We start from the raw sequence: 144,179 nt of genomic DNA, 5'->3' as shown, positions 1-144,179 counted from the left end.
GAAGAAAAATTGGAGTGCAAGTTATACAATTCCCAATTGATTATCAGTGCAGTGCACCAGAAGAGGCTCAGGAATTGATTTACTATTTTTTTTAAATTGAGAAACCTAAGTAAGAGTCAAGACCATCGTACAGGATACGTCCAAGGTTGAAAAGAGTAGGTGGGGTAAACAAGAAGAGTGCCTAAGTGACACCATGCTTTGTGGGAAGAATACTGAAGGAGTTCCACAGTTTTTAAGTCCTGGGAACGAATAAGTTACATTAAGAAATAGTGTGATGATTATTGATTTCAACACACTGAGAAAGCAGGGAGGAGGAAAATCATCTAGAAAAGGCTTAGGAAGCATAAGAAAAAGGTTCAAATGAGCATAGTAATATTGATAAAATAAGATTATGACCAATAGTGGTAGTTGGTAGAGGTGATAGAAGGACTGTCAATCCCAACTGGCGCACAACGCAGTGCGCCAGTTGGGAAATGGAAGAAAGGAAATGTTAAATTAAATGCGTTGATAGGCAGAGAGGGTTCTATGAAAATTGTAGAAATGTGCCTGACATAATTGTTCAACTTTCTCATGGAAACAAAAAGTATACTATGCCTCAGAGAGAGAATACTGCTGTGAAGCGGCTTGAACTCCCAGCTGTGAGTAAGGATGCTTGATCAGATAACGCTGGGGAATTACCATCTGCACCACAGAGAGTACAAGTCTTAAATGTCAGGTGACAAAGTTTTTTCCATCTTCAGAATATGCTGAAATGTTCTTAGTGTAATTCTGTGAGCTGCATAACTACCATAGAGAGCTGAACCTTCTGATTTTTTTAGGGGATATTCCAATGATTTCTGCTGGAAAGAGCATGTACACATGTGTGAGAACAGGATCAGGCTTGACTGTGACGTCCCCCAGTGATCGAATACCCTGTCAACCCTCGATGGGGGAGAAATTGGATGAGAGAATTCAGTTACGTGGAGAGACTAGAGAAGCTGGGATTGTTCTCCTTACAGCAGAGAAGGTTAAGGGGAGATTTAATGAAGGTGTTCAAAATCATGAAGGGTTTTGATAGAGTAAATAGAAGAAACTGTTTCCACTGGCAGGAGGGTCGGTAACCAGAGAATACAGATTTAAGATAATTGGCAAAAAAGCCAGGGGGGACATGAGGAGAATTTTTTTTACGCAGCGAGTTGTGATGATCTGGAAAGCACTGCCTGAAAGGGCGGTGGAAGCAGATTCAAAAGTGACTTTCAAAAGGGAATTGGATATATACTTGAAAAGGAAAAATTTGCAGGGCTATGGGGAAAGAGCAGGGGAGTGAGACTAATTGGATAGCTCTTTCAAAGAGCCGGTACAGACACGATGGGCTGAATGGCCTCCTTCTATTGGCTTGCACAAAGTCGGCAGAATGACTGCTCCGCAAACCGGTCCCGAACCAAATTTAGCTTCAGGTCTCAATTAAATACCGCCAGCGAACTGTGGACTCCAGACGAGCACCTCGCCAGTCAGGGAGGAAGGGAAATCAAACAGCTCTCGTGCAGAGCCGGCCGGCAGGTCAAGTCTGGGCGGGGTGGGGGGGGAGGGGGAGAGGTGATCCTGGGGAGGAGGGAGGTGATCCTGGGGGGGATGGGGCCATGAACGTGCTGGCAGTGAGCCAGAGTTTTCTTGTGGGCCCAGGACGAGCACACAACAACAACAATTGCATTTATATAGCGCCTTTAACATAGTAAAACATGCCAAGGCACTTGCTTCTTGCACTCCTGCTTCTCCTGGGCACACAAAAATAACAACTGAAAATTTCTTGGGCCTTTTTGTGAGTAGCCTCCTGCGGTCCCTTTAAGAATCGCTGATTAGGCTGCTCAAGACCTGGTACAACTGCCTGTGCAGAGCAAGTACTGCCCATTTGTAACTGAATTTAGCATCATGGTTCTTACAACCGGCACAGGACCCCGATTTGCTAATTTAAGGAGTTTAACGTCTGTACCAGGCGGGCGCTCTGGACGACTAAAAGCCGCCCGCACCAATATGGCATCCGGCACACATCCAGTCCAGATCTGGCGCGATAGATCACAACGTGAAATTTGGATGCTTAACATCCATTTTACAGGCAGCCGTTTCCCTCCCACTGCCTAAGATGACACATGAAGAGCAGTCACTTGGTTGCGGAACAAGAGGGTGGACAGTATCTGTGGAAGTGTATCACAGCGTAGTCCACACCTTCTGGAAAGAAAGGGGAGATTCAGGCATCATCATAAACCGGGATAAATAGCTTCAACGGCTTCACCAGTCTCATCTCCGTTCTAAAATGTGTTGCATCATCTTAGCACTCTCTGAACTGTTACTCCGTACAATATTTGCAAGTATTGTTTGTGGAAGAGGAATACAAAGGCACTGATTCATACAGAGTAGAGTCCCACAGGCATCATTCGCCCTTTGGCACCTCACCCAAGTGGCTACACTTCAAGGTATAAGCCTGGACAGTAAGTGTTGGCAGACTATTCGACTGTGGACACATTACAGCTGGCCCTGCATCGGTTTAACGTCTCATCTGAAAGGCAGCACCTCCGACAGTGCAGCACTCCCTCAGTACTGGCACTGAGTGTTAGCCTGGATTATACGCTCAAGTCCATGGAGAGGGGACTTGAACCCACAACCTACAAGCAAAAGTCTGCAGCGTGCACAGATGGCAACCTGCTTTCCTAGAGTCAAGCGGCCCCAGTTTCTGGTCTGAAATTGCGATTGCCATTAAAATGAACAGAGCTGCTCCAGGATGCAGGTGGCTCCTTCTCATCATTGATGTGGCTCAGGGGAGGGAAAGGGGCCTGAAATGGTGAGTCTCTGATAGGGCAGGAAATTTTTTTTTTAAATTAACAGTGCCAAGTATTTTTCTGGTTATATGTAGTTTTTCCATTGACATTGGGGAATATGTTCCTTTCCCTTTAATTCTCGAGATACTATGCAGCAAAATTATATAAATACTGTACAAAGCAACTGTGCGAGCCACACCTACAAGGATCCTTATTTAAAGAGAATAGTCTTGCTCCCCCTATGGCCCAGTGGACAAAGACAGTTCCCAGTGTGGTACTGAGCCACACAGTCCAGAAAGTTTCAGGTTTGATCTCTGATCTGTGCTGATTTAGCTGGTCTTAGCCAGGCTAGATGAAGGAGGCCCTTCTATTAAGTAAAGGAAAAAGCAGCCAGGGTTATCGCCACTGATCACTGTCCAGTGACCACTACTGGAAACTGCACGTGTGCAGGCATTAGGTCAGGACAGCTCAGGCTCACCTGTGAAGTCACCCACTGTCAAATAGCCTGCAGAAACTCACTGTATAGGCTCACACATTAGCTCTGAATAGCCACTTAAGCTATACCAGAGGCACGTTTGTGCTTATGAATGAGGAGAGGGGAGAAATTTGGAACAAAAGGAAATAATCTCCACATTAGTACCCTCTCCTATTTAAAGATCATGCAGTCCAAGTAATCATGGTTAACAGAAACAACTTTCTTTTATTTCTCTGTATTTCTGTTGACTTTATTTGTAAATTATTTTGTAGAAACAATTGCCCCAATTTTGACCTAACCTGCCCTGTAAGAGGGAGGGGGTTTCAGTCGGACGCCCGATTTATGCCAGATTTACACCCTGCCTGATTTGAAATCGGGTGGAGTGTAAATCGGGCGTCCAACCCGCACCCACCCCGTCCTCGCCATTGAGTGCTGCTGACATCAGAGGGAAGAGACCTGAACAGGAAGAATTATTGAAAGTGTGAGAGCTAAATTAACATCAGTAACCCTCCGAGATTTCTGTACTCCTCCAATTCTAGCCTCTTGCACATCCCCGATTTCCTTCGCCCCCCCCCCCCACCCCCACATTGGCGGCCATGTCTTCAGCTGTCTAGGCCCTAAGTTCTGGAATTCCCTCCCTAAACATTTCCGCCTCACTACCTCTCTCTCTTCTTTTAAGACGCTTCTTAAAACCTATCTCTTTGTCCAAGCTTTTGGTCGTCTATCCTAATATCTCCTAATGTGGCTCGGTATCAAAATTTGACTGATATCACTCCTGTGAAGAGCTTTGGGATGTTTTACAATGTTAAAGGCGTTATATAAATGCAAGTTGTTGTTGTATCAGTAGACCTACAGTCATAAACCCAACAGTGTGCCAACAATAATGCCATTTCAACTATGCTCCCACACACTGGGCTACATTAAAATTATTTTTACAAAGGCCTAAATGTGACACATGTCCTTACAAGTCTCCAACTCAGTTCATTCCCATTCTGCCTTTATGCTGGTATGTATTGCAGTATTTAAAGATGTCTATCAATGCACAACTAAATTAAGAGGGCCAGTCCAGCAGAAAGGTAGCTACACGCAGAATAAAGGCAGCAAAACAAGACAGAAAATCTGTGAATTACAATTAGCCAAAAGACAGCCGAACATCAAAAATTGTCCCAGCAGCTCTGGTGGTTTATGTCATCAGAACTCTTAAAACTCAATTTCTGCATTGCCAACCATTTTTATATTCTTCATATATACAATATACTTCTACAGCATTGCTCATGATCAAAAAAAAAGGAAATTTGTGTCTCTCCCTTTCTATAACTGTCTCTGTACTAGTTTCTCATTAACTCTTTCTTTGTCCCTCTTGCACTCTGCATTGGCTCTCACAAGCTTTCCTTTATCTCTGTATTTCTGACTTTTTCTTATTTTCTCTCCCTCTCGCCGTAACTCTCCCTTTCTCTGTCTCTTCTGTATGTCTCCCTCTTCCTCTGTATGAGTCTTATCCCTTGCTCTCTGTGTGTCTTTTTCCCAGTGTACAATGTTTCTTCTGCACTTCTGGTGAAGTAACACCGGTGGAGAGGGAGAAGCTCCTGGGAATTTCCCAGCCTGTGTTTCCCAATGTGCCTTTTCTCCCTTTTGTCCTATCTTTCCGTACGTGTCTCACTCTCTCCCTTTCCTCTTATCCCCCCCTAACATCTGGAGGCAGACTCGAGGCTCCAACCCTTTATTATCCCCGGATATTATCTCATCTCTCCCTAGCTATGAAGCCACAGCTCTCCTCTTGGGCATCAGTGCTATCTTCAAACTGCCTTTGGAAGGACCATTATAGACCAGGTAGTGCTCCCATTACCACCCCATGTGATCTGTTTTTAAAAATTATTCTCAGCAGCGTGCGAGAGGAGCTTTCAAGATGTTGGGGCGAACTGGTCTCCATTCTCAATCCTGGTTCTTTGCTGAGCCACTCCAAGGAAGTTCACAATGGCAAGCAGCAATCAATTGGTCTGGTCCACCTGCTGCATCAAGCATGGGCGAGACAAAAACGATTGGCCTGGGAAGGAAAGGGAGGCTGAGGCCTGGAGTCAGAGTCTGAGAGGGAACAAAAAAGGCTGAGTATTGGAGGGAAAGAATAGATGGCACCTTGAAAGGAATGGACAGAACAGCCAGGGGCTGGGAGGGAACTATACAGCAAATGGAGGACCTGGGCTTGAAATGGAGCAGGGAGTTCGGGGGGGGGGGGTGATTTTAAACCCCAAGAACGGGTGGGTTGGAGGTAGGTGGGAGTTGAAAATAGTTGTTTTTTGGGTCGCGACCGCAACCCAGCTTTATTTCCAGGTTTAACGTTGGCGCATAAAAGTACAGGCTTCCCACTGGGAATACCAAGTCCGAAAATTTTGCGGATGCGATCCAAACAGACAACTGTTTTCAACTCCCATCTGCCCCTAACCCACCCGTTCTTGGGGTTTAAAATCACCCCCTGGGAGAGGGGTGAAGAGAGAGGAGCACATGGGGCAGGAGATGTTAATTGTATGATTTATATCAATTAGTGTTAATGGTATTCAGGTGGTGGGTATCAATTGGGGATTCTCTTGTATCCTTTTTATCGGAGAGCTTAGGTAGGGTGTGGTATGTGAGTAAGGGGAATCTCTGTGAATAAAAGCTTGGAAGCAATTAAAGACCAGGCTCTAGTATTCTATCCTTCACCACGTGGCTATCCAATCTTAACAGAAGAGCTTCCCAGCCATTTCTTACTGTTTCCAGTATCAGATAATATGAATGCAATCTTCCAATAATTTACAATCAAATCTGAGTTAAAAATTCAAATTATCCAGTAATTTGAATTAAGCAACTTAAAATTATCAGTAGATTATATTACTTGGTCCATTTCTTTTTTTGGGTTGGGGAATAAGGAAGATGGAAGCTCTGCAGTGATGGGTGAACAGTAAAGCAACCTGCAGGGTTAACACAGGATGCCACAGTTGTGGACCCAAACAGCAGAGAAGCCATGCAATACCATCACCACGGAGCATGTATCTGGTGTCAGCAACTATAGATGGTGCTAAGAACGAGTAGAAAACATTCCATGATACACTGCAAAAGGGTCCTGTTGACACAATCAACTTTGTCAATCACCGTCACCAGAACTGGTTTGATGAGAATGACCACTCAATCAGAACACTGCTTGAAGAGGAAAAGAGGGCACATGACAGCCTACTTTCTAATCCAAGCTCTGCTGCAAAGAAATCACAGCACAAAAACATTAGTGCTCTGGTCCAAGCTATGTTGCATCAAATATGAGATCGCTGATGAAATCCAATGCTATGCAGACCAGAATAACTCAAAGTACTTCTTTCATGTGCTAAAGGAGTTCCCCGGGCCCGATGATACTGCACCTCTGAAGGTTGCTGATGGTGCCATCCTTATCACTGGCAAGACTGAGATCTTGCAGAGATGGCACGAGCAGTCTGATGCTCTAGAGAATAGGTCATCCATCACGGACCTAGTCCCCGGCAGAGTCACACATCAACCACAACATAATAATATGGATGAGATTCCCACAATTACTGATGTTAGTGAGGCCATTGTGGCAACGGAGGACGGCAAACCTCTACAACCAGAAGGCAGCCCTACAAAGTTTTGGAAGTGAGGCTCTCGTTAACCAGTACACAAACTCTTCAAAAGTATCTGGAGAAGTTGCAACGTTCCACAAGACTGAAGGATACAACTTCTACAAGCACAAAGAAGAGAAAAGCAACTTCAACAATTACTGTGGAATCTCTTTCTTTTTATTTTCATTTTCGGTGCGTTGACGTCGCTGGCAAGGCCAGCAATTAATGATCATCCGTAATTGCCCCGAGAAGGTGATGGTGGGCCTTCTTCTTAAACAGCTGCAGTCCATGTGATGAAGGTGCTCCTGCAGTGTTCCAGGATTTTGACCCAGCGATGATGAAGGAACGACGATATATGTCCAAGTCAGGATGGTGTGTGACTTGGAGAGGAACTTGGAAGTGATGCTTTCCCATGTACCTGTTGCCCTTGTCCTTCTAGGTGGTGCAGGTTGCAGGTTTGGGAGATGCTGCTGAAGAAGCCTTGGCGAGTTGCTACAGTGAATCCTGTAGATAGTACACACTGCAGCTACGGTACACCGATGGTGGAGGGAGTGCATGTTTAGGATAGTGGATGAGGTGCCAATCAAGTGGACAGCTTTGTCCTGGATGGTGTCGAGCTGCTTGAGTGTTATTGCAGCTGCACCCACCCAGGCAAGTGGAGAGTATCCCATCACACTCCTGACTTGTGCCTCGTAGATGGTGGAGAGGTTTTGGGGAGTCAGGAGGTGAGCCACTTGCCGCAGAGTACCCAGCCTGACCTGCTCTAGGAGCCTTGGAATTAATGTGGCTGGTCCAGTTGAGTTTGTAGTCAACGGTAACCCTTAGGATGTTGATGGTGGGGGACTCAGCAATGGTAAAGCCCACTCCAGGACTTGCGCATATAATCCAGGCTGACACTCCCAGTTGAGTACTGAGGGAGCGCAGCACTGTCGGAATTACCGCCTTTCGGATGAGACATTAAACCGAGGCCTCTCAGGTGGATACAAAATATCCCATGGCACTATTTCGAAGAAGAGCAGGGGAGTTCTCCCCAGTGTCCTGGCCATTATTTATCCCTCAACCAATATCACTAAAAACAGATTATCTGGTGATTTACCTCATTGCTCTTTGTGGGACCTTGCTGTGCGCAAATTGGCTGTCACGTTTCCTACATTGCAATAGTAATGACACTTCAGAAATATTTCATTGGCTGTGAAGCACTTCGAGACGTGCTGAAGTCATGAATGGTGCTATATAAATGCAGGTTCTTTCTTAAAGCCATTGATTCTCATATGGGGAGGTGGTTAGGCTCTCTGTTGTTGAAGATGGTCACTGCTTGGCACTTGTGTGGCCTGTTTTGATGGCTCACTAAAACACTTCTCAATCACCTGCTTGAAAATGCTATCGGTTGTTTATTCAGAACAAATAACACATTGCTCACATGGTTTTCATCACTCGGTTAATTGGCTGTGAAGCTGTTTGGGACGTCCAGAGAAGGTAAAAGCCACTATATACCTTTCAGGAAAGATTGAACAGGCTAGGGCTAGAAAAGAGATGGCTGAGCAGTGACCTGATAGAGGTCTTTAAGATTATTGAGGGGTTTGATAGGATAGACGTAGAGAAGATGTTTCTACTTGTGGGGAAGACCAGAACTAGGAGCCATAAATGTAAGATAGTCACTAATAAATCCAATAGGGAATTCAGGAGAAACTTCTTTACCCGGAAAGTGGTGAGAATGTCGAACTCGCTCCCACAAGGAGTAGTTGAAGCGAATAGCATAGATGCATTTAAGGGGAAGTTAGATAAACACGAGGGAGAAAGGAACAGAAAGATATGCTGATAGGGTGAGATGAAGTCCGGAGGGAGGAGGCTTGTGTGGAGCATAAACATCGGCATGGACCAGTTGGGCCGAATGGACTGTTTCTGGGCTGTAAATTTTATGTAATTCTATGTAAAATAAATGGGGTTTTTTCCTTTAACCAGAATTTGATTGGGACTAGAAATGAATTTAGCTGCAATGTGAACGGATGTTGGCAGACTCTGGACCAATATTCCTTCACTATTAAATTATAAATGAAATGGGGAGCTTTATTCACCCTGAAACTTAGTTTTTTTTCGTCTTCTCACTAAAATCTATAACCTTAAACGGCACATTTTTAAAATATTCACTAAAATGTAATTTTCCCCAGATACTTGCTCTCTGCTGATATTGGCGGGGATTTTTCCTCATGTTTTAAGCAGGATTTTCTTTTTCACTGAATTATTCGATTTTTAAAAAATGAATAAATCTTCCTGCCGGCTTCAAACCCCTGGTCCAGGACTTTCCCGCTCGGACTGCGGCACCTGAGGGGCGTCCGCGAGATCCTAGAGCCCGCTGGCTACCACCCGCGGATAAACCCCGGATCCTGCCGGGTCCTAGCACCCGCTCGGTTCACTCCTCAGTTAAACCCGGGATCCTGCCGGGTCCTAGCACCCGCTCAGTTAAACCCAGGATCCTGCCGGGTCCTAGCACCCGCTCAGTTAACCCCGCACTTAAACCCGGGATCCTACCGGGTCCTAGCACCCGCCGAGTTACACCCTCGCTCCTCCTCCCTCCCACTTGTCAATGCAAGATTCCTGCCGGAACCTATCACACACCAGGGTCAAAAGCCCACTGCGTACAGTACCCAAGACCAAAACCTGCTGGGTTCTTATGCCCGCCCCCACACCTACATCAATAAAAGCAGAACCCAGCCAGGTCTAGTTGCCCATCAGGTATGGCTCCAGTCAATCCTGAGCCCTGCTGGATCCGAGTTCCTGCTTTCAGTGCACCATGTGAAACTAAACTCTTGGGTGATCCTTATGTTGGGCGAGTGTTGCACTGCCAACCACACACTGCCAAATCCAGGCCAGGTAATGCACCAGTTATGCTGGGATCTTTCTGGATTTTAGTGTCCAACTGGTACTGCACTAACAAGATCACAATCCTGTGCGGTGAAGGAAGTCAGGGATACACAAGAGGCCAGAACTGAAGGAACACAGAGATCTCGGCGGGTTGTAGGGCTGGAGAAGATTACAGAGATGAGGAGGGGGTGAGGCTATGGAGGGATTTGAACACAAGGAAGAGAATTTTAAATTTGAGATATTGCTGGACTGGCAGCCAATGTAGGTCAGCGAGCACAAGGGGTGATGGGTGAACGGGACTTAGTGCGTGTTAGGATACGGGCAGCAGAATTTTGGATGAGTTCAAGTTTATGGAGGTTGGAAGATGGGAGGCCGGCCAGGAAAGCATTGGAATGGGCAAGAGATTTAATGAAGGTATTAGAAATCATGAGGGATTTTGATACAGTAGATAAGGAGAAACAGTTTCCACCACCAGGAGAGTCAGTAACCAGAGGACATAGATATAAGATAACTGGCAAAAGTTATTTGCCGGGGGGAAATTAGGAGAATTTTTTTTACGGAGCGAGTTGTTATGATCTGGAATGCACTCCCTGAAAATGTGGGAGTGGGACTAATTGGATAGCTCTTTCAAAGAGCCAGCACAGGCACAATGAACTCAATGGCCTCCTTCTGTGCTGTAAGAGTCTATGATTCTATGATAAAGAATGACCACTTGGACAAGGTACCAAAGGTCACAGGTACCCGAGGAATCGCACTCAGGCATGATCATCAGGGTGGGGGTGGGGAGTCTGAGGAGAAGCAGCCTGTCATTATTCCACATCCATAAAATATTTTTAGAAGCGAAAACATCAAAAAGTTCTGGAATCTGAAATATTTATGATGGGAAATGTTTGATTTACAATGAGAAAGTAGCAGCCCACAGTAGAGTTTTTCACTGTATCATGTAATGCAGAGTATGAAGCATCGGTACAATAGAGAGATTGGGAGCCTGGAGACTCACAGGGACCAGGAGAAATGAAGGAACGGCAATGGAATTCAACATACATAAATGTGTAAGGTCACGCACTCTGGTACGGTAAACGTGAAATGTGTACACAATGGACGGGTGTCCATTAGCAAAATATGGGAAAAGAAAAAGTATTTGGAGTGTGACTATCAGCCACTCACTGAATGTATCCCCTCCGTGTGAAGCTGTTCTCAACAAGGCTGATGAAGTAACTGGGATGCATCTCAAGGTCGTTGAGTGCAATTCAAAACAGATAATATTGGTGGGGCCACATGTGTAATATTCTATGCAGTTGTAGCAGTTTAGCTTCAAAAAGACGTTGATGCAATTGACAGGGTTCAGAAATTACACACAACTACGTAGAATTTACAGCACAGAAACAGACCATTCGGCCCAACTGGTCTATCCCAGTGTTTATGCTCCACGAGAGCCTCCTCCCAACTTACTTAATTTAACCCTATCTGCATATCCTTCTAAAGAGCATTAAGATATTTGAAAATGTTAAATTATGAGGAAAGGATCATAAGAATTTGCAGGAACAAGAAAAATTTGTCAGGACCAATAATGTTAACCCTACTCATCTTCTCACCGTATCATCAATCCCTTCTCTCTCAATCTAATTACTACTATAGTCCCTTTAAATTGCCCACTTCAATGAGCTTTCCTGGTAACTTATTACACAAGTTATTTAATCTTTGGGTGAAAATGTTTCCCTGATTTATCTTGTCCATCCTAACTTCCTCATTTTAATTTGTGTCCCCTTGTATTCGAACACTTCACCATAGGGAACAATTGCATAGTTCAGCTCTGTCAATCCCCTTCTCAATCTTGAAAGCATCAATTAGTTCACCTCAAACTCTCCAGTTTTCTAAAAAAAAAACAAGCCTAGCTTCCTTAACCTTTCCCCATTTGATTTGTTTTCATTGGAAGAGAGGACATCATCCAGGTCATTAACATGCTGATCATCGATTGTGTAGAAAACAGCAGGTTATTTAACGGGTTATTTTGATTGCAGGGGGAGAGGGTGCAAAGTGAAAAGCCTCCAAAGAGGCTGAAAATCAAAGGATTATTTCCCCAAAGATTAGTATTTATCTAGAATGAACGCCCATCAAAAGGAGCTAATAGTGAGCTGGATCAGGTCCACTGTCCGGTGTTGTAAAGGACGAAAGGCTTGCATTTATATAGCACCTTTCACGACCTCAGGGCGTCCCAAAGCACTTTATAGCCTATGAAGCATTTATGAAGTGTAGTCACTGTTGTGATGTAGGAAACACAGCAGTCAATTTGCACACAGCAAGATCCCACAAACAGCAATGAGAAAATTACCAGATTATCATCTATTTTGTTTGATGGTATGAAGAACTTTATTTTCCCTTCCACTTTCCTGGATTACAGAGCAACTCCAAAAGGGAGTTGGCAGGTGACCTGCTCCAAACCCTCCTTCAATGTCACTCTGTAACCAGTGCCAGAATTGTGTTAACAGCCCAGACTGATCTACCCCCTGAACTTCCCCCTCTCCAATGGGAAAATGCTGGTTATGCAGCAACACAGCTGAGATTGTGAACTGAGATGGATGAAGGCTTTTCCCCCCACCCTCGTCCAGTTTCCTCCACTCCTTCCCTGCAGGTGCGGAGCCAGGCTGGGGTAATCTCTGGTATCTCGTCCAAGTGGCCATTCTTAATGAGTGAGACTTGACAGTGAGTGTTGACCAGCTGTTCAACCATGCACAGCAGGGCCTAATCCTGTCTTCATTCGATGTCTACACACACACAAACGCAGACACAAGCAAACACAGACACACACAAATACACAAACATGGACACACACACAAACACAGACACACATACAAACTCAGACACACAGAAACACACCAACACAAACTCATACACACAAATACACAAACACAAACACACACAGACACAAACACACAAACACAAACGGACACACACAAACACAGACCACACAAACACAAACACACACACACAAAACATGTGCACACACACACACACACACACGCACACATTCCAACGGCATAGTGATCAGGAGCAGGAACCATGGCTGATTTTTGCCTTTCCTTGTCTAGAGGCATTGAGGTCTACAGCAGCGCCCTTACACTGCCCGGCTGAGATCAGCTATCCGAGCACGGACCAGGGATCGAATCTGGGATCTTCCTGATCCATGTGCCTCAGTACCACACCAGGCAGCGTATTTACCCACTCAGGTAATCTCACTTCTTAATCTGACAATTTTGACAACCCGCTGTGAATACTGAACAGAATCACTGTCTTTGCGTAGTTTGCAGAATGAATGTTATGAATTTGGAACTGTTCCTGAAATACCTGCATATAATATTCCAAATCATTACCTCACTTTACATGGAAGAATAAATTTCAGGCAAAATTTTAAATACCTTTGCAACTATATTGGCGTACCACTGTGTAATGGTGATTTAAACATCATAATACAAGTGGTGGTATGGACAGCTGTGAGCAAATGTGTCTAAAAGTTCCTATTGGCTGTAATTCATTGGCTGTGAAACGCTTTGGGACATCCTGAGGACGTGAAAGGCGCTATATAAATGCAAGTAACTTTCTTTCTTTATCTTCACTTTTCTGGAGGAGGCTGTTACTTTTGTGCGGATGAGTCTCATGGTGCAGGGGGGATGGGTTGGAATAATTTTCTAATTTTTGCACCCAATGTCTATATTCCCAGGCAAGAAAAGTATGGCTTAGAAACAGAATTATACTAGCCCCATCCTGACCCGCAGTGTGACAACTACATTTCCCACATCAGTCATCTTTGTGGCCTTACTAGGTAAGAATGTTATACCTATCAGGAAAGACTGAACAGGCTGGGGCTCTTTTCTTTAGTAAAGAGATGGCTGAGAGGTGACCTGATAGAGGTCTTTACAATTATGAAGGGGGTTTGATAGGGTAGATGTAGAGAAGATGTTTCCACTTGTGGGGGAGACCAAAACTAGGGGCTATAAATATAAGATAGACACTAATAAATCCAATTAAGGAACTCAGGAGAAACTTCTTTACCCAGAGAGTGGTTAGAATGTGGAGCTTGTTACCAAATGGAGTAGTTGAGGCGAATAGCGTAGATGCATTTAAGGGGAAACTAGATAAACACATGAGGGAGAAAGGAATAGAAGGTTATGCTGATAGGGTTAGATGAAGAGGGGTGGGAGGAAGCTCCAGCATAGACCAGTTGGGCCTAATGGCCTGTTTCTTTTCCGTACATTCAATGTAGTTCTATGCAATGTCAATATTTTGACAGTGTGAGCCAAGTACAGGCAGTTTTGTGCTGTTGACTCTTGCTTGCAAAGAATTGGGTTGCCACCAACTCATTATACGGCCAACTGAGAGAGAAGACTCTTTCATCCAATCGGCCTGCACCGGAATCTAAGATTATAAATCTAGAGGTTCCTGAGTCAAATCCTGGATTGAAAGGGTTGATTTTTTTTCTTGACTGCGTGCCCCTAGCGTGGAGCATGGATGGAAAATCAATCGGAGTACACCCGCGATTACCAGATACGTGCTCCCAGTGGGTGAGACTCTGTGTGAGGAGCTCATATTTAGAAAATCAGCCTTAAAGAATCAAATTGGAGAATGGGTGGGGCCAATGATGCTCCCTGCCTCTAGAGGCCACCATCTGCATGTTTTATAAATACTATTATTATAAATAATAAATAGATTTCATCTTTTAATAAATGCACTAGTGATATCTAGCTGCACTAGTGATATCTAGCTGTAGTAGTGTATCAGCTCTATTTTTATTAAATCGATTGATAACCTGTCCAGTGTTGACACTTTTAAGCCCTTTCGATGATGCGTACCATGGAGACTTGGGGGCCCCCCCCCATGTAAAGTTTCAATCCATGTTCCCATTGATTTTCAGATATCCCAAGTTGCTGCTACTGACAGATCCTAGGGTTCTGGGTTAGGATTTATGCACCAATGAGGTGACAGTGCTAAGAACAGCCCTTACCAAATCTTCAGACCCACAAAACCTGCTTTACACCTTATCAAAACCCCTCATAAAGCCTGAGCTTTGAGGGCTGGATTGCCAGGGTCTTGGGGTCACATGTGACAGCAGACTGCAGTTTGAGCACTCCTGCACAAGTCAATGGGTCAAGGAGGTTAAAAGTTGACCTGCTTACAAGCTGACAGATCTCAACCTCTCTTTGGACAATGCTTTCCTTCGCCCAACCATTGGCGGCCGTGCCTTCAGCCGTCTAGGCCCTAAACTCTGGAAATCCGCCCCCCCCTAAACCTCTCCGCCTCTCTCTCCTCCTTTAAGATGCTCCTTAAAACCCACCTCTTTAATCCCTCCTAATAGCTCCTTCTTTGGCTCGGTGTCAATTTTTGTCTGATAACGCTCCTGTGAAGCGCCTTGGGACGTTTTACCAAGTTAAAGGCACTATATAAATGCAAGTTTTTATTGTTGTTGAGTTAAGACACCAATTGCACTCAGGAGCATGGTACTGCTTTTTCTTGGAACACCGATGTGTTGTTAGGACACAAATTTACAATTCACGTGGTGAGTTCCCAGTAACGGTCGTGCCCCAGATCTGTTCTTGTTGCTTCTACCCAGCACCCTCTCCCTCTTTTCTCGGTCTTTTTTTTGTCATTTCAAAATATGCTCCAATATCTGACTTCTCGATGTGGAGCAGAACCATACAGAAGAAGAAGTGGGTTTAATATCTGCTTTGTGCTGACCGACCTCTTCCCAGCTGACCTTCTCACTCCCGACTGCTACCCAGAGAATCCTGCTGAAAGATGTCAGGTGAGGAGAGGCCCCTCTTTAGTTGTGACGCAACCCTTCCCCACCATGGAATTTCCTGCCAGCACTCGGTGTCTATGACGACCGGCGGCTGTAGAACTGGGACCCAGTCTTGTACCTTCGGGAGTGGAGGAACTTTGGGAGAAAAAATGAAATATTGTAGGGTAGTGCTGAGTTAGCCAGTCTCAGCTGGTTGGCAGGACATTAGCACAATTGGACTCAGTGACCCCAGGACAGGAAGGGAAAGAAATCTCACTCCTGGTCACTATGCGATTACTCCTACTGGAAAGTGTGAGGGCATGTGTGTGTTTGTAAGGACATGTGTGTGTGAGGGCACATGTGTGTGCATGCATGCGTTGTGTGTGTGTGAGTGGGTGTATGTGAATGGGTATGTGTGAGCGTGTGCGGGTGCGTCTGTCTGTGTGAGCATGTGTGTGTGCGTGTGTGTGTGTACAGAGAGTGTGTGTGCGAGCGGGGGGTGTGTGAGTGTGTGTGCACAAGGGGGCGTGTGCGGATGTGTGTGCGGGGAGGTGTATGTGAGCGTGTGTGTGTGGGGGGGATGTGCATGTGTGCGCACAGGGGTATGTGTGTGTTTGTGCGCGCACGGGGGTGTGTGCAGGGGTATGTGTGAGCATGTGTGTGAGCAAGCGTGTGTGAGCGGGTGTGCGTGCGAGGATGGTGTGTGCAGGTTTGTGTGAGCGGGGGGGTGTGAGTGGGTGTGTGTGGGTGTGGGTGTGAGTGTGTGAGCTGGTGTGTGTGCGAGGATGGTGTGTGCAGGTGTGTGTGAGTGGGTGTGTGTGGGTGTGGGTGTGGGTGTGAGTGTGTGAGCTGGTGTGTGTGTGTGCAGGTGTGTGTCTGTGTGTGAGGGTGTGTGTGTGTGCAGGTGTGTGTCTGTGTGTGAGGGTGTGTGTGTGTGCAGGTGTGTGTCTGTGTGTGAGGGTGTGTGTGTGTGAGCGGGTGTGTGAGGACACAATTGGGCCATCCAAAGATGAATAACCTGCGGACACTCACTGTCAAGGCTCACACATGAAGGAGTATCTGGGTGAGGTACAGAGGCTGCCCACGGACCCCTTGTCTGAACCAGCAAAGAAAGGGAGAAACTGGAGAGAAAGAAATTAAAAATGGAACAATAACACTCTCTAAATTAGATTCCCTCATTAATTTGCAAACGTGGAGACGATTCTGACCATTTAACATAAGAATATAAAAATAAACAATTAAACAATGAATTTTTAAATTAAATTGGAATAAATAGAGGGACTTCTCTCTTCTAAACACAGTTGAACCTTGATGTAATCATTGCTAAATGTTATAATAAAGCTAGCCGGTTTAAACGAATTCTGGTTGTATTATTTGTGGGGGGGGGTTTAAGAGGAAGGAGTGAAGCTTCTCTCTGTGCTGCGCTCGGTCTCTGAGTTGCTGTGTAGCTGCTGAAGGGATGTGTTTTTTTTTCTCTCCAGCCTTTCACACTGGATTTAAACAGCGATGAGGAACCGCCTCGCTCCCATTGGCCGCTTGTGCACAGCGAGGCGGGGTAGGGATGTCTATCAGTGGCGGATCCTGCAGTCTGAGTGGCCAGAGACGATTGCAAATGACTCATTCATGCCATATAAATGCTGTGCCTTGCACTGAAACCTCTTATTGCTCGCAGTGTTAGTGCAGGAGGAGGAGTGGAGGATTATTGTTGATAGAGAAAACACACAGGCACTCCACACAAAAAAAAAACCTTCTGTGCAAAGTTCAGTTCCCCCCCCGCGCCCCCAACACAGAAGGACTGGAATTAATATTTTTTTTTTTGCAACTTTTTGTTTTAAAAAGTGGCTTGTTCATTGAGGGGGGACCAACACCGGTCGGTCATGATGGATTGTGCCGTCAATGCACAAAGCTTGATCACCATCTCTCTCCGCAAGATCCACAATTCGAGAACTCAGAGAGGAGGTATCAAGCTCCACAAGAACCTCCTGGTGTCCTACGTGCTCCGAAACGCCAGGCAAGTCTACATGAGCGAGAAATACGCTGAGATCTACGGCATGCACCAGTACGAGGAGGTGCACGACATGCTGACCATCTCGGGGGAGATCCAGGGCGCTCACCCGCTGGAAATAGCGGAGGAGATGGTGGAGGGGAGCGGCGGGCAGCAGCAGCAGCAGGAGGAGGAGGAGGAGGAGGAGGAGAGCAGCGCCTGCAGCCCGCTCGTCCACCAACCCGGGCACATGGACACTCAGCTGAGCAAGGAAAGCGAGCCCGAGCACCCTCTGTACCGGCTCTCCTACCCCAGCACCAACTATGATCCTTCGGGAGGCGGTGGGACCCACTGTACCAAGACCACGGTGCTGGATCTGGACACTCACACCGTCACCACGGTGGACAACGGCTACCTCCAGGATTGCGCCTGTTGTTGCGCCAACAGCAGCAGCGGCGGAAGGAAGCGAAAGTCGGACTCTGGCAGTGGCTTTTACCCGAGCGAAGCCGAGGACTTTTCGCCGGTTAAGAGGGTCCGGTTCGAAGACTACTCGGGCTCCGGCCAAACCTTGGACTGCACGGACCCTTCCAACATCTCCAACCTCATCTCCATCTTCGGCTCAGGCTTCTCGGGCTTGGTGAGCCGGGCGGACTCTGAGCAATTGCTCCAGGCAGAAGTCAAACAGAACGGGCAACTGTGTGGCAAACAAGCGCTCGCCAGTTTAGGGGCATGGACCAGGGCGATCGTGGCTTTTTGAGACCCGCGCTCTCCCCCCTCTCTCTCTCTCTCTCTCTTTCTGTGTTTGTGTGTGTGGTGCGTGTGTGCGTGTTTATTATTTTATTATAAATGGGACGAACAAATCTGGATCTCATTTCCAATGGGAGGCAAAAATGTTTTAAGTCTTTTTTTTTTGTGTTTTAGAGGAACAGTATTGGGGTTTTAGCAACTTAAAACAGTCAATCGTTTACAATTTCTTTTAAGACTTTGTTTTTTTTTAAAAAAAAAGTGGGTAACTCAATCCCCCTCCTCTGGAAATTGGATGTTTTGGGCTGGGTTCATAAATCCTTTTTGAGTTTGGGGAGGGAGGGAGGGGAGAAATTGTTGCTTTAATATATAAAGCAAGTAACAAATTTTGAGACTGTGTCTACTGACCCCCCCCTCTCCTCCTCCTCCTCTCCCGCCCCCGGACCAGTGCTGAATTGGTGGTGTTGCTTTAAGGAGAGGAATGCTGTCCCTTTAAATGGTGTCAGACTCTCTGACGCCAGGGATCGCCGCCGTTGGGTTGAATGGGGGGGGACTGGTAGCGTCACGTGACGAAGCCCTGCGCTTTTTAAAGGGGCAACGCACCGATTCTCCACAATGCGGATTTGGATTTTTCTTAAAACTTAAAGGCGCAACTTTTTTTTTCAAACTAGTTCCTGTTTTTAAAATAACACTTGAAGCCCGGGCTTTTGATTTTACCCTTTCTAAATATTAGGCTTTTTAAAAAAAAAAGTGAGAAACTAAGCCTACTCCCACTTAAAATGGCAATGACTTTCCTCTTTTTTTGGAGAAGTGGGACCCATAGACATTATTTTGTTTAAAACTCCACTTTTTTTCTGATGGTGGAACAAAATTTTTTTTTTTTACAACGTGTCTTTAGTTCTTTCTCTCCCGCCTCTATTGCCGATTGCAAAATCTCAGACCAGTTTAAACTTGAAGAAATATTTCTTCCTTTCTTAAAACTTTAACGCGCAATACGGATCAAGAGCACGAGCAATTTACCAAATCTACAGGAATTTTAATTCGTCCAAAGCTTCCCCCGGTTTAAAACAAAAAAAAAACCTATGCATAAAATCGAAGACCTCTGTTGAAACGATAAATTGTTGATTCCCTGTATTTTGCCACCGAGTTTTAAATGCAAAGCACCGAACGAGTGTTTTAAGTTCGATATTTCTGTATCGGTGCCCACTCATCCCAGGGAAAGTAATAACGACTCCTCAGAACCGAAAGTTAACCTCTGGTCCCCACAGGGTTTAAAAGTGCAAGATGGAATTATTTCCCTGCACACCTTTTTCCCTCTCCTCCCCACGTTACAATTTCCATTCAGTTCCAGCCAGGTTCCGTATCATTGACAGTCCCAATAAACTGACATGGATTAAGACAATGCGTATTTCAGACCTGGTTTCAAACCAGCATTAATCCAGATCAGAGTTGGAATTTTTTTTTACGTTCTGTAAATAAACCAGTTTTTTTTTTCCTTAAGATTAATCTGGTTCCAAAAAAACTCGAGCTTTTAAACTTTTTGTTTGTTGCGCAAATCATCGAGCAGAAGATTTTCAACATACAAAAAAAAACCTTTTAACGTGCTGTTAAATGGCGAGGCTGTTAACCGTGAGTGTTTCAATTTTACGCGAGTTGAGTGAGCTGAGCTGAGCGGAATGTGAAACCGATGCAAGTTTTCTTTTTCAAAATTTGTGTTTGGCAAAGCCTTTTGTTGTAAAAAGGTGTCGAGGCTCAAAGTTTTTTTTAAAAATGAAGCGTGTAACTGACCAGTTTTTATTTGGGAGGCTCCATCTGCCAAAAAAGCCCATCCTTTCTGTGTTTGTATCTTGTACTTTTGTGCTTTTAATAAACTGTATATCATCAGATTCAACTTTTTAGTGCAGATTTTTCTTTTTAAAAAAAAAACTCCCTTTTCTTCATTTTCTACTTGAGACTCCACTGACCTGTGCTTCAATTCCTAACTCTTTGAGGCAGTGGTGACTTTATTATCTGAATGACACTGGGGCTTAGAGGGTTAAATTGAGGACAGGCTGCATAAACTTGGCTCTAATCCCTCGAGTTTAGGGGATTGAGGGTTGATCTGTTAAGGTTCTCTATGTTAAAAGGGATTCAGTTGGGTAGATGCAGAGAAATTATTACCTCTGGTGGGGGAATAAAGAGCGAGGGGACAGAATCTTAAAATTAGAGCAGGTCATTTCGGAGGGAAAGAAGGAAGCACTTTTTCACAGGTAGTTGAAATCTGGAACTCTTACTCCCCCCAAAAAAAAACAGCTGGATGCTGGTGGATAATTGAAGCTTTCAAGATTGGGCTTGATAGATTTTTGTTAGGTAAGGGTGTCAAGGGACCTGGAGCAAAGGTGGGTAAATTTGGTTGAACAGATCAGCCATGATCTAATTGAAAGGCAGAGACTTGAGGGTCAGAATGGCCTGATCTTGGACATAACCACCATTCCTGGGATAGGCACAAGTTAGGATGGTGAGTGAGTTGGGGGGAAAGTTGGAGATGATGGTGTTCCCATGCACCGGCTGCCCTCGTCCTTCGAGGTCCTGGGTTTCGGAGGTGCCGTCTGAGGCTAGATACTGACACCGGACAGATAGTGAAGTAAAGGAAAGTTGAAAAGAACTTTGGAGAGAGGGAGTCTTCTGATCTTGAGGTGCTGTCTGATCTCAGGTCTTTCAATTTCCTAGCTTTCCTTTGGCTGAGTTTGGGGTGAAGAAAGATTGAATACTCGGATCTGTTCTCTTCCCAGTTTTTCCCTCTTTTTTTTCCCTGAAGTGCTGGTTCTTGGGATAACGTTCCATGGGCCCTGGCAACCCTCTGGTACCTCACCCAAATGGCTATTCTACAATGTAAGCCTAGGTGGTGGAAGTCAACTGTAGACCACTAAAGCCAAGTCCAATCCAGTCCATGGTCTCCAGTGTGGGTCACTGGATAGCGATCAGGAGTAGGACCAGCTACTTGTCCAATTTTCTTTCTACCCACCTTGAGCTCCGAACTGCTCAGACCAGTTGTTCCTCTTCTTTCTTCACCTGTGACCAGTGGGTCCCACAGGATGTTAACCTGCATAATTGACCACGGTGATCCTGATCTCGTTTTATGTTGTGCTTTTAGTTTGATTGGACCTCCAGTTAGACTAGTGGTGCCCTCTTCCAATTGACGGGGGTGGGCACTAGTATTGATCTGTCTGGTGGCATTGGGGTCACCCAGTGCTACCCCAGTTGGTCCAATTAACATGGGCTGCAGATTCTGGTTTGCTCTGGGGACCTCCCTATTGTGTGGCTCAGTAGCACACAAAGTGCATCCACCCACTGAACCTGTTGAATGTCAAACTTCTGCACAGATGGCTTTCTAGGTCAGATGTACACCAGGCTCCAATTCTGTGTAAAACTCCCCAATTTGTCCCTCTGAGCAGTTGAACTTATTCAATTTCCATCTACCAATTTAACCCTCTCCAAGATGAGCAAGCCCCTGACCTTGGGGCCATGTTCCTGCTGAGAACAGAAGTGAGACTGAACTTGGGTGAAGTTAGTACTTTTAAAAAATATACTATAAAACAGTAGGGGCTGAAATACATTGAGTGAATTGATGTGTATCTCGTCTGACCTGTAACAGTCCTGGGAGTGCTGGACAGCAGTGCAGAGTTTTACTCTAAGTTGACCTGGGAGTGTCTGCTAATACCATGTGCCCAAAAAGGAAAGTTCTATCCAAGGTGCTACCAGTCTGCAATTGAGCCAAAAAAAAATAGTTTTTGCATAAACTTGGCTTGTAATCCCTTGAGTATAGAAGAATGAGGGGTTATCAGAGGTGTTTTAAAATGTTAAAAGAATTCGATAAGGTAAATGCAGAGAAACTATTTCCTCTGGGGAGAAATCCAGAACAAGGGGGCATAACCTTAAAATGAGAGCCAGGCTGTTCAGGAGGGAAATCAGGAAACACTTCACACAGGGTAGTGGAAATCTGGTACACCTTTTTTCCCCTCTCCTCTCCTCTCTTTCCTCCCCTCCAAAAAGGCTGTGGATGCTGGGGGACAATTGGAGTTTTCAAGAGAGAGATTGATAGTTTTGTTGGGTAAGGGTATCAAAGGGAAACGGAGCAAAGGTGGGTAAATGGAGTTGAGGTGCAGATCAGCCATGATCTAATTGAATGACAGACCAGGCTTGAGGGGCTGAATGGCCTCCTCCTGTTAAGTGCGGATTGGGAAATCTGGGGTTTGCAGCTCTTGATAGCAACAGGCTTGTTTGTAAAGAACTGTAGAGAATGAACTTTAAGGTATATGATGTCTTTCATGTACTCAGTATGTTTCAAAGTAATTCACAGCTCGTGAATTATTATGTAGGAAAACATAAACAATTTGTCCATAACATGGATGAGATTCATAAGATGTACAAGTTGCATCGTGACAATGTCGGACAGACTGGGAGAGTCCAATTGTCATCAGTGCTCTGTGGGGCTCCCAGGTGCAAACCCAGGGCTGGTTTTAAGATTGTGCAAATAAACTAGGTAAGAAATAATTGTTGATTCAGGGCTTGTGTTGACAAAGGTGCCTCCTCTGAAACATTAAAGATGTTAAACAGGAAACTTTCAGTTAAAGGGGACACAGGGAAGGATTAACTTGTAGCAATAGAACAGCACTCAACTCTAATGGCATCTTAAACCCAGGGAGGTTTTTTGTTGCATATTTTTCCATTGCCTAAATGTACCTCTATTATAATGTTTAGTCTATTTAAAATGAAGATGTTGAGTTTGAGGCTCGGCTCCATGTTGGGGGAGGGCAATGATTTGTGGCCTGTAAAGTGACTTGATTACTTTATGATTCTAGCCACTTGGCCTCCAGTAGTTTGCAGATAGATTGGAGTCATTGGCTGGGTCTGTGGTGGGTCAGGACACTGGCCTTCACCTCTCTTGAATCCAGCAGAGACTGATGGGAGGTCTCCCTAGTCTGTTGGATGTAAGGGCCCGGGAGAGGGCGTTGTGATATTTCCAAAAGTGTTCATTAGCTAGGACTCACTGCAATCCGCTTAAAAATTTTTTTAAAAACGTGTTTACCGAGCAGCCGGTCTAGGTAAGTCATCGATTTTATATATCCTCGTGTTCAAATCCCTCTGTGGCCTCACCCCTCCCTATCTCTGTAACTTTCCCCCAGCCCTACAACCCTCCGAGATCTCTGCTACTCCAGCACCTCTTGTCTATCCCCCGCTCCCTTTGCCCCACGATTGGTGGCCCTAAGCTTGGAATTCCCTCCCTAAACCTCTCCACCTCTCTCTCCTCCTTTAACATGCTCCTTAAAACCTACCTCTTTGACTGAGCTTTTGGTCACCTGTTCTAATATCTCCTTATGTGGATAGGTGTCAATTTTTGTTTGATGATGCTCCTATGAAGCACCTTGGGACATTTTGCTACATTAAAGGCGCTATATAAATGCAAGTTGTTTACTTTGTTATCTTGCCATCTTGTTGGTTCGCTGCGCTGTGGAACTTGGGTTTCTCAATCCAAAAAAAACACACACGTTTGAAGACCATTACACATGAGACCTCCCACTCTTGTACCAATTGCATGTTGAGCCATTCCAGAATGGGAGTGAATGGGAAGGGGTTTGGTCCATTGGGATTCTGTACAATGGGAAGGGGTCTGGTCCATTGGGATTCTGTACAATGGGAAGGGGTCTGGTCCATTGGGATTCTGTACAATGGGAAGGGGTCTGGTCCATTGGGATTCTGTACAATGGGAAGGGGTCTGGTCCATTGGGATTCTGTACAATGGGAAGGGGTCTGGTCCATTGGGATTCTGTACAATGGGAAGGGGTCTGGTCCATTGGGATTCTGTACAATGGGAAGGGGTCTGGTCCATTGGGATTCTGTACAATGGGAAGGGGTCTGGTCCATTGGGATTCTGTACAATGGGAAGGGGTCTGGTCCATTGGGATTCTGTACAATGGGAAGGGGTCTGGTCCATTGGGATTCTGTACAATGGGAAGGGGTCTGGTCCATTGGGATTCTGTACAATGGGAAGGGGTCTGGTCCATTGGGATTCTGTGCAATGGGAGTGAATAGGAAGGAGTTAAAATCTTACTATTTAAAGAGTCACATTTCTATCATCCAGTCCTCTGGTGTAATTTAATTTATGGCCAAGGTAATGGCTCCTGGAATTAAAGGGAATTTGACAGTTTGATAGAGAGATGGATGGAGGGCAGCAAGCAAAAAGTAGGAGAAGAGGGAAGTTTCTGGGACTGTAAAGGTGTGGTGTGCGGTGTCCTAAAGAGCCGGTGTTGGGGATTTTCACTAGAGCTGAGGAGGTTTAAGGGATGATGTAATCAAGGTGGTCAAGGCTTTGAAGGATCATGGTAAGGTAAATAGTGATCATTTCTATTGATCAGTGGGACAGTGATGAGAGGCCACAAATTTGAGATGATCATAAAAAGAATGAAAGGGGAGAGTAGAAAAACGAATCTTTACACAGAGGGTGGTTAGAATGTGAAATCTCTGTTGCTGAAGCAAATTCAATAAATTCTTTTAAAAGGGAATTAGCTGCTTGGAAAAGAGGGATATTAAAGGGTATGGGGAGTGAGGGGGAGTGGGATGAGACTGGGTGGGATACAGCAAAGGCTATGGGCCCCAACAACATCCCAGCTGTAGTGCTGAAGACTTGTGCTCCAGAACTAGCTGCGCCTCTAGCCAAGCTGTTCCAGTACAGCTACAACACTGGCATCTACCCGACAAAGTGGAAAATTGCCCAGGTATGTCCTGTCCACAAAAAGCAGGACAAATCCAATCCGGCCAATTACCGCCCCATCAGTCTACTCTCAATTATCAGCAAAGTGATGGAAGGTGTCATCGACAGTGCTATCAAGCGGCACCTACTCACCAATAACCTGCTCACCGATGCTCAGTTTGGATTCCGTTCAGCTCCAGACCTCATTACGTGGACAAACGAGCTGAATTCCAGAGGTGAGGAGAGAGTGACTGCCCTTGACATCAAGGCAGCATTTGACAGAGTGTGGCACCAAGGAGGAGCCCCAGTAAAATTGAAGACAATGGGAATCAGAGGGAAAACTCTCCAGTGGCTGGAGTCCTACCTAGCACAAAGGAAGATGGTAGTGGTTGTTGGAGGCCAATCATCTCAGCCCCAGGACATTGCTGCAGGAGTTCCTCAGGGCATTGTCCTAGGCCCAACCATCTTCAGTTGCTTAATCAATGACCTTCCCTCCATCATTAGGTCAGAAGTGAGGATGTTCACTGATGATTGCACAGTGTTCAGTTCCATTCGCAACCCCTCGGATAATGAAGCAGTCCGAGCCCGCATGCAGCAAGACCTGGACAACATCTAGGCTTGGGCTGATAAGTGGCAAGTAACATTCACGCCAGACAAGTGTCAGGCAATGACCATCTCCAACAAGGGAGAGTCTAACCACCTCCCCATTCAACGGCATTACCATCGTTGAATCCCCCACCATCAACATCCTGGGGGGTCACCATTGACCAGAAACTTAACTGGACCAGCCACATAAACAATGTGGCTACAAGAGCAGGTCAGAGGCTGGGTATTCTGCAGCGAGTGACTCGCCTGACTTCCCAAAGCCTTTCCACCATCCACAGGATGCACGTCAGCAACTCGCCAAGGCTTCTTCGACAGAACCTCCCAAACCTGTGACCTCTACCACTGAGAAGGACAAGGGCAGTAGGCACATGGGAACAACACCACCTGCATGTTCCCCTCCAAGTCACACACCATCCTGATTTGGAAATATATCGGCCGTTCCTTCATCGTCGCTGGGTCAAAATCCTGAAACTCCCTTCCTAACAGCACTGTGGGAGAACCTTCACCACACGGACTGCAGCGGTTCAAGAAGGCGGCTCACCACCACCTTCTCAAGGGCAATTAGGGATGGGCAATAAATGCCGGCCTCACCAACGACGCCCACATCCCATGAACGAATAAAAAAATAATATTAAAGGGTATGGGGAGTGAGCAGGAGACTGGGATTAGACTGGGTTGGGTATGGAAAGTGAGCAGGAGAGTGGAGTTAGACTGAAGGCTCATGAGGAGAAAATTGTTGGTACAGGCTTGATGGGCCGAATGGCCTGTTTTGGTGCTGGAACATTCTAAGACTCTAACATACTGAATCCGGTGCCAGGGCTGGTAAGTAATCTCCCCGGAAGGTACTTTATTTTGAAACATCACTGCCGATGGTTGAGTGGATCAGTCTGACACCGGACTATGCAGATAAGGAAGATCCCACACTTGACCGTCAGTCCATGATGAGTTAGCTGACCTCGGTTAGGGTAGTGATAAGACGCTACAACCAGGAACAGTGCCCCTGGCTAGGGAGGGCGAAATCGTCCAGGGTCCCTGCTCCAAATCACCGATCACCCACCACAGCTGGAAAGTTTGCATGCCTCACACAGTTGAATAGCATGCCAACACTTGCAGAGAACGAATGATCATTTGGGTGAGGTATTGGGTGGCCTGAATCAGCTCCTCCAGCCGAGGAAATGTTCTTGTATTTTCTTGTCAAAGTTCCGTGTTGAGTTTCTGTCGGGGGAGATTTGTCAGCACTGGCCAAATTCCAGACTTCTCTTTTTGAACTGGCCTGAACCAATCCCGCTGTTCGAGTAAATCCCCGTTTGCCAATCTCTGAGCATTGATTAATTTTGATTTATTTTGTTAACTTTAAATAGTTGCTTCCTGCAGCAATCGAGAGAATCTTTACCGACAGGGTGTTATGACACTTACTGCACAAATTATCATTATTAAAGCAGCAGTCTTAAAGTGACAGGACAGCAGCTCCTGAATACATAGGACTGCCTCGGATCACATGATGGTACAGCCCGGTCACCAAAAATGGCAGACTGAGGGGGTACATCAGGGTATATCAGAGAGTGTTACAGTGACGGGTGTGGGATATATCAGAGAGTGTTACAGTGAGGGGTGTGGTGTAACTTAACTGGACCAGCCATATAAATACTGTGGCTACGAGAGCAGGTCAGAGGCTGGGTATTCTGCGGCGAGTGACTCACCTCCTGACTCCCCAAAGCCTTTCCACCATCTACAAGGCACAAGTCAGGAGTGTGATGGAATACTCTCCACTTGCCTGGATGAGTGCAGCTCCAACAACACTCAAGAAGCTCGACACCATCCAAGATAGAGCAGCCCGCTTGATTGGCACCCCATCCACCACCCTAAACATTCACTCCCTTCACCACCGGCGCACAGTGGCTGCAGTGTGTACCATCCACAGGATGCACTGCAGCAACTCGCCAAGGCTTCTTCGACAGCACCTCCCAAACCCGCGACCTCTACCACCTAGAAGGACAAGAGTAGCAGGCACATGGGAACAACACCACCTGCACGTTCCCCTCCAAGTCACACACCATCCCGACTTGGAAATATATCACCGTTCCTTCATTGTCGCTGGGTCAAAATCCTGGAATTCCCTTCCTAACAGCACTGTGGGAGAACCGTCACCACACGGACTGCAGCGGTTCAAGAAGGCGGCTCACCACCACCTTCTCGAGGGCAATTAGGGATGGGCAATAAATGCCAGCCTCGCCAGCGACGCCCACACCCCGTGAACGAATAAAAAAAAAATCAGAGTGTTACAGTGAGGGGTGTGGGCTATAACAGAGAGTGTTACAGTGAGGGGTGTGGTGTATATCAGAGAGTGTTACAGTGAGGGGTGTGGGCTATATCAGAGAGTGCTACAGTGAGGGGTGTGGGCTATATCAGAGAGTGTTACAGTGAGGGGTGTGGGATGTATCAGAGAGTGTTACAGTGAGGGGTGTGGGCTATATCAGAGAGTGTTACAGTGAGGGGTGTGGGATGTATCAGAGAGTGTTACAGTGAGGGGTGTGGGCTATATCAGAGAGTGTTACAGTGAGGGGTGTGGGCTATATCAGAGAGTGTTACAGTGAGGGGTGTGGGCTATATCAGAGAGTGTTACAGTGAGGGGTGTGGGATGTATCAGAGAGTGTTACAGTGAGGGGTGTGGGCTATATCAGAGAGTGTTACAGTGAGGGGTGTGGGCTATATCAGAGAGTGTTACAGTGAGGGGTGTGGGCTATATCAGAGAGTGTTACAGTGAGGGGTGTGGGCTATATCAGAGAGTGTTACAGTGAGGGGTGTGGGATATATCATTGTTACAGTGAGGGCTGTAGGGTATATCAGAATGTTAAGTGAGGGGTATGGGGTATATCAGAGTGTTACAGTGAGGGGTGCGGCGTATATCAGAGAGTTACACTGAGGGGTGTGGGTATATCAAAGAGTTACTGTGTGGGGTGTGGGGTATATCAGAGAGTGTTACAGTGAGGGCTGTAGGGTATATCAGAAAGTTAAATGAGGGGTGTGGGGTATATCAGAGAGTTACACTGAGAGGTGTGGGGTATATCAGAGAGTTACAGTGAGGGGTTGTGGGATATATCAGAGAATGTTACAGTGAGGGATGTGGGGTATATCAGTGTATGAGTGTTGTGGGGTATATCAGTGTTACAGTTAGGGGTGTGGGGTATATCAGAGAGTGTTACAGTGAGAGATGTGGGATATATCAGAGAGTGTTACAGTGAGGGGTGTGGGATATATCAGTGTTACAGTGAAGGGTATGGGGTATATCAGAGTGTTACAGTGAGGGGTGTGGGGTATATCAGAATGTTAAGTGAGGGGTGTGGGGTATATCAGAGTGTTACAGTGAGGGGTGCGGGGTATATCAGAGAGTTACACTGAGGGGTGTGGGTATATTGAAGAGTTACTGTGTAGGGTGTGGGGTATATCAGAGAGTGTTACAGTGAGGGACGTGGGATATATCAAAGAGTGTTAGTGAGGGGTGTGGGGTATATCAGAAAGTGTTACAGTGAGGGACGTGGGATATATCAAAGAGTGTTAGTGAGGGGTGTGGGGTATATCAGAAAGTGTTACAGTGATGGGTGTGGGGTATATCAGAGTGTTACAGTGAGGGGTGTAGGGTATATCAGAAAGTTAAGTGAGGGGTGTGGGGTATATCAGAGAGTTACAGTGAGGGGTTGTGGGATATATCAGTGAATGTTACAGTGAGGGGTGTGGGGTATATCAGTGTTACAGTTAGGGGTGTGGGGTATATCAGAATGTTAAGGAGGGGTGTGGGGTATATCAGAATGCTAAGTGAGGGGTGTGGGATATATCAATGTGTTACATTGAGGGGTGTGGGGTATATCAATTTGTTACAGTGAGGGGTGTGGGGTATATCAGAATGTTAAGTGAGGGGTGTGGGGTATATCAGTGTGTTACATTGATGGGTGTGGGGTATATCAGTTTGTTACAGTGAGGAGTGTGGGGTATATCAGAATGTTAAGTGAGGGGTGTGGGGTATATCAGTGTGTTACATTGAGGGGTGTGGGGTATATCAGAATGTTAAGTGAGGGGTGTGGGGTATATCAGAATGTTACGCTGAGGGGTGTGGGGTAAATCAGAGTGTTACAGTGAGGGCTGTGGGGTATATCAGAGTGTTATAGTGAGGGGTGAGGGGTATATCAGAGAGTTACACTGAGGGGTGTGGGATATATCAGAGAGTGTTACAGTGACAGGTGTGGGATATATCAGAGAGTGATACAGTGAGGGGTGTGGGATATATCAGAGTGTTACAGTGAGGGGTGTGGGATATATCAGAGTGTTACAGTGAGGGGTGTGGGATATATCAGAGAGTGTTACAGTGAGGGGTGTGGGATATATCAGTGTGTTACAGTGAGGGGTGTGGGATATATCAGAGTGTTACAGTGACAGGTGAGGGATATATCAGAGAGTGATACAGTGAGGGGTATGGGATATATCAGAGTGTTACAGTGAGGGGTGTGGGATATATCAGTGTGTTACAGTGACAGGTGAGGGATATATCAGAGAGTGTTACAGAGAGGGGTGTGGGATATATCAGAGAGTGATACAGAGAGGGGTGTGGGATATATCAGGGAGTGTTACAGAGAGGGGTGTGGGATATATCAGGGAGTGTTACAGAGAGGGGTGTGGGATATATCAGTGTGTTACAGTGACAGGTGAGGGATATATCAGAGAGTGTTACAGAGAGGGGTGTGGGATATATCAGAGAGTGATACAGAGAGGGGTGTGGGATATATCAGAGTGTTACAGAGAGGGGTGTGGGATATATCAGAGAGTGTTACAGAGAGGGGTGTGGGATATATCAGAGAGTGTTACAGAGAGGGGTGTGGGATATATCAGAGAGTGTTACAGAGAGGGGTGAGGGATATATCAGAGAGTGTTACAGAGAGGGGTGTGGGATATATCAGAGAGTGTTACAGAGAGGGGTGTGGGATATATCAGAGAGTGTTACAGAGAGGGGTGTGGGATATATCAGAGAGTGTTACAGAGAGGGGTGTGGGATATATCAGAGAGTGTTACAGAGAGGGGTGAGGGGTATATCAGAGAGTGTTACAGAGAGGGGTGAGGGTGTATCAGAATGTTACAAGGGTGGAGTTTGGGGAGGACACTGATGTGTAATCGAAATCCTTTTAAAATTCATTCAATCTGGTCTTTTTTGTTGTCTATTTTATCCTCTGTCCTCTCCTGTTGGGCTGCTATTCCATGGGCACTGGTGCAGCATCCATGTGGCCATTCTTCATGGTAGAGCCTAGACAGTTAATGTTGTTCAGACTATCCGACTGTGGAGGGCTTCACAATCGAGCCCAATCCTGCCTGCACACGCACAATTTCCAGCACAAGTGACTGGAGACCGATCAGGAGCGGAACCCTGTCTGATTTCTCCCTTCCCTAACCCAGGGGTAGTGAGACCAATTGTCACGTCCTGCTGTTACCGGGATTAGATCAGTCAATTTAAGAAGTCTGGTTCTAATCTGCATCCTCTTGCTCCGTGGGGCTGATTTCACTGCTGCTTTAAACCAGCTGGGTCATTAAGGGACTTTTTTAATATATTAATGTGCCACTAAACTGTGATATTGACTCAAGGTATCAAAGTCTATCAAAGGTATCAAAGATATTGACTCAAGTATCTCAATCGAAGGCTCACCCAGCCTCCCCCTCCCCTCTCTCTGCAGTTTCCTTGGTCCTGCCTGCCTGATTCTGTGCTGGACTCTGTGATCCAGCGCTCTCTAGTGTTACTTCATACAAATGACATCTGCGAGGTTGCCTATTGACGGGTGTAAAATGCTACTTTAGAAAGTTGTTACTGAGCCAGTCAAGAAAGACAAACATTAGTTTTACTGAGTAATATTTTGGCATTGGGTGAATGGGCAAAACTGTGGCAAATGGAATTCAATGTAGACAAGTGTGAGGTCATCCACTTTGGATCACAAAAGGATAGAACAGGGTACTTTCTAAATGGTAAAAAGTTAAAAACAGTGGATGTCCAAAGGGACTTAGGGGTTCAGGTACACAGATCATTGAAGTGTCATGAACAGGTGCAGAAAATAATCAAGAAGGCTAATGGAATGCTGGTCTTTATATCTAGAGGACTGGAGTACAAGGGGGCAGAAGTTATGCTGCAGCTATACAAAACCCTGGTTAGACCACACCTGGAGTACTGTGAGCAGTTCTGGGCACCGCACCTTCGGAAGGACATATTGGCCTTGGAGGGAGTGCAGCGTAGGTTTACTAGAATGATACGTGGACTTCAAGGGTTAAGTTACGAGGAGAGATTACACAAATTGGGGTTGTATTCTCTAGAGTTTCGAAGGTTAAGGGGTGATTTGATCGAAGTTTATAAGATATTAAGGGGAACAGATAGGGTGGATAGAGAGAAACTATTTCCACTGGTTGGGGATTTTAGGAGTAGGGGGCACAGTCTAAAAATTAGAGCCAGACCTTTCAGGAGCGAGATTAGAAAACATTTCTACACACAAAGGGTGGTAGAAGTTTGGAACTCTCTTCCGCAAACGGCAATTGATGCTAGCTCAATTACTAAATTTAAATCTGAGATAGATAGCTTTTTGGCATCCAAAGGTATTAAGGGATATGGGCCAAAGGCAGGTATATGGAGTTAGATCACAGATCAGCCATGATCTTATCAAATGGCGGAGCAGGCTCGAGGGGCTGAATGGCCTACTCCTGTTCCTATGTTCCTATTACATTGCATCTTCTTAATTATATGCACAGGTCACATAATAAGACTAAGGTCACATCAGGGGAAAATGGTAAAATGTTAAAGTTAAAGGCGCTTTATCTGAATGCACGAAGCATCCGTAACAAGGTAGATGAATTAATGGCACAAATAGAGATAAATGGGTTTGATCTGGTAGCCGTTACTGAGACGTGGTTGCAGGGTGACCAAGGTTGGGAACTAAATATTCCAGGGTACTTGATTTTTAGAAAAGACAGGCAGAATGGAAAAGGAGCGGGCGGGAGTAGCCCTGATAATAAAGGATGCGATAAGGACAGTAGTGAGGAAAGATCTTAGCTCAGAAAATCAGGATGTAGAATCAGTCTGGGTAGAGCTAAGAAATAACAAGGGGCAGAAAACACTGGTAGGAGTAGTTTACAGGCCCCCTAACATTAGTTATGGTGTTGGACAGAGTATAAATCAGGAAAATGGAGGAGCATATAACAAGGGTAATGCAATAATCGTGAGGGACTTTAATCTCCATATAGACTGGGATAAATCAAATTGGCAAAAGTAGTTTGGAGGACGAGCTCATGGAAAGCATTCAAGACAGTTTTCCAGAACAATATGTCGAGGAACCAACTAGGGAACAGGCTGTTTTAGATCTGGTATTGTGTAATGAGTCAGGGTTAATTACTAATCTTATAGTTAACGATCCTCTGGGGAGGAGTGATCATAATATGATAGACTTTCATACTGAATTTGAGAATGATGTAGTTAAGTCCAAAACTAGGGTGTTAAACTTAAACAAAGTTAATTACGTAGGTATGAGGGGCGAGTTGGATAAGGTTGATTGGGAAATTAGATTAAAAGATATAACAGTACATGAACATTGAAAGAAATAATTCATAATTCTCAACGGATATACATTCCTTTGAGGAATAAAAACTCCATGGGAAAAGTGATCCAACCGTGGCTAACTAGAGAAGTTAAGGATAGTATTAGATCAAAAGAAGAGCCTTACAATGTTGCCAATAAGAGTAGTAATCCTGAGGATTGGGAGGGTTTTAGAAATCAGCAAAGGATGACCAAGAAATTGATAAAGAGGGAGAAAATAGAATATGAGAGTAAACTAGCAAGGAATATTAAAACAGATTGTAAGAGCTTCTGCAAGTATGTAAAAAGGAAGAGGTTAGTGAAAGTAAACGTGGGTCCCTTAGAGGCCGAGATAGGAGAAATTATAATGGGGAATCAGGAAATGGCAGAGATGTGAAACAAATATTTTGTATCTGTCTTCACAGTAGAAGACACAAAAAACATATCAGAAATAGTGGGGAACCAAGGGTATAATGAGAGTGAGGAACTTAAAGCAATTAATATTAGTAAAGAAAACGTACTGGAGAAATTAATGGGACTAAAAGCCGATAAATCCCCTGGACCTGATGGCCCACATCTTAAGGTTTTAAAAGAGTTGGCTGCAGAGATAGTGGATGCATTGGTTTTGATCTTCCAAAATTCCCTAGATTCTAGATCGCTCCCAGTGGATTGGAAGGTAGCAAATGTAACCCCGCTATTCAGGAAAGGAGGGAGAGAGAAAACAGGGAACTACAGGCTAGTTAGCCTGACATCAGTCATCGGGAAAATGCTAGAATCCATTATTAAGGACATGGTAACAGGGCACTTAGAAAATCATAATATGATTAGGCAGAGTCAACATGGTTTTATGAAAGGGAAATTGTGTTTGACAAATCTATTTTTTGCGAGTGTAACTAGCAGGGTAGATAAGGGGGAACCAGTGGACGTAGTATATTTGGATCTTCAAAAGGCATTCGATAAGATGTTACACAAGATTAGGGCTCATGGGATTGGGGGTAATATATTAGCATGGATTGAGGTTTGGTTAATGGACTGAAAAGAGAGTAGGGATAAACGGGTCATTTTCGGGCTGGCAGGCTGTAACTAGTGGGGTGCCGCAAGGATCAGTGCTTGGGCCTCAGCTATTTACAATCTATATTAACGACTTAGATGAAGGGATCGAGTGTAATGTATCCAAGTTTGCTGACGATACAAAGCTAGCTGGGAAAGTAAGCTGTGAGGATGACAGAAAGAAGCTGCAAAGGGATATCGACAGGTTAAGTGAGTGGGTGAGAAGGTGGCAGATGGAGTATAATGTGGGGAAATGTGAAATTATCCACTTTGGTAGGAAGAATAGAAAAGCAGAATATTTTTTAAAAGGTGAGAAACTAAGAAATGTTGATAGTCAGAGGGATTTGGGTGTCCTTGTACAGAAAGTTAACATGCAGGTGCAGCAAGCAATTAGGAAGGCAAATGGTATGTTAGCCTTCATTGAAAGGGGGTTGGAGTATAAGAGTAAGGAGGTCTTGCTGCAATTATATAGGGCTCTGGTGAGACCACACCTGGAGTACTGTGTACAGTTTTGGTCTCCTTACCTAAGGAAGGATATACTTACCTTAGAGGGGGTGCAATGAAGGTTCACTAGATTGATTCCTGGGATGAGAGGGTTGTCCTATGAGGAGAGATTGAGTAGAATGGGCCTATACTCTCTAGAGTTTAGAAGAATGAGAGGTGATCTTATTGAAATGTAAAAAATTCTTAGAGGGCTTGACAGAGTAGATGCTGAGAGGCTGTTTCCCCTGGCTGGAGAGTCTAGACCTATGGGTCATAGTCTCAAGATAACGGGTCGGAGATTTAGGACCGAGATAAGGCAAAATTTCTTCACTCAGAGGGTTGTGAATTTTTGGAATTCTCTACCCCAGAGGGCTGTGGATGCTCAGTCGTTAAGTATATTCAAGAATGAGAACAATAGATTTTTGGACACTAAGGGAATCAAGGGACATGAGGATCAGGCAGGAAAGTGGAGTTGAGGTTGAAGATCAGCCATGATCTCACTGAATGGCGGGGCAGGCTCGAGGGGCCTTATGGCCTACTCCTGCTCTTATTTCTTATGCTCTTTCAAGCTTTTGATCGTCACACAAAGGGGAGTGGAAATCTGGAACTCGCTCCCCCAAAAAGCTGTTGAGGCTGGGGGTCAATTGAAAAATTTCAAAACTGAGATTGACAGATTTTTGTTGGGTAAGGGTAAATGGAGTTAGTATACAGATCAGCCCTGATCTAATTGAATGACGGAACAGGTTCGAGGGGCTGAATGGCCTATTCCTGTTCCTATGTTCCTTCCTAGGTACTGATTCCTTTTAAACTTTCATTCTCCCCCCTCCTCCCCCGAAGGGCCGAATTACACTGGGGATCGGATCCTCGGGCTCCCAGTGCCCACTGGGATTCTTCACGAGTGAGAGCGGGAGTCGGGAGTATCGCAGCCAACTTTCAATCACCCTCCTGCGGATTTGGGACGGGGGGATGATGGTTAGCGATCAGAATGTAAGGGCTCTGGGTGATTTCCCCTCCCACACCATCTCCATCCTCCTTCCCATCCCAGGACACTGAGTTTAGTGTCCCATTATTTCCCTGGATTGAGATCAATGTTTGCTTTTAAATCTTTTTCTCCCCTAACATAATAGAAAACAACTTGCATTTATTTAGCGCTTTTCACGATGTCCCAAAGTGCTTTACGACCAATTCAATACTTTTGAAGTGTAGTCACTGTTGTGATGTAGGAAACGTGACAGCCAATTTACGCACAGCAAGATCCCACGAACAGCAATGTGATAATGAGCAGATTATCTGTTTTTAGTGATGTTGGTTGAGGGATAAATATTGGCCAGGACTCAACCTGCTCCTCTTCAAAATAGTGTTATGGGATCTTTTACCTCCACCTGATAGGGCAGACAGGGCCTTGGTTTAACATCTCATCCGAAAGACGGCACCTCTGACAGTGCAGTACTTCCTCACTACTGGCACTGGGAGTGTCAGCCTGGACTTTATGCTCCAGTCTCTAGAGCGGGGGCTTGAACCCATGACCTTCTGACTCAGAGGTCAGAGTGCTACCCTCTAAGTCATAGCCGACTATGTACAAGTTTGACTCTTCACTGGATGAATAGCAGGTACCGGGACCTCCTCATGAGCAGCACAGCCCACCATAAGATGTAAATGGACTGCCACCAGCCTACCTTATTGAATGGTGGTTCCATCAGTTGCAGGGGCAAAGATTCAGCAGTGGCTGTTTGCCTCTCTGTAGCCCACTCGAGCAAGACATCGAGCCCTTGGATGCATGAGCGTGGGTTTCCATTGCAGTTAGTATTGATTCACTCAAATGCAAATTAGATAGATTTCTTTCTGAAAATAACATTTTGGGATACAGTATATGAGTAATTTGAGACAAGATGTGGTAGGTGTAAGATGCTTGGGAGGAACAGATGACTTTGGACCTATGGTTCCCAAATCTCTCCACCACTGGGGGTTTTCCTCACCTCATGTCTGGGTCTGTTGGAGGCTAATTGATAGAGATTGCTTGCTGCGATTAAGTCGTTGTATTACGCGACTACCGGGATAGTAGAAGGCAAACTAGATGGACCTTGGTCTTTTATCGTCCAGCAACTCCAATGTCCCTGCGCACGTGCTTCCTCCAGTTAAACGCCTTCCATCAGCAGTCACCCCAAGCCTCAGAGATTCGGCAATATTGATATGACGGCCATCCGCCTGCAGTGTAGTGGAAGGACCCACGCAGAACAATTTGCGATGACCCATTATCATGTCCACATCAAGCACTCCCCGGGCAGGTACAGCACAATTGGAGGCAAATTAAAAACTCTCTACTCTGCCTCAGCACAACTTCAAAACAGTGCCCCCTTAACGCACCAGTGTAACATTTCCCAAATCTGTATGCTCTCTGAATTAGATTGCCAATTTAATGCCAAATTAGGGGTAGTTTGGTTCTGTGGGCCCGTGCCCATGAGGAACTGCTAAAAGGAAGGAGGCCTAGATCCCATCAAGCTGCTAGATTTGAACCCAGGCCTCTCGAGGTGATGGTGAGTGTCCAACCCATTGAACTATCCAGTCTCCCGTTGCATTCCTTCTTGCTGCTCACTTACGGAAGCAGTCACTGGCTAGCAGTCAAGGACGTCATAGAATCATACAGCACAGGAGGCCATTCAGCCCATTGTGCATGTGCCGGCTCTTTGAAAGAACTATCCAATGAGTCCCACCCCCCCCCCCTACAAATGGGGGACAGGCTGATTCAATGGATTAGACACTGGTCTTCACCTCAACATGGACACGGGCTGATACTCCCTTCCCTAACCTGGGGGTGTCGAGACCAGTTGTACTGGCCCCTACTCCCACCCTGGCTGAGATGAGCAGCGAGACCATCCTGGCCTATGGCTCAGCTACGTGCCACCTAAACCAGCTGAGCCCTCGCAGGACCGTCGTCAATGCAAGATTCCATCATTGTGTTGGTGCACTCAAGGTACAGAAAGAAATCTTCACCAAACAGATTTGGGAGAAACCACAGTCCCTTTAATCTTGTAATAATTATGTAATAACATTAGAGGAGAGCGTTTCATCGAGGGATTCAGATGTCATTGATAAAACACTCCCGCGTGTCCTCTGAATACTCCTGGATATTATATATAGATATATATACACACACACATATATAATATCTATATATATATATATATATATACACAGGTACACACGCTGTAAAGGGCTGAGATTATCAACATCCTTTAAATACTGCATTGCCTAATACTTTGTCTAACAAGATTTACACTGTTTAAATATGAATGGCAAGCTGCGGTTAAATCCAACCAAATCAGTAATGGAAAACTTTAGTTACTTCTGTTACCGGCAATAGTTCCCTTATTTAAAAGCCAACACTTAAAACCCAGAGAAACTACCTTCAGGAAAGTCGAGTGGGTGCTGAAAGGGGTGGGGGTGTGGGAGGAGGGGGAAGGTGGCGGGTGATATCTTTTTGTTTCAAAGTACGGCCCCATTTTATATTGAAAACAAATCTAGGACGTTTATAGAGTGAATTTTTCTTTAAAAGCATCGAATCTTTTTCTCAGACAGAGGTCGGGGCAGGTCAACTCTCATTGGTGCTGGGTCTCTGGGTGAAGGTCCATTGACAGTGGCTGGGGGAGGTGGGGGGGGAGACAACTTTGGACCAAACAGCTACTCAGTGTGAGGCAAATATTTTATTCATTTTTTTTTAAATTAAAGAGCTACTCATTGGTTTTAATTAGTGTAGATATTTTCCCCACTGTATCAAAGGCACATTCTCTAGATTTTAATTCTATTTTATTTTAAAATATTCCTGTAGCTCTCTCTCTCTCTCTCTCCCGCCCCCCCCACTACCCCTTTCAGCACTGCCAATGAAATATTCTTCCCGCGTTATCTGCTCAGGTTATGATACTGGGCAGCGCACTTCATACGGACTAAAGTTTGGGTGGGGGTGGGGGTGGGGGTGGGAGGGCGGGAGAGGAGCAAGCATTTTAAAACCAAGTGTGAAGGATTCTGAACTCCCGTCAGTGACTCTTAGCTAAGGTGGGGGAGGGGGACGCTATCGCCACAGGACGCAGGAAAGCGCGGTGTTGGGTCAGCTGGCGCATCTGGGCGGCAACAGGAGGGTAGAGGGGCCGCGTGACGGGTCGCAGAGGAAGCGACGCTCGTGCGTGGCGGGAGTCGAATCCCGTACGGGGTTGCCTCGCGTCACCACGCACACAGGAACACCCAGGATGCAGATCGAAGACTGTGCCGGAAGAGAGAAAAAAAAAAGTCGGCAACCGGCAAACCCCGGTGCCGACGGCCGATTCGCTCAACGTCCGTTTGCACCCCGTGAAGTGCGAGTCCCGTTAAAAATCCACGCTATTTCACTCCAGAGATACGTCTGAACTTAAAACAAAATCAAAAAAAAAAAATTTGTATTAAAGGAAAAAAATAGTCATGGTTTTTTTTAGGTGAAAGTTTTCTTGTTTTTGCAGCCGGTTGGTGGGACCCAGACTGCCTACGTTTCTGGCACCCGTTTTCCTTCGGCTCAGGATCCCACCGGGTCGATTGCGAGCAAGCTGCCAAATTTGAAGTGCTGGATGACTGGGAATTTCTCGAGGCACTGAAAAGGAAAACAGAGACGCGTTAGGGGGAAGATGGGGGAATGACGAGATAACTCTCCTGCGTTACAGGAAGGGCTACAAGAAACAGCTCGCCATGTGACCTCCTCCAGCCCTACAACCCTCCGAGATCTCTGCGCTCCTCCAATTCTGGCCTTTTCTACATCCCCGATTCCAATGCTCCAACATTGGCAGCCACGCCTTCAGCTGTCTTGGCTCCAAGCTCTGGAATTCCCGCCCGACCTTCCTCGCCTCCTTTAAGATGCTCTTAAAAGCTACCTCTTTGACCAAGCTTTTGGTCACCTGTTCTAATACCTCCTTATGTGGCTCTCTGTGTCAAATTTTGTTGTCTGTTTACGCTCCTTGGGATGTTTTAATGCGTTAAAGGCGCTATATAAATGCAACTTGTGTTGATCTGATAGGGGATTCCATCGTAAGGGGAACAGATAGGCCTTTCTGCGGCCGCAGACGTTACTCCAGGATGGTATGTTGCCTCCCTGGTGCAAGGGTCAAGGATGTCACGGAGTGGCTGCAGGACATTCTGAAGGGGGAGGGTGAACAGCCAGAGATCGTGGTCCATATTGGTACCAACGACGTCGGTCAAAAAAAAAAGGGATGAGGTCCTGCAAACAGAATATAGGGAGTTAGGCAATAAAATTAAAGGAAGTGGCTACAAAGAGAGGGTTTTAAAGGAAGTGGCTACAGAGATAGTGGATGCATTGGTTGTAATCTTCCAGAATTCACTCGATTCTGGAAAGGTCCCAGCGGATTGGAAAACTGCAAATGTAACACCCCTATTCAAGAAGGGAGTGAGACAGAAAGCAAGTAACTATAGACCAGTTAGCCTAACATCTGTCATTGGGAAAATGCTAGAATCCATTATTAAGGAAGTAGTAGCAGGACATTTGGAGACTCATAATACAATCAAGGAGAGTCAACATGGTTTTATGAAAGGGAAATCACGTCTGACAAATTTATTAGAGTTCTTTGAGGAAGTAACAGGCAAGGTGGATAAAGGGGAACCAATGGATGCAGTATATTTGGATTTCCAAAAGGCATTCGATAAGGTGCCACATAAAAGATTACTGCACAAGATAAGAGCTCATGGTATTGGGAGTAATATGCTGGCATGGATAGAGGATTGGCTAACTAACAGAAAACAGAGTTGGGATAAAAGGGTCATTTTCAAAATGGCAATCTGTAACTAGTGGGGTGCCGCAGGGATCAGTGCTGGGGCCTCAACTATTTACAATATATATCAATGACTTGGATGAAGGAACAGAGTGTCTTGTAGCCAAATTTGCTGATGATACAAAGATAGGTGGAAAAGCAAGTTGCGATGAGGACACAAAGTGTCTGCAAAGGGATATTGACAGGTTAAGCGAATGGGCAAAAATTTGGCAGATGGAATATAATGTGGGAAAATGTGAAATCATCCACTTTGGGAGGAAAAATAAAAAAGCAAAATATTATTTGAATGGAGAAATACTACAAAATGCTGCGGTACAGAGGGATCTGGGTGTCCTTGTTCATGAAACACAAAAAGTCAACATACAGGTGCAGCAGGTAATCCGGAAGGCAAATGGAATATTGGCCTTTATTTCTAGGGGGAATGGAGTGTAAAAGCAGGGAAGTCATGCTACAACTGTACAAGGTGCTGGTGAGACCACACCTGGAGTACTGCGTACAGTTCTGGTGCCCTTATTTAAGGAAGGACATACTTGCATTGGAGGCAGTTCACAGAAGGTTCACTAGGTTGATTCCGGGTATGGAAGGGTTGTCTTATGAGGAAAGATTGAACAGGTTGGGTCTATACTCATTGGAGTTTAGAAGAATGAGAGGAGATTTTATTGAAACATACAAGATTCTGAGGGGACTCGATAGGGTAGATGCTGAGAGGATGTTACCCCTCATGGGGGAATCTAAAACTAGGGGGCATAGTCTCAGAATAAGGGGTCGCCCGTTTAAGACGGAAATGAGGAGGAATTTCTTCTCCCTGAAGGTCGTGGATCTTTGGAATTCTTTACCCCAAAAAGCTGTGGAGGCTGAGTCATTGAATACATTCAAGGCTGAGTTAGCAAGGGAGTCAAAGGATATGGGGAAAAGGCGGGAAAGTGGAGTTGAGGTAAAAATCAGATCAGCCATGATCTCATTGAATGGCGGAGCAGGCTCGAGAAGCCAAATGCATGACTCCTGCTCCTATCTCTTATGGTCTTATTAAAAAGCAGGACCTCTAAGGTAGTAATCTCAGGATTACTCCCAGTGCCACGTGCTAGCGAGAGCAGAAATAGGAGAATAGACCAGATGAATGCATGGCGTAAGAGATGGTGTAGGAGGGAGGGGTTTAAATTCCTGAGGCATTGGGACTGATTCTGGGAAAGGCGGGACCTGTACAAGCTGGACGGGTTGCACCCAAGCAGAACCGGGACCAATATCCTCATGGGGGCATTTGCTAGTTCTGTTGGGGGGGGGGTTTAAACTTGTATGGCAGGGAGATGGGAACCAAAGGGCAGGTACAGATAGGACAAATTCAGACCAGGAAACAGGAAGTAGAAAAGCAGTTAGTGACGTAGTTAGCAACTCAGAAAGGCAAAAGAAGCAAAGGTTAAATAGTGTTCAGCACAGGAATTTGACGGGGTTAAAGGGTATAAACTTCAATGCAAGGAGTATTACAAACAAAGCAGATGAGCTAAGGGCACAGATAGACACATGGCAGCATGATATCATTGCTATAATGGAAACCTGGCTTAAAGAGGGGGATAATTGGCAGCTCAATATCCCTGGGTATAGAGTTTTCAGGCAGGATAGAGTGGGTGATAAAAAAGGAGGGTGGGTAGCATTATTGGTTAAAGAATCAATTACAGTTGTGAGAAGGGATGATATGCTAAATGGATCATCAATCGAGGCCATATGGGTTGAGCGAAGAAATAAAAAAGGGGCAGTCACACTACTAGGAGTGTACTATAGACCCCCGAATAGCGAAAGGGAGATAGAAGAACAAATATGTAGGCAAATTTCTGAGTGCAAAAATAAGAGGGCAATAACAGTAGGGGACTTAAACTACCCTAACATCAACTGGGATTCAAACAGTGTGAGGGGCACAGAGGGCGCAAAATTCTTGATCGGTGTCCAGGAGAACTTTTTTAGCCAGTATGTGACAAGCCCAACAAGAGGGGATGCAATTCTAGATCTAGTCCTGGGAAATGAAGATGGGCAAGTGAGTGAAGTGACAGTGGGTGACCATATTGGGGATAGTGCCACGTCCCCTCAAAGAAAAAGGGTGGCACTGCCAAATTTAGAGCCCCCTTGTTGTCTAGAAGTATACGGGGCAAGATAAAGCAGAAAAGAAAGCTTATGACTGTCACAGAAAACGAAATATTGCAGAAAGCCTAGAGGAGTATAGAAAGTACAGGGATGATGTAAAAAAGGAAATAAGGAAAGCAAAGAGAGGGCATATTAGCTAGTAAGATTAAAGAAAACCCAAAGATGTTTTATCAGTACATTAAGAACAAGAGGATAGCTAAGGAAAAGATGGGACCTATCAGGGATGATAAGGGTAACCTGTGTGCAGAGGATGTGGGTAGGGTTTTAAATGAATATTTTGTCTCCATATTCACAAAGGGATGATCCAGACGTAGTAGTTAAAGGGGAGAGGTGTGAAATATTGGATAAGGTAAACATTATGAGAGAGGAAGTACTAGAGGGACTGGAATCCATGAAAGTTGATAAGTCACCAGGGCCGGGTGGATTGTTTCCTCGGCTATTGAAGGAAGCCAGGGAGGAAATAGCGGATGCTCTGAGGATCATTTTCCAATCCTCACTAGATACAGAGGAGGTACCGGAGGACTGGAAAACTGCAAACATAGTACCATTGTTTAAAAAGGGTACAAGGAAAAGGCCGAACAATTATCGGCCGGTCAGTCTTACCTCGGTGGTGGGCAAACTATTAGAATCAATACTGAGAGATAGGATAAACTGTCACTTGGAAAGGCATGGTTTAATCAGGGATAGTCAGCATGGATTTGTTCAGGGAAGGTCATGCCTTACAAATCTGATTAAATTCTTTGAGGAAGTAACAAGGAGGATTGATGAGGGTAGTGCAGTGGATGTTGTCTACATGGATGTTCTCTACATTAGTAAGGCATTGGACAAGGTCCCACATGGCAGACTGGTCAGAAAGGTAAAAGCCCATGAGATACAGGGAAATGTGGCAAATTGGATCCAAAATTGGCTCAGTAACAGGAAACAAAGGGTAAAAGTCGATGGATGTCTTTGCGAATGGAAATCCGTTTCCAGTGGTGTGCCACGGGGCTCAGTGTTGGGTCCCTTGCTGTTTGTGGTATATATTAATGATTTGGACTTGAATGTAGGGGGCATGATTGGCAAATTTGCAGACGACACAAAAATTGGCTGTGTAGTTGATAGTGAAGAGGATAGCTGTAGATTCCAAGAAGATATCAATGGGTTGATGGAGTGGGCGGAAAAGTGGCAAATGGAGTTCAACCCGGAGAAGTGTGAGGTAATGCACTAATGGAGGGCAAACAGTAAAAGGGAATACGCAGTAAACGGGAATATATTGAGAGGGGTAGAGGAAGTGAGAGACCTTGGAGTGCATGTACATAGGTCCCTGAAGGTGGCAGTACAGGTAGATAAGGTTGTGAAGAAGGCATACAGAATGCTCTCCGTTATTAGCCGAGGTATAGAATACAAAAGCAGGGATGTAATGATGGAACTGTATAAAACAGTGGTAAGGCCACAGCTGGAATATTGTGCGCAGTTCTGGTCACCACATTACAGGAAGGACGTAATTGCTCTGGAGAGAGTGCAGAGAAGATTTATGAGAATGTTGCCAGGGCTTGAAAAATGCAGCTACAAGGAGAGATTGGATGGGCTGGGGTTGTTTTCCTTGGAGCAGAGGAGGCTGAGGGGTGACTTGATTGAGGTGTACAAAATTATGAGGGGCCCAGATAGAGTAGACAGGAAGTATCTGTTTCCCCTAACGGAGAGTTCAAGAAGTAGAGGACATAGATTTAAGCTGATTGGTGAAAGGATTAGAGGGGACATGAGGAAAAACTTTTATATCCAGAGGGTGATGGGTGTATGGAATTTGCTGCATGAATTGGTGGTAGAGGCAGGGACCCTCAACTCTTTTTAAAAAGTACCTGGACCTGCACCTAAAGTGCTGTAAGCTGCAGGGCTACGGACCGGGTGCTGGAAGGTGGGATTAGAATGGGCACCTGGTTGTTCTTCGAGCCGACGCAGACACGATGGGCCGAATGGGCCCCTTCTGTGCTGTATCTTTTCTATGGTTCCATGGTATTCTAACATCTTTCACCTTTCTTCTCAACCTCTCATTGATAACACTATAGTCACTTCTTCTCTGAATTTTCTTCTATTGTTCCTCCTAAGCTCTAAATCCCCCTACACACTCTTTCTCCTGTCAGCAGCCTCACTGTGTTGAAATCAAGACCGCACCATCTCCTACTCCAGCTCATTCTTACCTGCATCATCAACAAGGGCAGACTCCTTCCTGTCCTGCAATCTACGGGTTTTTAAATTGCATTGCCCCAGAAGGTCAATTGAGGTGTATAAGGGAGACAGATACTTACTTTGGATGCGAGTGTATTGAGGGATATGCATAAAGAGCAGGTGAACGGGATTACATAGAATCTACAGCACAGAAACAGGCCATTCAACCCAACTGGTCTATGCCAGGACCTCCCCCCATTCCTATTTATCTTACCCTATCATCTTGGTCTTCTATTCCTTTCTCCGTCATGTGATTAAAGAGATAAAGAGCAGTTATGGCTCGAAGGACCAACTGGCTGACCCCTGTTCCTCTGAGACCGTCTCCCAGCTCGCCCTTCTCATGCTGTAGGAGTAAGCCCAACCAGCAGGCCAATTCTACAAGAGTCGCAGCAGGAACAACATAACTTTCTCGTAAATCAACTCTGTGGGGTTTCATTTTCCAAACCAAAAAAAAAATGTTCAAAGGCAAGAAAAAGTCTTCATTCAGCAGGCGGGTCGGTAACCAGAGGACACAGAGTTAAGGTAATTGGCAAAAGAACCAGAGAGGGAGATGAGGAAATTTTTTTTTTAATGCAGCGAGTTGTTATGATCTGGAACGCGCTGCCTGAAAGGGCGGTGGAAGCAGATTCAATAATAACTTTCAAAGGGAATTAAATATATAGAAAAGACATACTTGCTCTCGAGGCAGTACAAAGAAGGTTCACTCGGTTAATCCCGGGGATGAGGGGGCGGACATATGAGGAGAGGTTGAGTAGATTGGGACTCTACTCATTGGAGTTCAGAAGAATGAGAGGCGATCTTATTGAAACGTATAAGATTGTGAAGGGGCTTGATCGGGTGGATGCGGTAAGGATGTTCCCAAGGATGGGTGAAACTAGAACTAGGGGGCATAATCTTAGAATAAGGGGCTGCTCTTTCAAAACTGAAATGAGGAGAAACTTCTTCACTCAGAGGGTAGTAGGTCTGTGGAATTTGCTGCCCCAGGAAGCTGTGGAAGCTACATCATTAAATAAATTTAAAACAGAAATAGACAGTTTCCTAGAAGTAAAGGGAATTAGGGGTTACGGGGAGCGGGCAGGAAATTGGACATGAATTTAGATTTGAGGTTAGGATCAGATCAGCCATGATCTTATTGAATGGCGGAGCAGGCTCGAGGGGCCGATTGGCCTACTCCTGCTCCTATTTCTTATGTTGAAAAAGAAAAATTTGTAGGGCTATGGGGAAAGACCAGGGGAGTGGGACTAATTGAACAGCTCTTTCAAAAGGCCAGCACAGGCATGATGAGCTGAATGGCCTCCTTCTGTGCTGAGTGATTCTATGATTTTATAGTACTCTTAACGCCAACAGCTTTTTGGGTTTAATCAATAGGGGCATACGGTAAAGAGTAAAGGGGCAAGGATAAATTTCTACAAGCATTGGTTAGGCCATCGTTAGAGCACTGTATTCCATTTTTTGGGCACCCCATTATAGAAAGGACATTAAAACCATAGACAGCATGCAGGGTACATTCACGAGGATGAGGTCAGGGATGGGAGACTATAGTTATGAGAACAGACTTGAGGTACTGGGGCCATTTCCACTTCCACTGGAGCAGAGAAGGCTAAGAGGAGATTTAATTGAGATTTTTTAAAATATGAAAAGTTTTGATAGGGTGAAATGGGAAAGACTGTTACCTCCGGCTGGGGGGAGTTAGCAACGAAGGGGTCATCTCATCGACTTTTCACGTTGTTGGGAAAATAAACATTTTCAAGGAAAAAATGCCAAATATATTTCTTTTTTTTAATATTCATTCTGGGGATGTGTACGTCGCTGGTAAGGCCGGCATTTATTGCCCATCCCTAGTTGCCCCTTGAGAAGGTGGTGGTGAGCCGCCTTCTTGAACCACTGCAGTCCGTGTGGTGAAGGTTCTCCCACAGTGCTGTTAGGGAGGGAGTTCCAGGAATTTGACCCAGCGACAATGAAGGAATTGCGATATATGTCCAAGACAGGATGGTGTGTGGCTCGGAGGTGAACTTGGAGGTGATGCTGTTCCCATGCACCTGTTACCCTTGTCCTTCTTGGTGGTGGAGGTTGCGGGTTTGGGAGTCGCTGCAGTACATCCTGTAGATGGAATGCACCGCATCCACGGTGTGCTGGTGGTGGAGGGAGTGAATGTTTAAGTTGGTGTTTGGGCTCAGGCGTTCAGTGTGCATTGGGCAACTACAGATTACATAGAATTTACAGCTCAGGAAAAGGCCATTCGGCCCAACTGGTCTATTCCGGTGTTTATGCTCCATACAAGAGCCTCCTCTCACCCTACTTCATCTCACCCTATCGGCATAACCTCCTATTCCTTTCTCCCTCATGTACTTATCTAGCTTCCACTTAAGGTGCATCTAGGAAGGGGAGTTAGAATCATAGAATGGTTACAACACAGAAGGAGGCCTTTGGGCCCATCGAGTCCGTGCCAGCTCTTTGTAAGAGCAGTCCAGTTAGTCCCCCACTCTTTCCCCATAGCCCTGAATATACTTTCCCTTCAAGTATTTATGCAATTCCTTTTTGAAAGCCACGACTGAATCTGCTTCCACCGCCCTTTCAGGCAGAGCCTTCCAGATCATAACTACTCGCTGCGTAAAGAAGTTTTTCCTCATGTCGCCTTTGGTTCTTTTGCCAATCACCTTAAATCTGTGTCCTCTGGTTCTCGACCCTTCCGCCAATGGGAACGGTTTCTCTTTATTTACTTTATCTAAACCCTTCATGATTTTGAACACCTCTATCAAATCTGGTTCTACATTAAATGTCTGTTTCTAGGCTGCCTCTTGCCAGCACTTTGAAGAGAGACACACCAGTTATCAGCCTTTGTAATGTTAACGATTAGGTTATGATTGAGCTTTGCCGCACCAAGCAAAATGAGCGCGGCGAGAGAATTTAAATAAAAGAATTGGGAGATGGTATTGAAATGACAATCCTCTGCCCTTCTCCCCTCTCTCTGACGCACTGATTATGTGGTAAATAGTTGGAGGCAGCCAGCATCACTGGGACAAAAAAACACTAACTTTTAACTCTTTTAACAAAAAAAACTTCAGATAAGTTGGTGATGTCACCGGGGGTGGGGGTGGAGGGGGGAAGATGTCGGAGAGGGAGTCGGAATGCCAGGAATGTGACGAGGATCTGTCAGAGGTCCCAGCAGCTCTGTGGCTAATTAAGCCTCGTAGGCTGGGCTCGCACAGGGACAGCAGGAGCTGAGAGGAGACTAACAATGAACAGGCTTTTCTATTGACGTCACCCAGAGCTCAAAGCACAGAGATCTGCCCAAAGAAACAGGAAGGAACAGCAGAGTTCAATGAAACGCACTGGGGAAAAAAAACTTGCCTTTTAATGCGAATATTGCGCTTATTATGATGAGGGATATCGGTGCGGGGGAATGGAACACTTTCCTCTTCAGGAACGCAGTATCAGTATCAAGTCTCCCAGGGGCAGGTACAGCACGGGTTAGATACAGAGTAAAGCTCCCTCTACACTGCCCCATCAAACACTCCCAGGGCAGGTACAGGGTTAGATACAGAGTAAAGCTCCCTCTACACTGTCCCGTCAAACACTCCCAGTTCTCTAATTATAGCTGAGATAGCTTATATTTCAGCTATGACTAGACAGAGAGAAGATGTTTCCACTTGTGGGGGAATCCAAAACAAGGAGTCATAAATGTAAGATAGTCACTAATAAATTCAATAAGCTATTGAGGAGAAACTTGCTACCCGATGAGGCGAATAGCATGGATGCATTTAAGGGGAAGCTAGATAAGTACATGCAAATTCAATGTAACGTAATAAAAGAAAGGAAGAGAATTCCCCTGGTCTGTCTGCGTTAACCTCCTTGCAGCTCGAGAGCAACAGAGACTCAGAAGCTGCTTCCTTGACCAATTCCCTTCCCACTGTACGGCATGTGGTCGAATGAGAAAGATAAACATTTTTGATGTTCTCCCCTCGCCCCAGAAATTCACATTAGCTGTCTCTAATGTCTGGGGGTAAATGCTGCGCCCACTTTATTACTGATCCACACGGTGGAAGCAGATTCAATAGTAACTTTCAAAAGGGAAGTGGATAAATACTTGAAGGGAAAAATTTGCAGGGCTATGGGGAAAGTGCAGGGGGGGGGGGGGGGGGGGTTGGAGGGTGTGGGACCAATTGGACAGCTCTTTCAAAGAGCCGGCACAGACACGATGGGCCGAATGGCCTCCATCTGTGCTGTATCATTCTACGTTTGACTCTCGGCCTGCACCGAGTCAGCTGACCTCAGCGGGAAGCTCCGCCAGACCTGCAAATTTTGGCCTTCGCGCCCATGGGCTAGGGAGTGGACTCCCTCGGTGCTGCACTGGAATGTCGGCCTAGATTTTGTGCTCAGGTCTCTGGAGTGGGATTTGAACCCACGACCTTCTGGCTCAGAGGCAAGAGTGCTGCCCACTGAGCCACGGCTGACAGTTACCAGCTGCAAAAAACTTTACCAGTTGCACCATCAGGAACGACTGAACAGGCTGGGGCTCTTTTCTCTAGAAAAGAGAAGGCTGAGGGGTGACCTTATAGAGGTCTTTAAGATTATGAAACGGTTTGATAGGGTAGACGTAGAGAAGATGTTTCCACTTGTGGGGGAGACCATAAATATAAGATAGTCACTAATAAATCCAATAGGAAATGCAGAAGAAATTTCTTTACTCAGAGAGCGGTGAGAATGTGGAACTCACTACCACAAGGAGTAGTTGAGGCGAATATTGTAGATGCATTTAAGGGGAAGCTAGATAAACACACGAGGGAGAAAGGAATAGAAGGCTGAAAGGGTGACATGAAGGTGGGAGGGAGGAGGCTCGTCAGGGGCATAAACACCGGCATTGACCAGTTGGGCCGAAAGGCTGTAAATTCTATGTAACTTAAAAATATAGTATTTCAGAATTAAAAAATAAAGTAAAGCATGCTGCGCAAATAAAAAAAATAAAATCCTCCCCCTCCAGCAGTAACAATGAAAAAGAAGTTTGAATAACGTTTGATTGATGAAGGGAGTGGGAATAAATGAGTGCTGCAAGTAACAGACCACATGGGTTCCTGCCTCTCCCCCAACTGCCAGGCTTAGTAACAAGCAGCCTTTTGTGTAGTGTATTGCCTCGAGAAACATTTAGCTCAGCTTCCTCTAGTGAAGGGACTGTGCCCCAGGAAGGAGGCCTGGCCCATTGCTGCCGTCTCCAATGCTTCCTACTATGCCAATAGCTTAAAGAGACAGTCCTTTGTAGGGGAAGGTCATACCCTCTCTCTTTGAAATGTAAAGAAACATTTCTCCCTTTCCAAGTCTACACACCGCCCAAACCCATCCCACTACACGCCACCCAAACCCCATCCCACTACACACCACCCAAACCCCATCCCATTACACACCGCCCAAACCCCATCCCATTACACACCGCCCAAACCCCATCCCATTACACACCACCCAAACCCCATCCCACTACACACCACCCAAACCCCATCCCACCACACACCACCCAAACCCCATCCCATTACACACCGCCCAAACCCCATCCCATTACACACCGCCCAAACCCCATCCCACTACACACCGCCCAAACCCCATCCCATTACACACCGCCCAAAACCCCATCCCATTACACACCGCCCAAACCCCATCCCACTACACACCGCCCAAACCCCATCCCATTACACACCGCCCAAAACCCCATCCCATTACACACCGCCCAAACCCCATCCCACTACACACCGCCCAAAACCCCATCCCATTACACACCGCCCAAAACCCCATCCCATTACACACCGCCCAAACCCCATCCCATTACACACCGCCCAAACCCCATCCCACTACACACCGCCCAAACCCCATCCCATTACACACCGCCCAAACCCATCCCATTACACACCGCCCAAACCCCATCCCATTACACACCGCCCAAAACCCCATCCCATTACACACCGCCCAAAACCCATCCAACTACACACCGCCCAAAACCCATCCAACTACACACCGCCCAAAACCCATCCCACTACACACCGCCCAAACCCCATCCCAGTACAGACCGCCCAAAACCCATCCCACTACACACCGCCCAAACCCCATCCCATTACACACCGCCCAAACCCCATCCCATTACACACCGCCCAAAACCCCATCCCATTACACACCGCCCAAAACCCATCCCACTACACACCGCCCAAAACCCATCCCACTACACACCGCCCAAACCCCATCCCAGTACAGACCGCCCAAAACCCATCCAACTACACACCGCCCAAAACCCATCCAACTACACACCGCCCAAAACCCATCCCACTACACACCGCCCAAACCCCATCCCAGTACAGACCGCCCAAAACCCATCCCACTACACACCGCCCAAACCCCATCCCATTACACACCGCCCAAACCCATCCCACTACACACCGCCCAAACCCCATCCCATTACACACCGCCCAAAACCCCATCCCATTACACACCGCCCAAAACCCATCCCACTACACACCGCCCAAAACCCATCCCACTACACACCGCCCAAACCCCATCCCACTACACACCGCCCAAACCCCATCCCACTACACACCGCCCAAAACCCCATCCCATTACACACCGCCCAAAACCCATCCCACTACACACCGCCCAAAACCCATCCCACTACACACCGCCCAAACCCCATCCCATTACACACCGCCCAAACCCATCCCATTACACACCGCCCAAACCCCATCCCATTACACACCGCCCAAAACCCCATCCCATTACACACCGCCCAAAACCCATCCCACTTCACACCGCCCAAAACCCATCCAACTACACACCGCCCAAAACCCATCCCACTACGCACCACCCAAACCCCATCCCACTACGCACCGCCCAAACCCCCATCCCACTACACACCACCCAAACCCCATCCCAATACACACCGCCCAAAACCCATCCCATTACACACCGCCCAAACCCCATCCCACTACACACCACCCAAACCCCATCCCAATACACACCGCCCAAACCCCCATCCCACTACACACCACCCAAACCCCATCCCAATACACACCGCCCAAACCCCCATCCCACTACGCACCACCCAAACCCCATCCCACTACACACCGCCCAAAACCCATCCCACTACGCACCACCCAAACCCCATCCCACTACGCACCGCCCAAACCCCCATCCCACTACACACCGCCCAAACCCCATCCCACTACACACCGCCCAAACCCATCCCATTACACACCGCCCAAAACCCATCCCAGTACAGACCGCCCAAAACCCCATCCCGCTACACACCGCCCAAACCCCATCCCAGTACAGACCGCCCAAAACCCCATCCCACTACACACCACCCAAACCCCATCCCAATACACACCGCCCAAAACCCATCCCACTACACACCGCCCAAACCCCATCCCAGTACAGACCGCCCAAAACCCCATCCCGCTACACACTGCCCAAACCCCATCCCAATACACACCGCCCAAAACCCCATCCCACTACACACCACCCAAACCCCATCCCAATACACACCGCCCAAAACCCATCCCACTACACACCGCCCAAACCCCATCCCACTACACACCGCCCAAACCCCATCCCATTACACACCGCCCAAACCCCATCCCATTACACACCGCCCAAAACCCCATCCCATTACACACCGCCCAAAACCCATCCCACTACACACCGCCCAAAACCCATCCCACTACACACCGCCCAAACCCCATCCCATTACACACCGCCCAAAACCCCATCCCATTACACACCGCCCAAAACCCATCCCACTACACACCGCCCAAAACCCATCCCACTACACACCGCCCAAACCCCATCCCATTGCACACCGCCCAAACCCATCCCATTACACACCGCCCAAACCCCATCCCATTACACACCGCCCAAAACCCCATCCCATTACACACCGCCCAAAACCCATCCCACTACGCACCACCCAAACCCCATCCCACTACGCACCGCCCAAACCCCCATCCCACTACACACCACCCAAACCCCATCCCAATACACACCGCCCAAAACCCATCCCACTACACACCGCCCAAACCCCATCCCACTACACACCGCCCAAACCCCATCCCACTACACACCGCCCAAACCCATCCCATTACACACCGCCCAAAACCCATCCCAGTACAGACCGCCCAAAACCCCATCCCGCTACACACCACCCAAACCCCATCCCAATACACACCGCCCAAAACCCATCCCACTACACACCGCCCAAACCCCATCCCAGTACAGACCGCCCAAAACCCCATCCCGCTACACACTGCCCAAACCCCATCCCAATACACACCGCCCAAAACCCCATCCCACTACACACCACCCAAACCCCATCCCAATACACACCGCCCAAAACCCATCCCACTACACACCGCCCAAACCCCATCCCACTACACACCGCCCAAACCCCATCCCATTACACACCGCCCAAACCCCATCCCATTACACACCGCCCAAAACCCCATCCCATTACACACCGCCCAAAACCCATCCCACTACACACCGCCCAAAACCCATCCCACTACACACCGCCCAAACCCCATCCCATTACACACCGCCCAAAACCCCATCCCATTACACACCGCCCAAAACCCATCCCACTACACACCGCCCAAAACCCATCCCACTACACACCGCCCAAACCCCATCCCATTGCACACCGCCCAAACCCATCCCATTACACACCGCCCAAACCCCATCCCATTACACACCGCCCAAAACCCCATCCCATTACACACCGCCCAAAACCCATCCCACTACACACCGCCCAAAACCCATCCAACTACACACCGCCCAAAACCCATCCCACTACGCACCACCCAAACCCCATCCCACTACGCACCGCCCAAACCCCCATCCCACTACACACCACCCAAACCCCATCCCAATACACACCGCCCAAAACCCATCCCACTACACACCGCCCAAACCCCATCCCACTACACACCGCCCAAACCCCATCCCACTACACACCGCCCAAACCCATCCCATTACACACCGCCCAAAACCCATCCCAGTACAGACCGCCCAAAACCCCATCCCGCTACACACCGCCCAAACCCCATCCCAGTACAGACCGCCCAAAACCCCATCCCACTACACACCACCCAAACCCCATCCCAATACACACCGCCCAAAACCCATCCCACTACACACCGCCCAAACCCCATCCCACTACACACCGCCCAAAACCCCATCCCGCTACACACTGCCCAAACCCCATCCCAATACACACCGCCCAAAACCCCATCCCACTACACACCACCCAAACCCCATCCCAATACACACCGCCCAAAACCCATCCCATTACACACCGCCCAAACCCCATCCCACCACACGCCGCCCAAACATGTATAGGAACATAGGTTGAGGATAGGATCAGTCATGACTGATATAGTGGCTGAGACAACATGGTTTTATGAAAGGGAAAACATGTTTGACAAATTTTGAGAGTTTTCTGAGGATGTAACTAGCAGGATAGATAAAGGAGAACCAGTGTATGTAATATATTTGGATTTTCAAAAGGCATTTGATAAGGTGCCACATAACAGGTTGTTACACAAGATAGGGGCTCATGGGGTTGGGGGTAATATATTAGCATGGATAGAGGATTGGTTAAAGGACAGAAAACAGAGAGTAGGGATAAATGGGTCATTCTCAGGTTGGCAGGCAGTAACTAGTGGAGTGCCACAAGGATCAGTGCTTGGGCCTCAGCTATTTACAATCTATATTAATGACTTGGATGAAGGGACCGAGTGTAATGCATCCAAGTTTGCTAACGATACAAAGCTAAATGGGAAAGTAAGCTGTGAGGAAGATACAAAGAGTCTGCAAAGGGATATAGATAGATTAAGTGAGTGGGCTAGAAGATGGCAGATTAATGTGGGGAAATGTGTTGTTATTCACTTTGGTAGGAAGAATAGAAAAACAGAATATTTTTTAAATGGTGAGAAACTATTAAATGTTGGTGTTCAGAGAGACTTGGGTGTCCTCGTACAAGAAACACAAAAAGTTAGTATGCAGGTACAGCAAACAATTAGGAAAGCAAATGGCATGTTGACCTTTATTGCAAGGGGGTTGGAGTACAAGAGTAAGGAAGTCTTACAACAGTCTTACAGGGCTTTAGTGAGACCTCACCTGGAGTACTGTGTACAGTTTTGGTCCCCTTTTCTAAGGAAGGACATATTTGCCTTGGAGGCGGTACAATGAAGGTTCACTAGATTAATTCCTGGGATGAGAGGGTTGTCCTATGAGGAGAGGTTGAGTAAACTGGGCCTATACTCTCTGGAGTTTAGAAGAATGAGAGGTGATCTCATTGAAACATATAAGATTATTAGGGGGCTTGGCTGGGTAGAAGCTGAGAGATTGTTTCCGCTGGCTAGAGTGTCTAGAACTAGGGGTTATAGTCGCAGGATAAGGGGTCGGCCATTCAAGACTGAGATGAGGAGGAATTTCTTCACACAGAGGGTTGTGAATCTTTGGAATTCTCTACCCCAGAGGGCTATGAATGCTGAGTCATTGAATATATTCAAGGCTGAGATGGATAGATTTTTGGACTCGAAGGGAATCAAGGGATATGGGGATCGGGCAGGAAAGTGGAGTTCAGGTCGAAGATCAGCCATGATCTGACTGAATGGCGGAGCAGGCTCGAGGGGCCGTATGGCCTACTCCTGCCCCTATTTCTTATGTTCTTAAGATACCCTCAACAGCCTGGCAACAACTAGGCTCAGACACGAAGATGGTCAGTTGGTGAGGTGACAGAAGGCACTGCCACCTGTTGAACCCATTGAATGATCTGGATGAGGGAACCAAATGTAATATTTCCAAGTTTGCTGATGACACAAAACTAGGTGGGATCATGAGTTGTGAGGAGGATGCAAAGAGGCTTCAAGGCGATTTAGACAAGTTGAGTGAGTGGGCAAATACATGGCAGATGCAGTATAATGTGGATAAATGTGAAGTTATCCACTTCAGAAGGAAAAACAGAAAGGCAGAGTATTATTTAAATGGTGATAGATTGGGGAATGTTGATGTACAAAGGGACCTGGGTGTCCTTATACACCAGTCACTGAAAGCAAACATGCAGGTGTCGCAAGCAGTTAGGAAGACAAATGGTATGTTGGCCTTCATTGCAAGAGGATTTGAGTATAGGAGCAAGGATGACTTACTGCAGTTATACAGGGCCTTGGTGAGACCACACCTGGAGTATTGTGTGCAGTTTTGGTCTCCTTACCCAAGAAAGGATATACTTGCCATAGAGGGAGTGCAGCGAAGGTTCACTAGACTGATTCCTGGGATGGCAGGACTGTCGTATGAGGAGAGATTGGGTCGACTCGGCCTGTATTCATTCGAGTTTAGAAGAATGAGAGGGGATCTCATTGAAACATATAAAATTCTGACAGGGCTAGACAGACTGGATGCAGGGATGTTTCTCCCGGCTTGGGGGTCCAGAACGAGGGGTCACAGTCTCAGGATACAGGGTAGGACATTTAGGACTGAGATGAGGAGAAATTTCTTCACTCAGAGAGTGGTGAACCTGTGGAATTCTCTACCACAGAAGGCTGTGGAGGCCAAGTCACTGAATATATTTAAAAGGATCTAGATAGATTTCTAGACACAAAAGGCATCAAGGGGTATGGGGAGAGAGCGGGAATCTGGTATTGAGATAGAGGATCAGCCATGATCATATTGAATGGCGGAGTAGGCTCGAAGGGCCGAATGGCCCACTCCTGCTCCTATTTTCTATGTTAACCGAACCCTGGTGAGTGCAAACATCTGAAGGCAATGAAAATTGGAGCGGGGAAGGGGGAAAAGAATCGTCTTTTACTTCTCCCCTCGCAAAATAGTGACGCAGGTTAACTCATGAAAGGACCTCATTGTTACAAGATGTCAGCCGTGGCTCAGTGGGTAGCACTCTCGCCCCTGAGTCAGAAATCATGGGTTCAAATCCCACTCCAGAGACTTGAGCCCTTAAATTAGACTGATACGCCTGGCGCAGTACTGAGGGAGTGCTGCACTGTTGGAGGTGCCGTCTTTCAGATGAGACGTTAAACGGAGGCCTCGCTTGACCTCTCAGGTGGATGTAAAAGATCCCATGGCACTATTTCGAAGAAGAGCAGAGGAGGTGTCCTGGTCAATATTTATTTCTCAACCAACAACTAAAAAAAGATTGCCTGGTCATCATCACATTGCTGTTCGTGGGATCTTGCAGTGCGCAAATTGGCTGCCACGTTTCCTATATTACAACAGTGAGTGTACTTCAAAAGTACTTCATTGGCTGTAAAGCGCTTTGGGACGTCCTGAGATCGTGAAAGGCGCGATATAAATGCAAGTTCATTCTTTTCTTTAACTGTAATGGGGGATTTAAAAGTTTAATTTTGGCGGCCTGTGGCTATGTTTCACTGCCAAATTCAAATTTAGCACAGCCAACCCACACTCTGAGTTTGAGAGCTAGAGTACGCCCAGTACGGCATCACTGTTGTACACTCCAACACCTCCCAGTTTGGAACGGGCAACTCCAGGCCCAACGTGATCAATTACTTTTTTTTAATGGACTGCACTGTGGCGAGTCTGACACTCTCCAGAGCAGGTTTTACGACTCAGAATAAATCATTAGAGGATTTACTGACAAGTTACCGCTCCATAAAACGTTTTTCTCAGGGAAAGCGGAGGGGCTCAGGCTGTGGGTTGCAGTTTTTGATGCCTCAGCTGTTTGCTCTGCTTTTTATTTCCCCTGAACCTGCAGGATAACATCCCACATTGTCCGTTTCACTGTCCCGCTGGGTTTTAAACCAAAACTTTAAGCCACAAGGGACTGAAGTGGGCAAAATGCTGCGTGGAGCATCACACGAATGAGCAACAGTTTTACCACCTGGCAGCACTTCATCCTACAGAGCGTGCAAGGACACGCATGACAACGAGCCTCAAGTTACAGAAAAAAGAAAGGAAAAGAAAAAGGAAAGGCTTGCATTTATATAGTGCCTTTCACAACATCAGGTTGTCCCATAGTTCTTCACAGCCAATGAAGTGCAGTCACTGTTGTATTGTAGGCGGCAGCCGATTTGCGCACAGCAAGGTCCCACAAACAGCAATGTTATAATGACCAGATAATCTGTTTTAGTGATGTTGGTTGAGAGATAAAGATTGGACCCAGGACACTGGGGAGAACTCCCCTGCTCTTCTTCCAAATAGTGGCCGTGGGAACTTCTACATCCACCTGAGTGCAGATAACGTCTCATTTGAAAAACGGCACCAATGACAGTGCAGCACTCCCTCAGTACTGGCAACGGGAGTGTCAGCCTAGCTTACTGTCTCAAGTCTCTGGAGTGGGACTTGAACCTTCTGACTCAGAGGAGAGAGTGTTACTCACTGAGCCACGACTGATACTGTCCTACTGTCTGTGTCTCTCCCTGCACTACCAAAGGCCATGCCTCTTACTGGGATACAGTTCCTCTAGACAACTAGGCATCATACTTTAGCAGATGCCCCTCTCACTGAGGCGCTGGCATCCCTCCAGTACTTCACCAGCGTGCCCATTCTTCATTTATGAACCAGGACAGTCTATTCGACTGGGGAAGGCATCACAGTCCAGCACAAGCTGGTTAACGCAGGTCCGCTTTCCAGCAGGACTCGGTGGATACTGATCAGGAGTAGGAAACCCTGCTGGCAACAAGTGAAGCTAACTATCATGCCCCTATTAATGCTGCCAGGGTGAGGATAAGCTAACTCACTACAACTACAGCTGATACTCGTATATTGTCTTCAACAGGGAACACGTCCCAAGGTACTTCACATAGGAGGAGGCAGTGCCCTTACCCCTGGGCCATCGGGGGCATTGCTGCAGCTTCTGGTCTGGGTTAACTGCTCCGTAAATTGCACTCACCTCCGCCTTGTACATTCGAATCAGTCCCTGGTTAACTTTGGACCATGCAGGGACGGCACTTATGTTCCACAGCTGGTTGGAGTGCTCTGGAAAGGGGCCGGTCTTCATCTGGAGAAACAAACATGGGGCAGTAAGTCGTGTTACTCACTTGCAGAGACACAAGCCCATGTGGCTGTCAGGCAGACTAGGCAATATACTTTAACAGATACCCCTCTATATGGATCTATCAGGAAAGACTGAACATACTGCGGCTCATGTGGAGCATAAACACCGGCGTAGACCAGTTGGGCCGAAAGGCCTGTTTTTGTGCTGTAGACTCAATGTAAACTAATTTCTCTAAAAAGAAGGCTGAGAGGTGACCTAGTAGTGGTCTTTTAAATTATGAAGGGGTTCGATAGGGTAGACGTAGTGAAGATGATTCCACTTGTTGGGGAGACCAAAACTAGGAGTAACGAATATAAGATAATCACTAATGAATCTAATAGGAGAAACTTCTTTACTCAGAGAGTAGTTAGAATGTGGAACTCGCTACCACATGGAGTGGTTGAGGCGAATACGATAGATGCATTTAATAGGAAGCTCGATAAACACGAGGGTGAAGGGAATACAAAGATATGCAGATAGGGTGAGATGGAGTAAGGTGGGAGGAGGCTCGTGTGGAGCATAAACACCAGCATAGATCAGTTGGGCCGAATGGCCTATTTCTGTGCTGTAAATTCAATGTAGTGTTACGCTGTAGCCAACGCAGACTTCCGAAAGGCTTGTGTGCCCAGTGCCAGCCTGCTCATCCCCTCGGACACCTGCCTCATCACTCAACGTCTCACCCTCCCTCAAGAAAGAACCAAAGCAAGCAAATTTGTCACGAGTCGATTAGTGAGAACTCAACCACATGCTCCCTGAATATTTTCTGTTTGTCAAAGAGAACTAGAATTGTGAGCTGTGCATCTCTCTTCAATTCCGCACCATTATTCCCGACCCCCCCCCCCCCGATCTCTTGCCCTCTGATGCCATGCCCAAGTGCCCATTCTTGCATGTGTGAAGCTAGACACAAACGGGTTTGTGACCGGCAGTGGGAACCGTGGCTAATCTTCCCCCTCCTTAGCCCAGGACAGAGGCTCACTGCAGCGTTCCCAAAAACATTGGCATCAACTGACTCAGTACAGAGAGGGGGAGTAGAACCCATTGTGCTGCCTTCCCCAAATGAGCCAGGGAAACTCAACAACTTGAAATGACATCAAGCAAAAACCCCCACCTGATGTGCATGGGTGCAGAGACGGAAGACTGCGCTGACCCGCCTCCTGCCATCTTGTAGCGCGATGTACGGGAGCTTCAACCCACAGCGGGGTCAGGAAGGGGAAAGAGTGGGGAGGGCATTTTTGTAAATAAGTTTTCATTTGATATTTTCAAAAGCCACACGAGATACAATGAAAGGAAATAACCATCACTTGGTCTTCAAGCTTCTCTGGAGAGACGGCACTAGTCGCCCACTTTACTCCTCCGGTGCCCACAGCTCACAATTGCCTAGGCAACCTTAGTCACCTCCGGACCAATCTAGATCCAAATCTCAATACGAGTCTCATCAGTCTAATCAATAGTTCCACTGGGGTTTAACAACACACCACCGAAGGCAAGAGGCTCATCCATCAGAACAGGAGGTTAAGTCAGTGTGAAATGGACCAAAGATCTAGACTGATGGGCAAGAGAAGAGGGATCACCCAACCAACAGAGATGGATGAATCATACAACTTTCCAGCAGAGAAACAGGCCATTCTGCCCATCAAATCTGTGCCAGTGTTTTTCCCCACGAGCCACCCAGTCTGACTCCACTCTCCTGCTTGCTCCCCACACCCTTAAATATTCCTCTTTTTCAAGCAATGATCTAATTTCCTTTTAAAATAATTTATTGACTTTGCTTCAACAGCTTGTGACAGAAAATTCTACATTCTAACCACCTTCTGTGTAAAGAAATGTTTTCCATCCTTCTCTATAATTCATTACTGTCTCACCAACCAGTGGGAACAATCTCTAAATACTCATTACATGAAGGGGTTCAATAGGGTAGACATAGAGAAAATGTTTCTGCTTGTGGAGGAATCCAAAACTAAGGGCCATAAATATAAGATAATCACTAATAAATCCAACAAGGAATTCAGGAAAAACTTCTTTATCCAGAGTGTGGTGAGAACGATGCCTTTAATGGGAAGTTAGCTAAGTACATGAAGGAGAATGGAAGAGAAGGATATGCTGATAGGGTGAAATGAAGTAGGGAGGGAGGAGGCTCGTGTGGAGTATAAACCCCGGCTTAGACCAGTTTGGCCGAATGGCTTGCTTCTGTGCTGTAAATTCTATGTAATTCTATATCTAAATCTTAATCTTGAACATCCTTATCGCCTCATCACTTGACAGTTTCAGCTCAAGTGAAGAAAGCCGCGCCTTTTCAAGTCTCTCTTCATAACTTCATCACTGATAGCTTCTCAGTGAGTCTACCCCGCATCTTCTCCATTTATAAGAACATAAGAAATAGGAGCAGGAGTAGGCCATACGGCCCCTCGAGCCTGCTACACCACTCGATCAGATCATGGCTGATCTTCGACCTCAACTTCACTTTCCTGCCCGAACCCCATATCCCTTGATTCCCCCAGAGTCCAATAATCTATCGATCTCAGCCTTGAATATACTCAATGACTGAGCATCCCTAGCCCTCTGGGGTAGAGAATTCCAAAGATTCACGACCCTCTGAGTGAAGAAATTCCTCCTCATCTCAGTCCTAAATGGCCGACCCCATTATCTTGAGACGATGCCCCCTAGGTCTAGACTCTCCAGCTGGGGGAAACAGCCTCTCAGCATCTACCCTGTCAAGCTCTCATAGAATCTTAGATGTTTCAATGAGATCACCTCTCATTCTTCTAAACTCCAGACGATATAGGCCCATTCTACTCAATCTTTCCTCATAGGACAATCCTCTCATCCCAGGAATTAATCTAGTGAACCTTTGTTGCACCCCCTCTAAGGCAACTATATCCTTCCTTAGGTAAGGAGACCAAAACTGTACACAGTACTCCAGGCGAGGTCTCACCAAAGCCCAGTACAGTTTCAGCAAGACTTCCTTGCTCTTGTACTCCAACCCTCTTACTGGCCTTGCCAGCGATGCCCACAACCCATGAACGAATTAAAAAAAATAAAGGCCAAAATACCATTTGCCTTCCTTATTGCCTGCTGTACCTGCATGTCAACTTTCTGTGTTTCGTGGACAAGGACACCCAAATCCCTCTGAATACCAACATTTAATAGTTTCTCACCATTTAAAAAGTATTCCGTTTTTCTATTCTTCCGACCAAAGTGAATAACCTCACATTTCCCCACATTATACTCCAGCTGCCACCTCTTGCACACTCACCTGACCTGTCGCTATCCCTTTGCATCCTCCTTACAACTTACTTTCACATCTAGCTTTGTATCGTCAGCAAACTTGGATACATTACACTCGGTCCCTTCATCTAAGTCATTAACAATAGATTGTAAATAGCTGAGGCCCAAGCACCGATCCCTGCGGCACTCCACTAGTTACAACCTGCCAACCCGAAAAAGACCCGTTTATTCCTACTCTTTTTTTCTGTCCGTTAATCAATCCTCAATCCGTTCTAATATATTACCTCCAATCCCATGAGCCCTAATCTTGTGTAATGACCTCTTATGGAACCATAGAAAGGATACAGCACAGAAGGGGGCCATTCGGCCCATCATGTCCACGCCGGCTCGAAGAACAACCAGGTGCCCATTCTAATCCCACCTTCCAGCACCTGGTCCGTAGCCCTGCAGCTTACAGCACTTTAGGTGCAGGTCCAGGTACTTTTTAAAAGAGTTGAGGGTCCCTGCCTCTACCACCAATTTGGGCAGCGAATTCCATACACCCACTACCCTCTGGGTAATAAAGTTTTTCCTCATGTCCCCTCTAATCCTTCCGCCAATCAGCTTAAATCTATGTCCTCTACTTCTTGAACTCTCCGTTAGGGGAAACAGGTACTTCCTGTCTACTCTACCTGGGCCTCTCATAATTTTGTACACCTCAATCAAGTCACCCCTCAGCCTCCTCTGCTCCAAGGAAAACAACCCCAGCCCATCCAATCTCTCCTCATAGCTGCAATTTTCAAGCCCTGGCAACATTGTTGTAAATCTTCTCCACACTCTCTCCAGAGCAATTACGTCCTTCCTGTAATGTGGTGACCAGAACTGCGCACAATACTCCAGCTGTGGCCTTACCAGCGTTTTATACAGTTCCATCATTACATCCCTGCTATTGTATTCTATACCTCGGCTAATAACGGAGAGCATTCCGTATGCCTTCTTCACAACCTTATCTACCTGTACTGCCACCTTCAGGGACCTGTGCACATGCACTCCAAGGTCTCTCACTTCCTCTACCCCTCTCAATATATTCCCGTTTACTGCGTATTCCCTTTTACTGTTTGCCCTCCATTAGTGCATTACCTCACACTTCTCCGGGTTGAACTCCATTTGCCACTTTTCCGCCCACTCCACCAACCCATTGATATCTTCTTGGAATCTACAGCTATCCTCTTCACTATCAACTACATGGCCAATTTTTGTGTCGTCTGCAAATTTGCCAATCATGCCCCCTACATTCAAGTCCAAATCATTAATATATACCACAAACAGCAAGGGACCCAACACTGAGCCCTGTGGCACACCACTGGAAACGGATTTCCATTCGCAAAGACATCCATCGACTTTTACCCTTTGTTTCCTGTTACTGAGCCAATTTTGGATCCAATTTGCCGCATTTCCCTGTATCCCATGGGTTTTTACCTTTCTGACCAGTCTGCCATGTGGGACCTTGTCCAATGCCTTACTAATGTAGAGAACATCCATGTAGACAACATCCACTGCACTACCCTCATCAATCCTCCTTGTTACTTCCTCAAAGAATTTAATCAGATTTGTAAGGCATGACCTTCCCTGAACAAATCGATGCTGACTATCCCTGATTAAACCATGCCTTTCCAAGTGACAGTTTATCCCATCTCTCAGTATTGATTCTAATAGTTTGCCCACCACCGAGGTAAGACTGACCAGCCTATAATTGTTCGGCCTTTCCCAGTATTTCTACAGTATTTAGTTTTCTGTGACAGTCATAAGCTTTCTTTTTCTGCTTTATCTTGCCCCGTATACTTCTAGACAGCCAGGTGGCTCTAAATTTGGCAGTGCCACCCTTTTTCTTTGAGAGGACGTGTCTGCATTGTACCCGCAGAATTTCACTTTTTAGTGCTTCCCACTGATTTCTCCTCAAGTAGTTGTGCCCAGTCCACTTCTGCCTAGTTCTGTAAAATTTGCCTTCCCCCAATTTAAAACGTTTACTCCTGATTTACCTCTGTCCTTTTCCACAATAATGCTAAAACTAACTGAACTGTGGTCACTATCCCCAATATGGTCACCCACTGTCACTTCACCCACTTGCCCACCTTATCGACTGCCTTTTAAAAATCCAAATATACTACATCCACTGGTTCCCCTTTGTCTACCCTGCTAGTTACACCCTCAAAAAAATTCTAATAGATTTGTCAAACACGATTTCCCTTTCATAAAACCGTGTTGACTCTGCCCAATCATATTATGATTTTCTAAGTGCCCTGTTACTACATCCCTAATGATAGATTCCAGCATTTTCCCTACTACTGATGACGGGCTAACTGGCTTGTAGTTCCCTGTTTTCTCACTCCGTCCTTTCTTGAATAGTGGGGTTACATTTGCTACCTTCCAATCCACGGGGTGCGATCTAGAATCTAGGGAATTCTGTAAGATTTATTTTCCACCCTTCCAATAATGGGGTGCCCCAAAAACTGTACACAATACTCAAAACTGTGGTCTAATTAAGATCTTGTACAAGTTCAACATTACATCCTTGCTTTTGTATTCTATCTCTCTGGATACTAAAAGATTCTGTTTGCCTTTTTTATGGCCTTATCTACTCACAAAGAGATGGGTCTTGCCACCTTCCATACACATCATTGCCACTCCCACCAAAAAACATCTGCCGATGCTGGGAAGGGCATTTCCTGAAGAGGCCGTGGTTAAACTTTTGTTCTACCTCAATATTTGCTGTGGAGAGAGAATTTATATATCCTGGCCAGTGATGTGACGGGAAATAGCTTCACCACAGAGGCTGCTCACATACTGCAGCCCTGCTTATTATCACAGTCAGATAAAGAAACAAAAAAGGAAAGGACTTATATAGCGCCTTTCACAACCTCAGGGTGTCCCAAAGTGCTTTACAGCCAATTAAGTACTTTTGAAGCGTAGTAATTGTTATAATGTAGGAAACGCGGCAGACAATTTGTGCACAGCAAGATCCCATAAACAGCAATGAAATAATGACCAGATAATCTGTTTTAGTCATGTTGGTTGAGGGATAAATGTAGGCCCAGGACACTGGTGAGAACTCCCCTGCCCTGCGCTTTGAATAGCGATGGGTTCTTTTACATCCACCTGAGAGGGCAGACAGGGCCTTGGTTTAACGTCTCATCCAAAAGACGGCACCTCCAACAGTGCAGCGCTCCCTCAGTATTGCACCGGGAGTGTCAGCCTGGATTTTGTGCTCAAGTCTTTGGAATGGGACTTGAACCCACGACCTTCTGACTCGGAGGCGAGAGTGCTACCCACGAAGCCACAGCTGACACCAATGTGATTCTATGCCCATCCTAGTCAACCTGTCCCTTTGGTTCACCACTGTTTGTCTGAGATGGGAAACAAGATGAGTAAGAATGGCCCAGAGTTTGTAAAGATACTCCTGGGCCCCGTTTCGCACCCCCCTCTTCCCCAAACCCCGTCCCACAACGAGACAGCAGCGCTCAAAAACCCGGCCAGCAGGGAAACTGCAAACCATTCGATTTTTAATTGAGAGGGGGAGAAAAGAAACACAAATCGAAAGATGACTGGGAGTAACGGACAAGAGATTTTGGAACATCGGCAGAAGCAAAAATTGAGGTTTTATGAGTTTTAAAAGACTGCAGTCCAGTCCCTCCTTCCAAAATAAAAATTCAGCATGAAAAGCTACATCGAGGGTTCCGAGCTGGGGATCTTAAACACATGGCCGCAATAGCGGGTTGTACATTTTTTTTGCAGACTTTCACGTGAGAAAAATGGATCTCTTGACTAAGTGAAGGGAAGCTATTTTGGGTTCACAGCAAAACATCGAGGCGGGAGGAGGAGGGTCCGTGGGGAATCTAAGTCATAGCAGCCATCTTGGGAAGGAAATTACTCAGTGACTACTTTCATGCTTCGTTGCTCCCCGGGGACCTGACCCTTTTAAACTATTTCTCTGGCAGCTAAGGGGCCTCAAGCTTCCTTCTTCCTGTGTAAGCTTCCTCTGCCGTTTAACTGAAACCCGAGCTCGTGAGCTTGTCCCTCCTCCCCCTTGCAAGCAAGCTGTAACTCTTTGCGTGCCAAGCCCCTGTCCTCGCCTTTCAGCTCCTTTCTCTTTCTCTCTCTTTTCCCCCCTTCTTCCCCCTCTCCTCCCAAAAAAAACCTCTTGGAACGATGTTAGAGTCCTACAGCTACATCTGATACCCACAGGCTCCTTTTAGTTGGGAAGGTGGGATAGGCACGTAAAGCCCTTTTTTGAACATCGATGGTGCTTGTATGGAACCTTGGTTAAACCACACTTCCGAATACTGTGCACAATTCTGGTCTACATATACAAAAATGATATCGAAGCACTGGAGAAGGTGCAAAAAAGATTTACAAGGATGATACCAGAAACAGAGCTTATAACTATCAGGAAATGCTGAATTGGCTGGGGCTCTTTTCTCTAGAAAAGAGAAGGCTGAGGGGTGACCTGATAGAGGTCTTTAAGATTATGAAGGGGTTCGATAGAATAAACATAGAGAAAATTTTTCCACTTGTGGGGGAATCCAAAACTAGTGGTCATAAATATAAGATAGTCACTAAAAAAATCCAACAGATTCTTTACCCAGAGAGTGGTTAGAATGTGGAACTTGCTACCACATGGAGTAGTTGAGGCGAATAGCGTAGATGCATTTAAGGGGAAGTTAGATAAGTACACGAGGGAGAAAGGAACAGGAGGTTATGCTGATCAAGTGAGATGAAGTTGGGTGGAAGGAGACTCATGTGGAGCATAAACACCGGCATAGACCAGTTGGGCCCAATGGCCTGTTTCTGTGCTCTGTAATTCATCGTCTGGTAGAAGTTACACTTGAAGTAAAACAAGAATATGGTTATGCTTGTTCCTCCCTCCCCAAACCCCACAGAGTTTTTGTTTTGATTTTGGCAGGATCTGAAAGGGGGGGGGTAAGAATGGGGCCCCCTGTCTACAATGATTAAATGCTCCTTCCGGTCGATTGACTAAGGAGATGAACCAACACTGACCACAGAGGCTTGCACTGTTAAGTCCCCTGAGAGAAAGGCAGAAAGAGAGGGAGAGAGAGAGAAAACTTGCATTTCTATAGTGCCTTTCATGACCTCAGGACGTCCCAAAGCGCTTTACAGCCAATGAAGTACTCTTTGAAGTGTAGACACTGTTGTAATGTAGGCAGCCAATTTGCGCACAGCAAGATCCCACAAACAGCAGCATGATAACGGTCAGATCGTCTTTTTGTTTTAGTGATGTTGGTTGAGGGATTAAATATTGGCCAGGACACTGGGGATAACTCCTCTGCTCTTCTTCGAAATAGTACCACGGAATTTTTTACGCCCGTCGGAGAGGGCTGGCAAATGCAGCAGGGAGTTTGCGCTTGTCTCTTCTCCTAGCGCAGAGCTGCTCTGGGGGGGGGGGGCGAGGGGGTATCTCTGAGCGGGCAGCCGGGGTACTCATGGTCAGTTGATCTGGCGATAGGACCAGCACCTGGTTGGGGAGGAATGTTTTCTGGGTCACACTGCAAATATTCAGTGGCTTACTAATCCCATGCTTTGGGAGGCATGTTGGGCCGGCTGCTTTTCCGGGCCTTAAGGAGGTTGGTTACAAATAGACTTCGGGCTCCCCCCCTCCCCCTCCCCAAACAGCGACCCGGGGTCACAGTGACCCCGCGATTCAGCTTCTCACCTCATTAATAAACCTGACGCACTCCAGAAACATGTATTCCTTGTGGTGCTCGTTCACTACTTTCTCATCCACAAAATGACACGGCTCCAGGGTAGGGTGACCTGAAAGAGAAAGAAAAAAAATATAACTGCAGCCCTGAAGGAAAAAGCTGCTGACGTTTCTCACCCTCCCTCCCTCCCTCTTCTGGAGGCTCCGACTCTTCCTTGGACAACCCTCCTCATCCAAGTGACCGTTTCTCATGCGAGAGAGCCTATGCTGCTTGACCACTGGGTGAGGGGCATCACTGTCGAGCCTTGATTCTGACCACTTCAGCGAGCGACTGGCCACGCATCAAAATATTAGTTTTTAAATAGATGAGGTGTTAGAGAAGACCAGGCTGGGGGTCCGAGCAGGAGAGGAGACCCCGGTAACTAGAGGAGGAGGGTGGGTCGCGGCTAGAAAGGTGGCCAGAAGTCATGGCTAGGAGTGGGGGGGCAGGAGTATGTCCAGACACACACTATCAGGGCTCATTGGATGGTGATCGGGAGCAGAAACTCTCAATCGATTCTCCCCCTCCCCCCCCCCCCCCCCCGTAATCCCAGAGAACCAGGCCAATTGTGGCTCCCCAAGTGTTGCCCCGGCTGAGATCAGCTCGCTCTGCCCAGACCAGGAATCGAACCGTGGACCTTCCCTGGCCTGCATGGCTCAGTTATGCACTAATCCAGGCCAACGATTTTTAATGAATTAAGAAGGTGCACAGCCGAGAAGGGGTGGCATATGTATTCATACAGCACAGAAGGAGGCCATTCGGCCTACCGTGCCTGTGCTGGCTCTTTGAAAGAGCTATCCAGTTAGTTCCACTCCCCTGCTCTTGTCCCATAGCCCTGCAAATTTTTTCCTTTTCAATTGTACATCCAACTCCCTTTTGAAAGTTACTACTGAAGCTGCTTCCACCACCCTTTCTGTTAATTGTATCTATGTGATTTACATCAAATTAGTATTAATTGTATTCAGGTGGTGGGTATCAGTTGGGTACAATCTGAGATAGATAGTTTTTTGGCAACCAAAAGGTATTAAGGGATAGGGGCCAAAGGCGGGTATATGGAGTTAGATCACAGATCAGCCATGATCATATAAAATGGCGGAGCAGGCTCGAGGGGCTGAATGGCCTACTCCTGTTCCTATATTCCTATGTACTCTCTTGTATCCATAAATAGGAGGGTGTGTAGTGTTGAGCTGTGTGAATAAAGGCTTGGAAGTAACTGAAGACCAGGCTTTAGTATTCCCTCCTTCACCACCTGGCTATCCAGTTTATAACACTTTCAGGCAGTGCATTCCAGGTCGTAACAACTCACTGCGTTAAAAAAAAATTCTCCTCATCGCCCCTCTGGTTCTTTTGCCAATTAGCTGAAATCTGTGTCCTCTGGTTACCGACCCTCCTGCCAATGGAAGCAGTTTCTCCTTATTTACTCTGTCAAAGCCCCTTATAATTTTGAACACCACTATTAAATCTCCTCTTAACCTTCTCTGCTCTGAGAACAATCCCAGCTTTTCCAGTCTCCCTGCACGGAATGGAAGGATGCGGGTTTGCAGTACGATTGTCCACACCGGCCGTTATCATGGAACAGAGGCCACGTGTGCCTAATAAGGGGGCAGGGGGGAGGGAAAACCAGATGCTAATAGTACAGGCAAATCTGTGGAGCAGATTCCTTGCCCAAATTCTGAGCGCAAAAAGTTAGTCAAGTGGGAAATCAGTCAATCGAGGAAGTGGAGATAAAAATGACTAAGGAGTACAGGTCCAGATGTTTGTGTACGAATTGACTTATATGTCTTCATGGTTGCCTGCCAATCTGATCTGCTGCCATACACATTTGGTGAATGGAGGGTGGGATTGTTTGGTCTCTGTAGATCAGGGTATGGGGAACAGCAGAATTCAAGCTACTTCCTACCACTCTGACGCACCAGGAGCAGAAAAGGGGAAAGGAATATAGGAACAGGAGGAGGCCGTTCAGCCCCTCTAGCCTGCTCTGCCATTCAATTAGATCATGGCTGATGTGTATTGTAATTCCATTTACCCGCCTTGGTTCCATATCCCTTGATAGCTGTACCCAACATAAATCTATCGACCTCACTCCTGAAAGCTCCAATTGACCCCCAGCATCCACAGCCACTTGGGGGAGAGAGTTCCTGATTTCCACTCCCCTTTTGTGTGAAGAAGTGCTTCCTGACATCACCCCTGAACGGCCTAGCTCTAATTTTAAGGTTATGACCCCTTGTTCTGAACTCCCCCACCAGAGGAAATAGTTTCTCTCTATCTCCCCTATCAAATCTTTTTATCATTTTACACATCTTGATCAGAGCACCCGTTAACCTTCTAAAGTCAAGCCTAGTCTATGCAACCTGTCCTCATAATTTAAGCCTTTTGGCCCGGTATCATTCTGGTGAATCTGCCCTGTATCCCCTCCAAGGTCAGTATATCCTTCCTGAAGTGCAGTACCCAAAACTGAACGCAGTACTCCAAATGCGATAGTTGTAGGAGGTGGGGCATGGTATGAAATGCGGTGATCCAGCCCTGTCGGAAACGGGGAGAATAACTGGTTAAAAAAAGGGGGAAAGCAGCCAACAACACTTTACCTATTAGCTGGGAACTGCCCCAGATGAAGGGAAGGAACTGGAAGTCGTCGAGGCCCCAGACCCCTTGACTGCCCGCTGGCTCCATTCGATACGTTTTCTGCAACTTTCGCATCACCTGCAGGTACCTGTGGGTTTGAAGGAGGCAAAGACTGAAATTTATGTTTGTTGGTATTATATAGAATTTTACAGCACAAAAACAGGCCATTCAGCCCAACTGGTCTATGCCGGAGTTTATGCTCCACACGAGCCTCCTCTTACCCCACTTCATCTCACCCTATCAACATAACCTTCTATTCCTTTCTCCCACATGTGTTTATCCAGCTTCCCCTTGAATGTATCTATACCATTCGCCTCAACTACTCCTTGTGGGAGCGAGTTCCACATCCTGACCACTCTCTGGGTAAAGAAGTTTCTCCTGAATTCTTTACTGGATTTATTAGTGACTATCTTATATTTATGGGCCCTAGTTTTGGACATCCCACAAGTGGAAACATCTTCTCCACATCTACCCTATCGAACCCCTTCATAATTTTAAAGACCTCTACCAGATCACCTCTCAGCCTTCTCTTTTATAGAGAAAAGAGCCCCAGCCTGTTCAGTCTTTCCCGATAGGTGTAACCTCTCACTTCTGTTGTCATCCTTGTAAATCATTTGTTCACCTTCTCCAGTGCCTCTATATCATTTTTATAATATGGAGACCAGAACTCTGCACAGTATTCCAAGTGTGGTCTAACCAAGGTTCTATACAAGTTTAACATAACGTCACTGCTTTTGAATTCTATTCCTCTAGAAATGAACCCCAGTGCTTTGTTTGCATTTTTGATAGCTTTGTTAAGCTGTGTTGCTAATTTTGATGATTTGTGAATCTGTACCCTGAGATCCCTTTGCACCTCTTCCCCATTTAGACTCTTATTTTCCAAGGAGTGTGTGGCCTCCTTATTCCTCCTACCAAAATGCACCACCTCACACCTAACTATATTGAAATTCATTTGCCATTTACACACCCATTCTGCAAGTTTATTAACATCTTCTTGCATTTTGTCGCAGTTTTCCTCAGTATTAACTATACCCCATAATTTGATTAAAAAAATAAAAATATTTTGGCTGCCATAAAAAAGTTGATTCTTGAATGTTATGATTAGAAAACGGAGCAAGAGGGACGGTGTGATAGGTGAGTTACCGATCCCAACTCAGAGGGGTGGCACCGAGCTGATCTCAGGCTCCCTCCATGCTAGTCTCGCAAATTCCTTATCATCTTCAGAGGGTAAGGAGCAAGTTAAGTTTCTATGCTGTAGGTCTACAGACACACAGAAGAAATTGGATTTAAACTGCGCCATCTTGTTTCATATAGGACCCCGTTCACCCATCACCCACTGTGCTCGCTGACCTACACTGGCTCCCGGTCCAGCAACGCCTCAAATTTAAAATTCTCATCCTTGTGTTCAAATCTCTCCATGGCCTCACCCTTCCCCTATCTCTGTAACCTCCTCCAGCCCTACGACCATCAGAGATCTCTGCGCTCCTCCAATTCTGGCCTCTTGCGCATCCCCGATTTTCATCGCTCCACCATTGGCGGCCGTGCCTTCAGCTGCCTGGGCCCTAAGCTCTGGAATTCCCTCCCTAAACCTCTCCGCCTCTCTCTCCTCCTTTAAGACCCTCCTTAAAACCTACCTCTTTGACCAAGCTTTTAGTCACCTGTCCTAATATCTCCTTATGTAGCTCGGTGTCAAATTTTTGACTGATTTGCGCTCCTGTGAAGCGCCTTGGGACGTTTTACTACTTTAAAGGCGCTGTATAAATGCAAGTTGTTGCTGCAGCCAGCAGACTTATCCCCATTCGTCTGCGCCAGATTCAAACCCACTGCATCACCCAATCCCAAATGTAGTTATATTTTAACGACGTACATGCGCACAAGGGAGACAGTCCCCAATAGCACAAGTGGACTCACCGATCAAATACACAAAACACAATAGCAAGCTGGTCATCCACCTTCAGGACTCCAATTTTACAGAGACAGCAGAGGAAAGCAGCAAACGCAGCCTCGTGGCCTGTGTCAGAGGGGGAGACAGAACAAGTCAAGGGCCGTGGCTTCATCAAGATGGGGGAGGGGGAAAACAAAGGAGGGAAGGGAGAGGGACAGACATCTCCGATTTTCTACCTGTTGCTCGTGAATGCTCCAACCCACCCTCTGGTACTTTACCCGTGTGGCCATTCTTCCTCTCTGGTCCCGGACAGTGAAATCTTGGCAGGCTATCCAACCATAGGGCACGTCACAGCTCAGCCCGATTTTATTCTTACCCTGTAACCCCACCCTTCCCCCTCAGCCCAATGACTCCCTTTCAAAATAAAACTCAGCAGCACGGTTTTGTGGGAAGCCGATGCTTCAAGTGGAGGTGTCACAGGGTAGCGGGACGCAGGTGCGTGAGACTCAGTCCCTGCCCTTTTTACAGCGGAGTGAAGCCCAGGCACTTCCCGGGGGTGGGGGGAGGAAAATATGGGCAAGTTTCCATTGTCTCCGTTTGGCTCCCAGCAGCAGGTTACAGAACAACAGGAGATGGAGGAGGAGGAGGAGGAGGAGGAGGAGGCTGGGGGTCTTCTAATAAAAATAGTCAGACCTTTATTTCAATTTCACCATTTAGGTGAGACAGAGGAAAGCACCAAACCATCCATACGGTTGCCCCAGTGTCATCAAACAGAAAACCCAATTTACATGTGCACCCCCACTTTTTTTTTTAAAAAAGGGGGCACAACTAATAAAGGAACTTAACCATAAAATAAACTTCCAATAAAAGAAACTTATAAAACTAAACCATAATATTATTGTTCGTGTTGACAGGATGCTCCAGTCCCTGCGGTGCCCACCGGTCTCAGAAGGCCTCAAGCGTACCGGTGGGCACCGCATGCCCCCTCTCCAGGATCACCCAGGCGTGCTGAAGGCGAGCACCGGTGGGTGCATTTTTGGCAGCAATTCAGCAACGTCCACTTGTCAATATATGGCTCCAACCAGCAAACCTCTGAATTGATTCGGGTCTAGACTGTATCTCAAGGTGGATCTCAAGAAACCAAATTGAGTCATTATTATTAGTGAGTGGAATTAACATAAAGACAGATAAAGTCAAGGCCTCTTCGGCAGCACCTCCCAAACCCGCGATCTTCACCACCTAGAAGGACAATGGCTCCAGGTGCATGGGAACACCATCACCTCCAAGTTCCTCTCCAAGTCACACGCCATCCTGACCTGGAAATATATCGGCCGTTCCTTCATCGTCGTTGGGTCACAATCCTGGAACTCCCTTCCTAACAGCACTGTGGGAGAACCGTCACCACACGGACTGCTGCGGTTCAAGAAGGCGGCTCACCACCACCTTCTCAAGGGGCAGCTAGGGATGGGCAATAAATTCCAGCCTTGCCAGCGACGCCCACATCCCCAGAATTAATTTTTATAAAAAGATATCGTCTCCAACCCGGAGTTAGTGTTTTGTGTCCTTTTTACTGTCCGTATGAATCCAGCTACCTCACCCCATTGGGCTCAGTGTCTCACCCAAGAAGCTCTCCTAATGGCATCATCGGCACCAGCTATTAATCGTAGCTCTTTGCAAGTCCCGCTGATGGAGGGACCCGTTATCACTGAACATACTAATGGAGTCTGGGAACTCTTAACTATGAGAAGAATTGCTGGAAATGAAAGATGAGATCACTAGATACAAATGAGAAAGGCCACTCGACCCATATTAGCTTAACCATTCAGAAAGTCTCTACAGTCGCCCAGCACAGCATCCAAATGCTTCTAAATGATTACATAGCTTTCTGCCTCCATTAGCCTACCTGCAGTCCGTTACATGTTGATCGCTCTGTGTGAAGAAGAGCTTCACACAGCCGTGGCTCAGCCGGTAGCACTCTCGCCTCTGAGTCAGAAGGTCATGGGTTCAAGTCCTACTGCAGAGCCTTGACCATATAATCCAGGCTGACACTCCCAGTGCGGTACTGAGAGAGTGCTGCACTGTTGGAGGTGCTGTCTTTCAGATGAGATGTTAAACCGAGGCCCCGTGTGCCCTTTCAGGTGGTTATAAAAGATCCCACGTCACTATTCCAAGAAATGCAGGGGAGTTCTCCCCGGTGTCCTGGCCAATATTTTTCCCTCAACCAAAATCAGATTATCTGGTAATTTATCTCATGGTTGTTTAGGGACCTTGCTGTGAGTAAATCGGCTGCCCGTTTCCTACATTACAACTCTGACTACTCTTCAAAAGTACTACATTGGCTGTAAAGTGCTTTGGGACGACCTAAGGTCATGGAACTCGCTATATAAATGCAAGTCTTTGTTTCTTTCATGTGTTTATCCAGCTTCCCCTTAAATGTATCTATGCTATTCGCCTCAACTACTCCACGTGGTAGCAAGTTCCACATTTTCACCACTCTGAGTAAAGAGGTTTCTCCTGAACGCCTGATTGGATTTATTAGTGACGATCTTATATTTATGGGCCCTAGTTTTGGACTCCCTCACAAGTGGAAACATCTTCTCTACATCTACCCTATCGGGCCTTGGTGAGACCACACCTGGAGTATTGTGTGCAGTTTTGGTCTCCTTACCTAAGAAAGGATATACTTGCCATAGAGGGAGTGCAGCGAAGGTTCACCAGACTGATCCCTGGGATGGCAGGACTGACGAATAAGGAGAGATTGGGTCGACTCGGCCTGTATTCACTCGAGTTTAGAAGAATGAGGGAGGATCTCATTGAAACATATAAAATTCTGACAGGGCTAGACAGACTGGATGCAGGGAGGATGTTTTCCCTGGCTGGGGGGTCCAGAACGAGGAGTCACAGTCTCAGGATACGGGGTAGGACATTTAGGACTGAGATGAGGAGAAATTTCTTCACTCAGAGGGTGGTGAACCTGTGGAATTCTCTACCACAGAAGGCTGTGGAGGCCAAGTCACTGAATATATTTAAGATGGAGCTAGATAGATTTCTAGACACAGAAGGCATCAAGGGGTATGGGGAGAGAGCGGGAACATGGTATTGAGATAGAGGATCAGCCATGATCATACTGAATGGCGGAGCAGGCTCGAAGGGCCGAATGGCCTACTCCTGCTCCTATTTTCTATGTTTCTATGAACCCCTTCATAATTTTAAAGACCTCTATCAGGTCACCCTCGGCCTTTTCTTTTCTAGAGAAAAGAGCCCAGCCTATTCAGTCTTTTCTGATAGTTGTACCCTCTTAGTTCTGGAATCATCCTTGTAAATCTTTATTGTATTTTCTCCAGTGCCTCTATATCCCTTTTGTAAAATGGAGACCAGAATTGTGCACAGTATTCCAACTGTGGTTTAACAAAGGTTCTACGTAAGTTTAACATAACTTCTCTGCTTTTAAAATTCTATAATGTCTAGAGTTAAACTCCAGATCCTCATCGTGTAAAAGTGTGACAATCTAATTGCTTGACAGACACCCCCATCTAGTGGACAATCCTGGAACACCTCAATTAGGTCACCCCTTAATCTTCCATAAAGGTACCAGACGACAGAGTTGCCACCTACATACAGAAGAAAGACTCGTATTTATACAGCGCCTTATCACGTCTCTCAAACATTTCCAAGGGCTTCACGTATAATCAATTAGGTTGAAATGCAGTAAAATATGCAGGAGCCACTTTGCGAACAGCAAGATCCCACAAACAGCAGCGACATGAACGGATATTTAATCTGTTTTTGATGGTGTTGATTGAAGGAGGAAGGCTGATCCATGGAACTGTGCCCCAGCGGGAGTCAGCAAATTCAGGAGAGGTGGTAAAGTGACCAGAAAAGCCCTCGGATTCAATGGGAAGGTGTGCAATGGATAATGGAGGAACTGGCTGTAGACAGCTGCTCTCCATAACAAGAGCTACACTCAGAAAACCAACACTACAATCCATTGGCCGATTCTCTCTGCAACGATGTGTGCACGGGTACCTGTTCCGTAGTCTATTCTCGTTGGGTTTCCCACAGACTCCTTTAAATACACTGCAGTCTCGGCGACAGCAGCACTCAGCTCGCTGGGAATCACCATGGAAACCAAGTTCTCAGCCTCCTACGACAAGAAAGAAAATTAGTGCAAGCGCTAAGATTTCACGAAATGTCAAGTCAAGAGTCAATGTTTGAACCCAGGCTCCAATATTTCGCTGTAACTTTCTCCATCAACTTCAGCTCATTCAAGATTCTACTGCCCGTATCCTAACCCGCACCAACTTCCACTCACCCCTGCGCTCACTGACCTACGTTGGCTCATTTAAATTCTCATCCTCGTGTTCAAATCCCCCTCTCCGCCCCCCCCCCCCACCCCCCGCCATCTCTGTAACCTCCTCCAGCCCTACAACCCACCGAGAACCCTGCGCTCCTCCAATTCTGACCTCTTGTGCATCCCCAATTTCCTGTGCCCCATCATTGGCGGCCGTGCCTTCGGCCATCTAGGTCTTAAGCTCTGGAATTCTCCGTTACTGGTAAGCCTGAAGATTGGGAAAACTTTAAAAACCAGCAAAGGATGACGAAAAGAATAATGATGTGGAGATGCCGGTGATGGACTGGGGTTGACAATTGTAAACAATTTTACAACACCAAGTTATAGTCCAGCAATTTTATTTTAAATTCACAAGCTTTCGGAGGCTTCCTCCTTCGTCAGGTGAACGATGTGAAAATGAAGTGAAAAGAATAATGAAGAGGGAGAAAATAAATTATGAGAGTAAACTAGCAAGAAATATAAAAACGGACAGTAAAAGCTTCTACAAGTATATAAAAAGGAAGAGGGAGCTAAAGTAAACATTAGTCCCTCAGAGAATGAGACTGGGGAAATAATAATGGAAAACAAGGAAATGGCAGAGGAATTGAACAGATATTTTGGATCTTGTCTTCACAGTAGAAGACACTAATAACATACCAATAATAGTAGAAAATCAAGAGGCAAAGGGGAGGGAGGAACTAAAAACAATCACTATCACTAGAGAAAAAGTACTAGGTAAAGTAATGGGTCTAAAGGCTGACAAGTCCCCTGGACCTGATGGTTTGCATCCAAGGGTCTTAAAGGAGGTGGCTACAGAGATAGTGGATGCATTGGTTGTAATCTTCCAGAATTCACTCGATTCTGGAAAGGTCCCAGGGGATTGGAAAACCACAAATGAAACACCCCTATTCAAGAAGGGAGTGAGACAGAAAGCAGGTAACTATAGACCAGTTAGCCTAACATCGGTCTTTGGGAAAATGCTAGAATCCATTATTAGGGAAGTAGTAGCAGGACATTTGGAGACTCATAATACAATCAAGGAGAGTCAACATGGTTTTATGAAGGGGAAATCATGTCTGACAAATTTATTAGAGCTCTTTGAGGAAGGAACGGGCAGGGTGGATAAAGGGGAACCAATGGATGCAGTATATTTGGATTTCCAAAAGGCATTTGATAAGGTGCCACATAAAAGATTACTGCACAAGATAAGAGCTTATGGTGTTGGGGGTAATATACTGACATGGATAGAGGATTGGCTAACTAATTGAAAACAAAGAGTTGGGATAAAAGGGTCATTTTCAAAACAGCAATCTGTAACTAGTGGGGTGCCGCAGGGATCAGTGCTGGGGCTTCAACTACTTACAATATATATCAATGACTTGGATGAAGGAACAGAGTGTCTTGTGGCCAAATTTGCTGATGATACAAAGATAGGTGGAAAAGCAAGTTGCGATGAGGACACAAAGTGTCTGCAAAGGGATATTGACAGGTTAAGCGAATGGGCAAAAATTTGGCAGATGGAATATAATGTGGGAAAATGTGAAGTCATCCACTTTGGGAGGAAAAATAAAAAAGCAAAATATTATTTGAATGGAGAAATTCTACAAAATGCTGCGGTACAGAGGGATCTGGGTGCCCTCATACATGAAACACAAAAAGTCAACATACAGGTGCAGCGGGTAATCTGGAAGGCAAAGGGAATATTGGCCTTTATTTCTAGGGGGATGGAGAGTAAAAGCAGGAAGTCATGCAACAACTGTACAGGGTGCTGGTGAGATCACACCTGGAGTACTGCATACAGTTCTGGTGTCCTTATTTAAGGAAGGACATACTTGCATTGGAGGCAGTTCAGAGAAGGTTCACTAGGTTGATTCCGGGTATGGAAGGGTTGTCTTATGAGGAAAGATTGAACAGGTTGGGTCTATACTCATTGGAGTTTAGAAGAATCAGAGGAGATCTTATTGAAACATACAAGATTCTGAGGGGACTCGATAGGGTAGATGCTGAGAGGATGTTACCCCTCATGGGGGAATCTAAAACTAGGGGGCATAGTCTCAGAATAAGGGGTCGCCTGTTTAAGACGGAAATGAGGAGGAATTTCTTCTCCCAGAGGGTCGTGAATCTTTGGAATTCTTTACCCCAAAAAGCTGTGGAGGCTGAGTCATTGAATACATTCAAGGCTGAGTTAGACAAATTTTTAATCAGCAAGGGAGTCAAAGGATATGGGGAAAGAGCGGGAAAGTGCAGTTGAGGTAAAAATCAGATCAGCCATGATCTCACTGAATGGCGGAGCAGGCTCGAGGGGCCGAATGGCCTACTCCTACTCCTATCTCTTATGATCTTTTGGTCTATTCCCTCCCTAAACCTCTCCGCCTCTCTCTCCTCCTTTAAAATCCTCCCACTTTGACCAAGCTTTTGTTCACCTGTCAGTGTCTGATAATTGCTCCTGTGAAGTGCCTTGGGATGTTTTACTACGTTAATGGCGCTATATAAATGCGAGTTGTTATTTAATCCGATACATGAGATCAATGAGAAGTTTTAAAAGGTGCAGCTCACACACAGCGCCGGTTCGCAAGTCTGAAAACCAGGATCTTTCAAAGGACTGGGTGGTGCACTCGGTTACAGCACCCTGTCTCCAGCTCTGGTACTTGACTTGCTGTGCTGCCCACGCTGATAGGGTGAATGTCTCCTGACATGTGTGTGGCTCTGACATAAGAACATAAGAAATAGGAGCAGGAGTAGGCCAATCGGCCCCTCGAGCCTGCTCCGCCATTCAATAAGATCATGGCTGATCTGATCCTAACCTCAAATCTAAATTCATGTCCAATTTCCTGCCCGTTCCCTGTAACCCCTAATTCCCTTTACTTCTAGGAAACTGTCTATTTCTGTTTTAAATTTATTTAATGATGTAGTTTCCACAGCTTCCTGGGGCAACAAATTCCACAGACCCACCATCCTCTGAGAGAAGAAGTTTCTCCTCATCTCAGTTTTGAAAGAGCAGCCCCTTATTTTAAGATTATGCCCCCTAATTCTAATTTCACCCATCCTTGGGAACATCCTTACCGCATCCACCCGATCAAGCCCCTTCACAATCTTATATGTTTCAATAAGATCGCCTCTCATTCTTCTGAACTCCAATGAGTAGAGTCCCAATCTACTCAACCTCTCCTCATATGTCCGCCCCCTCATCCCCGGGATTAACCGAGTGAACCTTCTTTGTACTGCCTCGAGAACAAGTATGTCTTTTCTTAAGTATGGACACCAAAACTGCATGCTGTATTCCAGGTGCGGTCTCACCAATACCTTATATAACTGCAGCAATACCTCCCTGTTTTTATATTCTATCCCCCTAAAAATAAACATGCTGTTTATTTTGTGGACCTTCGCCAATGGATGTGACTGCCTGTAGTCCAAGGTCACCTGCATTCTGTGAACCTGCAGTGGTGTTCCCAACGCCGCCATCTGGCCCACCTCTGGTATCGGGGAAGGCTCTGCACCAACAGCAACGGGAACCAGCAATCAAATGTCAGCCGCGACAGCAAACCCCACTGGCACTCTGTCTCCCACTTCGTGAGGAGGTTTTGCCCACCCACGCCTCCTTTATATTGTAGCACTGCGTCCAGGGGCAATGTGACGCACAGCTGTGATCAGGATTCACCGTAATGGAATCGCAGTCACAAAACTCGCACGCCAGGGGGCAGCACTATGCCCTCCAGATTAGTTCGGCACCACGAGACAGCATCACCCCCGGGGATCGTGTGCCGCACAGGACAGCGCCCCCCAAGGAGCTGCACGTTCTGGATCAATTTCTAACAATCCTTCATGTTATGTCCCGTCCATTTTGGAGAAGGTTTCAGCCCTCTCTGCCACACCCAAGTCTCCATTCTTCACAGGCTATTTGACAATAGGGGGCACCACTGCTGAACCCCACCCTCTACTCACCTGACACCCAGACACAGACACTGTCCTTCTGGAGCCGGGGAGTGGGGAACCTGCCTCCCCCTCTCCCCGGCTCAGACTCAGCACAGACTGGGGACTGGACCTGGTCAGTGTGGCTCAGGTACATTGTCTTTGCCAGTGAGACATAGTGGGGGAGACAGCTATCACTGGGGGAACCTGACGTGGGGGAGGGGGAGGGGGAGGAGTTACATAGCGGGGAGAAGCCAAATTAACAGAAATATAGGGAGGGTCAACGTCCAAAGACTCTGAGGGAACGACTATCTCTATACTGATATTGAACAAACAACGAACACAAGATGGATTCAATCCTTGGTCGTCCACCCAGAAAATAACCCCCCACAGTATCCAACTGTTTCTTGAACTACACTGCATGGTTTCTGCACCTACCCACTATCCAATCCAAGTGTTCATCAATCTTTACACAAAGAACTTCCTGAAATCAGTCCTAAATTTGCTTACCGCCAGTCTGAACGTGACAAAAATAGGAACATAGGAACAGAAGGAGGCCATTCAGCCCCTCAAGCCTGTTCCGCCATTCAGTTAGATCATGACTGATCTGTATCTTGACTCCATCTACCGTCCTTGATTCCATATCCCTTAACACCCTTGACTAACAAAAATTGAAATTTTCTATTGACCCCCAGCCTCAACAGCTTTTTGGGGGAGAGAATTCCAGATTTCCACTCCCCTTTGTGTGAAGAAGTGCTTCCTGACATCACCTCCCACCACCAAAATTAGAATTGACCATTACTTTTAAAAGGGAATTAGAATTGTTGAGAGTTCGCTTTTAAAAAAGCATTAATGGTGAGACACTCTCTTTAAATCTATTGCCTATAAGTAACTGCACAGTACCTTCTCGAGCTTGCCGTACCAAGTGCGGTACGCCTTGTTACCAAATCGGGACGGCTGATCGACCGGCGGAGTCTCGTCAATCCACCTGTCCAATGTGTTCAAGAGCACAATCAGCTTCTCCACCGGCTGCAAATGAAAATAATCAAGGCATCAGTACCCAACCCTGCACGCTGTACAAATAGAGGGAAAGAAGGAACTTCTGTTTTTATAGCATCTTTCACGACCTCAGGGCCTCCCAAACCGCTTTACAGCCAATGAAGTACTTTTGAAGTGTAGTCACTGTTGTGAGGTAGGAATTTGCACACAGCAAGGTCCCACAAACAACAATGTGATAATGACCAGATCATCTCTTTTAGTGATGTTGGTTGAGGGATGAATATTGGCCCCAGGGATCTTTTACCTCCACCTAAGAGGACAGGCTCAGTTTAACTTCTCAATCAAAAGACGCAGTTTGCGTGTTGGAGACTGGTGGTTTATACAGAATAAAGTTCATTCAGTACTTCTTGTACACGAGGCACATTCAGATGACTAGTCACACACACACAAACATGGGTGCGCACGCGCACACACACTCCTCAGTGCTACACACCTTTAAGAAGGGTCCCAGAGGGATTGAGTGGTCTTATTCTGGACAGTTTTGAATGTGTGGAGTGGGTTGGTCAGGCCAGTGGGGTCTCCTGGTCGTAACCAGCTCTCATTCACTGGAAAGGCAATGGGAAGAGGGGAATCAGCCACCCAAGCAAACCAAACGCATGTCTGAGAAAAGCAGAGCTGCACTCAATCTCTCACAATGAATAGGCCGACAGGACGACAGGACGAAAGGACGAAAGGACAATTGCTACAAGAACACAACCTCCACAATCGTTATGTCTACGATACGTCCAGTGATTCTGGAGTGGGGGAGGAGTCTCAGAGGCAACTACCTGTATAAACCGGTTAATCGCCCCTGAGTCAGAAGGTTGTGAGTTCGAGTCCCACTCCAGAGAATTGAGCCCATAATCCAGGCTGACACTTCACTGCAGTACTGAGGGAGCACTACACTGTCGGAGGTGCCGCCTTTCGGATGAGACGTTAAACCGAAGCCCCGTCTGCCCTCTCAGGTGGATCCAAAAGAACCCCATGGCACTATTTCAAAGTGCCCTGGCCAATATTTATCCCTCAACCAACATCACTAAAAAACAGACCATCTGCTTGTGTACATAACAACGGTGACTACACTTCAAAAAGTACTTCATTGGCTGTAAAGTGCTTTGGGACGTCCTGAGATCGCGAAAGGTGATATGAAAGAAAGAACTTGCATTTATATATGTATAAGTTACCTGATTTTAAGTCTCAGGCTGCTTGCGACCACCTTGTTTACCCGAGATGATGCTACAGGACATTAAGAGTTTCAATACACACTGCCAATACAATGTGGTGGAATACTGGTTTGTGTCTGCAATTCACTAAATATTGAACTGCTGATCTCAACAGTGCTGTGGGGAGACCCAGGAGGGAGAGGGGGGGGGGGAAAGAGGTCATGCCACACTCCCCACTCCGCTCTTACGTGCCTGCAAGGTAATGAGTGGCACTGATGGAGGAGCTGAAAGAGGAAAGTGTCCTCTCAGCCAAGTGGGAATTTCCTTCAAATGATAAAAGATCAGATGATGCAAAGTAATATCTCACACCAGCTCTTAACAGCCACTTAGCCCCTTGCATTCCATGTCTCAGCTAATCTAACACTCAAAACAAGAGTGTTTTAACTGGAGTAGGGATAGGTGCCAAAAGACATCCCTAGTGCCTTCAGCTGTCTAGGCCCCAAGCTCTGGAATTCCCTCCTTAAACCTCTTTACCTCTCTCCTCCTTGAAACTTAACTCTTTGACCAAGCTTTTTGGTTCATCTATCCTAATATCTCCTTTTCAAATTGTGTCTGATAACGCTCAATGAAGCACCTTGGGACGTTTTACTACGTTAAAGAGCTATATAAATGCAAGTTGTTGTTGTAGTTCATCAAAACCCTTCCACCACAGCCCTCCGCATTATGCCCCAGTGTGGAACATGCGGAAATATTCTATTATATAGAGAGTGGACTACAACAGTAGAATCCCAGCCTGCGTATTGTTGTGACTTTCCTACCCCTGAGGTTTGGTAGTCGCATGTAAGCTTTTTCCCTTTCACGCCCTCGTTTAGTGTCAGAACAAACCCAACGTAGTCAGCGTAGGCCTGGAGCGAGAGAAACAGAGATTGGTTAATTACAGAACGGACCAAAGTTTTGAGTAAACTCAGATTTGAACTCATATCCTTTTTTTCTAAATAAATAAGTGAAAATAAAATCTTTCCTCCCTCTGATGGAATATTCTCCAGTTGCCTGGATGAGTGCAGCTGCAATAACACTCAAGAAACTAAGGAATCCTACAACACCAGGTTATAGTCCAACAGTTTTATTTGAAAATCACAAGCTTTTGGAGGCTTTCTCCTTCGTCAGCCTCCGAAAGCTTGTGATTTTCAAATGAAACTGTTGGACTATAACCTGGTGTTGTAAGATTCCTTACATTTGTACACCCCAGTCCATCACCGGCATCTCCACATCATCACTCAAGAAACTTGACACCATCCAGGACAAAGCAGCCCGCTCGCTCGGCAGCCCATCCACTCCCTCTACCACGAGCGCACAGTGGCTGCAGTGTGTACTATCTACAGGATGCACTGCAGCAACTCACCAAGGCTTCTTCGACAGCAGCTCCCAAACCCACGACCTCCACCACCTAGAAGGACAAGGGCAGCAGGAGCATGGGAACACCATCACCTCCAAGTCACACATCACCCCGACTTGGACAAATATCGGCCGTTCCTTAATTGTCGCTGAGTCAAAATCTTGGAATTCTCGACCCAACAGCATTGTGGGAGCACCTTCACCACACGGACTGCAGCGGTTCAAGAAGGCAGCTCACCACCACCTTGTCAAGGGGCAACTTGGGATGGGCAATAAATGCTGGCCTTGCCAGCGATGCCTACATCCCAAGAATGAATTAAAAAACACAAATCTAAAATTCTTTGAAAAACAGCAGTATTGCAGTATAACCTTAAAATGAGAGCTCGGCCTTTCAGGGGTGATGTCAGGAAGCACTTCTTCACACAAAGGGGAGTGGAAATCTGGAACATTCTCCCCCAAAATCCTGATGAGACTGGGGGGCAATTGAAAATTTCAAAACTGAGATTGATAGATTTTTGTTGGGTAAGGGCATTAAGGGTTACGGAACCAAGGTGGGCAGATGGAGTTAAGATACAGATCTGCCATGATCTAACTGAATGGTAGAACAGGCTTGAGGGGTTGAATGGCCTCCTCCTGTTCCTACTTCCTGTGTTCCTATTCAGTACCACTAACCAGCCACTGGATGGCAGGAACACCCTTTGCATGAAACAGCGCATTTGACACAAGAATCCAACATTCTCTTGTCACAGAAACAGAAATCGGCTGCACCTGGGGTCACAAATGAATTCGAAGGACTGTACAACAGGAATCATCTTTACATTTCACTTGTGATATTCCACTAAATAAATTGAGAGTGGATGAATACAAGCCGACTCCACGTTATCATAGAATCTTACAGTACAGAAGGCGGCCATTCAGCCTATCGTGCCTGTGCCAGCTCTTTGAAAGAACTATCCAATTAGACCCACTTCCCTGCAGTTTTCCCAGAGCCTTGTAAATTTCTCCTTTTCAAGTGTATGTAAATATATATATATACCTATATAAATATAAAAGACATCAACTTTGGAACATGTTAGGCAGGGTTCCCTTGGTAAAAGCAGTGTGTACCTGAGCCATACAGACCAGGAGGTTACAGCTTTGATACCAGATTAGGATTGCCCTGGAGTCTCCAGGAATTGAAGAAAATCTCCTGGACACTCCTGTGAGCAAACCGAGAAAAAGCTTCATAGGGGCGCTAAAAAATGTGTTTTATTTTTCTTTGAACATTTTCATTCATTAGATGAAAATACTGGAGATGGAGGGGGATAAAGGCTGTTTGACTGGGCGAAGCAGTGGAGGATGTGAGGTCATGTGTTGAAATCTCCAGGAATACATCCAACCTGTGTTGGCAACCCCTGTACCGGATCTGTGCTGAGTCAGCTATCTCAACATGGACCCTACAGCCCCGATTTTAACTTGAGGCTGGAGTGAGGTGTGGGTGGGGTGAGTCCGGAGTGAGGTGTGGGTGGGGTGAGTCCGGAGTGAGGTGTGGGTGGGGTGAGTCCGGCTCTTTAAAAGAGCTATCCAATTAGTCCCACTCCCCCCGCTCTTTCAACATAGCCCTGTGATTTTTTTTCCTTTTCAAATATTTATCCAGCTCCCTTTTGAAAGTTATTACTGAATTTGCTTCCAACACCCTTTCAGGCAGTGAATTCCAGATCATAACATTCTCCCATCTGATTTTTTTTAACCTCTTCTGAATGGCTTACTGGGTAAATGGGCCTTCTGGTATAACACTGAGTCACAGAATCCATAGAATGATACAGCACAGAACGAGGCTATTCAGCCTACCGTGCCTGTGCCAGCTCTTCATCTCCCCTCTGGTTCTTTTGCCAATCACCTTAAATCTGCGTCCTCTGGTTACCGACCCTCCCGCCACTGGAAACAGTTTCTCCTTATTTACACTATCAAAACCCCTCATAATTTTGAACACCTCTATTAAAGCTCCCCTTAACCTTCTCTGCTCTAAGGAGATTATTACGACATTATTCCCCAAGACGCAAAGGGAGTCCCACACCAATGTCGCAGGAATATACAGGACGTCCCAAAGCGCTTTACAGGTGATGAATAGTTTTGAAGTGTAGTCACTGTTGTGACGTAGGAAATGTGACAGCTATTTTGCGCACAGCAATGTTCCACAAACAGCAATGGGATAATGACCAGATAATCTGTTTTTTAGTGATGTCGGCTGAGGGATAAATATTGGCCAGGACACCGGGGAGAACTCCTCTGCTCTTCTTCGGATAAAGTCGTGGGATCTTTTACATCCATCTGAGAGGGCAGACGGGGCCTCGGTTTAACGTCTCACCCTGAATTGTGTGCTCAAGTCCTTGGAGTGGGTCTTGAACCCACAACCTTCTGACTCAGGTAAGAGTGCTACCAACTAAGACATGGCTGACACAGCTAGGAAAGGTGCCCCTGTAATCAAAATCAAGAAACCAGTCAGTGGCTGGGCGAGAAGAGAGAACGTTTCATTTTTTTTGAAGTGTAATTAATAATCTGAAACTCAAATCCAACAGCAAAGGTTGGTCGTACAAGCTGCTCACACCAGGCCCTGGCAAATCCCACACACTGTGTACACCCACATAATCCAGTACCTGAGAACGCTTCCACTTCCCCATATCTGGGAACATGTTAATCTCTTTCTTTGGTACGATGAAGGTGTGACTGGCGAACGAGATCCGCATCTCATCTTCGGGGGAAGAGCCTGCACACAAAAGCGTTAAAAGAAAGACTTGCATTTACATAGCGCATATCGCGATCTCAGGACATTTCAAAACGCTCAACAGCCAATTAATTAATTTTGAAGTGTAGTCACTGTTGTAATGTAGGAAACGCAACAGCCAATTTGCGCACAGCAAAGTCCCACAAACAGCAATGTGATGATAACCAGATAATCTGTTTTAGTGATGTTGGTTGAGGGATAAATATTGACCCAGGACACAGGGGAGAACTCCCCCGCTCTTCTTCGAAATAGTGGCCGTCAGATCTTTTACATCCACCTGAGGGGGCAGACGGGGCCTCGGTTTAACGTCTCATCCGAAAGACTGCATCTCCGACAGTGACGCACTCCCTCAGTACTGCACTGGGAGTGTCGGCCTGGATTATGTGCTCAAGTCTCTGGAGTGGAGACTCAAGCCCACGACCTTCTGACTCAGAGGCGAGAGCCACAGCTGACAGCAGGGGACCTACATCAGGGACGCTGTCAGAGAGGAAATTAAAAAAACATAATTTTGAATAAAACCATACCCATTTTTTTTCGCTTGCTGGATGATCGAACAAATGGACCTCTTGCAGACAAGGAGCTGGTTGGAGTACAGAAGAGCCCCCGGGAGAGAAAACAAAGCAGGAACTCGGAGAAAACAACTAAATAATGAAGGATAAGTGCACAAGTTGCTTTCGTTTATCAGCGCAGCCAGGTCAAGCAACTTGCCTCCAGGTTAGAAGGCGAGTGGGATTTGAGAGCTCAACACAGACAGCAACATGTGGGGGTGGGGGCAGTGAATATAGAATTATTTAGAGTCCGGGACACCAAGCAATCCACCCCATGCGACGATAGCTGTCGACCCACCTCAGCAGTGGGGGAAACAGAGACCCATTTAAACAAAGGGCAGCAGCTACTGTATCAGTGACAGATGGCTCCCATTAAAAATGTAACAGCAACATCCCATTCAGTCCTTTCAGTCGGCAGAAGCAGTTTCCACATAACAATATGGATTATAGAATTGGCGCCTGCAACATGACACGCAACTGGTGCAATGGGGTCGCGGAGGTTTATCGGAGCAAACTCTCGGAGTCGAATCAAGCCAGGCTAACTTTTTTCAGTCAGGTAGGTGCGAGCCTAGCCAATGAGTGCCGGCAGGCTACTGAACAGTGGCCTCACCTGGCACCCACTAACCTGCAATTTCCAGGAGGATTGTTTTTTTTTAAAATTCATTCTCAGGATGTGGACGTCGCTGGCAAGGCCGGCATTTATTGCCCATTCCTCGTTGCCCTGAGAAGGTGGTGCTCGGCAGCGGCAGAGGGCAGTTAAGAGTCAACCACATTGGTGTGGGACTGGAGTCACATATAGGCCAGACCGGGTAAGGACAGCGCTAAAGGACATTAGTGAATCAGTTGGTTTATACGATATTCCGACAGCTTCATGGTCACTTTTACTGATCCCAGATTTTATCACCAGATTTTCTAACCTGAATTCAGATTCTCAAACTGCCCAGGGATAGAACTCACCTTCACTGGATTATTAGTCCAGTAACAGAAGTAAAGGGAATTAGGGGTTACGGGGAGCGGGCAGGAAATTGGACATGAATTTAGATTTGAGGTTAGGATCAGATCAGCCATGATCTTATTGAATGGCAGAGCAGGCTCAAGGGGCCGATTGGCCTACTCCTGCTCCTATTTCTTATGTTCTTATGTTAACATAACCACTACACTACCGTATCCTGTAATTAGTGGGATAGCAATCAGGAGCAGCAATCCTGACTGGTTTTTCCCCCTTCACCTATAGTCTAGAGGCACTGACGGCAATTGTAGCAACCCCACTGCTGCCCCAACACAGAACAGCGATAAAATCTGGAACTTTCCTGCTCTTTGGCTCAGTGCTACACCAGAAGGTCCATTAACCCAATACGCCATTGGGAAGAGAGGTTTGAAAAAAATCAGATGGGAGAATGTTGTGATCTGGAATGCGCTGCCTGAAAAGGCGGTGGAAGCAGATTCAATAGTGACCTTCAAAAGGGAATTGGATAAATACTTGAAAAGGAAAAAATTGCAGGATCGTGAAGAAAGAGCAGGGGAATGGGACTAATTGGATAGCTCTTTCAAAAAGCCAGCACACACACAGTGGGCCGAATGGCCTCTTTCTGTGCTGTATGATTCTACAGGAGAATCACTGCAGAGGCAGACACGGAGCAGTACAATCAGGGTTGCATCACGCTGAGTCGGCAGAGAGATTCTGCACCAGCCCTGCCAGGATATGCTGCTGAATCCAGATAGAGCGCTGCTTTGAGAACGATCGCTTTGAGTTAACAGAGGCACAAGTGCAAATTAGATAGATTTCTTTCGTGGAATCATACAGTACAGGAGGTCATTCGGCCCATCGTGACGGCTCTTTTGAAAGAGCTATCCAATTAGTCCCACTCCACCCTGTTCTTTCCCCATTGTCCAGCTACTTTTTCCCCATCAATTATTTATCCAATTTCCTTTTGAAAGTTATTATTGATTCTACTTCCACCACCCTTTCAGGCAGCGCATTCCAGATCAGAACAACTCGCTGTGTAAAAAAAAATTCTCCTCATCTCCCCTCTGGTTCTTTTGCCAATTATCTTAAATCTGCGTCCTCTGGTTACCGACCCTCCTGCCAGTGGAAACAGTTTCTCCCTATTTACTCTATCAAAACCCTTCATAACTTTGAATGAAATTTCAGAAAATAACATTTTGGGATACAGTATATTAGAGCAGAGAAGGTTGCGAGGAGATTTGATAGAGGTGTTCAAAATCATGAAGGGTCTAGAGTAGATAGAGAGAAACTGTTCCCATTGGCGGAAGGGTCAAGAACCACAGGACATAGATTTAAGGTGATTGGCAAAGGAACCAAGCACAACATGAGGAAAAACCTTTCTACACAGCGAGTGGTTGTGATCTGGAATGCACTGCCTGAGGGGGTGGTGGAGGCAGATTCAATCGTGGCTTTCAAAAGGGAACTGGATAAGTACTTGAAGGGAAAAAAATCTGCAGGGCTAAGGGGAAAGGGCGGGGGAGTGGGACTACCTGGATTGTTCTTGCAGAGAGCCGGCACGGGCTCGACGGGCCAAATGGCCTTCTTCTGTGCTGTAACCATCCTGTGATTCTAATTTGAGACAAGACATGTGGTAAGAGTAAGATCCTCGAGAGCAACAGGTGACTTTGGACCTCTGGTTCGCAAAGCTCTCCACCACTGGGAGTTTTCCTCACCTCATGTCTGTTGTAGACGCATTGATGGAAATTGATTGTTATGATTAAGTCAACAACTCCATTATCGATGTATCATGCGACTACTGGGATGGTAAAAGGCAAACTAGGTGGACCTTGGTCTTTTATCGTCTAGCAATTCCAATGTTCCTACAAGAAAATCTAAGCAAACAACAGGTACAAAATACAGGTGGGGCAGGCGTTGCCTTGTGTCACAGGCCAGTTGAGTTTCCAATACTGTCTGTGTTTAAAGCTACATTTCGTAACATTTGAGGGGGCTGGAGGGGAAGAAAGACTTGCATTTATATAGCACCTTTCACGACCTCAGGACGTCCCAAAGCTCTTTACAGCCAATGAAATACTTTTTGAAGCGTTGTCACTGTTGTAATGTAGGAAACGCGGCAGCCAATTTGCGCACAGCAAGATCCCACCAACAGCAATGAGATAAATGACCACATAATCTGTTTTAGGTGTTGGTTGAGGGATATATATTGGCCGGGACACCGGGACTCCCCTGCTCTTCTTCGATTAGTGGCCGTGGCATCTTTTACGTCCACCTGAGAGGGCAGATGTCTTGGTTTAACGTCTCATCCGGAAGACGACACCTCCGACAGTGCAGCACTCCCTCAGTACCGCAGTGGGAGTGTCAGCCTAGATTTTGTGCTCAAGTCTCTGGAGTGGGACTCGAACCTTCTGACTCAGAGGCGAGAGTGCTACCCACTACGCCACGGCTGACACCTAAAAACAAGGAAGGGCATCATCAAACTTTCAGCACAATAACGGCGAGGATGGGATTTGAACCCATCCGTGCAAAACACAATGGATTAGCAGTCCATCGCCTGACCTCTCAACACCTCATTGTGCACTAACTACACGAATGCTCTGGCTGTCTAAACCCAACATGATACACACCTCTGATATAAAAATCCCAAAACAAGAGTAAAAGCCCGGGGTACAGTGCTAACTGTTTCAGGAATGTGCAGTCTTATTCACCACCCCCTTCTCCTTCAGTGTATTAATGATATAACAGTCACATGGAGGCTGATTTGCCTGGTATCAGTTATGAAAGTGCAGTGATGTGTATAACATGCAAGTCAGCATTACAACAGTGACTACATTTCTGAAGTTCTTCATTAGCTGTAAAGCGCTTTGGGACTTCCGGAGGTTGTGAAAGGCACTCTGTAAATGCACATTCTTTCTTTGCATCCAGGACAACACAGTAAATGGAAGCCTGGAAAACTTGAAGCAGTGTCGAAAAATCACACTTGCACTCCTCAGTTTTGACACTTGACGTCTGTGTGCCTCTGTACAGCAGGGTTTCCTGTTTTCAACACAGTATTGGGTATCTAAGACAAGGTTTGTGAGGATAAGACATAAAAATTCAGGCTTTTCAGCGTCAAAAGGAGGTGAATGAGAGGGGGGGCCTTGGAAATGTACTAAAAAGAAAGAAAGACTTGTATTTATACAGTGTCTTGCAGGACCCAGGATGTCCCAAAACGTTTAACAACCAATAAAGTACTTTTGAAGTGTAGTCACTCTTGTAATGTAGGAAACGCAGCAGCAAATTCGGTCACAGCAAGGTCCCACAAACAGCAATGAGATAAATGACCAGATGGTCTGTTTTTTTTAAAAAGTGATGTTGAGGGATAAATATTGACCCAGTACACCGGGGAGAACTCCCCTGCTTTTCTTCGAATAGTGCCATGGGATCTTTTACGTCCACCTGAGAGGGCAGTCGGGGCCTCGGTTTAACGTCTCATCCGAAAGACAGCACCTCCGACAGTGCAGCGTTCCCTAAGTGGAATGGGAAAGGTTAACCTGGAGCACCATTTCAAGTCAAACGATGGCTGTAGGATAAGGGGAGATAAGTCCAAGCTGGTGAAAGGCAAGCTCGGGCTTGATGCCAGGAACACAATTTCATGCAATGCGTAATCAGTACCTGGAATGGTCCCTGGGTAGGAATCATTCAAGAGGCAGGCAGATGCTGTGCTGGGGGTGGACTGTAGGGTTCAATGGAAGGATGAGCTAGATGGGCCTCCCATCTGTACTTTCTTGTGATCTGTACAGTTAGGTTTCCTGTTTTGAAACTGTATTGTGCAAGATTTTTTTTTAAATTACAATGCTTGCTTCACTGACTTATGTTAAAGTAAGGCTGCTCTGTGTCTGACTAAAAATCCAATTTTTTCCCTTGTGGCAAAGCCTCTTTGCAGCTAAGCCATTCAGCCCAAAAGGTCCCAAGCTTGTGCTGGCTTATCTGATCTCAGCCAAGGCAGCTACAATTGGCCAGTGTCGCCCTGGACTTGAGAAGAAAATCAACCAGCTTTGCTACTCCTGGTCATCAGACTGGCACCCTGCTGGGAATCAACAACAACTTGGATTTATATAGCACCTTTAACATAGTAAAACCTCCCAAGGCACTTCACAGGGGCGATTATCAAACAAAATTTGACACTCAGCCACATAAAGATATAGTAGGACAGGTGACCAAAAGTTTGGTCAAAGGGTAGTTTTAAGGAGCGTCTTAAAAGGAGAGAGAGGTAGAGAGGTTTAGGGAGGGAATTCCAGAGCTTAGGGCCCAGGCAGCTGAAGGCACGGCCGCCAATGGTGGAGCGACAAAAATTGTGGATGTGCAAGATGCCAGAATTGGAGGAGTGCAGAGATCTCGGAGGGTTGTAGGGCTGGAGGAGGTTACAGAGATAGGGAGGGGCGAGGCCATGGAGGGATTTGAAAACAAGGATGAGTATTTTAAAATCGAGGCGTTACGGGACCAGGAGCCAATGTAGTCAGTGGGCACAGGGGCGAAGACAGCACCTGGCTCCACTGCAATGCCCTCCACAGTTGAACAATCTGCTGACACTCAGCCTCTACGTTCACACCATTCGGGTGAGGTACCTCAAGGTATTGAAGGTTAAGGGGTGATTTGATTGAGGATTTTAGGATTTTGAAAGGAATTGATAGGGTAGAGAGAGAGGAACTTTTTCCACTGTGGGGGGGTGGTGGAGTCTAGGACAAGGTGACATAACCTTAAAATGGCATCAATGTGGGCAGATGGAGTTAGGATACAGATCGGCCCTGATCTAACTGAATGGCGGAACAGGCTCGAGGGGCTGAATGGCCTCCTCCTGTTCCTATACATTTGCTGCAATTAGACCTTCCTGCTAGTGGAGGCACAGCACTGCCACCAAAGGCAGGAGGGAGTAACAACCTCATTACAAGATTACATGGGCAGTTCCCATTATAAATGTAGAGGAATTTATAATAGGAAAAATAAGAACAGAGTGTATGACTTTAAAGTAAGGACTGAATTACATCTGCATGCCCCGTTTCAATTATCCCCACCCTCTGACCCCACTTCACCTTTAAACTGCACTTGGTCTTGACTTACCCCCTGTGCAATGCCACAGAAGATGGGCCAGTAAGTGCAGGAATTTCTGAAAAAACTGGTCAAAATATCAGACAAGTGGCATCCCTGATTTCAAGGACATCATCAGAACAACTCAATCACGGGGTGATTTAGAAATTCCTACGAGCACCTTGCATTCAACAATTTCTAAACTTACAAAAAGCTTATTTTTAATATTAATTATTAAATAATAATTCATTTTCAAGCAATAAGCAGAGTCTTAATGTGATCAAACCAAGGCCAGCCCAGATAAAATTATAAAGACACCAAATAAAACATTATAAATATTTAGACAAATATTTACAAGTGCACGTTGATCAAAAATAACTCACTGAATCCCCCCCAAGAATAAATAATAATGAAAACAAGACTGTTGCTCAGATACTAACCTGACTCACTGGAACCTGCCATATTTACAACCAGGTAACTCCCTCACAACGTGTGACCCGGAAATGCAAACCCCTCTCCCCGCCCTTCGATCTTCAACCCCCTCCCTCCTCCTTCACAACTAATTATTTTGGCCTCCTCCGAAAACTGCAAGCGATCATAACATCGTTGCACTTAAGAGTGGGCGAAACATTAATCGCGTTCTGATTTCGACATTAAGTCGATATCTACAATAACGGTGGGGACGTCAACAAAATAAAATCAAAGTCCTGTGTTCTCCATTTTTTGAGGGGCAAAAAGGTAATTTTGACGAGTTCACCCCCCCCCGCCCCGCCCCGCCCCATGGTTTTAAATAAGAATTTATTTTCTGTGAAAAGACGACTTTAATAGTCACCCTTTGTCAATCGTCGGCAAGTGTCAAATTTTAAAATGTTCGTTATACACAAAAATCGTTTTTTTTGCCCCGCACAAAAATGGCGACCCTCCGCGTTCGCCATTAACGGAAGTCCCGCCTATGCGCGTCGCTGATTGGGTTAAACTCGGCTGTTGATTCAAAAGTCAGGGCATGATTGGACAGTGGGGATGTCAGTCAACCTGTCGAGCCCGCCTTTGGATGATTTTAGATTCCAGTAGTGGAAGTTTGGGGCATTGACTCTGGGGCTGTCAGCAGGACTTTGCCCAGTTGGGTAACAGGCAAAATGTTGGCGATCTTAGGACGCGCCATGGTAAGTTGTAAACGTTTATGTCCTGTTTCTTTTCTCAGTTTAGCTACGGCCGTGGAAACATGTATCTGAGCCTCAGCTCTCAGGCTTTTGATGTGCTGATCCCCTGGGCACCCTGATGGCTAGTGTGGTACTGAGCCCTGCATGATATGACCAGGAAGGCCCTGGGTCCCTATCCCTGCTCTGTGCTGAGTTAGCTGATCTGGGCTGGGGCAGAGGTTAAGAGTGCTACAATTGGCCTCAGTGTCCCTGGGCTAGGAAGGGGGCTGAGGGCTGGGGGTGGGGGGAAGAGGAGAAAAAATCAGCCTGGATTCCCCCTCCTGATCGCTATCCATTGACCCCTGCTGGAGAGGATGCAGGTATGGATGGCGGTTGTGGACAGGATCAGACTAGACTGTGATGCCTCTCGTGGTTGAGCAGCCTGCTGACACTGTCTAGGTTCACACAGGAGAATGGCCACTTGGATGACGTATGGATTGGGAGTGGGTGCTGCCCAGAGGCCATGGAATCGTACAAAACTGCTGCAGTCGGTGTGCATTTCTTTGTCAGGTCGTTAAGTTTCTACCTGTTTTTTTTTTCAAGAGCCATCTCCCAATCTTTATGAACACACTCCTCCCCTTATCCTGATTTTTCAGAAATAAGACGTGTGAATTGGTGGGTTTTTGCTTAGGCACTCAGTCCCCACTCTTCTCGCCTCAATGCTGCATGTGGCCCTTGCTTCCAATAAAAAGCCAGCTTTACAGTCTTGACCTCAACTTGTTGGCCCCAAACTAGAAATTATGTTTCTATGGACATTGGCTTAAAACAAGATTGGAGTGAACCCTCGGAACTCCTCCCATAACCCATCCATGATTGAATATCCTCCAAACATTCATTGTCCAGATTTATAGATTAATGGGGGGGGGGTACCAGAAGGTGGTCAGCACTTGTGGAATCATACCCAGCAGAAGTTAGGACCCTGGGGATAGGGGCAAATCCAAAATAAGATCCAAGTTTAAGCTCCAAAACAACAGAAGACTTTTCACCTCATTGTAAAAGATCTAAGAATTTGACAGCCTCCACTCACTACATTTCAGATCGGGAAGCCAGCAGAATAGGACATGAACCTTTTCCCATCTCTGCCTTGTGCACCACTGGACATTAGTCCTGATTCATTAATATTGTGTCCAACAAGTTTTAATTTAGAACCTAGTGAGTGTATTGTCAGTCAGTTTGATGTTCAGATCAATTCTCATTTTTAAAAAAGCAAAGAACAAATCCTGCATTCATTAGTAGATCTGACTGCGGCTTTATTTGGTTACAAGGGTTAGGTTACAAAGGACGTGATACATAGGACCGCTCCACCCCACCCCCCCCCAGAACAGGTGCTTAATGCATTGATATTTTTAAAATAAATATTCGCTTTGAAAGTGCAAAGCCTCTTTCGTAGTGTGAAAAGAGAATGTTTCTTTCACGGGGTACAGAATTTAAGCAAAATACAGTTGAACGTGGGAATGACTTTCAAGTTCATACGGGCTGGCGATAGCTGTCAGGATCTCTGTCAGAATCTGCTCCAAGTGGGAGGCCTTCTCCAAGTAGGATAGTGTGAGGAGTTTAATTCTCTCCTCTCCTCTCCTGAAGGCATTGGTCTCACATTCGGCTGTGATGCCTATCGTGGTTGAGCAGCCTGCTGACACTGTCTAGGTTCACACAGGAGAATGGCCACTTGGATTAGGTATGGATTGGGGGTGGGTGCTGCCCAGAGGCCATGGAATCGTACAAAACTGCTGCAGTCGGTGTGCATTTCTTTGTCAGGTTGTTAAGTTCCTTTGTCAGGTTGTTAAGTTCCTACTTGTTTTTTTCCCCAAGAGCCATCTCCCAATCTTTATGACCAAACTCCATACAATAGGCACGAGCAATAAATGTCGACCTTGCCGGCAACGCCCACATCCCAAGAATGAATTTTTTTAAAAAGGTGTTAACCCATCTGATTGCTAAATGTGGAGCTGGGGCAAGCAAATTAAAGAAGGAGCTTCCATTTCTATAGCATCTTGCACATCCTCAGGACATCCCAGAGCGCTTAACCCTTTGCAGCAGTACAAAGCTAGGTGGGAAAGTAAGCTTTGAGGAGGCTGCAAAGTGATATAGACAGGTTAAGTGAGTGGGCGAGAAGGTTGCAGATGGAGTGTAACGTGGGGAAATGTGAAATTATCCAATTTGGTCGCAAGAATAGAAAAGCAAAATATTTTTTAAAAGGTGAGAGATTTAAGAAATGTTGGTAGAACGACGCATTTGGGTGTCCTTGTACATGAATCACAGAAAGTTAACATGCAGGTACAGCAAGCAATTAGGAAGGCAAATGGTATGTTAGCCTTCATTGCAAGAGGGTTGGGGTGTAAGAGTAAGGAGTTATATAGGCAATTATATAGGGCTCTGGTGAGACCACACCTGGAGTACTGTGTACAGTTTTGATCTCCTTATCGAAGGAAGGATACACTCGCCTTAGAGGGGGTGCAATGAAGGTTCACTAGATTGGACAACCCTCTCATCCCAGGAATCAATGAGGAGAGATTGAGTAGAATGGGCCTATATTCTCTGGAGTTTAGCAGAATGAGAGGTTATCTCATTGAAACATATAAAACTCATAGAGGGCTCGACAGAGTAGATGATGAGAGGTTGTTTCCCCTGGTCGGAGAGTCTAGAGCTAGAGGTCATAGTCTCAAGATGAGGGATTGGCCATTTAGGACCGAGATGAGGAAATTTTCTTCACTCAGAGGGTTGTGAATCTTTGGAATTCTCTACCCCAGTGGGCTGTGGATGCTCAGTCGTTGAGTATGTTCAAGACTGAGATTGATGGATATTTGGACACTAAGGGAATCAAAGGATATGGGGTTATGGCAGGAAAGAGAAGTTGAGGTAGAAGATCAGCCATGATCTTATTGAATGGCGGAGCAGGCTTGAGGGGCTGTATGGTCTACGCCTGTTCCTTTTCTTATGTTCGTGTCCAGTGAATTATTTTGAAGTGTAATCACTGTTATTTTCTAGGCAAACACAGCAGGGTCCCACAAACAGCAATGACATACAAACATGCAAATTTAGAGCAGAAGTAGGCCATTCAGCCCCTCGAGCTTGCTCTGCCATTTGATAAGATCATGGCTGATCTGACTGTGAACTCAACCCTAATTTCCCATCTATCTACTATAACCTTTGACTCCCTTGTTAATCAGGAATCTATCTAACTCAGCCTTAAAAATATTCAATGACCCTGCCTCCACCACTCTCTGGGGAAGGGAGTTCCACAGACTCACAACCCTCTGAGAGAAAAAAATTCTCCTCACTTCCATCTTAAATGGGAGACCTTTTATTTTTAAACTGTGTCCCCTAGTTCTAGTCTCTCCCACAAGGGGAAACATCCTCTCAGCATCTACCCCTTCAAGTCCCCTCAGAATCTTATATGTTTCAATAAGATCACCTCTCATTCTTCTAAACTGCAGTGTATACAGGCCCAACTTGTCCAACCTTTCCTCATAAGATAACCCCCTCATCCCAGGAATCAGTAGAGTGAACCTTCTCTGAACCGCCTCTAAAGCAATTATGTCCTTCCTTAAATAAGGAGACCAAAACTGCAAACAGTATTCTAGATGTGGTCTCACCAATGCCCTGTACAACTGTAGCAAAACATCTCTACTTTTATATTCCATTCCCTTTGCAATAAATGACATTCCATTTGCCTTCCTAATCACTTGCTGTACCAGCATACTAACTTTTTGTGATTCATGTACTAGGGCACCCAGATCCCTCTGTACCTCAGAGTTCTGCATTCTCTCTCCATTTAAATAATATACTGCTTTTCTATTCCTCATGCCAAAGTGGACAAGTTCACATTTTCCCACATTATACTCCATCCGCCAAATTTTTGCCCACTGACTAAACCTATCTATATCCCTTTGCAGACTCCTTATGTCCTCTTCACAACTTACTTTCCTACCTACCTTTGTGTCATCAGCAAATTTAGGAACCATACATTCGGTCCCTTCATCCAAGTCATTGATATAGATTGTAAATAGTTGAGGCCCAGGCACTGATCCCTGTGGCACTCCACTCGTTACATCTTGCCAACCTGAAAATGACCCATTTATGCCTACTCTCTGTTTCCTGTTAGCTAACCAATCCTTTATCCATGCTAATATGTTACCCCCTACACCATGAGCTCTTATTTTGTGTGGTAGCCTTTTGATGTGGCGCCTTGTCAAATGCCTTCTGGAAATCCAAGTACACCACATCCACAGGATCCCCTTTATCCATGTTGCTTGTTACTTCCTCAAAGAACTCTAATAAATTAGTCAAACACGATTTTCCCTTTCACAAAGCCATGTTGACGCTGCCTGATTGCATTGAGATTTTCTAAGTGCCCCTGCCATAACCTCCTTAATAATAGATTCTAGCATTTTCCCTATGACAGATGTTAAGCTAACTGGCCTGTAGTTTCCTGCTTTCTGTCTCCCTCCTTTCTTGAATAGAGGAGTTACATTCGCCATTTTCCAATCTGATGGGACCCTTCCAGAATCTAGGGAATTTTGGAAAATTAATACCAATGCATCTACTATCTCTGCAGCCACTTCTTATAAGACTCTAGGATGAAGTCCGTCAGGACCTGGGGACTTGTCAGCTTTTAGTTCTAATAATTTTTTCAGAACCCTTTCCCTGGTGATTGTAAATGTTTTAAGTTCCTCCCTCCCTTTCACCTCTTGATTCATAATTATTTCTGGCATGTTATTTGTATCCTCTACAGTGAAGACGGACGCAAAATATCTGTTCAATTCATCCACCATTTCCTTATTCTCCGTTATTAATTCCCCAGACTCACTCTCTAGAGGACCAGTGCTCACTTTACTTACTCTTTTTTTTCCTTTTTAAATACCTGTAGAAACTCTTGCTATTTGTTTTTATATTTCTAGCTCACTTTCTCTCGTTCTCTAGTTTCTCCCTCCTTGTTATTCTTTTAGTCATTCTTTGCTGGTTTTTATATTCTGTCCGATCTTCTGACCTGCCACTAATCTTTGCGGAATTGTATGCTTTTTCTTTCAATTTGATCCTATCTTTAACTTCCTTAGTTAGCCACGGATGGCACGTCCTTCCCCTAGAGTCTTTCTCACTGGAATGTATCTTTGCTGAGTGTTATGAAATATCTCATTAAATGCATGCCACTGCATCTCTACTGATCTATCCCTTAACCTAATTTCCCCATTCACTTTAGCCAGCTCTGTCTTCAAGCCCTCATAATTGCCGTTATTTAAGTTTAAAACACTAGTCTTAGACTTACTCTTCTCTCCCTCAAACAGAATGTGAAATTCAATCATATTGTGATCACTGCTGCCTAGAGGCTCCTTTACAATGAGGTCATTAATTAATCCTGTCTCATTACGCATTACCAGATCTCGAATAGCCTGCTCTCTGGTTGGCTCTAGAAAGTGTCCTGAAAGCACTCTATGAACTCCTCTTCCAGGCTACCATTACCAATCAGATTCTTCCAATCTAAATGTAGATTAACATCACCCATGATTATTGCCGTTCCTTTCTTCCTGTAAACCCTGTCCTATAGTGTGGCTACTGTTAGGGGGCCTATAAACTACTCCCACAAGTGACTTTTTGCCTTTACTATTTCTTATCTCTACCCAAACTGATTCTATGATGTGGAGATGCCGGTGATGGACTGGGGTGGACAAATGTAAGGAATCTTACAACACCAAGTTATAGTCCAACAAGACCAAGATTCTACATCTTGGTCTTTAGAACTACGGTCATTTCTCTCTATTATACTCATGTTATCTTTAATTAACAGAGCTACCCCTCCACCTTTTCCTAGCTTCCTGTCCTTCCGAAATGTCAAGTACCCTTGAATATTCAGGTTCCAGCCTTTGTCATCTTGCAGCCATGTCTCTGAAATGGCAATCAGATCGTACATATTTATTTCTATTTGAGCTGTCAATTTATCCATTTTGTTATGAATGCTACGCGCATTCAGATAGAAAGCCTTTGGTGCTTTCTTTTTTTACTATTTTTGCAACCTCTAGCCTTATCTGCTGGCGCACTCTTAAGTTTGCATGCTCTGTCCCTTCCTGCCACACTCATTATCATCAGTGATAATTTAATCACTGGTGGATCATTTTATCAGTTAACTTTTTTTTAGTGATGTTGGTTGAAGGATGAACGTTAGCCCAAGACACTGGGGAGAACTCCCCTGCTCTCCTCTGAATAGTGGCCGTAGGATCTTTTACATCTACCTGAGAGGGCAGACAGGGCCTCAGTTTAACATCTCATTCGAAAGACGGCACCTCCGATAACGCAGCACTCCCTCAGTACTGGTATTGGAGTGTCAGCCTAGATTATGAATTCAAATCCTCAGAGTGGGGTTTGAGCCCATGACCTTCTGACTTTGAGGCGAGAGTACTACCCACTGCTCCACGGCTGCTGCTTCATTAAGGACTGAAACGTCTTTGACTTGGATTTCTGGAAAATGTAACGATGCATAAAACTTGTCAGCGGCACAGAATTATTAGGACAAAATGCAAATTTTAGATTATGTGAAGATTCATGTCACAATGCATAGAAAAATTAAGTGTCCCCTGATTTTGTCCATTTGCCCTTGACTTTTATGGCCTGTGTCCCCGATATTCAGTTTGCAGATCGTCTGGTGTGCTGAGTGTGGCAACCCCTCCCAGGCTCAAACAACTGCTACTCAGCATAAAACAATGACTGAATAATTCTGCCTTGCCCGCGTTTCTGCCGACTTAGTTATAAAGGGCAGGCTGTTGTATTAATAGTGGTTTGAATATTTCAAACCAGATATAGCTCTCTGCATAACTGAGGATTGCATCAAGCAAAGAGCAGGTAATTGTAGACAGACAGGACTGACATTTCCCTCCATGTCCCCTTGTTTCCCCAGCGACAGCTGCATGATGCCTGCCTTCGGTGACTTGTTTATTTCTTGCCTCCGTTGGCTCAGTTTGTTGTTAAATATCAGTCTTGTCGGCTACCAGGTCCCAGATTTGATTCCCCTGCCTGTGTCAACTTAATGTGGCAGTCGTGGCTCTCCCGTTAGCTTCACTGTCCCTGGGCTAAGGAAGGGAAATTCGGCCGTGGTTGCTGCTCCAGATCACCGCTCCTAGAAAGTGGCCCTGAGTCGGCTTTGGGAGAGGACAGGATCAGGATTATGGACAAATAGCCTGTCGACACTCGCTGTCTAGAGTCCCGTATGAAGAACGGATAGTGGACGGTGGCTGACATATGGGAACATAAGAACAGAGGGAGGCCATTCAGCCCCTTGAGCCTGTTCCGCCATTCAATTAAATCACGGATGATCTGTATCTTAATTCCATCTACCTGCCTTGGTTCCCTAACCTTTAATAGCCTTGCCTAACAAAAATTGGAATATGGAACTGAACCCCAGCAGAGGTTACCACCTTTTTTTTGGGGGGGGGGGGGGGGGATGGAGAAAATTAAAACTGGGTGGAGGGAAGACTGATTCTAATAGAAGTTTTTTTTTATTGACCATTCCAGAATATCCCCCAGACGTGTATTAATTCCACCCCTCCTAATATCTCCTTCTTTGGCTCCATGGCAATTTTTGTCTGATTACTCTTCCGTGAAGCGCCTTAGGACGTTTCCCTGTGATAAAGGTGATACGCACAAATTGTTTGCAAACAGATAGAGATGTCAGCCATGGCTCAGTGGGTAGCACTCTCGCCTCTGAGTCAGAAGGTCGTGGGTTGATGTCGCATTCCAGAGACTTGAGCACAAAATCTAGCCTGATACTCCAGTGCAATACCGAGGGAGTGCTGCACTGTTGGAGGTGCCGTCTTTCAGATGAGACGTTAAACCAAGGCTCCATCTGCCCTCTCAGGTGAACATAAAAGATGTCATGGTGCTATCAAAGAGCAACAAGAATCCTCCCCATTTGTCCTGGCCATTATTTATCCCTCAGTCAACAACTAAAACAGGTTATCTGGTCATTTATCTCATTGCTGTTTGTGGGACTTTGCTGTGTGCAAATTGGCTGCTGCGTTTCCTACACTACAACAGTTCAAAAGTACCTAATTGGCTGTAAAGTGCTTTGGGATGTCTTGAGGCCGTGAAAGGCGCTATATAAATGCAAGTTCTTTCTTTAGAAGGAATCACCTCGGTGGTGGGTTCAAACGTAATCAAACCGTACTAGTTAGAATTGATTAGGAGTTTCCCACATTCCTCCCAATTTAGAATTATCACCAGAAGGACAATGGGGAAGAGTTTTTTTTCCCCTACACATAGGGTTATTATAATTTGGTGTAATTTATCACAAGTGACCACTGAGGCAGAGATTGTAATGTAATTTAAAAGGGAACCGGACAAGTATGTGAAAATATAGAATGTATAGAGAAAGGGCAGGGAAATGGGATTCAAGTGGATAGCTCCAGTTAAAGAGTCAGCACTGGCACAGGCCAGATGGGCCAAATGGCCTCCTGCGCTGTAGTATATTTGGCGCAGAAGCATCATATGATAGCGCGATTGCAGGGGCAGCTATTAAGTGAAGAGTAGCCGCTCCCACCGTCTGCGATCGGCAGGGAAATGGTTTGATGGCACCAGCTGGTTATATGGTGGTCAGTTTGTGTGCACAGTTTTTTAATCTGCAGTGGGTAATTGATTTGAATTACTGTCAGGTCTTGGTTTCCCCCCCCGCCCCCCCCCCCCCCACCAACAATTTCTCTGGTCCTCTCCTAAAACTAGACTCCCGACGGACTGGTACCGTATCTAAGTGGCCATTCTTATTGTGCGCACCTTGGCGTTTAGGATTTGCTTACCAGCTTCCTCTCCTGAAGGAGCTGACTTATAGCAGGGCACGGCTCAGTCGCCCACCAGGGCCTCGCCCAGACAGGTTGTGGCTGGCCAATCGACCACCTTGGGGGTGGGTGTGGGGGTGCAACATTGCAGCCAACCCCAATCCTTGACATCTATATAGATAGTGATCAGGAGCAGGAACCTTGCTTTTTTTTTAAAAGCAACACAGAAAATGCTGGAAATACGCAGCAGGTCTGTAAGCAATTGTGGAGAGAGAACAGGAGAGTTAATGTTTCCAATGTCGTTCTTTTTGTCAGAACTGGATTTCCCTCCCCACACTTGTTGTAGCCCGGGGCACTGACTCAGTGGTAGGACCTTCCTCTTCTCAGCGATTGGAGTTCTCAGCCCACGTTCCTAGCTCTTTGAAAGAGCTGGCACAAGCACGATGGGCCGAGTAGCCGTCTTCTGTGATGTGAGATTTTGTGATTCTTTCACACCTCAACATTTTAAAGTTTGAAATTACTCTACTTTCTGATCCTTTTCATAGCATCATAATCTGGTACAGCACAGAAGGAGGCCTTTCAGCCCACCGTGTCAGTGCAGGCTCTTTGAAAGAGCAATCCAGCTAGTCCTACTCCCCCGCCCTTTCCCCGTAGCCCTGCAAATTTTTTCCCTTCAAGTACTTATTCAATTCCCTTTTGAAAGCCACGATTGAATCTGCCTCCACCACCCCCTCAGGCAGTGCATTCCAGATCATAAACACTCGCTGTATAAAATGGTTTTTCCTCATGTCGCCTTTGTTTCTTTTGACAATCACCTTAAATCTGTGTCCTCTGGTTCTTGACCCTTCCGCCAGTGGGAACAGTTTCTCTCTATCTACTCTGTCTAGACCCTTCATGATTTTGAACAATTCTATCAAATCTCCTGTTAGTCTTCTCTGCTCTAAGGAGAACAACCCCAGGTTCTCTGGTCTCTCCTCATAACTGAAGTTCCTCAACCCTGGTACCATTCTAGTAAATCTCTTCTGCACCCTTTCTAAGGTCTTGACATCCTTCCTAAAGTTTAGTGCCCAAAATGTATATACACCCCTAGGTGTCTCTGTTCCTGCATTCCCTTTAAAATTGTACCATTTAGTTTATATGGCCTCTCCTCATTCTTTCTATCAAAATGTATCACTTCACACTTCTCTGTATTAAATTTCATCTGCCATGTGTCTGCCCATTTCACCAGTCTGTCTATGCCCTCCTGAAGTCTGTTACTATCTTCCACATTGTTTACTACACTTCTGAGTTTTGTGTCAGCTGCAAACTTTGAAATTATACTCTATACTCAAGTCCAGGTCATTAATATATATCAAAAAGAGCAGTGGTCCTAATACCGATCCCTGGGGAATGCTACAATATACTTCCCTCCAATCTGAAAAACAACTGTTCACCACTACTCTCTGCTTTCTGTCCCTTAGCCAATTTTGTATCCACGCTGCCACTGTTCCTTTAATCCCATGGGCTTTAATTTTGCTGATCAGTCTATAATGTGGCACTTCATCAAATGCCTTTTGAAAGTCCATATACACAACATCAACCGCACTACACTCATCAACCCTCTCCGTTACTTCATCATAGAACTCAAATCAAGTTAGTCAAACACGATTTTCCTTTAACAAAACCGTGCTGACTTTCATTTATTCGCCCATACTTTTCCAAGTGCCAATTCATTTTGTCCCGGATTATTATCTCTAAAAGTTTCCGCACCACTGACGTTAGGCTGACTGACCTGTAATTGCCTGGTTTATCCCTCTTCCCCCTCTTTGAACAGGGGTGTAACATTTTCAGTCCTCCGGCACCATACCCATATTTAAGGAGGATTAGAAGATTGTGGCCGGAGCCTCCACAATTTTCATCCTTGCTTCCCTCAGTAACGTAGGATGTATCCCATCTGGACCAGGTGACTTTTCTACTTTTGAGTACTGCCAATCTTTTAAGTACCTCCTCTTTATCTATTTTTATCGTCTCCAATATCGCTACTGGCTCCTCCTTTACTGCTACATTGGCAGCATCCTCTTCTCTAGTGAAGACCGATGCGAAGTATTCATTTAGTGCTTCAGCCGTGCCCTCTGCCTCCACATGAAGATCTCCCTTTTTGTCCCTAATCGGCCCTACCCTTTGACTACCCTTTTACTATTTATATGTTTATAAAAGACTTTTGGGTTCCCATTTATGTCAGCCGCTAATCTATTCTCATACTCTCTCTTTGCTCCTCTTATTCCCTTCTTTAGATCTCCTCTGTACTTTCTGTATTCAGCCTGGTTCTCTACTGTATTATGAACCTCCTTTTTCTGTTTCATTTTAATCTCAATATCTTTAGTCATCGAGGGAGCTCTAGCTTTGGATGCTCTTCCTTTTCCCCCTCGTGGGAATGTACCTACTCTGTACCCGAACATTTTGAAAGAACAGCCAGAGAATGGGAATTTTCAGCTACTTCTCCCGAAAGTCCTGGACTGTGTTAATACCGGCAGTGAAATATTTGGTGCTCTTTTTGTTTTTGTTTTATTTGTGTTTTTGACAGATTTAGAACGAGGGAGGAGAAGGCTATTGAGCACAGCCCTCATTACATGTGTGTGTCATTGCAACCCCAGATTAACTGCTCTGAAGTGATAGCGAACAGGGCGGGATTAGAGGGGCAGTGCTTTTGGCTTTTATGTTTATGTTCCCACGATGGATAGAAAGAAGGATTCCCAAAAGGTACAGTATGAATTATTATAAATCAAAATCTATTGAGAACAAAGCAGCAGCCAGCTCCTGTCTTCTAACAGAAAACTAACGTTCCATTTCCTTTAACACTGTGTCTGCTTTTTAAGCTGTAACCACTCTGATCTGCTAGCCAGCAGGGCAGGGTTAGAAAGCCAGGTTCTGCATTCAAGTAGTACTGCAGTGTTAGGCCAGGGATAGCTTTAGTGAGTATCTACTCTCTCCAGGTTGGAACTGAGCTGTAGAGACCAGGAAGGACTCCCTGGTTCAGCTGCTGTTCTGTGCTGAGTCAGCTGATCTCGGGTTTCGGAGGAGGAGAGGGGTTATAATTGGCCTCAGTGCCGCTGGAGTTGGGGGGGACCCAGGGCTCCCGCTCCCGGTCACATTTCAGCGACCCCTGCCGGGAAGTGTTCGTGTGGATTCAGGTGAGGACACGATTGGATATGCCTGTGATGCCTCCACTGCTGAATAGCTCGCCAACACTCGCCGTTTGGCCTCTTGCATGAAGAATGGCTGCTTGGATGAGGTACCGGAGGGGAGAAACGTAAGGCAATTTGTTTTCTTTTTAAATAACGACTGAGTTGCACTGTTGACCTTGTTGTCAGATTTGCCCTCCTGATGATGGTGTAAATAACAGAACAGTTGGAGGCTCCTAGTCGGCCTCAATGGCAAAATAAGGGTGAGAGCCTGGCAGAGGTGGGCACTCTGCTTGAGCTCAACGTGACTTCCCCTCATCCGCTGTCACCAAAACTACTGCCTTCCACCTTCACAGCATTGTTGGTCGATGCCCATCCTTCTCCCCACTCTAGACCATCCTTTTAGATGTTTTCCTAGCCTGTTGCCCCTCTACAATCTGCAACTCATTCTTGAAGTCCCACACTTCCATTACGCCAGATCCTCAAGGGCAGAAGTACTGAGAGATTTCCTTGTAACCAGGCAAGCCTTTGGGGTGTTTGCAATCTTTTTTTTTTCTTTCCTATTGTTTTCTCTCCTATAGGTGTTTATTATGTGTCACTGCGATGTATGCAGCGTGATATACACTGTAACGTGCGTTGGAATGAAACTTGAAATCCCATCGACTCAACTTGTGTGGTTCGATCGCAGGACCCAGCTGTCAATCGCTGTCCTCTACAATGCCCATTGCCAGCTACAAAAATTAACTTGCTGGAAATGTAATAAAAGCACACAAATCCTGGCAAGCCCCAGCTGTAGATTATCCCTGATCTGTGTTGAGTTGCCATCTCAGTTGCGGAGTTATGATGGGGGGGTATTGCAATTGTCCTCAGTACCTCCTAGGCTAGGGGGGATAAAAATGAGCCCTGGGTCCTGCCCCCCGAATACTATCTAGTCACTTATTCTGGTGTGTGGAGTGTGTGTGGAATAGGATTGGGCTTGGTTATGATGCCTTCAACAGTCAAATAGCCTCTGCTCACCATCTCTCCTCACATAAGAAGAATGGATACTTGGGGTCTGGTACCACGAGTGTTCCTGCTTCCTGTGGAACTGAGCTCCACTTCTCAATCTTAAACTAGAATTACATGGAAATTACAGCACACAAACAGGCCATTTGGGCCAACTGGTTTATGCCGTTGTTTATGCTTCATACAAGTCTCCTCCCACCCTACTTCGTCTAACCCTATCAGCATATCCTTCTATTCCTTTCTCCCTCATGTCCCTGGCTTCTCCTTAAATGCTTCTGTGCTATTTGCCTCAACCACTCCTTGTGGTAACGAGTTCCACATTCTAATCACTCTCTGGGTAAAGAGTTCTGTTAGAGAATATCTGGAGATTCAGTTTGATGGAATTGGGGACCTGAGGGATTTGTACAAAGTTGATTGCCCCTCAGTCGACTGGCAAAGCAACATTCATTGCGCTATTGGCTTTTAACTGGAAAAGATCATTTCTTGCCTCTTCCCCCACCTAAGAACTCTGAGGCGAGATGCCCGTCTGCGATTCCCCACACACAGAGCTCTTAATCTCAAGCAGATTGTTGGGAAGGGGGTGTGTCCACGAGCAGAGCTTAGTTATGTTTCACTTTCCTACATGAGGAGTCGTCGGGGGCAGGGGAGGTACAATCTTGCTCACCTCCTTGTGACCCTGGGTGGGAGGGGAGAGCACCCACCTGGTGTCTTGGCTGGAGAACAACGTATGGCTTGTGACCTAGAGAGAATGGGGAAACAGAGCCAGTGAAATGGGAAGGAAAATTGGTGTTCTGGCTGGCCAGCCTCCCACCTTGCACCCTCTCGTAAACTTGAGCTCATCCAAAACTCTGCTGCCCGTATCCTAACTCGCACCAAGTCCTGTTCACCCATCACCCCTGTGCTTGCTGACCCACATTGGCTCCCGGTCCGGCAATGCCTCGATTAAAAAAAATTCTCATCCTTGTTTTCAAACCCCTCCATGGCCTCGCTCCTTCCTATCTCTGTAATGTCCTCCAGCCCCTACAACCCTCCGAGATCTCTGCACTCCTCCAATTCTGGCCTCATGCGCATCCCTGATTTTAATTGCTCCACCACTGGCAGCTGTGCCTTCAGCTACCTTGGCCCCAAGCTCTGGAATTCCCTCTCTACCTCTCCTCCTTAAAACCTACCTCTTTGACCAAGCTTTTGGTCACCTGTCCCAATATCTCCTTATGTGGCTCAGCGTCAAATTTTGTTTGATAGTCGCGCCTGTGAAGCGCCTTGGGACATTTTTACTACGTTAAGGGCGATATATAAATGCAAGTTGCTGTTGTTAGTTTGCTAACTTTTTTTTGTTTTATTATGTTTAGTGTAAACCGACCTCATTGAAGCCTGGCTGCTTAGTGAGGCCCATAGCTCCTACGAAGCTACCTGGACGATACGTTGCCCATCAAAAATTTTTGCCCCGCCTGCCAGTTCCTCCACTCCAGCAAACTCTTGATCGCTATCTGCTGGCCTTGAAGCCCATTGTCAGCCAAGAGGAATTAGAAGGTACCAAACAAATAGTGGAGGAGTTTGCCAAACAGGGCGGAGTAGGACAGAGACTACAAGCGAGCTTGGAAAGAAGAGCAAGGAAGACTGAGAACTGGGTACGATTATAGTTTCCTGGATTTCTAACTGATGTGACCAAATAGCGAAAAAATGTGAGCCAAGCACCTGGAACCTGGTCTTGAGACTTTTAACTTTAACATGTTCCCTGATGCTATCCCCCACTTTCCAATCTTTTTATCATTGTACAATAGTTTAGTGGAATTGGCTCCTAAATTGGTAAACGTGTAATTCCTGAGGCCAATGATCTCATGGATATTAAAGCTGGAAGTTGCTGGCAAGATTGAGGAGATCATCTCCTCAACGTCATTCCCTGTTGAGGTGTCAGTCAAATAAGGGCAGCCAATCATTTGGGAAATCCTGGCGGCGTTAAAAACTGACCGCATTGTTGTCTCCAAATCATAGAAACATACAGCCCAGAAGGAGGCCATTCAGCCCATCGTGCCTGTGCTGGCTCTTTGAAAGAGCTGTCCAGTTAGTCCCACTTCCTCCTGCATTTTTCCCATAGCCCTGCCGATTTCTCCTTTTGGAGTACATGGCTTCGTAGTTCTTGTTGGAAGTGAGGCCTACCCTTGACTGGCTCTGGGCCTGATTCTATTCATCCATCACTGTGACACAAAAGTGAATGGATTGCAGCCGGGACCAATTCCCCACCTCATCTCCTGATGTCAGTGCTGCTCTCCACGGGTGTAGAATGGTTTGAATGGGGAGGGAAGCACAATCCAACTCTTTGGTGACGGATGATGAGTTTGTTGGGGAGGCAGTAAAGGGCACAGGTCCTCAAAGATGCTCGACTAAAGATGTCTGCTTATTATGGGATGGGATTGGATAGTTAGGGGAAGTTGAGTTCTCAGATGGGTTGTCGGATACTGATGTCCGACCCAGCAATCTGACTCTGAACTGGAAAAGAAAATCAATAGGCACGGTCTGGCAATGCCTAAGTGCCATGATTATGAGGCAACGTTAGGGTGCTCTGTGTTTGTGTGCCTATGTACTCTGGTGTGCTTGCCACCTATCTCGAGCTTCCATGGCACCATTTCGGCAGTGCAGGGGTATTGCGGTCCTGATATTCCCTGACGCGGAGTGTTGGCCCCCCCACACTGTTCTGAAACTTTTAACGGGTAATGTAGAATGGAAAACTGTACTAAAGCAACCTGACCGGGTGAATGAAATAGCTTCAGTGACTGGATTTGTGGAACTCCACGTCCTGCTCATTGTCGCTCCGTCAGGGTAGGGTTTTAAAAAAACATATTGTGCATTCCCAGTGGGTCAATGCACTGCCCAATGTGGGACTGAGCCACACAGGAAGATCCCAGTTTCAATTCCCGGTCGTGTGCTGACTTAGCTGATCTCAGCCTGGGAGGAAGCAGTTGGTCTGGTCAAATCTGGGCTAGGGATGGAAAAGAGAATCAGTCCAGGCTTCTGCTCTTATTCATACATCTGTTGACTGATGCTGGGTGCCTGTGCGTGCGTGGGCATCAGACAAAGCTCGGCAGTGATGCTTTACACGGTTGGACAGCTTAGCCCCGTTCACTGTCTTGGTTCGCACTTGAAGGATGTCCACTTGGGCTGCCGTTAGCTGTGGAGCCCGTGCATACCCCATCATAATCTCTTGGGATCTGGGCATCACTGGCAAGGTCGGCATTTATTGTCCATCCCTAGTTGCCCTGAGAAGGTGGAGGTGAGTTGCCTTCTTGAACTGATGGTAGCGGTTTTGATACAACTGAGTGGCCACTTCAGAGGGCAGTTAAGAGTCAGCCACGTTGGGACTGTGGGACTGGAGTCACATATAGACCCAGACCGAGTAAGGAGGGAAGGTTTCCTTCCCAAAAGGGACATTAGTGAACCAATTGAGATTTTACAACAATCCGACAGCTTCATGGTCACTTTTACTGATACCAGCTTTTTATTTCCAGAATTTTAAAACGGAATTCAAATTCTCAAACTGCCCACGGTGGGATTTGAACTCACGTTCTCTAGATTACTAGTAACATAACCACTACACCACTATCCCCCAGTGAGGAGAGAAGAAAAGCAGGGGAGAAAGGTTATCACACTTGAGGTGAGGCAACAGTTTGGAACTCTTGCCAGCTGTGCCGTGATGTGGGTTTATGCCCATGGTTACCCACATGCCCTTCCTTTCAGGGGAGGAATCAATCTGGAGACAGAACCGTCCTCGTAAAGAAATGGAGAAATCAAATGAGGAGTCAGATCCAGAGTTCCTGGTACTGCTGGTTATAGAGGGGCATCAGCAGGTGCCTGGGCAGTGAGGCCATCCCATCCCTCTAGAAGACAGGAATCTGGGAGAAATTACTTAATGCCAAAAACTGTCTCAAAGCTCACCTCATCTCGTTTCTTTCCTGCCCAGCTCTCTGACTGGTGGCTGAAGATAGCTTACCTGGAATACAGGCTTCCTGTGGTAATTCATTCCAGTCCCGGCGTGGTGTTACCAAAACAGGATTACCACGATCGTCAAGGGCAGCTCAGGTAATAGTGCGGCATTGTACCGGGACTTTTTTTTTAAATTCTGACACGATTCACATCATAAAATTGGCCAGGGGTTGCTACAGTTAGTCTCACGGCCGTTGGGTTAAGTAGGAGAAAAATTCCCACTCCTGATTGCTATCTTGTATTATCCGATAGACCGTGTGGATCAGGACAGCATTGGACTTGGCCCCGATGCCTCTTCTTCTCCCACTACCCCCCTCTTTCTCCTCTCCTCCCCACCCCGGTCAAATAACTGACCCGTACCTGATTTTCTTTCAATGCCTAAATTCTAAAATCTCCCCTGCTCTTCGTGTATAGTGTTAATGTCTTTACTGGAGCTCATCAATAGCTCGGTGACTTATTCTGAGCTCGGTCGTACAGACCAGGTGAGTGCTAGGTTTGATCCCCACTCTGGTTAGCTGATCTCAGCCAGAGTGGCAGTAGGGACACTGCCATTGCCCTCAGTGTCCCACACGTGGGGTGGGAGGAATAATCTGCAAGGGCTTCTGATTTTTATCCAGCAACCGCCCCTCTCCTCCCCTTACCATAGTAGGTACAGCACAGGAAGAGGCCATTCAGCCCTTCGTGCCTGTGCTGGCTCTTTGAAAGTGCTATCCAATTAGTCCCACTCCCCAGCTCTTTCCCCATAGCCCTGTAAATCTTTTCCCTTCAAGTCTTTATCTAATTCCCTTTTCTCTTTTGAAAGTTATTATTGAATCTGCTCCCACCGCCCTTTCAGGCAGCGCATTCCAGATCATAACAACTCGCTGCGTTTTTAAAAAAAATGTTTCCTCACCTCGCCTCTGGTTCTTTTGCCAATCGCCTTAAATCTGTGTCCTCTGATTACCGACCCTCCTACTACTGGAAACAGTTTCTCCTTATTTACTCTATCAAAACCGTTCATGATTTTGAGCACCTCTATCAAATTTCCTCTTAACCTTCTCTGCTCTAAGGAGATCAATCCCCCAGCTTCTCCATCATTGTCTCACTCCCTCTATCTCACTCCTTTTAGCTTTTCCTCTTTCCTCTCGTTCTCAGTTTCCTTCCCTTACTGTTGCTCGATATTCTCTTCCCCACCTCCTGTTGTTCAGCTTCCACTCTAACCTTTGTACAGTGTGAACTTTGCCATGAAAACATTTATGCTGCTAGTCAGCAATCCCAGCTGTTTCGGTATCCACTTGGATACAACCTCGGGCTGTTTGAAGCTGCTTTCATATCTCTCATCAAATTACCTGACCTTCACTGTGTTCGTAACTGCAATTTCCTCTCCACAGCTTTAATTTCCCTATTATTCCAGGGCGAGGACAATCCCAGACCCCTTTTCTCAGTGACCAGACTGCTTTCTCCAGTCCCTTCCTGCTGCTCCATCATGAGGTGCTTGCTGACTTTATCGGCACAAAGATTGAGACAATCCATTCAGCTCCCGCTGGCACCTCGCCCACCTCAACCCTGACCTGTATCACCCTGCAGCTTCTATCTAGGGTTGCCAACCCTCCAGGATCCTGGAGTCTCCAGAATTAAAAGATTAATCTCCTGGACACCGCTGTGAGCAAAACCCGGGAGAAAAATCATAGGGACATTAAAATAAATGTGTGTTTTTCCATTTTCTTTGAACACTTTCCTTTATAGTTATAAAAAATACTGCCGATGGGGAGGGGAAAAAGGCTATTTGACTGTGTGGGGTGGTTGGAGGTGAGGTCATGTGATGAAACCTCCAGGAACACGGTCAACCAGAGTTGGCAACCCCTAGTCCTATCGCCAACTCCACGATCCCTCATCGGGTTCAATTCCTCCAAGATCCACCTCCTGTTCCTTCACCCTCATCGGCTACTGGCCACTCAACTAGCTTTCTTCGCCCCCACCCCTCATCGACATCTCATTCCCCCCCCTCCCTATCGCTGTAACCTCCTCCAGCCCTACAACCCTCCAAGATCTCTGCGCTCCTCCAATTCTGGCCTCTTTTGCATCCTCGATTTTAATCACTCCACCATTGGCAGCCGTGCCCTCAGCTGCCTAGGCCCTAAGCTCTGGAATTCCCTCCCCATACCTCTCCGCCTCTCTACCTCTCTCTGTCCTCCTTTAAGATGCTTCTTAAAACCTACCTCTTTGACAAATCTTTGGTCACCTGTCCTAATATGTGGCTCAGTTTCAAATGTTGTTTGATAATCGCTCCTGTGAAGCGCCTTGGGAAGTTTTACTACGTTAAAGGCACTATATAAATGCAAGTTGTTGTTGACATAACTGTCTCCCTCTGCACAGGCACTATTTCCCCCCCTACTTCAAAATCGCCGTCATCAGTCCCCCCAAAAAGCCCAACCTTGTGCCCTCTATTCTCTCAAACCGTCGCCCTTTCCTCTCCAAGATCCTTGAATGTGCCGCTACTACCCAGCTCTTCATTCGCCTGACAAGCAATTCCCTGTTTAAGTCCCTGCAGTCTGGTTCGCCAAAAGGAGATTCAGTACAGTTCTCTCTCTGTTTCTAGTCCTGAAGTAAAAGGTTATTCCAGCTTGTACACAACAGGTGAAAGTTAATGTATAACTGCTGGTCCTATTGTTGTTTTTTCCCACCTCTTCCTGTGGGGATGTGTCTAGCCTCTACCTGGCAGTGGCCCACAGTGACATGATTGAAACCCAAGAGCTCACTGAGTGCGAGTCCCAGGGACAGACCTGCATTCCATTGCTGCGTGTTCAGTGTGTTTCATTATTCATGGTGTTTGAGAACATTTGTGTCTGCCATGGCTTAGTGAGTAGCACTCACGCCTCTGAGTCAGAAGGTTGTGTGCTCAAGTCCCACTCCAGAGACTTGAGCACATAATCCATGTTGACACTCTAATGCAGTATTGAGGGAGTGCTGCATCGTCGGAGGTGGCGTCTCCTCAGTTGAGACGTTAAATCAGGGCCCCCTTTGCCCTCTCTGGTGGACGTAAAAAAATCCCACGGCACTATTCGAAGAAGAGCAAGAGAGTTCTCCCCGGTCTCCTGGCCAATATTTATCCCTCAACCAACATCAATAGAGCAGAAAATGCTAGAAACACTCAGCAGGTCAGGCAGCATCTGTGGAGAGAGAAACAGAGTTAATGTTTCAGGTCAATGATCTTTCATCAGAACTAAATATCTCATTCCTGTTTGTGAGATCTTGCTGTCATTGAATCATAGAAAGGTTACAGCATGGAAGGAGGCCATTCGGCCCATCAAGAACATGCCGGCTCTATGCAAGAGCAATCCAGCTAGTCACACTCCCCCGCCCTTTCCCCATAGCCCTGCAAATTTTTTCCTTTCAAGTACTTATCCAGTTCCCTTTTGAAGGCCATGATTGAATCTGCCTCCACCACCCCCTCGGGCCGTGCATTCCAGATCCTAACCACTCGCTGTGTTTTTTTTTTAAAAAAAGCTTTGCCTCGTGTCACCTTTGGTTCTTTTGTCAATCACCTTAAATCTGTATCCTCTTGTTCTTGACCCTTCCGCCAATAGGAACAGTTTCTCTCTATCTACTCTGTCTAGATCCTTCATGATTTTGAATACCTCTATCAAATCTCCTCTCAACCTTCTCTGTTCTAAGAACAACCCCAGCTTCTCCAGTCTATCCACATATCTAAAGTCCCTCATCCCTGGAATCGTTCTTGTAAATCTCTTCTGCACCCTCTCTAAGGCCTTCACATCTTTCCTAAAGTGCCCAGGACTGGACACAATGCTCCAGTTGTGGCCGAACCAATGTTTTAAAAATATTCATCGTGACTTCCATGCTTTTATACTCTATGCCTCTATTTATAAAGCCCAGGATCCTGTATGCTTTTTTAACCACTTTCTCAACCTGCCCTGCCAACTTCATCGATTTGTGCACATATACCCCGGATCTCTCTGTTCTTGCATCCTCTAGTTTATATCGCCTCTCCTCTTTCTTCCTCCTACCGAAATATATCACTTCACATTTTTCTGTGTTAAATTTCATCTGTCAGGTGTCCGCCCATGCCACCAGCCTGTCTATATCCTCTTGAAACATTGGTTCGGCCACAACTGGAGCATTGTGTCCAGTCCTGGGCACTTTAGGAAAGATGTGACCAAAAAAAGCAAATTGGCTGCCACATTTCCTACATTACAACAGTGACTACACTTCAGAAGTACTTCATTGACTGTAATGTGTTTGGCGCTATATAAATGGAGTCCTTTCCTTTCTTTTGTTTGGGAATGTGGCCCTTGACAAAACATTAATGAGTAACTCTGCTGGAGACAGTTAAAAAGCAGAGCCTACTCCTGGTCTAGCTGGGCCTGTCCCAAACGCAGGGTTGGCTTTAGTTGGTGTTCATTATAGATGTCTGTCTCTGCTCTCTTTCAGGTTTGCAGCCAAACTGATCTCTGGTATTCTGGATTTTAAAACCATGATTGACAAGTAAGTACAGAATCGCACTTCGACACTTCAACCGCATTCCACAACTAAAGTGAGATTAAAAATGAAGAAATTAGGGATTGTTAATGTAGGACTGGCGCTCTCCAGGGAACTGGTGCTGAATCCAGGTTTGACAATTAACGGGGATGTTAACTTAGTACCAGTGATTAACCATGGTGCCGTGTAGACCTGGTGATTCCGCACAAAGATTGAGGGAGCGAGGGGAGAACTATCGGGCAGTTTGCCTCCGGACCACTGCTGCCACCTGTACAAAAGATTCTCCATTTCTTCCAGATCTCCTTAACACAACAGCAACTTGCATTTATATCACGCCTTTAACTTGGTGAAACGTCCCAGGGCGCTGCACAGGAGCGTAATCAGACCAAATTTAACATAAGGAGATATTAGGACAGGTGACCAAAAGCTTGGCTAAAGAGATAAGTTTTAAGGAGTGTCTTAAAGGTGGAGAGAGAGAGAGGTTTAGGGAGGGAATTCCAGAGCTTAGGGCCTAGATAGCTGAAGGTACGACCACTAGTGGTGGAGCAAAGAAAATCGGGGATGCACAAAGAGGACAGAATTGGAGGAATGCAGAGATCCCGGAGGGTTGTAGGGCTGGAGGAGGTTACAGAGATAGGGAAGGAGCGAGGCCATGGAGGGATTTGAACACCAGGATGAGAATTTTAAATTTGCGGCACGCAGCGTACCACTCTGTCTTTGTGTATAACAGATGAAGACTTTTCCCTTTTCGTTCTTTCTCACAGTGAGACCCTTCCTGTTGAGGCTCTGGGAGGGAATCCACTCTGCATGAACCAGTATTATCAAATTCTCTCATCCTGTCGTATCCCGGGTTCCAAACGTGATTCTGTAGTCAACTACACTCAGACTAAAAAGCCAACGCACATCACAATCGTGCACAACTTCCAGGTGGGTTTCCTGCGACCGTTTGAACGTGGAAAAGTTTTTGAAGTTTTCTTTCCCCAAGTTTCTCTCCCCTCATCTTCTGAAGGAACACAGGAACTACTAGACGAAGAAAAGACCAAGGTCCATAGACGTTCACCTTCTACCATCCTAGTAGCTGCATGATACGAGGATAATGGAGTTGTTGACTAATCATAGCAATCAATCACAAACAATGAGTCTACAACAGACCTAGACATGAGGTGAGGAAAACCCCCAGTGGGGGAGAGCTTTGGAAACCATAGGTCCAAAGTCACCTGTTGTTCCACATGTCATGCCTTAAATTACTCATATACAGTATCCCTAAATGTTATTTTCTATCCCAAAATGTTAGTGAAGTTGTTACTGGGGGACAGCTCATGAACGGTGATTGCTTTCCAGTACCTCATGCAAGAGGCCATTCTTCACTTGCGAGCTTGGGCAGTGATCAGTGTCTGAAATCGGCAGCCTATTCGACTGTGGTGGGCATCACAGGAGGCCCGATACAGCCTTCGTGCATGCACTTTCCATCAGTGGTCGCTCCATAGTGATCAGGAGAGGGGATCCTGGCTGATTCTTTACTCCACCCAGTCCACGGATGCTGAGGTCAATTGAAACCCACCTACTCTCACCCCAGATGAGATTGTTAACTCCGCCCGGTAACTGAGGAGTGAACTTTGGACTGTTCTGCTCTGTGTGGTTCAGTTCCACAGTTTAAGTTAAATTATTGCCGTCTGTATTTTGCAGTTTTTTGAGCTGTTTGTGTATAACAGTGATGGCAGCCCCCTGACTGTGGACCAGATTTACATTCAGCTGGAGAAGATCTGGCACTCCTCACTTCAGACAAACAAAGAGCCGATCGGGATCCTTACAACCGGCCATCGAAACACCTGGGCAAATGATTATAACACTCTCATCAAAGGTCAGTCTCCAGAAAATTCCCAACACACATCAGGGAAAGGAATAACTCAGTCCCATCCCGTACTGTACGGGTCTCTGTCAGTCCCAGTATGGTCTTTGAGCAAAGTCTCAAGTGCCTGGGAATTAGGTAGATAGTGAGTGAGAGGGGAACCAGGGGTAAAATGCCTGGGAATTAGGTAGATAGTGAGGGGAACCGAGGGATATAGGGCATGATTTTGACCCCGAGCCAGGAAGGGGGCGGGGGATCGAATTGCAGACGGGAAACTCGGAAGTTCGGGTTTCCTAAACGTCCTTACGATTTTGACATCAGTTTGCAATCCGACTGGCTGGCCTGATTGACAGACTGGCCTCAGTCGGATGGGAGAGCAGCCAGGGAGAGGACATGAAAAGGTAAGTCTTCAGATAAGTCTTTGATTGTGTGAATGGAGGGGGCATGGGTCGACACGGAGGACATGGGGGTCACGGGAAGGTGGGGGAGTCAGTCATGGGGGAGGGATCGGGGGTCAATCACGGGGTGGGGGGGGTCCCAGGGTCGGGGCTCATTGCGGGAGTCTGCGATTGCTGGGGGGGTTCCGCGATTGTTGTGGGGGGGTCGCTGCAGATAGGCTTGCTGGGCCTGGGGGTAGCACTCCTTCTCCGGGCCCACAAGCTGTGCTTAAAAAGGCACTTACCTGCAGTTTCGGGCCTTCTCTCCTCCTTTCGCATGACGTGAAGGAGAAGGTCCCGGAATCCTGGCCCCCGGGGCTTGAAATTGCAAAATCTGCAAAAATGGAGGCTCGCAGCCTCCTTGAACGGTTTTAGTCACCAACCCGCCTCCTGGGAAAACCGGAAATGGGTGGATTGGGGGCAGGTCCGAAATGTTTGCCCCCCTGCCCCCAACCCACCCGTTTCTCAATGTTAAAATTCTGCCCATAGTGCCCAGAGAGAGAGAGTGCATGAGGGGGATCCAGGGTTAAACTGTACAGATAATTGTAACAGAATTACATGGCAATTTTATCAATGATCTAAGACGATATCCTAAAAAGTGACAGTGAAGTTTGACTGTATATAACCATCTTCTGACTGTAAAAGTTACGTTCCAGCCTAGGGGCCATCACTGTGCATCTCTTTTTTTGTTTCTATTCCTAAAGGTGCAGTGTGATATTAAGGTCTGGTCCCCAGACACCGGTACCTTGTCTGAGTGGCCATCCATCACGAGTGAACGTATTTAGGTGTCAGCCGTAGCTCAGTTGCCTCATTTAGTGATGTTTGAACCCCAATCCAGAGACTTGAGCCACCTATTCCAGTGCACTGTGGGAGGTGCCATCTTTCAGATGAGACTTTAAATCGAGGCCCCCTCGGGTGGATGTAAAAGATCCCACAGCCACTATTTCGAAGAAGAGCAGGGGAATTCTCCCCAGTGTCCTGGCCAATATTAATCCCGCAACCAACATCACTAAAACATCTGGTTATTTATCACATTGCTGTTTATGGGATCTGGCTGCCACATTTCCCTCATTACAGCAGTGACTACACTTCAGAACTATTTTGCTGGCTGTGAAGTACTTTGGGACATCCCAAGGCCGTGAAAGGTGCTATATAACTGCAAGTTCTTTCTTTCTTTGTAAATTATTGAATAGGGATTAGCAGCAGGTCCCTTGGGACACGGCAGCCAGTTGTAGAACCTCTATCAGAACTTTGGCTGAGATCAGCCAGCTCAGCACAGACTGGGAACTTTCCTGGACTACATGCTCACACTGAGCTGTGCAAGTGTATCGAGTGATAAGTTACAGTGATATTTCGCGGTAGTGGAATATTTTATAGATAATTATTCGTGGGGAAAATGCATCTTATCTTCTAGTGCTGCTCTCTCTGGGATTTTGAGACTGTGCTTGTTGTTTCCTCCTCCCCAGATAAGGTTAACAAGGAGTCCGTGAAATGCATCCAGAAGAGCATCTTCACCATCTGTCTGGATGCCCCGGTGCCAAAGGTTTCTGACGAGCTCTACATGAGCCACATGGCAGCACAGATGCTGCATGGTGGGGGCAGTCGATGGAACAGCGGCAACAGATGGTTCGATAAAACCCTGCAGGTACATGGGGGCATCGGGCTGGTGGACAGTGAGAGGGTGAACCTGTGTTCAAACAGAGCTTACACATTAGTTTCTTTGTAAAGAAGTGTGTGTGTGTGTGTGTGTGTGTGTACCCATGGGTGTATGGGAGTATACATATGTATCTGCAAGTTTGTCTGTATCGGGAGTGTGTGCGTATGTCGAGTGTATCTGGGAGAGTGTGTGCATATATCTGGAGTGTCTGCTAGTATCTGGGATTCTGTGTGTATAGGAGTGTGTGTATTTAAGGGAGTTTGTATTTGAGTGTACCAGTGTCTGGGAGTGTGCACCAAGCATTGTGAAACTTTAATGACTACTCCTGTGCGTGAATTTTTTTCAAATATTTGACTGAGTTTCTAAAACTTTTTTTTCCCAGTTTAAAGCTCCCTTTGTTGTTTTCTCAGCCCTTCTGATTCCTCTTCTGGAAGCACCAGCCCTGGGGGGAGGGAGGAGGAGGAGGAGGAGAAGAGAGAGAGAGTCGCGAATTGGGTACGCTCGTAACTGGCTGTTAGATGTAAGATGGCAGCCCAGAGCACCTCTTTCCTCCTCCTTCCACTCCACCCACTCACAGGGTCCTGCCTCTGCCTGGTGTCTCCTTCCTCTCACTCTACTCCACTCCATGGTTGTTTTGTATCTGTGTGGTGACTCCCTGCAGCCCCACTCCCTCAGTTTTCATTGTCTGGTTCTCTCTGCCCTAATGCGTGAATAAAGCAAACACAGTTTTTTTTTAAAGTTGAAGGAATCTTGCCTGAGCTGCTATTCCTCATGATTGGTACAGATCCACAGATACCGGTCACTCTCCACAGTCTCATCTGTGAGTGCTGGCGGGCTATTCAACCACGAGAGGCATTCCAGCTGAGCCTGACCTTGCCCTCGACCGAGATTCACGCACCTGCGCAGTTCCCAGCAGGATTAACTGGGCAGTGATCAAGAGAAGGGAACCTTGGCTGATTTTTCATGATGTTAAAACCCCTCCACTCACCACAAACCCGAGGTACTGAGGCCAGTTTTAGCACCTCTACTGCTGCCCCCACGGAGAGCAACTAACACAACTTATTTCTTTTTTGGGGGTTTTCTCCAGTTTATTATCGGAGAGGATGGAACTTGTGGTTTGGTTTACGAGCATTCTCCAGCAGAAGGACCACCCATTGTTGCCTTAATGGACCATGTCTTTGAGTATTGGTAAGAGTCCAGATTTTATTGGGATGGGGGGGTTGGGGGGTGGTGTGTGGGGATATGAGGAAACCTGCAGAATACAAAATTTCCCAAATATTTAGGGGGGTGGGGGGGATGCCTTGATGTGGGTCTTACTCTTTCACATTTGTTTTTTTTTCTCCCCTCTCCTTCTGTTCTCCACTAATTCCAAATACCTCGTCCCAACCAGGCAACTCACTGCCAGAGCTCAGCCAGTGCTGGTCGGATGCTAACCACTGGGAGACAAAAGAAAGAACTTACATTTCTATCTCTCCTTTCATGACCTTGGGTTGTCCCAAAATGCTTTACAGCCAATGAAGTACTTTCTGAAGTGTAGTCACTGTATAATGTAGGAAATGCAGCAGCCAATTTGTGTACAGCAAGGTCCCATAAATAGCAATGTATCATGAGCTGGTAATCTATTTTTTAGTGATGTTGGTTGAGGGATAAATATTGCTCAGGACACTAGGATGAACACCTCTGTTCTTCTTCGAAATAGTGCCATGGTATCTGTTCCATCCACCTGAGAGGGCAGATGGAGCCTCGACTTAATGTCTCATCTGAAAGACGGCACCTCCGACAGTGCAGCACTCCCTTAGTACTGCAATGGGCGTATCAGCCTGGATTATGTGGTCAAGTCTCTGGAGTGGGACATGCCTTCTGACTCGAGGCAAGAGAGCTACCCACTGAGCCATGGCTAACGGGAGCAGATCCGGGCCGACAATCCCTCACACCCATCCCACCACCTCCCCGCGATTGGTAACTCCCTGTGCAGGGAGCAGCAAACCTCCGCGCCCCCATCTCCTTCTGCTCAGTGGCTTAATTCAGTGTTTGTGATTGGAGCTCGAAAGCCCCGGCTCAATTGCCGGTCACGTTCAGTTGTCTCCTGCTCCTTGTACAAGTATCCCAGGGCAGGCAGGTCGTAGAGATGCACTGGCCTGAATAAAGGACTTCATCCTCCACAGAGAAAAACAAGAGGTTCGATAGGGTAGACCTAGGGAAGATGTTTCTGCTTGTGGGGGAATTCAATATAAGATAGTCACTAATAAAGAATTCAGGAGAAACTTCTTTACCCAGAGAGTGGTGAGAATGTGGAACTCGCTCCCACAGGGAGTGGTTGAGGCGAATAGCATAGATACGTTTAAGGGGAAGCTCGATATGTACTTGAGGGAGAAAGGAATAGAAGGATATGCTGATAGGGTGAGATGGAGTAAGGTGGGAGGAGCATAAACACCGGTATGGACCAGTTGGGCCGAATGTCCTGTTTCTGTGCTATAAATTCTATGTAAACGCTAAATAACCGAATACTCATTGTGTCCCTTCTATTTCAGCAACTCCTCAGCGCTGGTTCGTTCTCCCATGATTCCGCTGCCCATGCCGCGGAAGCTCCGTTTTAACATCACACCCGACATAAAGAGGGACATCGAGAAAGCAAAGCAGAACCTCAACATGTGAGAGCTTTTTTTTTTAATATTAATTCTCAGTATGTGGGCGTCGCTTTCAAGGTCGGCATTTATTGCCCATCCCCAGTTGCCCCTTGAGAAGGTGGTGGTGAGCTGCCGCCTTGAACCGCTGCAGTCCGTGTGGTGAAGGTGCTCCCACAGTGCCGTTGGCTAGGGAGTTCCAGGATTGTAGCTCAGAGACGATGAACATACGGCTGATATGTGTCCAAGACAGGATGGTGTGTGACTTGGAGGGAAACTTGGAGAGCTGCATGCCATCACCTGGGGGAAAAAAAAGTTTTTTTTTAGATAGAATTTACAGCATAGAAACAGGCCATTCGGCCCAACAGGTCTATGCTGGTGTTTCTGCTCCACACGAGCCTCCTCCAACCCTACTTCATCTCACCCAATCAGCATATCCTTCTATTCCTTTCCCCCTCATGTACTTGTCTAGTTTCCCCTTAAATGCATCTATGCTATTCGCCTCAACTACTCCATGTGGGAGCGAGTTTTTTTTTATTATTCGTTCATGGGATGTGGGCGTCGCTGGCGAGGCCGGCATTTATTGCCCATCCCTAATTGCCCTTGAGAAGGTGGTGGTGAGCCGCCTTCTTGAACCGCTGCAGTCTGTGTGGTGACGGTTCTCCCACTGTGCTGTTAGGAAGGGAGTTCCAGGATTTTGACCCAGCGACGATGAAGGAACGGCGATCTATTTCCAAGTCGTGATGGTGTGTGACTTGGAGGGAAACGTGCAGGTGGTGTTGTTCCCATGTGTCTGCTGCTCTTGTCCTTCTAGGTGGTGGAGGTCGCGGGTTTGGGAGGTGCTGTCGAAGAAGCCTTGGCGAGTTGCTGTAGTGTATCCTGTGGATGGTACACACTGCAGCCACTGTGCGCCGGTGGTGAAGGGAGTGAATGTTTAGGGTGGTGGATGGGGTGCCAATCAAGCGGGCTGCTTTATCGTGGATGGTGTCGAGCTTCTTGAGTGTTGTTGGAGCTGCACTCATCCAAGCAAGTGGAGAGTTTCCATCACACTCCTGACTTGTGCCTTGTAGATGGTGGAAAGGCTTTCGGGAGTCAGGAGGTGAGTCACTCGCCGCAGAATACCCAGCCTCTGACCTGCTCTCGTAGCCACAGTATTTATATAGCTGGTCCAGTTAAGTTTCTGGTCAATGGTGACCCCCAGGATGATGATGGTGGGGGATTCGGCGATGGTAATGCCGTTGAATGTCAAGGGGAGGTGGTTAGACACTCTCTTGTGGGAGATGGTCATTGCCTGGCACTTATCTGGCGCGAATGTTACTTGCCACTTATGAGCCCAAGCCTGGATGTTGTCCAGGTCTTGCTGCATGTGGGCTCGGACTGCTTCATTATCTGAGGGGTTGCGAATGGAACTGAACACTGTTCAATCATCAGTGAACATCCCCATTTCTGACCTTATGATGGAGGGAAGGTCATTGATGAAGCAGCTGAAGATGGTTGGGCCTAGGACACTGCCCTGAGGAACTCCTGCAGCAATGCCCAGGGGCTGAGATGATTGGCCTCCAACAACCACTACCATCTTCCTTTGTGCTAGGTATGACTTCAGCCACTGGAGAGTTTTCCCCCTGATTCCCATTGACTTCAATTTTACTCTGGCTCCTTGGTGCCACACTCTGTCAAATGCTGCCTTGATGTCAAGGGCAGTCACTCTCACCTCACCTCTGGAATTCAGCTCTTTTGTCCATATTTGGACCAAGGCTGTAATGAGGTCTGGAGCCGAGTGGTCCTGGTGGAACCCAAACTGAGCATCGGTCAGCAGGTTATTGGTGAGTAAGTGCTGCTTGATAGCACTATCGACGACACCTTCCATCACTTTACTGATGACTGAGAGTAGACTGATAGGGCGGTAATTGGCCGGATTGGATTTGTCCTGCTTTTTGTGGACAGGACATATCTGGGCAATTTTCCACATTGTCTGGTAGATGCCAGTGTTGTAGCTCTACTGGAACAGCTTGGCTAGAGGCGCAGCTAGTTCTGGAGTTCCACTCTCGGGGAATTCAGGAATAACATCTTTACCCAATTGGATTTATTAGTTACTATCTTACATTTGTGGCCCCTAGTTCTGGTCTCCCCCCACAAGTGGAAACATCTTCTCTATATCTATTGTATCAAACCCCTTCATAATTTTAAAGACCTCCAATAGGTCACCTCTCAGTCTTCTCTTTTCTAGAGAAGGGGGCATTTCTCTGGTGGCTCGATGGGTGAACGCCGCAGGCCATGTAATACTGAGACCAGCAAGGTCGGCAGGTCCAATCATCTCCGCACCCTGTCCGCGCTGAGTTAGCTGATCTCTGCCAAGCCAAGCAGCTGGGGTTTGGGGGGGTGGGGGGCACTGCAATCGGCCTCTGTGTCCCCAAAGTACTGGAGATGGAAAGAAAATCAACCAGGGTTCCCGTCCCTTACTGCTATTTAAGCCACCCCTGCTGGAAAGTGTGCGGACGCCCGCTGAGGACAGGATTGGGCTTGGCTGTGATGGCCATACAGTTGAATAGCTGGCCGACGCACATTGTCTGGGCTCGTACGTGAAGTATGGGCACTTGGGGGAGAACCAGCACCTGTGGAATGGTACCCCAACAAGAGTTGTTAGCAGCGGGAGGGGGCTGAGAGGAGGGAATGATGGGTTATGTTGCAGGCAGTGACGTTAATGGTCATCATCCTTTCTCACTAGGATGGTGCGTGACATGGATATAAAATGCCTCGTGTTCCAGCACTTCGGAAAAGATTTTTCAAAGTCCCAGAAGATGAGCCCGGACGCTTTTATCCAGATCGCTCTGCAGCTGGCCTATTACAGGTGAGAGAAACATCACTCCAGACCCACTCTGCTCACGTGTCCAGGACATAGAATCTTACAGCACAGGAGGAGGCCATTAGCCCCATCGTGCCTGTGCCGGCTCTTTGAAAGAGCAATCCAGTTATCCCCACTCCCCCCCACCCCGCTCTTTCCCCATAGTCCTGCAAATTTTTCCTTTTCTAATTATTTATCCAATTTGCTTTTGAAAGTTATTATTGAATCTGCTTCCACCGCCCTTTCAGGCAGCGCATTCCAGATCAGAACAACTCGCTGCATTAAAAAAAAATTCTCCTCATCACCCCTCTGGTTCTTTTGCCAATTATCTTAAATCTGTGTCCTCTGGTTACCGACCCTCCTGCCACTGGAAGCAGTTTCTCCTTATTTGCTTATCAAAATCCCTCATAATTTTGAATATCTCTATTAAATCCACCCTTAACCTTCTCTGCTGTAAGGAGAACAATTCCAGTTTCCCTAGACTCTCCACGTAACTGAAGTCCCTCATCCCTGGTACCATTCTGGTAAATCTCCTCTGCACCCTCTCTAAGGCCTTGACGTCCTTTTCTAAAATGCCCAGAATTGGACACAATACTCTAGTGATTAATAAAGATTTAGCATAACCTCCTTGCTCTTGTACTCTATGCCTCTATTTATTAAAGCCCAGGATCTTGTATATTTTTTTAACAAGCTTATCAACTTCTTTAAAAGTTATTTGATACATTTCTTTAAAAACTTGCAGATGTCTGGTGTCCTCTTGCAGGACTGTGCACCCACCCCCAGCTCAGAGAGAGTGAGCAGCGAGTCAGCCAGCCCTGTACAAATGGTTGCTGTGGGTGGGTTCCAGGGTGGGGTGACCCTGAACTCTGATTTCGCTCCCCAAACCCCCCCCCCCCCCCAAACCCACCCCCCCCTCCAATTTCTACTTCCACCTTTCCTCCGATGGAACTCCCTCGCTGTTTGGAGGGGAATAAACGTGCATTCTGCGTCTGCAAGGGCCAATACTCTACTCTCTAATCCGCCCCACTGAACACTTGGCTTTCTGTTCGCAGGAACTCTTCGCCAGTTTTAATTGACTTCTGTTTTGTGCCTCTTCCCGGTTTTCTCACCATTACGTTCTCCGTGTGCAACGAACTCAGGGTGTTGGGCCAGTGAATGCATGGACAGAAACATCGGAATTGCTGGACGGAGAAAGACCGAGGTCCCTCCCCGACTCCTTTTGTAGTTTTTCCAATATCTCCGCCATTGCCCTCTCTAAGCTTTCCTCTTCCACGATCCCCCAGTCCTTCCCACTCCTACTCCTACTTGCTCACCAACCTTGCCTTGCCCTACATCAAAAGCAAAATATTGCGGATGCTGGAAATCTGAAATAAAAGCAGAAGATGCTGGAGAAGCTCAGCAAGTGAGGCAGCATCTGTGGAGAGAGAAACAGAGTTAACGTTCCAGGTCAAAGATCTTTCTTCAACCTGAAACGTTAACTCTGTTTCTTTCTCCACAGATGCTGCCTCACTTGCTGAGCTTCTCCAGCATTTCCTGTTGTTATTGCCTTGCCTTACCGCTGGCCAGCTTTGTAAATGGCTCCCTCTGCTCAGCTGCCGTTCTTCCCCTTGAAAACCACCATCATCGCCCCTACCCCCACACCAAATACTCCTCTCCAAATACTGCCCCATCTCGTAGGAGCACAGGAATCGCTAGATGAGAAAAGACAAGGTTCATCTAGTTTGCCTTCTACCATCCAGGTACATGATACATCGATAGTGGAGTTGTTGACTGATCGTAGCAATCAATCTGTGTCAGCTAGTCTAATACGGAGACATGAGGGGAGGAAAACCCCCAGTGGTGGAGAGCTTTGGGAACCAAAGGTCCAAAGGTCACCTGTTTCTCCCAAGCATTTTACACTTGCCACATGTCATGTCTCAAATTACTCATGTACTGTATCCCACAATAAAAAAGGGACTTGTGTTTACTCAGCACCGTATCACAGTTCTCAGAAACATTCAGATGCACTGAATTACTTTGTTGTGAATGGGATCGGCGACATCATTTATGGCCATTGTCTGCGGTGTTTTTTGACTGGCTGACCCAAGGTTGAACCCACTGCTGACAGCAAGGCCAAGACTGGCAGCTCGTCACAGGGAAGGCGGGAGGGACTGCCAACGGTTGCCATGGTTACAAACCCTGGTCTCCCTGCACTTCACAGTCGAATAGCCAACACTCCCCACCTGGGCTTGCGTGCTTGAAGAATGGGCACTGGAGTGAGGTACCAGAGATACCTCAGGAGTCGCCAACCCTCCCGGATTGCCCTGGAGTCTCCAGGAATTGAAGATTAGTCTCCAGGTCAATCCTGTGAGCAAAATCCCGAGAACAAAATCATAGGGTTGTTAAAAAAAAATTATGTGTTTATTTTTTCTTTGAACATTTTCATTTGTTAGTTTATAGAAATATTGGAGATTGGGTGGGGAGGAGGCTGTTTGACCGGGTGGGGCGGTTGGAGGTGAGAGGTCAGGTGTTGGAACCTCCAGGAATACGTCCAAGCAGAGTTGGCAACCCCTAACAGGGATCATATGAACCTGTACCCCCAGCGAGCAGTCATCACCTTCAGGTAGAAGGTGAGATGTGGGAGTTGGGTGGGGGTCGATAGAGAAAAGGCCCCATTACTGCATGAACTCCTCAAACCCAGTGCTGAGCTCCCGACAATTGCTCGTGAAACCACCCCCTCCCCCTCAAGCCTGGGAAACGCAGGAATCGGCCTGCCTTTTATCGTCTTGCTGTGCTTGTGTCTCCCGTCAGGATATACGGGGAGCCGTGTGCAACCTATGAAAGTGCCTCCCTGCGGATGTTTCACCTCGGACGAACTGATACAATCCGCTCAGCATCAGTCGAATCTCTCGCCTTTGTCACTGCCATGGATAATCCACAGCAACAGGTACACAGGCTCTGCAATCCCACCTTTTATATTACAAAAATAAAACCTTTTCTTGGTGGGGTGGGGGGGGCTAAAATTGCATTAACTTGAAAACTCTGTTTTCTGCCAGATTATTAATTACTGGTTCTGCTGCAGCCATTTACAGTGCCTCTAAACCCAGCTTTTGGTTTCTTCACATGTCCTATTACCATCCTCCGTGCCTTGCACCATCATCCCTTTTGTCATTTAATCACTCCTGCCTTCCACCCTATCACAGACCTCCCCTTTTGTTTCCCCCCCCCCTTTTCCCTGGCTCTATTATTGCTTAAAATCTGTTCAATCTTTAACTTCTTCCAGTTCTGGTGAAAGGCCATTATTTCAGATTTCCAGTATTTTGCAGTATTTTGCTTTTTATTAATTACTGTGTTGATATTAAGAAGGGTTTTGATAAAGTATAGATCGGGACAAACTGTTTCCACTGGCAGGAGGGTCGGTAACCAGAGGACACGGATTTAAAATAATTGGCAAAAGAACCAAAGAGGAGAATTTTTTTTAAGCAGCGAGTTGTTATGATCTGGAATGCGCTGCCTGAAAGGGCGGGTGAAGCAGATTCAATAATAACTTTCAAAAAGGGAATTGGATAAATACTTGAAAAGGAAAAAATTTGCAGGGCTCTGGAGAAAGAGTATTGGGGGGAGGTGGAAGAGAGTGGGACTAATTGGATAGCTTTTCAAAAAGACAGCACAGGCACGATGGACCAAATGGCCTCCTGTGCTGTATGATTCTATACGTAAATGGGTTTCATCTTTTAATAGCAAAAATTGGTTTAAATTGGGGGGGTGTGGCTCAAATGAGTTATTATAATATGTACACTGCCACTCGCCCAGCACCCCATTGACTTGCATTGGTTCCTGGCCCCTCATATTTAAAATCATCATGTTGGTGTTTAAATCCCTCCGTGGCCTGGCCCTTCCCTATCTCTGTAACATCCTCCAGCCCTACAACCCTCCTTCAATTCTCCGTTCCTCTAACATCAGCCTCACTCTCTTCACCTCACCATTGGCAGCTGTGCCTTCAACTGCTCAGGCCCACACACTCTCTCCCTCTCTTCCCGCTCTCCCTATCCATCACCCAGAATAGTTTGTAAATCAGTTCTCCAGCATCATACTCCCTCTTCCTCTCTCCCCTTTCCCCTCTTCCCCCTCTCTTCTCTCCCCACTCTCCCTATCCACCACCCAGAATAGTTTGTAAATCAGTTCTACAGCATCATCATCAGAAATAACGGCAAAAGAGATTAAGCATTTATATCGAGCCTTTCACTTCCTCAGGGTATCCCAAAGCGCTTTACAGCCAATGAACTATTTTTGAAGTGTAGGCACTGTTGTAATGTAGACAAACTTGGCAGCCAGTTTGCACACAGCAAGATCCCAAAAATAGTAACGAGTTAATCTGCTTTGGTGGTGTTGAGTGAGGAGTAAATATTGACCAGAACGTCGGGGAGAACGCCCCTGCTCTTCTTCCATTAGTGCCGTGGGGTCTTTTATGTCCACCTGAGAGGGTAGACTGAAGGGCCTCGGTTTAACGTCTCGTCTGAAAGATGGCACCTCCGACAATGCAGCACTCCCTCAGTACTGGCACCGGGAGTGTCCGCCCGAATTATGTGCTCAAGTCTCTGGAGCGGTATTTGAATCCACGGCTCTCTAGCTCCGAGGCGAGAGTGCTACCCACTGAGCCACAGCTGACGCAGCGCAGTACTGAAGGAGCACATCTGCCAGGAGACCATTAAATTTGATGAGGATAGACCATTGGGTGGGAGGGATGTGAGGGTCTTATCGCGGTTTGGAGCAGTCTGTAAACTTACCGACGAGAATCAACGGTGCTGATCTCTTTCACAAAAAAAGCAGTGCACGCTGTTTTAATTCAGGATGTTACTGCCCTCTGCTGCACATGTTAGAAAATACCAGAGCATGTGAGTAGCATCTGACGGTCTCAGGCAGAGACCATGTGGGAGGGTTAACTCCTGAGCTCCTTATGGCCTGAGTACGTTTTTATTTTTTCCCTCCCGTTTTCTCCCCTCCTGAAGGTGCTGACTTGTGCTGGGTTCCGGTACCTCACCCCGAGGAGCCATTCTTCACATGTGAGCCTAGACGTTGATAGTCAGTGGGCAATTCGACCACGTTGGACATTACAGCTGAGTTAGATCCTGCCTCGACTTTAAAATTCCTCATCCTTGTGTTCAAATCCCTCCATGGCCTCATCCCTCCCTCTGTAACCTTCTCCAGCCCTACAACCCTCCGAGATCTCTGCGCTCCTCCAATTCTGACCTCTTGTGCATCTGCCACTTTCTTCGCCCCACCATTGGCGGCTGTGCCTTCAGCTGCGTACGCCCTAAGCTCTGGAATTCCCTCCCTAAACCTCTCCGCCTTTCTCTCCTCCTTTAAGACACTCCTTAAAAACGTACCTCTTTGACCAAGCACCTGTCCTAATATCTCCAAATGTGGCTCGGTGTCAATTTTTGTTTGATAATTGTGCCCATGCAGTGTCTTGGGATGTTTTGCTACCTTAAAGGCGCTATATAAATGCAAGTTATTGTTTCCAGCTGAGGTCAGTCAGGAGCAGGAATCCTGGCTCAGGGCGAACTAGGGGCAATATAATTGACCTTAATCACCAGGCTAGCTGAGATCAGCTGACTCAGCTCGGACTGGGAATCAATGCTGGGATTTTCCTGAAGTCTTTGTTCGGTGAGGAGCTCATTTAGATAATCTTTTGTTTTGACAACCCCCAGAGTTCTGATGAGGTGGGGTCTTCACTTGAAATGTTAACCTGTCTTTTCCCCTCTTCAACTGATCACTGACCTGCTGTCTGTTTTGGGTTTTGTGAAGTAATCTTTAGTTCATTTGTGCACTTCTGTCTGTAAATTGTTTTCTTTTGATTCTGTGTTTAGAACCAGGAAAAGGTGACATTGTTGACAAAAGCAGTCCAGGCGCACAGAGCCTACACGGATATGGTAAGGGGATTTATTGGTTTGTGTTCCTCATCAACATGTCGTCTCTTGCTCCCAAACACCCCTTTTCCCCCTCAACAGCTCTTAACTCTCTAAGACCCCAAGTACATCCAAGACTCAACTCAAATCCTACCCCCATATCTGGGAAGCCCTTCACACTCCAGGACAGGTAACTAGAGAGAGTTTGTTGTCTGATAGGCCTCCCCTCCCCCCGTGCTGCAGTCTTATCTCATCTCTCTCTCTCTCCATCTTTTGTTGATATTGTTATGGTCTGAATATTCCCTCCTTATTCCTTCTAATCTTCAAATACACCATCCAATATGCTCTTCCTCCTCTCTGCATCCTCAGTGTGTTGAAATCAAGATTTATCGCACTGTCTCTTACTCTAACTCATCTTTCCCACCACCTTAAAACTGTAGAACTCTTCATCTCCTTCAGTCTTCCCTTGCTCCATCAGACTCTTAAAATCCAAGATAGGTTATCATTTTCGTATCTTCACCCTCTTCTTTTGGAGGACAGCGTGTAGTGGTGGTAGGAATCACAGGCTGACTAACATTCTGACAGGCCACGATGTGAACACTCCTTCCACGGCCATAACCATCTTAATACCAGCCGATAGGGGGGTAAGTCCTATATGGGGGAAGGGTTTTTTGGGCTCCCACAACTCATATGACTGGGGGGGGGGGGGAAGCCACCCACACCCACACGAGTATCCTGCTGGGCGTCAACCCGGAATTCAGAGCCAGAGCTCCGGCCTCCGCTCGCTGAGACCATCGGGAGTGAGAGTTCAAACCCTGCTCCTTCTGACTGAGGGGTGGGAATGTTACCACTGAGCCAAAGGCTCACTTCACTCAAGCTTGACATCACCTGATCATTACTGGGATGTAGCAATGGTATGGGGTGGTGATTGGGGTGGCGATGGGGTGACAATGGTGGTGGGGGGGTTAACGATGGAGGTTGGCGATGGCGGTGGTGGGTTGGTGATGGTGGTGGGGGGTTGCGTAGCAGCCTGTGCTTATGTTTGTTGTTCTTACTTTCAGGCAATAAGAGGCCAAGCAATCGATAGACATCTATTGGGCCTTAAACTTCAGGCCATAGAAGACCTGGTTCGAATTCCTGAGATCTTCATGGACACGTCCTATGCTGTCGCCTTTCACTTCAATTTATCAACCAGTCAGGTGAGGGATTCCGTTCTCCTTATGCAGTAAGTTAACGACATGAGGATCTGTGACGGTATCTCCTGTTGATCCAAAGATGGTGAGGTCCTAATCTCAGCCGTGCTCAGGAGTCCTGCCACAGCGGGGAGGGAGGGAGAATTGAACAACAATTTCCTCCGACTCTCTCAGGTTGAGGTCTCGCCCTCACTTTCAATCAGGGCTCAGTGGATAGTGAAAGGAAAGAATTTGCATTTATGTAGCACCTTTCACGACCTCAGGACAGCTCAATGAAGTACATTACAACCAATGAAGTACATTCGAAGTGTAATCACTGTTGCAATGTAAGGAATGAGGCAGCTAATTTGAAAACAGCAAGATCCCACACACAGCAAAGTGATAATGATCAGATAATCTTTTTTTTTTAGTGATGTTGTTTGAGGGATAAATATTGGCTCCAGGACACCGGGGAGAACTCCCTTACTCTTTTTCAAAATAGTGCCATGGGATCTTTTACATCCACCTGAGAGGGCGGACAGGACTTGGTTTAACATCTCATCTGAAAGACGGCACTTCCAACAGTGCAGCACTTCTGTATTGGCACCGGGAGTGTCAACGTGGATTATGTACTCAAGTCTCTGGAGTGGGTCCTGAACCCATGATCTTCTGACCAAGGCGAGAGTGCTGCCCACTGAGCCAAGGCTGACACCAGTGGGAGCAATAGCTGACTTTTTATTTCTTTACCCCTCTAGTAAGTGTTTGGATGTTGGGTGAGGACAGCCAGACAGCGGAAAATAATAGAGAAAAATGGACACTAAACAGGGGCGGGGAAAGTTGGTACCAAAGGAATAGCTGAACAGGTGGGCTTTCAGGGGGTGCTTAAAGGTGGGGAGAGAGGACGTGAGGTAGAGGGGTTTCGGACATATCGGAGAGTAGGGCCTAGACAGCTGAAAGCTCTGTCACTGGTGGTGGAACTGACGGAGAGGGATGCACAGGAGTCTGGAGTCAGAGCTCGGGACTGGGTGTGAGGGTGAAGGAGGTGATGAGGTCGGGGGGGATGAGACCGAGGAAGGATTGGGTGATGATGATGAGGACGTTAAAATCGATATGGAGCCAAGTGTAGCTCAGTGGGCAGCAAGACTGGGCGCAGACACTGAAACTTTAGACGAGTTGGGGTTGGTGGAGATTGCGAGGGTTAACGAACATGGAGTCTGGAGTCGACCCTGCGTGTGATTTGAGTTTGAGTGGCAGTAGAATTGGGCGGCCTGCACGGGTGAAGCTCTTGCTGGTGCCCAGGATGTGGGGTTTGAAACTCTGCTGTTGGTTGAGCAGGATGCCCAGGGTTGTGGGCCATCTAGTGTAGCCTGAGCCAATTGGTTGTGGAGAGAGTCAACAGGTAAAGGTACAGAGATTATCACTGGGAGTGAAATGGTGGCTTTGGTCTTCACTGGGCAGTGGTGGAGATGTTGAAGAAATTACAACAGGGTTGGGGAGGGAGGGGGTGGCAGGTGAAGTAGCTGTACGAAAAGTCTCAACCCCAGAGACGTAACATTGCACAGGTTCCGCGCACGCTGTAGAAGAACAGTCATTTGGGGTGAGGTAGCGGAGGGTCGAGGGCTCCCAGTGACCTGTACCCCGCTCCCCCCCCCCCAACAAGTCTGTGCTTTTGAGGAGGGACAAATGGAGGTGCAGGAAGAAGTAAAATGTAACCCTGAGATCTGCCCTCTCCGTTTAGGTCCCCGCGAAGACGGATTGCCTAATGTGTTTTGGGCCTGTGGTACCAGACGGCTACGGCGTGTGTTACAACCCCATGGACGACCACATCAACTTCTCCGTGACCGCTTTCAACAGCTGTGCGGAGACCAACGCGGCTAAACTGGCCCATTACCTGGAGCAGGCCTTAGTCGATGTGAAGGAGCTGCTCGTGCAGACACCCAGCTCAAAGCTCTGAGGCAGCCGGGTAACAGAGCGGGATGGACCTGAGTTACCAACAACCAAAAAATAAACATTTAACCAGCGTGCAGCACACGATCGATACTCAATCCCAATGGGTGGCAAAAGCATCAGTGTGAACAAGCCCTTATTACCCAGAGGAGGTTAAAGAGTTTATGTTTTAAAAAAAAACAGGCTGCCTTTTAAAGACCTTTGCCAAAAATAATCTTTTTAGAAAAAAAAGTTTGTTTAAATGGTGAATTTGGTAGTCGGATGGGAGGGGCTTGTTCCCACCCCCCCCCCCCGAAGGTGCCAGAGGGTAAGAGTTACACAGGCGCTGGACGCCCCTGGTACTTCACCCAAGTGGCCATTGTTCATGTGCCGTTCCAGTGAGTGCTGGCAGCTACTGATCAGTGGGAGCATCACACCCCAGCCCAGCCCAGCAGTGTGCTCGCCTCACCCCATATCAACACGTGAACACTTTGCACCAGGAGTCACTGGCTGGCGATCAGCAGCAGGAATCCTGGTTGGTTTTCATACCTTTCAGGTCCACCCCCTCAGACGCTGAGGTTAGCTGTTGCACCTTCACCTGCTCCCTATGTTTGAAATCAGTTTACTCAGCACAGGCCGGGGATCGAACCTGTGACTCTCTCATCTGTATGCTCCTCATGCCTTAATTTTTATTTTTAAGCGTCAACTTGTCTAAGTGGGTTAGTTAATGTAATTGAACAGCTGGAGCACGCACAGCCTATCAAAACTACATTTCTCATTTTATAATGTGGACAGGACAGTAACTCGGTGCTGTAATACTCTTTAGAACTAGTATTCAGTGAGGGCGTCACACTGATAATGTAAGCCACCAGAATTGTCAGCGGTTTCTAGTTATCCAGGATCTTAAAATATATTTTAGTATACTGTATTCTAAAAATTCTCTTATCTGCTGAACATTATAAATACTACCAGTGAATTGTTGCAGTAATCATTGAGATCAAGTATTTTGAAAGAACTCAAACACTAAGGACTCGGAGGCCAAGGGAATGATTTTTTGCATAGTGTAACTTGTTTCCCCCACAGTATACAATTGACGGAGAAACTGCTGCTTTTGGATGGCCGGTTAAGTCACAAAAATTGATCCATAAATATTGTCTGGCTGTTGTTATCATAGAGCCAGGATATAAGCACTTACCTCCTGCAACCAGAGAGCTGTGAGAGGAATCTGTGTTACTGATGCAAGTACGCAGTTACACAGGAAGTACCCATACCCTTTAGAAATAAGGGGACAGTGTGAAGTGGGTTTGATAGTCTCATCTGGATTGCACTGCCTGGAAGAGCAGTAGAAGCAGATTCAATAGTAACTTTCAAAAGGGAATTAGATAAATACTTGAAAAGGAAAAAATTTCAGGAACGAGTGGGGAAGTGGAGCTATTGAGCTCTTTCAAAGAGCTGGCACAGGCACGATGGGCTGAATGGCCTCCTTCTGTGCTGTATGATTCTATCCAGCTCCTAATGAGAAGAGGTCCCACAGCACATTATCACCTCTGATCAAATTCAAATACCAGTTTTTAAAAAATATTAGTAGTAAGAAGGGAAGACAGTGTTTCCAGCCAAAGGATAACAGGACTGTGGATTAAGCTATGATGGAAGCTCATTGAGGCAGACAGTATAAATGGGTTCAAGAGACAATTGAATGTGGTTTTGGAGGAGTTGACTGATGTTGTCAGAAAGTGGGTGGTTAAGCTGGTGTCTGATGGTCGCCTCCTATGTTCTAAATTGTTAAGCTTGCTTTTTGTTCATAATTTAACATGAATTGGTGCAGAACTGGCAGACACGGCCCAACAGACTGTAAGGTCGTCTGGTGTGGGACATAGAATTATCACCCTGATGCACTGGGGTGGTGCTCTTGAGGTTGGGCAGTGTAGCGGGAGCTATAATCTGTATCTAACCAGTGCTGTACCTGCCCTGGGAGTGTTTGATGGGACAGTGTAGAGGGAGCTTTACTCTGTATCCAACCTATGCTGTACCTGACCTGGGAGTGTTTGATGGGACAGTGCAGAGGGAGCTTTACTCTGTATCTAACCTGTGCTGTACCTGACCTGGGAGCGTTTGATGGGACAGTGTAGAGGGAGCTTTACTCTGTATCTAACCTATGCTGTACCTGCCCTGGGAGTGTTTGATGGGACAGTGTAGAGGGAGCTTTACTCTGTATCTAACCTGTGCTGTACCTGACCTGGGAGTGTTTGATGCTAACAATGGGTGCCTGAAGTGGAAAGTGTTGTATTGTCACACTGACACACCTCACCTTGATGAATACAAAAATAAGTAAGAGGTTTTGTACAATTATATGTCTGAATCCCAGGTAATCATGGTTTTGGTGTTTTCTAAAGGAGTATGCCAGGGAGACTCTTTGTGGGGCAACTTTTTTTTTTAAAAAACTTCAGCTGTGTTTACAAAACTGCCTGTTTACTTGTTCCCCAGACGACAGCAGCCATTAGCCCATCACGTACTGAAGTGGAATGTAAAACAATGGGATGTCCAGTGATTGAAAATAGAATTCCTGTTGCGAGACTATCCTGTCTCTGTTAAGGAGTCCTTTTTATAATTTTTGTGATATATCACAGGGTGGGAACTATTTCAATACACAGTGCCCGGAACTGAACAGTTTAGCCTGTACATTGACAATCCAGTGCATTAACTTGCTATCAATCCAAGTTTGGATAATTTTATGAATGTATTCAACCATTGGCCTCTACTTTATTGTAAATATTCCACTCAGTAAGTGTACTTTAAAAGATGGTTATTACTGTAGTGCAATCTTTGTGAATGTGACTCTAATAAAAACTTTATAGATATAACTTGTTTTTAAGTTGCTATAAATGGGTGGGACATATTAATCTCCCATCACTCTGCTGTTCCTTCAAAGCGGTCACTATAAACACATTTCCACCTCCTTCCCTTGTTTGATCGGTAGTGGAGGCTTCCGTACTGGTGCTGCTGCTGCCGTCGACTAAGGCAGGATGTTGGTTCGTGTTTTGAGTCTCTCTCGCGCACAAACCTGGCAGAGGGAAATTTTGAAGATTTGTCAACCCAGCTCTCCTCCTTGCACTGGTACAGGCAGAGGCTTGAGATGCACCCTATGGTTAAAAACTCTATTCTATTGCCATCAATCAGTTCACTGCACCATGCAGAAAGGAAGTAGGACACCCACTCCCAGTTCTCCACCAATGCTGCTTTGCAACTGTCCTCCACATGCTGCAAGGATGCATTGGAAACAAAGGGGGATGAACACAAGAAATAGGAGCAGGAGTAGACCATACGGCCCTTTGAGCCTGCTCCGCCATTCAATAAGATCATGGCTGATCTTCAACCTCAACTCCTCATTTCAGTGTTAAATGGCCAACCCCTTATCCTGAGACTATGCCCCCTAGTTCTCGACTCTGCAGCCAGGGAAAAAACCCCTCAGAATCTTTATGTTTCAATGAGATCACCTCTCATTCTTCTAAACTCCAGACAGAATAGGCCCATTCTACTCAATCTCTCCTCAGGAAATCCTCTCATCCCAGGAATCAATCTAGTGAACCTTCATTGCACCCCCTCTAAAGCAAGTATATCCTTCCTCAGATAAAGGAGACCAAAACTGTACGCAATACTCCAGGTAAGGTCTCACCAAAGCCCTGTACAATTGTAGCAAGACTTCCTCATTCTTGTACTCCAACCCCCTTGCAATAAAGGCCAACATGCCATTTGCCTTCCTAATTGCTTGCTGTACGTGCATGCTAACTTTGAGTTTCTTGTACAAGGACACCCAGATTTCTCTGAAAACCAACATTTAATAGTTTCTCACCATTTAAAAAAATTCTGCTTTTCTCCTCTTCCTACCAAAGCGAATAACCTCACATTTCCCCACATTATTCTCCATCTGCCACTTTCTCGCCCACTCACTTAACCTGTCTATATCCCTTTGCAGACTGTGTCTTCCTCACAGCTTACTTTCCCACCTACCTTTGTATAGTCAGCGAATTTGGATACATTATACTCGGTCCTTTCATCTAAGTCATTAATATAGACTGTAAATAGCTGAGGCCCCAGCACTGATCCTTGCAGCACCCCACTAGTTACAGCCTGCCAACCTGAGAATGACCCGTTTATCCCTACTCTGTTTTCTGTCCATTAACCAATCCTCCATCCATGCTAATATATTATCCCCCAACCGTATGAGTCCTTATCTTGCATAACAACCTTTTATGTGGCACCTTATCAAATGCCTTTTGGAAATCCAAATATACTACATCCACTGGTTCCTCTTTGTCTACCCTGCTAGTCACACCCTCAAAGAACACTATTAAATTTGTTAAACAGTATTTCCCTTTCATTAAACCATGTTGACTCTGCCTAATCATATTATGCATAAGTGCCCTGTTACTACTTCCTTAATGGATTCCCGCATTTTTCCGATGGCTGATGTCAGGCTAACTGGCCTGTAGATCCCTGTTTTCTCCCTCCCTCTGATCCCCATATCCTTTGGTTGGACAGAGATTGCAGGCTGAGACCCCCATCCTACCAGCTTGTGTCTCCACACATTGGTACACTGGGTCACTCCACAATCTCCACCACTGCCTATCACCGATCACCGACTGAGAAGCAGGCAAAGACCACAGTAAAGAAAATAGTACGACAGGCAAGCATTATATTTCCAGTAAAATACAATTAGAACATTGATTGATGCACATTTCCTTTGTTAAGTTAATTCCTTACAGAGACATTCAGCCAGCTTTACATATAGTTTAAAACCACCAAATTCCAAACTAGACAGCAGCTTGCTCTTACCCCAGAGTCACCGGGAGAAGAACTGATTGTACAAATAAGCCCAATTCCACTCTGGTGAAAAGGTTTCAAGCAGATTGATCTATATTAAATAAATAAAATCAGTTTGGATACCTGACCCATATTAGCTACCTTTTAAAAAATGTTAAGTTTTAAAAAAAAACTAGTTTTGGAGAGATGCCAAGATTCATCATTAACTGACGAATTTTTGTGCTGATGGTAAGGAATGTATGTCACTCGTGGGGAATGGACTGATTTTTCACTTTAGACACACAGCTCGGCATCAGCATCTGGGTGAGGTAACAGCATCATCGGGATACAAATTAAAGACCCCTTTATTCGACCCCCAACAATGTGCTTTAACCCAAACTGCCCCAATGTGACATTTCCATTTCACACACCACAAACCATCTGCCTTGAACGAGACTGATCTATTCAGAGCTGAATTAGGGGTGAGTTTGGACTTCCCCACACCCATTTCATGTAGGACAGTGAAAGCTAGCAGAAACTTCCACTGTATCAGGTTCAGCTGGATTCAAACGCGGGTCCCAGAAAGGGTGATGGTTTAAGTGACTACGACACCCAGTTCCCTTTAATTGGAGCATTGTCAGCACAAGTTAGAGTGCCTTTGGGTGTCGTACAGATGCGACATTAACTCAGTCTCTCCCACTCCTTCATGCTGAGATGGGGTGGGTAAGAAATTATCGGCATCCACTCAGTAAATATTTGTTCCACAATGATTAAGTGAATTCAGTCCCAAACGGTGCAGGTAACTGATGGTCAAAATAAACACTTGCTTTCTAAATGGGAGGAGTCGGGGAACGGACTGATAAACGCCAGCTTCCCAAGTGGGAGGAGGTGGGGAATGGACAATTACACACCCGCTTTTTAAATGGGAGTGGGTGGGGAATAGAATGAAATGCACCTGCTGCCTAAGTAGGAGGGGGCTGGGAATGGAGGGCAGGTTAAAGCAGCAGAAAGACTTGATGTGATCATGTAAATTGTACTGAAATCAATCAGTTTCCACATAAAACCACTGCAATGCTGGGCTGCTCCTGCCCAATACTTGGCAGTGGAAAGCCTCCCTCTTTGATGTAAAAGATCAATGGGCTTTTGGTTTGGACTATTTTACTGAATCTCTTAAGACTTTCACACCCAATCCGGTGACCTGATTTTTCACAAACTGTTAGAGCCGTTTGGCTCGAGCCTTGTGTGCAGGTGCAGACATGAGCCCCACTCCAGTGTACATGCACATGGGACTCTCCATTATATTCCCTATCAGAGGCTGCTTACAAAATCCATTTGCACGTTCAGTGAAATGGTAAATAAATGCATTTGCTTGGTACAACTGGGATGCTAATTTTAAAACATTTTGGAAAGTTCAACCATTGAAATCTATTTTTGTTTCAAAGTTTCCACATTTAAAAGTCAGCGACCTCAAAAGTCTGAAGTGTGCGATAGAACAACAGGTAGCAAAGCTTGGAGTTACATGGTACAGACGCAGGTTGGGGCAAATTACCAGGAAATGCTGCCATGTAGAAATAGCCGGTACTTCTCTGCTTATCAGACTAACAGAGGGAGCTGCTCTGTTGACTCGGTGCAGACGGGCACCGTGTGATTCTGGTACATCGACCAGGATAGTCTAAGGGTTGTATCCATTGTTGGAAAATGTGTGTTTGAATGTCACGTCAGGCCCGGCTCGAGCTCAACCGCCCCACATGGCTGAATAACCTGTTGGCAACAGCTATCAAGGCACGCACACAGAAGAAAAAAAAGACTTGCATTTATATAGTGCCTTTCACAACCTTAGCACGTCCCAAAGCACTTTACAGCCAATGAAGTACTCGTGAAAGCAGACGGGGCCTCGGTTTAAGGTCTCACCTGAAAGACGGCACCTCTGACAGGGCAGCACTCCCTCAGTATTGCGCTGCGAGTGTCAGCCTGGATTACGTGCTCAAGTCTCTGGAGTGGAACTCGAACCCACGACTTTCTGACTCAGAGGCAAAAGTGCTACCATCTCAGCCACGGCTGACACCTCAGGGCCCACAGTGTTGGCAGCACCTTCTGGAAAGAGGCAACCTAGTGTGAAAAGCCCACGCAGCTACAGTAAGCGTCAAACTCATTCTGCAAGGTCAGCACCAGAAACATTTTCTCCCAAGCTCCAAATTTCAGTCGATTTGTTTCCCAGTGGGTTTTAAAATAAATATATATTTTTTTGTTGCTCCTTTTTGACAGCTTCATCCCTGGGTCTGTACACACGCACCCCCAAACCTTCAATACACATCCAGCATGGAACATTCACAGAACAGTCTTCAGACACGAGAGAGACGAGACAACCACAGAGTCATTGGCCCTTTAGTCACGGCCTCCTTTCCAACCCTCGCCCCCAACATTGGAGAACGGACAAAGTTTACAAATAGCAATAAACAGCATAAAAAGGTACTGTGCACCATATAAGGCAATCACATTGTGAACACCACACTAACAGAATACAAGAAGCCAATCTACAAAACCGTGCTACATCTAGAGGAAGCACTGTTCAAAATAGCCCTTCATTGTGTACCTGAATAGCAATTACTTTTAGATTTACATTTTTTTTAAATGGAAAAAACAAAAACATTTACAGATAGCAGACATGTTCCTCACCAGGCAGACTGAGGAGCTGGGTCGTGATCCAACCAGAAGGGTCACAGCTAAAAAAAAGTCACAACAGACCAGGATAGGTTTTACAAATTCTCTAACGAATTGACCCACTATTACTAGCCCCCCCACCAACGAAACACGTGCTCCTGAAACACTGCTCTGGGAGCTGGCGAAGAGTCAAGATTCGTAAAATTTACCCTATTGTGCCCTGGATATTATTTGCTCTGAGCTGCACTCCCAAATATTAAATAGTTTGCTTGCTCTGAAATGAAACTACTTCATCCTGTACAATTTGTTTTTTTTTAAAAAAAAGCTGCACTTTGATTGGGCTGTGGCAAAACACCAGTTATAATACTGACTCTACGCCTATAAACGCTGGGGAGATCTCATGTAATACGAGCCAGACTGTGTCGAGTGGGACAGCACTGTGCCAGGTAACCAATGGCAAAGCGGCAGCAATTTTAAACACAAGGTTTAAAAAAAACTGCAGTATAAAGATTTCAGTATCCTCTCACTCCCATAATATTCACAACAGCATATGCTTTACGTACAGATACCATTGGAAATACGCAGCATCTGAAAAGGAGAAAGGGCAGGTTCAGCATTAAGCTGGAAGATTAACCTATTGCTCATCTGTCAGATGCTGACGTATGTGTTGTGTGTTAGTGCGTTTTCTGTTCTGATTCCAGTTTTTCTCTTTATCTACACCATTATATATTTGCAATAAATCTCCGAGACTGGGAATCCAATTCATAGACACACTTTGTACAAAGAGGACCAGTGATTTATGGAAAATAAATCAGCGAGCAGAGGCGGGTAACTCGGCACCGGTGAGTTATTTTCTGTAAAGCACTGGTCATCACCCTGTACTCTATTTATCCAACACCTACATGATTGCTGACGTATTTTAAACTATCTGGATTGCCATTTTTTGGCTGCACTTACTACTTTGGTGCAGAGCGATAGATATGATGCTGACACTTTTTTTTAAAAAACACATTAGCAACTGCTACGGAATCACAAAAGAAAAAGTTCAAGGGTTGCTGACTGGAAGTATAAACCACCAGGCGCACAGCAGCAATTCAGGGGCCGTACACATTGTAGAAATAAACAACCAGTATTTAAAACTTCAACACACTAATTGTACAAAAGGTCTACGATCGCACATCTCCATCACACACATACGAGTTAAGAGGGTGAAGCTAATGGGAACAAATACATTTCCCCCATTCTGGACACTCACAGGACTTCGAGTTAAGTGCAATCAATGCTGACAACAGATTGAATCAGTATCTGCTGGGGGTGTGTGAGAGAGAGCAAGAGTGAAAGCAAGTGAGAAAGAGATTGAGTGCAAGAGAGAGTTAAATAGAGTGAGAGAGAGTTAATTAGACAAGCAATGAATTAGCTGTAATTGGAGTTTTCCCTAATACATCAACACAATGCCCCTACCTCCTCATCCCCCCCCCCACCCCAAACATCATTCCTGACAGAATGCACACTGTTTAGGACTCAGTCACTCATCAACAAGGAAACTATATAAAACACCCTCTTCACTTTCTCTTTCCCCGGTCTTGGGGTCTGTAGGCCTATCAGAATCTCCACAATTATTCAAACCACTGAAGTTGACTGAGGTCGGGGGGAAACTCCATAAAGTTTAATACATGAGATTCCTCCCTAACTCCCTAAAATAAGCCATCAAAACTCCAAGCTATTAATCCAACATTAGACCCTGTTCAACCCTGATTAGCATTCTACAAGTGCTGCTCCCAAGAATCCAACAGCACAATAACCACAGCGTTATACACAGTATTGGACCATCTATACTTCAATCTCAGTTATTCATCGATCTCCTGTTAAAAGGCAATGACAAAGCATTAACTGTTAGTGCTCGGAATCCATTCTGCATAGAAAATGACGGGCAGAATATCCTTCTAATCCTACTGCTGTTTGTGGGATTTTGCTGTAACACCACCAGGAGAACTCCCTGCTCTTCTTCAAATAATGTCATGAGATCTGTGACATCCACCTGAACCAACTGAAATAGTGAGGGCTTGGGTTTAACGTCTCATATGATAATCAGCACCCGTGACAATGCAGCACTCCCTCGGTACTGCATGGAGTGGAGTGTCAGAGATGCTGCGCTGGGGCTGGGCCCTTTCCTACAGAGAGACCAAGAAATTAATAACGACATACTCTGGGATCCTCTCACGTTCACACATAGCGAC

The 144,179-nt window shown here is 46.3% G+C and overlaps 3 protein-coding genes across 7 annotated transcripts; 2 read left to right on the top strand and 1 right to left on the bottom strand.

The window, feature by feature from the left end:
- The first annotated feature begins 17,181 nt into the window (after positions 1-17,181).
- ier5l (immediate early response 5-like) lies at positions 17,182-20,123 on the top strand. Its single transcript, XM_067969509.1, has one exon. The coding sequence runs from the start codon at positions 17,382-17,384 to the stop codon at positions 18,243-18,245; it is 864 nt and encodes a 287-aa protein (XP_067825610.1). The 5' UTR covers positions 17,182-17,381; the 3' UTR covers positions 18,246-20,123.
- A 17,568-nt stretch (positions 20,124-37,691) lies between these two features.
- ptpa (protein phosphatase 2 phosphatase activator) lies at positions 37,692-94,037 on the bottom strand. 3 transcript variants are annotated; one of them, XM_067969978.1, is made up of 10 exons: positions 93,952-94,037; positions 86,808-86,917; positions 83,595-83,681; positions 81,479-81,604; positions 76,363-76,480; positions 72,363-72,462; positions 70,415-70,539; positions 67,802-67,902; positions 58,726-58,833; positions 37,692-39,307 (listed from the first exon to the last, which is right to left on the bottom strand). In XM_067969978.1, exons 1-10 carry the CDS (start codon positions 93,971-93,973, stop codon positions 39,233-39,235), a joined length of 972 nt encoding a protein of 323 aa, XP_067826079.1. In that variant the 5' UTR covers positions 93,974-94,037; the 3' UTR covers positions 37,692-39,232. The 3 variants fall into 3 exon arrangements, with proteins under 3 accessions (XP_067826079.1, XP_067826081.1, XP_067826080.1); XM_067969980.1 differs by lacking the exon at positions 93,952-94,037 and adding an exon at positions 91,818-91,945; XM_067969979.1 differs by lacking the exon at positions 93,952-94,037 and adding an exon at positions 87,460-87,482.
- Positions 94,038-94,564: 527 nt separating this feature from the next.
- Positions 94,565-137,342, top strand: crata (carnitine O-acetyltransferase a). Of its 3 annotated transcripts, none has more exons than XM_067969976.1 (15): positions 94,577-94,674; positions 106,030-106,205; positions 108,982-109,260; positions 111,588-111,706; positions 116,039-116,092; positions 116,851-117,013; positions 117,773-117,947; positions 119,839-120,017; positions 121,117-121,217; positions 122,561-122,680; positions 125,379-125,501; positions 128,286-128,421; positions 131,345-131,407; positions 132,445-132,582; positions 134,294-137,342. In XM_067969976.1, the coding sequence occupies exons 2-15, from the start codon at positions 106,179-106,181 to the stop codon at positions 134,507-134,509; spliced, it is 1,893 nt and encodes a 630-aa protein (XP_067826077.1). In that variant the 5' UTR covers positions 94,577-94,674; positions 106,030-106,178; the 3' UTR covers positions 134,510-137,342. The 3 variants fall into 3 exon arrangements, with proteins under 3 accessions (XP_067826078.1, XP_067826077.1, XP_067826076.1); XM_067969975.1 differs by lacking the exon at positions 106,030-106,205 and adding an exon at positions 106,439-106,755 and having other exon boundaries at positions 94,602-94,674; XM_067969977.1 differs by lacking the exon at positions 106,030-106,205 and having other exon boundaries at positions 94,565-94,674.
- Positions 137,343-144,179: the final 6,837 nt, after the last annotated feature.

Source organism: Heptranchias perlo, chromosome 31 (genome assembly GCF_035084215.1).
Source record: "Heptranchias perlo isolate sHepPer1 chromosome 31, sHepPer1.hap1, whole genome shotgun sequence".
Taxonomy (NCBI): domain Eukaryota; kingdom Metazoa; phylum Chordata; class Chondrichthyes; order Hexanchiformes; family Hexanchidae; genus Heptranchias; species Heptranchias perlo.
Note: the sequence above shows the minus strand (reverse complement) of the source record. Positions and strands in the feature narration are given on the sequence as shown.

Excerpts from the sequence above, each read along its gene's own strand:
- ier5l (XM_067969509.1), top strand. The coding sequence starts at position 17,382 with ATGATGGATTGTGCCGTCAATGCACAAAGCTTGATCACCATCTCTCTC.
- ptpa (XM_067969978.1), bottom strand. The coding sequence starts at position 93,973 with ATGGCAGGTTCCAGTGAGTCAG. Across the intron at positions 70,540-72,362 it reads GTGTTTTGTGTATTTGATCG|GTACCTGCAGGTGATGCGAA; the intron begins GTGAGTCCACTT and ends TCAAACCCACAG. Across the intron at positions 39,308-58,725 it reads TTCGAATGTACAAGGCGGAG|TGCCTCGAGAAATTCCCAGT; the intron begins GTGAGTGCAATT and ends TTTCCTTTTCAG.
- crata (XM_067969975.1), top strand. The coding sequence starts at position 106,714 with ATGAAGAATGGCTGCTTGGATGAGGTACCGGAGGGGAGAAAC. Across the intron at positions 106,756-108,981 it reads AGGTACCGGAGGGGAGAAAC|TGTAAACCGACCTCATTGAA; the intron begins GTAAGGCAATTT and ends TATTATGTTTAG. Across the intron at positions 117,948-119,838 it reads TTATAACACTCTCATCAAAG|ATAAGGTTAACAAGGAGTCC; the intron begins GTCAGTCTCCAG and ends CCTCCTCCCCAG.